This window comes from Taudactylus pleione, unplaced genomic scaffold (genome assembly GCF_031769625.1).
Source record: "Taudactylus pleione unplaced genomic scaffold, aTauple2 ptg000386l, whole genome shotgun sequence".
NCBI lineage: Eukaryota > Metazoa > Chordata > Amphibia > Anura > Myobatrachidae > Taudactylus > Taudactylus pleione.
The window spans coordinates 19,434,989-19,579,167 of record NW_028284787.1 but is presented as its reverse complement, the minus strand read 5'-3'; the positions used below and the strand labels follow the sequence as shown (position 1 = coordinate 19,579,167).

Genomic DNA, 144,179 nt, shown 5'->3' with positions numbered 1-144,179 from the left:
ATCTTCAGTGATAACTTCATGAAGGAGTTTATTACAACATGATGAGTGTGTGTGGGGGGGGGTTATGGAATACAGGAAAACAATAATGAAGTAAAAAATAATAGTAAAAAGTGCTTATCTTGTATATAGCAAAAAGTCCTTAGCAGTGTCTAGGAACATCCACATTCAGGAGAGGCTGGTGATGCAGTCCCAATGTGTTTTGACCTGTTGGACTTCCTCATGGGTAATGGTAGGTCACCAGCAGTGGCATAACAACTGCCCCCACAGACCCTGTGGTGGTTTGTGGGCACCGGGGGCCATAGCTTTGCCACTTTCACTGTGAGCACTGGCCTCTGAAGTGATTTGAGGCTAAGGAAGCCTCCGATCACTTCAGAGGCCAGCGTTCCCAGGAATGCAGTGCGTGGATGACATCATAATGTCACCCACGACGCGAGGAACCTGAGGGGCCACGTCAATTGATCCAGTCAGCAAGGCAGCAGGAGTCGGGAGAGACAGCCAGGATGACAACTGCACGGAGTCAGGTAATAAAGAGGGGAGAGAGGTTAGGGGGGAACAACTACAGGGTGCACTAATTGAAGGGGAGCAACTACAGGGTGCACTAATTGAAGGGGCACAACTACAGGGGGCAGTGGGCACTTCTTGAAGGGGCACAATTACATGAAGGGGCACAGCTACAGGGGGCACTACTTGAAGGAGCACAGCTACAGGGGCACTACTGGAAGGGGCTCAATTACAGGGGGCACTACTTGAAGGTGCACAATTACAGGGGGCACTACATGAAGGGGCACAATAACAGGGGGCACTACTTGAAGGGTCACTACTTCAAGGGGCACAACTACAGTGGCACTACTTCAAGGGGCAAAACTACAGGGGGCACTACTTCAAGGGGCAAAACTACAGGGGCACTACTTGAAGGTGCACAATTACAGGGGGCACTACATGAAGGGGCACAATTACAGGGGGCACTACTTGAAGAGGCAATACTTGAAGGGGCACAACTACAGGGGCACTACTTCAAGGGGCAAAACTACAGGGGGCACTACTTCAAGGGGCAAAACTACAGGGGGCACTACTTCAAGGGGCAAAACTACAGGGGGCACTACTTCAAGGGGCAAAACTACAGGGGCACTACTTGAAGGTGCACAATTACAGGGGGCACTACATGAAGGGGCACAATTACAGGGGGCACTACTTGAAGAGGCAATACTTGAAGGGGCACAACTACAGGGGCACTACTTCAAGGGGCAAAACTACAGGGGGCACTACTTGAAGGGGCACAACTACAGGGGACACTACTTGTAGGGGCACAACTACAGGGGCACTACTTGAAGGGGCAATACATTTAAGGACCACAACTACAGGGGCACTGCATATGGGCACAACTACAGTGGGCCCTGTATAATGGGTACTACTACAGGGGGCATTGCATAAAGGGCACTAGTACAGAGGGCATTGCATATGGGGCACAACTACAGTGGGCACTTTATAAGGGGCACTAACTTAATAGGTTATAAACTATGGCCCTCATTCAGAGCCGTACGCTCTGAGCAGAGCGCACGCTCTGAATGAGGGACGCCCTCCATGAAAATGGAGCGTCCTCCTGGACGTTCGTATAGCTGTGGGTCACCACCCACAGCCTATACGAGCGTGCATTTTGATGGCCGCGATGGTCGTGACCATCGCGACCATCGAAACTGCGAGCCGGAGCCTGCGGTTGAGGTTTTCAACCGCAAGCTCCGGAGTGATTTTGGCTCTATCAGAGCCAAAATCACTCCCACTGACATCACTAGTGATGTCAGTGGGCCGGCTTCTGATGGGAGGCGTTCCCGTGGGAACGCCCCCATCAGGAGGCACGCCCACCAAAGGGGGCGTGCTGTCAGTCAACATCGACAGCACGCCCCCTTTGATCAGACACAACAAGCGAAGGACTTTCCTTCGCTCGTCGCGTCTGGCGCATGCGCATGACGGAGCTCCCTCCATCATGCGCATGCTCAGTGCATAACATCGACCTACTTTCGAGCGGACAGCCACTCGCGAGTGGGTCTGAATCAGGCCCTATGTTCACAATAATCTGGTTCTACATGGACATAAAAACTGTGCAACCTGTCTTGAGGTGACAGACTGGCAGGAGCGGAGAAGATGGTTGATGAAGTAGATCTATCAGGGTGGGATGTAATAGACATTATTGTGTGGCATAATGTGTAATGGGCATTACTGTGTGCACAATAGCTATTAGCGGCATTACTGTGTGGCATTATGTGTTATAAGGGACATAGGGCCTGATTCAGAGATGATCGCTATTTGCGCTCGCTCGTTCAGAAAAAGGGGGTGGCTATTCAAATGAACCGTTCGCTCCTTGCGGTCTGTTGATGCCTCCATGTCTGAACGAGCGAACAAAACATGCGTTCGTTTATGTGAAAAATACGCCCCCTGGCCGCTCGCATCATACGTCATGTCCGCTATTTAATGGATTAATCGAGTACATCGAACAGCGTATGAACTGCTCGCTATTCTTGTGGTTGGTTTTTCCTACCACTATATTGCGAGCAGTTCTGACTATAAAACAACCAAGTGACGTGGTCAATGACGCTGCTGTATTAATTATGCACACCCATAAAACACCCGCTTTGACCTTTAAGCACGCCTGCGTTCTGATCTCCACTCCCCGTTTTCAAGCACCATCCCCTGTTACCACCCACATACACCTCATTCTGTCACTCAAAATAGCAGGCACTCGCTATATAGCGAACAAATGATTTTCGGCCGCAATGACTGGTTCGCGCATGCGTATTAAAAACCGTACGCATGCGCAGATGTGCAAACATCGTTCCGAATGAACGAGCGGCCGCTTACGAGTGGCTCTGAATCAGGCCCATAATGTATAAGGGACATTACTGTGTGGCATAATGTGTTATCTGGCATTACGGGGTGGCATAATGTGAAATAGGGGCATTACGGCATGGCATAATTTGTTATAAGGGCATGTGTAAGGTGCATTGCTGTGTGGCATAATGTGTTATAGGGGCATTCCAGTGTGGCATAATATGTTATAAGTGGCATTACTTAGTGTGTCATAATGTGTAAAACACATTACTGTATCATGAACATGAAACCACACACCTTAAACATCGTCTTTGGGTGTGTTTGTTTTTTGGGCGGGGGGGGGTGCCTGAAACTTTTTTGGCATGGGGGAGCAAAATTTATAGTTATGCCACTGGCCACCAGGAGTGCCCCTTATATACTAACCACATACAGTTAATAGGTAGATTTGGAATTTATGCTTATCATTGCCCTGCGCATGCACAGTGTACTGTGGCCATCTTGTATGATGTCATCAATAACATCCGGGATGTCCCAAAGGTCTTTGTGGCTAGTACTGTGCATGCACAATATGCTGCAGCCACCTTGTGGCCTCTGCTGCAGGTGCACATGCACACTGTAATTGGACCACTGACTACTGCTATTTTGTTCACCAGAGGTCCTGGTTCATAGATGGATGAATGTATTTAGGAGGGGCAGAGTCAGTACATCCTCTGCCTTTGGCCATTTACAGAACAATATGGCAGCCATCTTGTTGGTTGTCAGATTCATATGAATATTTGGCAGCCATATTTTTGGTTGTTTAAGCCACACAATGGGACATAACAGCAGCCATCTTTCTGGCTATTCTACATATATCAAGTGAGGCACCCATTACTTAGTGGGCACATAGATATTTTATTTTAGAATTATATCCCCATTCAAAAAATACATAAAACAAATTACAATAAAAAACACTGAAAATTTTGAAAGGTCAGATAAAATACCATAAAGAAAAAAACAGTAAAAAATGCAGGATAAAACCATAAAAGAAGGGTATTATACCAATGGCTAAAAGACAGGGGGCTTAAAAGAATAAAATTATTCTAACAGACAATTAATCACAGGAAAATACATCATAAAAAGACTACAACCAGGTTATATAAAACACTGTAATAATATTAATAAAAGCAGTATTCATAAAAAAGGAACTATTTCATAGCTATCATTTAGGCTAAAAGGTACAAGAATATTCAATTAAAAAATCCAGAACATTTCACACTGTGAGAGTCTGGTAGCAAGATCTAGATCTCAGTTGAACATGTTCGATTCCCCTGAATAGTACATTTTCAGGGTTGGCTGCTGAATATTCATATGAATCTGGCAACCAATAAAATGGCCGCAACATTATTGTGTTAATGGGAGAGCCAGTGCTCCTTCTGGCCAAAGGCAGAGGACATACTGACTCTGCCCCTACTAAATACATCCAGTGATCAAAATAGTGGTAGTCAGCAGTCCTTTAACAGTGCGCATGTGCACCCACGGCAGAGGCCATAAGATGGCTGATGCATTTCATGCACATGCAGTAATAGCTGCAAAGACCCTTGGGACACCCTGGACATCATTGAAGATGTCATACAAGATGGCCACAATACATTGCACATGTGCAGGGTGGCGATAAGCGTAAATTCCAAATCTACCTATTAACTGTATATGGTTAGTATATAAAGGGACCTACCATTACCCCTGAGGAAGTCCAACAGAACAAAATGCATTGGGACTGCATCACCAGCCTCTCCTGAACATGGATATTCCTAGGCACTGCTAAGGACTTTTTGCTATATACAAGATGATCACTTTTTATTATTATTTTTTACTTCATTATAGTTTTCCTGTATTCCATGAACCCTCTTCAGTGCTTTCTGGTATGCAAAATATATCAATTATCAGTTATAGAAGGATGAGACATCCTTACTTAGTGAAGGCCTTAATTTTTCACCGACACAAAAAAGTAATACATTTCAAACCTTTATAGACCTCAACAAGTTAGTCAGGAAGCTGACTCTAAAAAGACACTTTATTAGAAAAGATACAGCAATTACCAGCAATTATGAAAATCCCTCTAAATCAGGTCTGAAATTAGTTTCTAAATGTTAAACTTTAGAATCTAAAAGCAGCAATATTTCAGTTTTTTATGAAATGATTAAAAAAGATTTAATAGCTACCCATGAGTACGTGTCTTTGAAAAGCAATCTTACATATCAGGAAACACAAGCATTAAAAACCTTAGAGTGATAATAATTTGCTATTCAAACAAGCGGACAAGGGAGGTGGCCTGGTTATAATTAATAAAATAGATTATACTAAAGAGGTTGCCCAGCTCTGAGAAGATCTAAATTCATATAAACGCTTTAGGAAAGACCCTACAGAGGAATACATTGAACTTCTTAGTTCTATTAAAAGGTCTACATAAAAACATCATTACAAAAGACGAATACTAGTACCTCATGACCTCTAATCCAGTTATTCCAATGTTTTATCACTTGCCAAAGATCCATACAGATGTGAGGAACCCACCAGGTAGACCAATCATTGCAGGGATTGACTCTAAAACCTCACATACATCTGAGTATGTTAATACTTTTCTCAATAAATACGTGAAGGAATTGCCCTCATATTTAAAGGATACAACTAGCCTTTTAAATATTATACAAGGAATTAACTGGGATGAGAGTTATATGTGGGCCACCATCAATGTCCAATCCCTGTACCCTTGCATACAACATTCTAAAGGTATTGGTGTATGTAAGGAATTCCTAGATTAATATCTATCCATTGATGTTGACCACAAATACTTAACTTGCAACCTGGTTTTATTAATTTTAATGCATAATTACTTTACATTTTTAGATCAGTTATACTTACAAATTTGCGGCACCGCTATGGGCACAATATTTGTGCCCAGCTACATTTATGGGCAAGTGGGAATCGAAACACATATATAATAATAATTAATATAAAGATAAATTATACCTTATCAGTGGAAAGGGAATGAACATGAATTTAAGGAATTCATGGAATTCATCAACAAGAATGATTATAACCTGAAATCACCTCCAATCTACAGAAGACAGAGATTGAGTTCCTAGATATTGTCCTGAAAGGAACAACTAATCATACTAGTACCTCATGACCTCTAATCCAGTTATTCCAATGTTTTATCACTTGCCAAAGATCCATACAGATGTGAGGAACCCACCAGGTAGACCAATCATTGCAGGGATTGACTCTAAAACCTCACATACATCTGAGTATGTTAATACTTTTCTCAATAAATACGTGAAGGAATTGCCCTCATATTTAAAGGATACAACTAGCCTTTTAAATATTATACAAGGAATTAACTGGGATGAGAGTTATATGTGGGCCACCATCAATGTCCAATCCCTGTACCCTTGCATACAACATTCTAAAGGTATTGGTGTATGTAAGGAATTCCTAGATTAATATCTATCCATTGATGTTGACCACAAATACTTAACTTGCAACCTGGTTTTATTAATTTTAATGCATAATTACTTTACATTTTTAGATCAGTTATACTTACAAATTTGCGGCACCGCTATGGGCACAATATTTGTGCCCAGCTACATTTATGGGCAAGTGGGAATCGAAACACATATATAATAATAATTAATATAAAGATAAATTATACCTTATCAGTGGAAAGGGAATGAACATGAATTTAAGGAATTCATGGAATTCATCAACAAGAATGATTATAACCTGAAATCACCTCCAATCTACAGAAGACAGAGATTGAGTTCCTAGATATTGTCCTGAAAGGAACAACTAATCATATATCCACAAAAACATACATAAAACCGGTTGACACAAATAGCTACCTCCATTGCAAAAGTGGACACAATAGAAAATGGAAGAATAATATTCCGTATTTGCAATTCTACTGTATTAAATGGAATTGCAGTGATAGAGAGGTGTGTTCAAAACAGTTAGAGATACTAAGAGGTTTAAGGAATGAGGTTACCCCAAAATACCGATCTCTGATGCGATTTCGAAAACTGAAGATCTGAAGAGGGAAGAACTTCTAAAATATAAATCCATGCCAAAAAAGGAAGATATGGTACCCTTTATTACACAATTTAACAATGAGGAAAGGAGGATCAGACAGGTCTTCAACAAACACTGGGGCATCCTGAAAATGGACCCTATACTATCAGATCTCCTACCCAATAAACCTACAATTATTTTTAATAAAGCTAGGAACCTTAAAGACATCTTGGCCCATAGCATGCTGAAACAAGCAGACTCCATAAAAAGAGATCTCAACAAATGCCTGGAGGCTTATAAATGCAGACATTGTAACACGTGTAGGTACCTACATCCTAACAGAAGAATGTTTTCCAACTTTGATTGGTCAAAAACTAATATGAAACATTTTATTATTTTTAATACTTGTTCCATTATACAGTATATGTATTAGAATGTCCATGTGGCCTTAAATACGTGGTGAAAACTAATAGAAACCTCAAGTTTAGGGTACAAGTGCACGTCAGAAACATAAAGAATAAAATAGAGAGCCAGTCAGTCTCCAGACATTTCAAAACACATTCAAATGCCAACCCTAAAAATTTACTATTCAGGGAAATTGAACATGTTCAATGGATTCTAGAGGAGGGGATATCGCTACTAGACTCTCCCAGCATGAAATGTTCTGGAATGTTTAATTGATTACTCTTGTACCTCTTTGCTTAAATGATAGCTATGAAATAGCTCATTCTTTATGAATATTGCTCTTATTAATATTATTACAGTGTTTTATATGATCTGGTCTTCTCCTGTTATACATTGTCTGTTAGAATTATTTTATTATTTGCAATACTTGGTTAATAGCTTTTTAAGCCCCCTCTCTTTTAGCCATTGGTATAATACCCTTCTTTTATGGTTTATCCTCCATTTTTTACTGTTTTTTTCTATATGGTATTTTATCTGACCTTTTAGATGTTCTGTGTTTTTTATTGTAATTTGTTTTTATTGTAATTTGTTTAATGTATTTGTTGATAGGTATTTTATTTTGGAATTGTATATATCCCCAATGTGCCCACTAAGTAATGGCCAGAAAGTTGGCTGCAATTATGTCCCATTGTGTGGCTTAAACTACCAAAAAGATGGCTGCCGAATATTCATATGAATCTGACAACCAGCGAAATGTCCACCACATTATTGTGTAAATGGGAGAGCCAGTGCTCCTTCTCGCCAAAGGCAGATGACTTACTGCCCCTACTAAATACATCCATCTATGAGCTGAGACCTTGTCACGACCGGGCACTGGGGCTACCTCTGATGAGGTTGGAAACCGGGGAGGTTTTGGATATCCATAGGGGAAAATGGTGAAAGTGATAGACTAAGTCTCCCAAGTGTGGTCAAACCCAGGTTGGCGAGACCTGCCCAGAGGCGCAGAGTCTAACCCACTTGGTGGTTTCCTCCAGTGACCCCCTCCAATCGGGATATGGTTTTCACTGCACCAAGTGAGCAGGTCACGGCCCTCTGGACAGGTACCTGGGAGAGATGGAAGACTAGAATAATATACAGAATATAACTGACACAGAGAACACTGAGAATAGCATGGAGGAATGGAAACCGGATTTATACACAGGGAGGGGTATTTGTACACAGAGGTGCGGCTCTAGCTGCACTGACAGCTGACTTGGTGATTTAAACACAGGAATGTGTATTTGAACACAGGGATGTTCCCTGAGACATGCAGGATGAATCAGTAGCTGGTATCGACCACAGGAGCACTGGGGATACACAGCATGGACTTGTGACTTGTACGGAACACAGGAACACTGGGGACAGACTGGAGGAACTTATAACTGGAACTGAAGACAGGAACTGAATAAGGAGCAGTGCAGCTTAGAGACACACAGGTTTGGATTGCACAGTGGTGCAGCTGTGAGACATGTAGGATGAACTTGTAGCTTGCAATCACAGGGGTAGAATGCACAGTGAGACATGCAGGATGAACTTGTAATTTGTAATCACTGGGAGAGCTTGCACTGAGTTGCAGCTGTGAGACACACAGGATACTTTTAAAGAACACAGGATAGAATACACAGAGATCTTCAGGGAACCACAGGTAAACAAGAACACCAAGGAAAATGATATAGCCTCTGGAACACGAGATGGTCATCACAATGAATGACTACGTGCAGTCATGCAGTGATGTTGAACAGCAAATTCCTGTTGCAGGTGTCGGTCTTAAATACCCACAGGCAGCTGGACATTGGATCCTGAGTTCAGCTGGGACACTAGCAGGACTGCCATTGGAGAATACTGGTCAGGTGAGATGAACCAACATGGCTGCACCCATGCATGCCAACACAGGAGTCAGGATGCACGCATGAAAGTCCTACCAGACCCCAGGGAGAATCTTCAGCCATAGCCCACCACTGCCACTGGTGTCTGAATGCCTCGGAGCCTAAAGACACCAGTCCAGCGGTGAGTAAAGGCCGATCCCAGGCCAGATCCTGACAGACCTCCAGTGATCAAAATTGTGGTAGAATTACAGTGCACATGTGCACCTGCGGCAGAGACCACAAGATGGCTACTGCATATCATGCATGTGCAGTACTAGCCGCAAAGACCCTTGGGACACCCCGGACGTCAATGATGATGTCGTACAAGATGGCTGTGGTACACTGTGCATGCACAGGGTGCTGATGAGCATAAATTCCAAAGCTACCTATTAACTGTATGTAGTTAGTATACAAGGGGCACTTCTAGTGACCTACCATTACCCCTGAGGAAGTCCAGCAGGATGAAAGGTGTTGGTTCTGCATCACCAGCCTCTCCTGAATGTGCATGTTCCTAGACACTGCTAAGGACAAGATAATCACTTTTTACTATTATGTTTTACTTCATTATTGTTTTTCTGTATTCCATAAAATCACAACCCTCCTCCCCCCCGTCATGTTGTAATAAACTCCTTCTTGAAATTACCACTGACAATGGGTAATTTCTGCATGGTTTAAGCTTATAAACTGATTCGTGTGAAAAATTGGGGGTGTTCTAAGGGATATTGAAGGAACAAGAAGGAATTGATGATTGCATTCTGTCTATTCAGGGCTTTCTGGTATGCAAAATATATTACTTTATCCACATGTACAATATAAAAAGTACTACACTATATTTTCTATCACATTTGGGTTGAATTGAGCTGCTCCCCTATGGTCTCTTGTCAACAGAATCCCAGGTCCATCCCATTGACTGGAACTACCACATTGAAACTCAGATAAGCTTAAATGATCTTTTATTTGGTACGCACATTTTGTATATGAGCACGTGCACTTTTTCCTAGATTATTCTTATCTGGTCGCTAAAAGGAAATTTGGAAAGACTGCTGCCACCTTTACAAGATGGACCTGTGTATTCAATACCCACATTGGACCCATGCTTTAATTACACCTCCTGCACAAAAAGTATTTGGGGCATAAACTTGCATGCTATCCTAAAACCACTACCTGTATAATATATATATATATATATATATAATAAGACTGGACTTACCCAATCATAGAGGATCCGAGTCCAGCTCAGGTTTCCCAGCATAACTAGGAATACAAAATGAGGCAAAACATCATCAACATAATGTCAGATTCTCACTAATTTTGGATTAATAGTCCCAGTGATTGGCACCATTTTCACTCTGGCTGTGGAGTTTATAGAACAGACATGCTCTGTGCTGCTCTGTCTGTGCACATGTTCTCAACTTCTCAAGGGTGCAGTGTTTTTGGGCTGGGGCTTCTGCTGTGATGTCCATAAAGGGGCTGGGGCTGCAGTACATAAATAGGGGCTGCAGGACATAAAGGGGTGCTGCTGTGTTTTCCTATCCATAAAGGGACTACGGCTGCAGCATATAAAGTGGTGCTGCTGTGTTTTTTATAAAGGGGCTGGCACTGCAGTACATAAAAGGATGCTCTGCCATCCAGGGGTTCTCTGTCAATTTAGTGGTGCTCTTCCTCAGTACACAATGTGGACACAGCAGTGTTGTCCTGTCCATCAAGGGGCTGGGACTGCAGTACCATCAAGGGGATGGGGCTGCAGTACATAAAGGGGGGACTGCTGTGTTGTCCATAAAGGGGCTGCAGTATATAAAGGGGTGCTGTGTTGTCCAGGGGTGTTCTGTCAATCCAGGGGTGTTCTTCCCCTGTGTAAAAAACATAAAAGTTAAATAAAATTATCATTCCACAAAAAAAAAAAATAAAGATAATTTTGTTCATTTTTTTTTGGTTTGTACTAGCTATGCTAATATTATTTGGTGACACTGCTGGCCAGACTGCAGTTTATCATCCATGTATTGTGACAATATGTTGTATCACTTTGTGTTATTCTTATTCATCAAAAATATTGTGACAGTGTAAGTGGTAGCACAGCATGTTATTTTTTTCTTATTTCTAAAAAATATTGTGACACTAAGTGGTAATGCAGTGTGTTATTCTTTTCTTATTCATTAAAATCTTGTGACACTGTGATATCGCAGTGTTTTACTCATAAAAAATCTTGTGACACTGTAAGTGGTAGCACAGTGTGTTATTCTCTTCTTATTCATAAAAATATTATGACGCTGTAGGTCATAGATACCGCAGTGTAATGTTTAAACTTGGTACAAATTGATATGTATGCTGTACCCCACTTTTTTCTTGTTTGTTGATATGGAGAACAATCAGTTGAGAAGAGAGCAGGAACCACATACTAGTGCTGGAGCTGCTGCCAGTGTCACCAGTCATGATGATACTAGTCCATCTACATCATCTACTGAAGCCAATGCCCAAGGGCTTACAGGGCTTAAGTCAGGGTATCTAAAATCAAAGAACCAATCTTTTACAATGGTAAAGAAATAACATCAAAGGGAAAGCTAGATGCAGACAGACATAACATTGGCAACATGCCTTTCACCACACGAAGTGACATAAAAAGGCTAAGTCCTTGACCTTTTTTATTACTTGTGATTCTGCCTCTTATGATGATGTAAGCACAAGTGAACAAGCTGACATAGAAATTTAGGATGCTTCTATGGAAGTGCACCAGGATAAGCAGCATATTTGTGTAGCTGACACTAATAAGGATGTGAATGATACGGATGTTTTTTTATGAGGTTACTGTTTGTGTATATCAGGCACAAGTGGAAGAAACAGTTGTTGCCTATGATAAGGAAAAGCCCATTGTCATGCCTGGGCACAAGACAAAAAGATCCACTTCTTATGTGTGGAATTATTTCTATCCAAATCTGGACAACAATTGTCAAGTCATCTGTACCTTTGTAAAGCCAGAGTAAGTAGAGGTAGGAACCTTAACCATCTAGGAACCTCCTCCCAGTTATCTGCAGTGCATCCATCAAAAAGTTTTTTTAAAATTCAGAAACCTAGGCTAAAAAAGTACCAAAAAGCAGTCCAGGTTCAGCTAGCTCCATTCTCCCTGCTACATCCAAGAACCTGCCATCTTCACCACAAATACTTTCATCAACAATATCCTCAATCATGAAGTGATAGGTTTGTTTTGGCTCCCACAAAACAAGCTACCAATGGGCAGCTGACATTGCCGTCAATGATCTCTATGTGAAAAAGCTGGCTTTAAAGAGGCAAGATGTTGTCACCATCATCATCCAATTCCTCACCCTCATCAGTGTTTATATCATCTTCACTCAATATTCATTCATCCCTACTGGAATCCACCATTACAGGTGCCTCTATAATTTTTGGATGTAATTGGCATAGAATTTGTAGTTCATTTTGATGGACATCATCTTTTCCAAATTTTGAGGATGTTGCCCCCTACGCCAATCATTGACAAGGTTCCCGGCTGTGCTGAAAACTTTTTCTAAGTACACAATGGAGGTTGGGCAGTTTAAGTAAAGCAAAACCAGTTTGTGCAAGGGCCTCCAAATTGTCTTTTTTTCCTGCCAGTATTCAAATGAACTGTCTGACATACCTATTTGGATGCTATCATTAAAAAATGTAAAATAGTCCTCAACCATTCTTTGAATGGTGACCATATCAAATGGAGTTATGGTAAAGGTCTCATTAATTGTAGGCAATTCTTTTAGACCTGACCAGATGTCAAAACTTGGTTGTGTTGACTCATCTGCATCACCAGTGGGTCTTTTGGGAAAGTTTAGTTTTTTTCTCGACAGATGCACTTGCTGGAGAAACTGAAGGATGAGCTTTCATTGCATCACATGCCGCTTGTGCTGACCATTTGCTTACCAACAGCTCTTTGCATCTCTTAAGATCTGGGTCCTTTGGGAAGAAAGACACAATGTATTACTTAAACCTAGGTTCAGCATGGTCGCCAAAATGTATTGATCCGATTGTAAGATCCTGACAACCCTTGGATCCCGGTGAACTGAATAAAGGACTTGATCTACAAGTGCGACATACTTAGCGGAATCAATTTGTTTCAGCTCCTCCTTTGGTTTCTCAAGCTGGTTTTCCAACAGTCTAATTAGGGGAATTACCTGACTCAAGCTGGCAGTGTCTGAACTCACTTCACAGGTGACTACTTTGTAGGGTTTCAGCACTTTGCATAACATGTAAAGTATTTTCAATTGAGCTTGAGTAAGGTACATTCCCCCTCCTCTTCCTTTGTCATAGTATGTTTTGTAGCTTTGGATGACTTTTTGCAGATTCATCATCTGCTGAAGCATATAAAGGGTGGAGTTCAACCTTGCAACTACCACTTGCTTCAGCTGGTAGCAGGGCAAATTCAACATTTCCTGCAGGTACTGCAACCTTCTACATGTGCCTGCTGAATTGAAAAAATATCCAGCAATTTTTTGGGCCACAGCGAGCATCTCCTGCATGGCCCTGTCATTTAATAAAAAAAAAAATTGCACCACAAAGTAGATTGCATGAACAAAACATGGGACATGTTGGAATTCACCCAGTTGTAATGCTCTCACAATATTGGTGGCATTGTCAGAAATCACAAATCCTGAGGAGAGTCCTAGCAGAGTAAGCCATTTTGCAATGACTTCCCTGAGTTTTTCTAAAAGGTTGTCAGTGGTATGCCTCCTAGTGAAACTGGTGATACACAGAGTAGCCTGCCTCAGAATGAGCTGCTTCTAAGATGCTGCTGCTGTTGGTGCTGCTGAAGGCAATATACTCACCCATTACGCTGTTACAGTTATGTAATCTTGCGTTTGCTCTGTTCTGCTTGTCCACATATCTGTGGTTAAGTGGACAGTGGGTACAATGGCATTTTGGAGGCCACTAATTAATTTTTTTTTAACATCCCTGTACAGGTTGGGAATTGCTTTTTTTTAGTGAAGTGGAATCTAGATGCAATTTGGTAGTGGGAACACAGGACCTAAATTAACTGTCTAAACACCACTGCATTAATGGCGGATATTGTATGCACATCTAATACCAGCATAGATGTTATGGCGTCAGTGATCCACTGTTCAACTGGGTGACTGCTGTCATACTTGCTCCACCTTGCAAGGGATTGTTTAACAGTCAATTGTTTTTAAAGTACTACTAGTAGTCTTCCTGGTTTCCCTCTGGGATGAAAATCCACTCCCAGCAGAGGCAGCAGGCATAGTGCTCAAGGATTCTTCTGGGGCAAGGACTGATGTGAATGATTTAAATATTTTTTGTAAATGCCTCACCTCCTCCCTCATAAATTTGCTTCAGAATCAATTTTTTTTATTACATTTACTACTAAATCAAATCTTCCTTTCCCTATCTTCAGCTACATACATACTCCAACTCCCCCAGGCCTCTTGAATAATAAAAACATTTGTTTCTTGATGTGCCTGCCATGTTGGAATTTGATCTACCACAGCTGCTGCAATCTTTGACATGCGGTTGCTGAATGACAAAAATGTCCAGAAATGTTTATGGCCACTTAGAGCATCTCCTGCATGCCCCTTTAATTTAAAAAAATATTCTGAACCATCAAGTTGATTTCGTGGGCAAAACTTGTTCATCCATGCTCTCCCCTCCTCTCTCATAAATTTGCTTTGGAATCAAAAAATTTAATTTAAATTTACTACCAATCAACCCTTCCTGTCCCTGCTTTCAAGTACATACATACTCCATCTTCCTCAGGCCTCTTAATTAATGAAAGCATATGGTTCCTTATGTACCATGTTGGAAGTTGAACTGCCACGTGTTTCTGCCACCCACTAATGCCACTTAGCTTAGTCAGCCAGCTAGCTTGATGAAAATTTTGGGCCTAAACCGGAAGAAAACAATATTATGATCTGTGAGGTGGTCAAAATTGACTGGACATTAATGTTATTGAGGTTAGTAATACTGTAGGAACAAAAAAAAAACAAATTATGTGATTTTAGCAATTTTTATAATAATAAAAAAAAATACAGATCCAAAACCAAAACATGCAACCGTGGTTTTGCCGAACCCAAATCCAGAGGAGATACAAATCCAAAAACAAAACACGGGGGTCGGCGCACATCCCTATATATATATATATATATATATATATATATATATTCATGGTAAGGGGTTACCCTTTGTCTGAATTAGTGCAAGCCAAACGAAAAGCCTTGAGTATTGCATGGAGAGAATTGCTACAATCAGCTATTAAGCCTGTGGATTCTAATATCATTACTCGGGTTAACAGGTTTAGGTTTAGTGCCAGTAGTAAGTTTAGTAGTAGTAGTAGGAAAGCTAAACAATTATGGCCTGTTATTCAAACGGATCTTGAATTGCCATCTTTGGCTAACTCTAGGATTTGTCCATGCTATACCAGGGGTCGCAATCTTGGTGACTTTCTTGTAAAGACCGACAGGGTTTTCACGATCTGTGCCCACCTATGTTTTGCATTGTAAATTTGGTTGCTTTGAATGTATTGGTTGTTTAACCTGCAGGTATATGGTAGTGGGGGATGGTTTCCTCCACCCTTATTCAGGCAGAAAATTCAAAATTTACTACTCCCTCACATATATTTCAAGATTTCTTCTGTTTTGCCCATGTGGGTTACACAATGTGGGCAAGACAGAGAGACAGTTCAAGGAGCACATGGCGTAACATCGTTCCGCCATCAGGGTGGCCATTTCTACGGGTGGTAGTGAACAGCCAGTGGCCGTCATTTCACCCTGGCTGAACATGGGGTGGCTACATTAAACTACCGCATGATTGACCATGTACCTGTTTCATTGCGGGGGGGCAACAGACCCAAACGTCTGCTATAGTTGGAGTCTAAATGGATTTTCCTATTGGACACTTTGGCCCCAAAGGGTCTTAATGAGTCCTTGGGATTACCTGTTTTCTATAATGTCTATTTCTAACACACCCTTTATGGATTCTGCGTTGTGTTGGAGTTGTTGTGTGTATCCGCTATATCTGTTTTGATTTTTTATTTTAATTGTTATATTTTGGATATGATTGATAATGTCATATATAAGTTTTTGAATTTTCCTATGTTCTGATGGTCTATTATTATTATTATTTTTTTATGTTTGACTATTATGGATGCATATTAACAGTTATTCATCTAGTAGAGGACACGGAACATGATCTCATGTTGAGTGTTTACCTCTGCTCTAGAATGTTCTGCCACCTGCAGTCAGTCTTTTGGCCGTGGTGTGATTATCCACTGACATTCTATTATTCATTTTTGTTGTTTTGTTCTTGTATTTTACTTACTGTTGTTTGTATTGTTTTCAGGTGTCAGATTGCAATATGTGTTTCACATTGTTTTGTTTTATTATGACACGTGGGGCTCGCTCCCGGTTTGCTGTCATTTGGCTTCCGTTTTGTTTACGGTTGCCATGCCAGCAATCTGGGTGGAATTACACTGTGTCTGATGTCATCGGCGGGCGCCATCAGGTGACGGCTAGGGGCTGCGCAATGTAGTGACATGCACTGCCAGGTGCGCGTGCTGATCGGGCGGGGAGGAGTGATTGGGACATGGTGTTAGGTATTTAAATGTGTGTTTGTCATTTGTTATGTTGTATTGTCTTGAGAAAGGAGGTCTGTCCTCCAAAATTTTGACCCATCAAACTACAATTTTTTTACTTCATTGGAAATCTCTGAGTGCTGCCTGATTTGCATCTGTAGTGGGAGGTTGCTGCCTGCTCAACCTACAGGAGGGCACCGGAGCCATTCATGTGCTGGAGCACTGCCATCTGAGTGCCGGTCCATTGGACTATATATGTATATATATATATATATATATATATATATATATATATATAATAGAAACAAAATAAGGCGGCACTCGGAGTCCGAATATCAGTGCAAAAATGCTGATGATTTAATCAAGCATATAACATCATTGACGTTTTTGCCCCTTCATCAGGATAACAAGAATAGACATTAATAAAAACACAATCTTAAATACCTTACCCCACCGGATGTATGTTCATCTCCTTCGCGTCAACTCAGATCCCGGAAGTGACCAAATCATATGATGAAACCATCGCCACCTGACTGGCGCCTCCATGACGTGATGCGGCACACTGGATGTCTACATCATCTAGGCTATCATGTTGCCATGGCAGCCCTCTGTACAAATACATAAACAAAGACATAAATCACAACATATAACATAAAGCACCATAACGAAACATAAGAAACATCTTAAAGTTTACTCGAATATAGAATACAGTAAGTGAAATAGCTAGGCCAGATGCCGTAAATGCATGTATAATAATCATCAAAAAATCCGTATGAGGATGTCAGATATGTCGTCAGTTTTACATAAGTGAGTGAAGGTGCAACGTCCAATGTACTATCAAAAGCTAAACATAGAAGTGTAAGGCATAATGTTAAAAACAAATCCAAGTAAGATGTCATACTAGACAAATGAAAACCTCTGCAAAATGTGAATCACTGAGAACCAACTGAAGATGACTTGAACAAAAATAACAGTGAAAATTCTAAATACATATAAACCATAAATGTGAATACATAAGTGATCATCTGTAAATCGTTAATAATCAATCATATAAATGAAAATTACAATAACACCAAAGTGACAGACATCACATAAAACCCCATACTGTATAATACTTATAAAAAGTACATTAAATATATGTAAAAGAATGCAATGACTGCAGTACCTTACAAATGCTTGCCATATATCGATACTAGTAAAATCAATATAGGTGTCTACCCACACTAATCCAACAAGCATCTGTATTGAACCATATAATCTAAGAGAGTAATGTTCATAAATATACTTAAAGATGGCACTGTAGATCCAGGGTCTCATTGAGGCCACGTGGTTCTAGGGTATCCAAATGGAAGATCCAAGATGTCTCTAATTGGAGCAATTTTTTAGCTCTGTTGCCTCCCCTCAGAGTGACCGGCACGTGATCAATAACCTTATATTTGAATGTGGCAATGCCATGCTTATGTTGGGCAAAATGCAGAGGAACCGGTTGGTCGCTACGGCCTGAAGCAATGGCCGCCCTAATGGCGGCCCTATGCTGGGCCATTCTCTCCTTGAATTGACGTTCTGTCTTGCCCACATAATATAAGCCACATGGGCAAGACAGAATGTATACCACAAAACGGGAGCTACAAGTCAATGGCCAATTATTGCAAAATTTTTTGCCTGAATACGGATGAAACACATGGCTGCCCACCAACATGTAACTACATGTGGTGCAGCCAAGACATTTGAAACAGCCATTTCTTCTACCCAAAAACTGCTCCTTAGTAACCTGCAATTTAAAAGAAGATATATCTGGTTTCATGACATAATCCTTAATGTGGCCTAGCTATTTCACTTACTGTGTTCTATAGTCTAGTAAACTTTAAGATGTTTCTTCCGTTAGTTATGGTGCTACATGTTATATGTTGTGATTTATGTCTTTGTTTATGTATTTGTACAGAGGGCTGCAATGGCAACATGATAGCCTAGATGATGTAGACATCCAGCACGCCGCATCACGTCACGGAGGCGCCGGTCAGGTGGTGCTGGTTTCATCATGTGATTTGGTCACTTCCAGGATCTGAGTCGGCGCGAAGGAGATGAACATACATCCAGTGGGGTTATGTATTTAAGATTGCGTTTTTTTTTATTGTCTGTTCTTGTTATCCTGATGAAGGGGAACATGTCCCCGAAACGTCGATGATGTTATATGCTTGTTTAAACCATCAGCATTTTTTGCACTGATATTTGGACTCCGAGTGCCGCCTTATTTTGTTTCTATGTTGCGGGACATCGTTCCCTGCTAGGAGGGCACCGGAGCAAGCAAGATGCCTTTATTGTGAGTACTGGATTGTGTTCGATATAGATATATATATATAGATAGATAGATATTTATCTATATATACTGCAAAAGTTCAGCACTCAGGAGAGACTGCGAGAGACGGGGTGCCTTCCTAAATAATGCATACAATCACAATGTTTCTCCTATGTGAGGTATAGCAACCCCCAGGGAGCAAACAAAACACAGGAGGCACTCCCTTAGAAAATAGAAAAAAAAAATATATACTTATATCATATTGAAAAAACAGTACAGCAACATGTCAACGATTCAAGGTCCGCAGACCTTTTCGTCAGGACTGTACAACTGGTACACCAGTTGTACAGTCCTGACGAAAAGGTCTGCGGACCTTGAAACGTTGACATGTTGCTGTACTGTTTTTTCAATATGATATAAGTATATATATACTTTCTATTTTCTAAGGGAGTGCCTCCTGTGTTTTGTTTTTTCCCTGGGGGTTGCTTTACCTCACATTGGAGAAACATTGTGATTGTATATATATATACATATATATATATATATATATATATATATATATATATAATGCACCAGAAATTATCCATTGAGGCCATGTAGCAATTTTAGCAAAACAGAGTATTTAATATAGTATCAAAAAACACTGTCATATAAAAAAGCCATCAGAAATACAGGGTATAATTACTCATCCCAATGGATAGTAACAGCATGTCTCGGTAATGCATGGCCATCCCGATGGCCCGTTTCAGCTAAGTTCAGCCTTCATCAAGGGTCAGCCACAAATAATCACACAACTTTAAGGCTTAATATACCATGGTGCTAATCACTAATAACACCCACCTGTAAGTGCTGGCATGCACGCGGTCACCAACCTCCATCCTGATCACATGCCGGCAGCGGAACCAATCTGCTCAACCAAGTTTCCGGAAGTCACACAATGTGTTCCACAATGCCAGAAGTGATGCCACTGGATCACGGCTGTCAACATCCGTTCAGCCAGAACACCGCACGGGCTTCAATGGAAACAGGGAACCTGATTGGAGCCACTCCACCGGAAGTATACAGAACGATCATGGCAACTACTTCCATGACAACAGTGATCTAATAAAACACAACTATACAAACAGCAAAAAACAATATACAAAGGGTAATCATCAAGACATTGCAATTCAGGAGTGCATCAACCCCAATAGAATGTACTCACACCAAAACAAATTAAACATAAATCTGAAAATAATATATAAACAATATACTGTATAATTCATCTAATTGTAACATACTGTAAGCATTTAAAGAATACTATACGAGTCTGATATACATTAATAGAAATTTTACCCATACGTCAGAAAACAATGAAAAACATGATTGTGAAGGCAGTCAGTCCATTGTATATCAACTGTACAGCAACAAAAAATAAAAATCAAAAAAGGACCAAAGAGAGTTGTTTATCATAGTAATTCCCAATTCATAAAATTTAGAAACACAGGGGTCGATTCATACCCGGATGTTAAGCCGCGGACACTATGGGCGATTGTCGCCCGCCTGCACATGCATCGCAGTGCGTGTGCGTGAACTAGTCATTGCGATCAGGAATTGTGTGCTCTTAACACAAAGACTGAGCACTACTTTGAGTGACCGTGCCATTGGTGGGTGGTAACAGGGGAAGGTGCTTGTGAACGGGGGAGTGGTGCTGTGAATGCAGGCGTGTCTGGGCATCAAAACGGAGTTTTATGGGTGTGCATAATTAGCATGGATGCGTCATTGTACAGGTCACTTGGTTGTATTTCAGCCAGTAGTGATCGCAGTGCTTGCGGTGGAGAAGGGTCTACCTCAAGTGCTGCATGCAGCTCCGACGGCTCTCGATGTCACTGATTATTCATACCCTTCCTGGTGATGACGTGTGTTAAAAAAGAAAAGTGGGCATCTTTACACAGGCGTGAGCTCACTATGCCGTTACACTCTAATATATAGAGGATGTCCTTACACCAGACAGTGCGATCGCGGAATTTGCATACCCGGCCCGTTTTTGCAGCGAGAGCACGCAGCTTAGCGTCCGGGTCTGAATCGACCCCACAGTCACTTAAATAAAGCGAGTAAATAATAATTCTTTGTTGAGACCATTAGTGGAAGTGGAATTTAGCTTGTATATCCATTCACATTCACGCTGGAGTGAAAAAAGCGATGTCTGTCACCTCCCCTGTGGGGTGGTGGAATATGATCCAGAGGCATAAATTTAAAGTCCTTAATCAAATGTCCACACAGAAAAAAATGTTTAGCTACAGGTGGTGTACTGGATTCAATCAACACCATGGCTTTTTTAATGGAACTCCTATGCATGCCTATTCTTTCTTTCAGCATGCGTGTAGTCTTGCCCACATAAAGTTTGTTGCAAGGGCAGATAATCACGTAGACTATATATTTGGATTCACAAGTCATGCTGTGTTTTAGATGGAGAATCCTACCAGTGACGGGATGAAAAAACTTATTGCCGGTCTGCATAAAATGGCAATTCACACACCTGGGGCATTTGAATGCACCCCTTTGTGGTGTAAGCCAATTAGACATGGTGCTGACCCCTGGGCTGATGTCTGAGAACGTTACACGCTCCTTCAAATTTCGACTTCTCTTATAACAAAATAAGGGCACGTTCACACAATTTTTGTCAATAACCAGGTCCGTATGCAATATATGCCAGTGTTTTAATATGGCTTTTTTGATATGCCCAGAGGATGTTGACTAAGTAGTAGAAAACATCATCCTGTCCTTTAATTCTTCTCTTTGTCTGGGGACTAAAAGTTGTTCTCTATTGAGAGCTAAGCATTTATCAATGGCCTCTTGGACCTCTTATTTGTCATATCCCCTTTGTATAAAACTCTGTCCCATTTTATCCAATGCTGCTGAAAGTTTGTCAACATTTGATGTAATTCTAGTAACTCTCAATAATTATATTATACACACGCCAGGATGGACCTTAGATGTTTACTGTTTCCATTTCCTTCAGCTCTGTATTAATGCATCACTGCTATAAAAAGACATTACCCTTCCCCACTGGAGTATTAACACATTCCATTCCCTTTACCCATATAGTAATACATTATCCTCACTCACCTCTGTAGTAACACATTTCCCTCCATTGACCGTGTTGTAACACATTCAACATTCCTCTCCTTCACATGTGTAGAAATACAATCCCTTACTCACACCTGTAGTAACTTATTGCCCTACCTCACCTCTATACTAACACATTATCCCTGCTAACCTCTATAGTAACACATTCCCCCCCCTTTACCTGTGTAGTAACATATTTCCCCTCCCTCACCTGTGCAGCAACACATTCCCCTCCCTTACCTCTATAGTAACACATTCCCCTCACTCATCTGTTTATTAACACATTTCCCCTCCCTCACCTCTATAGTAACACATTCCCCTCTCACTGCTGTTGTAACACATTTTCCTCCCAACTCTGTAGTAACACATTCCCTAAGGTTAGGCATTTGGGGAGGAGGATTAGGAACTAAGGATGAGGTTAGGTTTAGGGTGCAAGGAGAGTGGGTAAGGTTTAGGGGTAGGGTTAGGATACTTACAAACAGGTGTTGGTATCTGAACTCTGTTAGGATGCCGGCTTCGGATTCTGAACACCAGGATCCCAAACGCGTGGATCCAATACACAAAGTCTTCACTAATATATACTCTACAGGAACCTCTCATTAGAGTGTCCCAGTAAACAGGGAGCAGGGGAAAAGTTTTTCTCTCTCCCACTTTTTCCCTGGGCACTGCTGATTGGCCATTATCAGAGAAGAATGCAGAGAGAGCAAAGAGAAGGCAGGAAGACAACTTTCCCCTCAAGAAGCATTATTTTTAGAAGCAAAATGGAAAAGGTAAGCTTTCTGTGCTTCTATGAATCGCTCTCCTCATACTACTATTAGTAGACTAATCAGTGGAACTGCTGGAGAAATCTGAGATTTCTCCACAGTAACCCATACTCAGAATGGGGTGAAGCCCTTGTATCACTGATAAAGGGCTTTTCACTTACAGATAAGAGGTCTACACAATTGTTTCTGTGCATGCAATGCGTGAGCACATTCGCCATTAATGTTCAACCATTTCATTAATAGATAATTACACATATGGGTTGACAATCTCTGATTTCATCAATAGTAAGAGAAATTATAAGGAATGGATGATCCCCAACATGTCTAAATAGTATGAAAAACTGCTATTCACAAATACTGAGGTTTAAAACAGAAAATGAGTTTAATTCACGCTCTTCCAATTCTGTTTTAAACAACCTTCAAAAGACAATTATATACACATTGACCATTAGGGTGTCTTTAGGAGTGTTAGGTAACCTTTTCATGCTGAAGACATCTTAAGATTCACTGGAAACTTCTACTTAAACGGTAAGAGAAATTTCTGAACTCTTTTCATTCTAAATGTAGCAAACCATCAATAAATTTTAAATACATGACCTTTGCTTTAAAGTAGAAATATTAATAGAAGAGAACCAATTTCATATCAGCACACAGTAGCCACAAAAGTATCATTCTGGATTGACTGTATTTTCTACAATGAAATCTTTGTATAATTGGATTTAAATCTTCAGGGGGAAATTTTACTTTTAGGATTAATAAAACGTATACTGAAAAATTAATTTTATGATAAAGCAAGGTAAAAATTGCACCAAGTTATCCAGTGTCTCAAGTGAGATGAAAATGCAAAGGATGTTTTGCTATTCATTTAATTTTGTGAACTGTGTTCATTTTTAAATTTAATATAAAAAATATTCTAGGATTAAATTGTTCCAGGAAGAAAAATGTATAATGCTGGCAGGTTTTCACAAACTGTAATAAACAAATAATGAAAACGGTATGTGTATTTTAAATATATTATTCCTCATATGGCATAACATTTGCTTTATTTGTTTGCTATCTGCAAGAGTATTCAATACATCTCAACATAAACATAAAATAAAAAAATAATAAAGACTGTAGGGGGTAAATTTACGAAGAATCAAGTTTGGTTGAGTATGCAAACTCATGCGAGTTTAGCCTTTTTTTCAAAATCGCAAATTTACTAACACCAAACAGGTGCAAGTTTGGAAGTGAGTTTTCTCTTCTCACTGTTAAAACTCATGCGAGTTTGCAAACTCAACTAAACTCACCATCGGCCAAACTAGGCAGTACTTTACATGGAAAAGATGAAACTCGCAAATTTACAGAGAATTGAGTTTACAATCTCGGGTCAGTTTGCAGCAAACTCACTGTTAAATTGAAGTTTTAAACACTCACCTGCTGAGCTGTGAGTTTGGCAGAAACATACACAGATCGGTGTGATTTGTGTGTGTTTCTGGCTGAATATCTAATATATATTTTTTTATTTGATAAAACATTACGTAGGGTCCCCCCCTAAAGCTTAACCAGCCCTGGACTTGCCAGCCTGTCCTGGTACATAAAATATGGGGAACAAAATGAATAGGGTCCCACCATAAATTAGGTACCAGCACCTGGCTGCAGGGCCAGTCTTGGTTTTAATTATAGGGGTAAAAAATTTGCGTAGGGATACCCCTATAATTAAAACCAACACTGGACCCTTTCTAGCGGGGAGCTGATGCCACAGCCAGGGGAGCCCTTTCACTGGGCCCCCCCAGCCACAGCATCAGTCCTGACCGCTAGTCAGCCCAGGCCAGGGATCCCTGGGGATTTGGGGACCCCTCCTGTGACGATTAGTCACAAGAATAATCGCCAGAAATAATATTTTGTGAACTATGAAGTCCTTTAATTGAACTGTGTGTGTCTAGAAGGGCTGAGGTATTACCCCACCTCTTTTGAAGATAGGCATTCCAGGAAGAGGGTTGATAATGATCTATGTCCTGTGATTTGAGGAGTGTTATATAACTGTGTGTCCTTTAGTTCTATAGACTGTATAAACATGGTATGTCCATTGCTATTTGGTGTGCAGGTCAGAAAGGGCTGGAATTAGCAAGTGAATGGCTTTCAGGTAACCAAATGATGTATATCCCTCACAGTGTGAGGCCATGTGTGACCAACTCTCCCTTTTTATGACCCCTGAAGTCAGTGTCCTAGATCATAATCCCAGAACCAGACCTCCTGTTACTTCAGTGCCCTACTTCAAAAGATTAATGTTATGCTATAGAGGCTGAGATAAGGATTCTGGTATTTACTATAGGTCTAGAAGGTGGATGTTGAAGAGTGAGTTATATCATCACTTATCTTTAAAGCAGGGACCCTGCTAGTTTGGCCAGGTAACCCTGTATTGGAAATCTATTAATCTCAAACCCTGCTGACCAGATTGGGAGACCCTGTTAAGTATGAACAAAGAATTAGGGATGTATAAAAAGAGAATACCATCCAACATTCAATGTCCACTCCTTGGGGTTCAGACAGTCAAGTCTGGGAGTGCATCAGGATATTCCTGTGGGTGAGATCCCCCACCCCATCAGCAGTGCTAAGAACTTTAGTGTAAGTTGTCTTAGGGACTATGATTTATTTATCTCTTTTATTTTGTAAGAGAATATTTGCATTATAATCTGTTTGTCATTTTATTAATATTTTTGTAACTAAGCCTTGAAAATATTTTGATAGATTACTGCGGAGAACATTGTGGGACAATATGTGAGTATTGGATTTTTTCAGGTACAACCATTGGATACTTTACCTTGAGAAGGGGATGTGAACATCTGGAAGAAGGTGAGTATGTGTGTGTATGTATGTATGTAATAAAACTTTATATTCACGGTGTGTGTGTCTTGTGTTTTTTTTACACATTTCATTACAGGTGAACTACAGGTCCCAGTGGCCCCTTAATGCCTCGCATGCTGGTACTTGTGGTTCTTCAAGTACCAGCATGCGGGGGAGGCTTGCTGGGACCTTCAGTTCTACTGTAAAGACAATGTTGTTAATTCTATTTTTCATACTACACCTACACTATCAACCCTCCACCCAGTGCCCAGGGGTGGCGGAGATAGCCCCTGGCTATCAGTCTAGGTCAGGGGTGCCCTGGAGAGGGGGAACCCTTTATTGGGGGGTCCCCAAATCCCCAGGGATCCCTGGCCTGGGCTGACTAGCGGTCAGGACAGATGCTGTGGCTGGGGGGCCCGGTGAATGGGCTCCCCTGGCTGTGGCATCAGCCCCCCATTAGAATGGGTCCTGAGATGGTTTTAATTATAGGGGTGTCCCTACGCAAATTTTTTACCCCTATAATTAAAACCAGGACTGGCCCTGCAGGCAGGTGCTGGTTCCTAAATTATGGTGGAACCCTACTCATTTTGTTCCCCATAATTTTTGGTACATGCTTGCAAGTCCAGGGCTGGTTAAGCTTTTGGGGGGAGAACTTATGTAATTTTTTTTCTAACTTTTAACAATTATTTTACAGGTTTAATACACAAGCAGCCTTCACATATTTCACTGATATGTGCAGGCTTCGAGTAAGTAATTTCATCTAAACTCGCATCTAAACTCGCAATTTTGGTGAAAAAAACTCACCATTGGAAAACTCACTTTCAGCTAAACTCACTTCTTAGTATATTTGCAAGTTTTAAAAGGGAAAACTCTCCCGAGTTTTGGTGAAGCAAAGTGAGTTTAAACTAGGGATGAGCGGGTTCGGTTCCCTGAGAACCGAACCCACCCGAACTTCGGGGATCCGGGGCGATCCGAGCCCAAGCTCGGATCTCCCTGTCTGCCCCGGATCCCTCTCCCGAGGCAAAACCTCGAGATCTGCTGTCGGATCTCGAGGTTTTGCCTCGAGCGGCCATTTAAAAAAAAATGCCTTTGCCTTTAATGGGCAAAGTGCTGATTGGCTGACAGAGCCGTCTGTCACGGCTCTCAGCCAATCAGCATTATGGTGCTCATTTGCATGTAGCACGGACTCGTGAGATCCGTGCTACATGCATCTGTGTGATTGACAGTGACACAGAGCACAGATGGGTCAGTGAGACCCGTCTGTGCTGCTGTGTATTTCAATGACACAGATGCACGCATGGACCAGGAGATCCGTGCTACTTGCATCTGTGTCATTGACACAGAGCACTAACGGGTCCGTGAGACCCGTCTGTGCTGCTGTGGTAAATAAAAAAAAAAAAACCTGTGTAAAAAGAGAAAAAAATGGCGTCCTCCCCCCCAAAAAAAGAGCAACCAGCCCCGGGCATTAGTGACCCAGTGCTGGGTGTGCTTAAATACAGGGGACAAACGACATAGGGGTCCCCTGTACTTAAACACAACCAGCACCGGGCTAGTCAGAACCAGAGCTGGTTGCCAAAATACGGGGGACAAACGACGTAGGGGTCCCCCGTATTCTGCGCAACCAGCTCTGGGCTCTGATCCGGTCCTGGTTCTGGAAATACAGGGGAAAAAAATGAGTAGGGTTCCCCTGTATGTTCCAGAACCAGCACTGGACTTTTTCTAGCGGGGGGCTGATGCCACAGCCAGGGGAGCCCTTTCACCGGGCCCCCCAGCCGCAGCATCAGCCCTGACCGCTAGTCAGCCCAGGCCGGGGATCCCTGGAGAGCTGGGGACCCCCCCAATAAAGGGGTCACCCTCTCCAGGGCACCCCAGGCCCAGGCTGATAGCCCGGGGCTATCCCCGCCACCCCTGGTGGCGGTGGGTGGCGGGTTGATTGTGTGGTGTGGTGTAAATAAAGAATATCAAACATTGTCTTTACAAGTAGAACTGCAAGTCCCAGCAAGCCTGCCCCGCATGCTGGTACTTGGAGAACCACAAGTACCAGCATGCAGGGCATTAAGGGCCCACTAGTACCTGTAGTTCACCTGTAAAAAAATGTTTAAAAAAAACACAGGACACACACACCGTGACAGTATAAGTTTATTAAACATACATACACACACACACACACACACACATGTACACATACTCACCTATGTAACCCTGTAGCATCGGTCCACTTGTCCGGTAAAGTATCCCTAGGGGACCTGTGAAAAAAAACATACTCACCATCTCCTATGCGAGGTTCTGTCCTCTTCGTTCCAAAGTAGGCATCCCCGGACTTGGCAAAAAAAAAAAACGAAAACGCGATCCACGAACTTAGTACCGTTCTATAGAACGGTACTTCCCGAATGAGAGCTTAGCGGCGGGGTATCACCATGGAAACCCCGCTGCTAAGCGTTCATTGGCTGAGAGAGGCCATCTCCCGTCTCTCTCAGCCAATGAACGGCTCCCTCCATTGTAGTCAATGCTGGGAGCCGCAAGGTTATTAAAGTTTACCCTGCGGTTCCCACCATTGACTACAATGGAGGGAGCCGTTCATTGGCTGAGAGACGGGAGATGACCTCTCTCAGCCAATGAACGCTTAGCAGCGGGGTTTCCATGGTGATACCCCGCCGCTAAGCTCTCATTCGGGAAGTACCGTTCTATAGAACGGTACTAAGTTCGTCGATCGCGTTTTCGTTTTTTTTTTTTGCCAAGTCCGGGGATGCCTACTTTGGAACGAAGAGGACAGAACCTCGCATAGGAGATGGTGAGTATGTTTTTTTTCACAGGTCCCCTAGGGATACTTTACCGGACAAGTGGACCGATGCTACAGGTTACATAGGTGAGTATGTGTACATGTGTGTGTGTGTATGTATGTTTAATAAACTTATACTGTCACGGTGTGTGTGTCCTGTGTTTTTTTAAACATTTTTTTTACAGGTGAACTACAGGTACTAGTGGGCCCTTAATGCCCTGCATGCTGGTACTTGTGGTTCTCCAAGTACCAGCATGCGGGGCAGGCTAGCTGGGACTTGCAGTTCTACTTGTAAAGACAATGTTTGATATTCTTTATTTACACCACACCACACAATCAACCCGCCACCCACCGCCACCAGGGGTGGCGGGGATAGCCCCGGGCTATCAGCCTGGGCCTGGGGTGCCCTGGAGAGGGTGACCCCTTTATTGGGGGGGTCCCCAGCTCTCCAGGGATCCCCGGCCTGGGCTGACTAGCGGTCAGGGTTGATGCTGCGGCTGGGGGGCCCGGTGAAAGGGCTCCCCTGGCTGTGGCATCAGCCCCCCGCTAGAAAAAGTCCAGTGCTGGTTCTGGAACATACAGGGGAACCCTACTCATTTTTTGTCCCCTATATTTCCAGAACCAGGACCGGATCAGAGCCCAGAGCTGGTTGCGCAGAATACAGGGGACCCCTACGTCGTTTGTCCCCCGTATTTTGGCAACCAGCGCTGGTTCTGACTAGCCCGGTGCTGGTTGTGCTTAAGTACAGGGGACCCCTACGTCGTTTGTCCCCTGTATTTAAGCACACCCAGCACTGGGTTACTAATGCCCGGGGCTGGTTGCTCTTTTTTGGGGGGGTGCACGCCATTTTTTTCTTTTTTTACACAGGTTTTTTTTTTTTTTTTTTACCACAGCAGCACAGACGGGTCTCACGGACCTGTCATTGCTCTGTGCCAATCACACAGATGCATGTAGCACGGATCTCCCGGGTTCGTGCTACATGCAAATGGGCACCATAACGCTGATTGGCTTCCTGTCTGCCACTGCAGTGCCACTCCTAGATGGGCCACGTGTTTGTGCCGCCCCCTTGTGTCGCTTAGCATAGTCATCCAGCTTCCTCGGTACAACCTTTTGGCCTAAAAACAATATTGTGAGGTGTGAGGTGTTCAGAATAGAGTGGAAATGAGTGGAAATTAATGTTATTGGGGTTATTAATAGCGTAGGAACAAAAAAAGGCCCATTTATGTGATTTTAGCGGGTTTTTTTTATTTTTTAAGAAAAAATCCAGATCCAAAACACAAAACCCAGAACCCAAAACACGGAAGGGTGGTTTTGGCAAAACCAATCCAGATCCAAAACACGAAGAAAGATCCAGATCCAAAACCAAAACACAAAACACGAAAAGTGTCCGGTGCACACCCCTAGTTTAAACACAACCAAACTCGATTCTTAGTAAATTTACCCCTAGGGCTCATTTAGAGCCTGATTCATACAGTACTGTATTTGCTAGAATGATATGAGCGTTGTTGGCCAATGTGTTAAGAAGATGCAGTTAATTTATTGACAGCTGGGATGCCTCCTGCAGAAATTCTGGTGCCGGAATCCTGATCAGCATGAGAAGACCGGCGACGGAATCCGACATGGCTGGAGATGCCGATGTTGGAATTCCGACAGCTGACATCCCAATCATAAGTGTAGCAGGGCCAAGTAGGTGTTAGTCACAGGGGGGATGGTTATGTTTAGGCACCCCAGGAGGAGTTAGGGTCAGGCACTAAGAGGGGAGGGTTAGGGTTAGGCACTTACTGAGATGGCTAGGGTTAAAGTGCAGGAAAGGAGGGTTTAGGGGGTAAATAGGACAAGGGAACACTACTTACCGTTCCCTTGTCGGGATTGTCAGCATCGGGATGCCACTGTCAGTGTATTTACAGCCGGCATTCCACTTGTCGATATATAAAACCCAACCTGTTTTAAGTACAGTACTGTGAATGCTTCCTGATTGTTACCACACCAAGATGCATTTGGTCGCAAAGAGTTTTCAGTGGGCGTTCCTGGGAGTTAACGGGGGGTGGCTTGGAAGACTTTGATGTGTCGCTGACATTGGCTCACACCATATTCAGACTCTGAAACTGCACCTCCCATAAGGCTGTTGCAAATTTCGATGGTGCACCATTGGTGCATTTAAAGATGCAATGAGATTTTGATTTCCACAGGCACAAGAAGCTGCAAGTGGATGTCTAAGTTGTGAAAAAAATCGGATGCAGCATTAGCATAAAGACGTCTGCATACAACTCCGAATCAGGCCCAGATTGCATTTTTCTCTGCTGTGCATATGCACCAAAAACTCTTATGCTATAGTCCCTATGGAGACTGGGACACATTTTGACTTTGAGGTGCACATCACTGCATGCAATGCAGACATACAGGGATCTATCAAATAAGCAGTGTTAGGAGACAGAGTGAAAAGTGATAAGAAAGTGATAAGATGCCATCCAATCAGCTCCCAACTGTCATTTTTCAAACACAGCCTGTGAGATGACAGTTGGGAGCTGATTGGCTGGCACCTTATAACTTTCTTATTGCTTTTCACTCTGTCTCCTAACACTGCTTAGTAAATAGTCCCCTCAATCAGTTGGCTGATTTTGGAAATACTGTATATGCATCTTATTCACACTGCGCATGCGTCCCAATGGTTACATATTTGGCTGACTGAAGATTCCAATAGTCATTCATGGGAGTTAACAGGGGTGTGGCTAGCAAGACATGGGTGTGTTGTGGGCACAGGGCTGCCATCAGAAATTATGGGGCCCAGGATTGACAAAATAGGCAGGGCCCCTACCCTTAGGTGGGGAGGGCAGTTTGTCAGAGGTGGGCATCGCTGTGGATAATGTGGGTGAACAGCATGATAGTGAGGGTGTGAATTGTGAGAGGGTAAAGGTGTGAGAGCAGGGTGTGGGTGTGAGAGCAGGGTGAGGATGTGGGTGTGAGAGCAGGGTGAGAGTTTGAGAGCAGACTGAGGGTGTGAGAGCTGGAGTCTATGTACCTGGTCTGTCTCCAGCCTCTCCTGCTCCTGCCCATCTTTCCTCTGCACCAACACGCGGCGGCTGTAAATAGCTTCTCCACCCGCAGCTGCTGCTCCCTCTGTCTCCAGCTGCTGTCTTCCTTGCACAGCCTCTTCGTGCTCCTGCTCCAGCCATGCCACTCACATTTACCTGGACAGAGAGAGGGACCTGGGGTGCAGGCATTCAGGCAAAGGCATTTTGAATATAGCACTGGCCGCAAGCCAATCAGAGCTTGCAGACTGGCAGCCAATCAGGAGCCACAGCTGTGGCCACTCCTGATTGGCTGCCGGTCCGCAAGCTCTGATCAGCTTGTGGCCGGCTCCAAGCTGAAAATAACGCCAGCACTTGTCCACTCCGCTGCTACCCGGGCCCCCTTTCTGTCTGGGCCCAGGACTATAGTTCCGGCAGTCCCCCCTGATGGCGGCCCTGTGTGGGCATGTAACTGACAGTGGCTTTGTCTAAAGAAGCATTAGCACTGAAACAGGATGCCATGTCATACCTCCCAACATTCCGAGTTCCATAGTCGGGACCTCCGCTCGCCCGAAAAAGGTGTGTGGCCTGATCATAAAGGGGGTGTGGTCTGATGACAGGCCCCATTTACATCACTAATGGGGCATGCCCAGCATCTCCGAGATGCTGGGCTGCCCCCGGGCTTCCCCCGGTACTGAGAGTAGATGCTGTGCGCATGCGCACAGCATCTATTCTCACTCTACATACCCAGAGCGGCATATGCTTCCCCCAACTTCCCCCCCACCACAGGACACTGTGGCTTGCGGGTGGGACAGTGGGACAGTCCCAGAAAAACAGGACTGTCCCGCTGAATGTGGGACAGTTGGGAGGTATGCCATGTTCATACTAGAGGTAAGCTGTTTGGATTCTGTAAAGTTCAAAAACACCTGAAATTGGGCATTCCGAGGTGAACTGAGGCATGGTTCAGTTCCTCCCAGCAGATTCCAGTCTTAAAACGTCATAATCCCAGCAATGTCAGATTTTGTGTGTTTTGTATTGCATAGAAGTCCCTCCCTGACATATTCCAATTCCTATTTCCTCCATGTAGCAGCTCTGCAGCTTGACTGAGAGCAGACACTGCCATAGCAACCATTCACATGTTCTCAGCCAATCGATGCTTCCTTATAAACTTCAAAGGCAGTGTATACTAGTGACCTGTCATTTTGCATTGGCACTGTACACATTGTACAGTGCCTGTCCATTGGGTTCTGCTAGCTTATTTTATCAAGACCATTGGATGCCTACTTGAAATGAACAGGAGCCCATCCAAAGATTTGATAAGTATGAAATTGATGGATTTGGGATTTGTGGGTTTGGTGTGGTGTGCAAGTACTATGGCTATTTTAATATTTTCTCTACAGGCAGACTTCAGGTGCCAGCAGGCCCTTAATATCCAGGCATGCTGGTACTTGTTGTTCCACATTTACCATTATGGCAGTGCTTGCTTGCTGAGACTTGTAGTCTACCTGTAACAACAATATTATTATCTATTATTTAGCCACTGACCACACACCTATCACCTCTAGGGATGCAGGGAAAAGCCCTTTTTGTTCCTCCAGAGGGGGCACCCTTTTTGGAGGGGTCCCCACTTTCTGAGGAATTTCAGCCCTGGCTGACCAGTTTGAGGTTTTTGTTTCCCCCTGCTAAAACGTCACCTCCCCGGTTGGTGCAGCCTGGTTCTTATTATAGGAAAATAGGTGGAACCCCACACTATTTTTTCCCCCTATTCTCCAAAAACAGACCAGTCTCAGGACTGGTTATTGATTAGGGGGGCACATTGTTTAAAAATGTTGTTATTATTTTGCTGCTACTAGCTGCATCTAAACTAGAAGCTTTGGAGAACTGTGTTGAATATATATTTTATTTTCTACTAGGCTTCTTTCGACTAGGTTTGTGATTAATGAAAATATTCTATACTTTAGGGTTGTATAGTTTAATAAACTGTTATCATGTCTGCCACTGCTGTGCCACTAATTTTCATAGATGTGCTATATTTTTTTAAACTGCCATATGTTTGTGCCGCTGCTCTGTCACTTAGTTTAGCCAGCCAGCTCACTGCAGCCTATTGCCAATATTAGTGAAGACAATATTGTGAGCTTTGAGGTGGTCAAAATTGACTGAAAATTATTATTATTATTATTAGCCTTTATTTATATGGTGCCACAAAGGCTCTGCAGCACCTTGCAAAGTAAATAAACAAATGAGCACTAATAAGAACAGTTATTAACTGTACAAAACAATGTAGGACAAGGACATGGTTTATAAACATTGCTGCATAAAACTGAAATAAGCAGCAGGGCATCGGCAACCAAGTGTTAGGTGCCATTGTGTGGTGTTAGCAATAAATTATAGTATAAGTAAGGCAAGAAGAAGTACGTAAGGGAAGAGGGCCCTGCTCGTGAGATTGTGGCAATCGATTGTGGCAATTCTGCAATTTGCAATCGATTGTGTATAAAAATCTGCAATGTATGGGCTTCACAGATCGCAGATTGCAACCAAAAAGTGATAGGAATTGCTAAATCAGATTGTCCAACATGTTGGATTTCGCAGATCAATTGGGGCCGTAGATTGCTAGTGTATGCACATGATCAGCAGATTTGCAGACCATTACTAGTAAAATGATGGGCCTTTCAAGATTGGCAGATCAGTGTTTGATGAAAATGACCTGTAAATTACTGAAAACGATCTGTAATTTATGGGCGCAGATTGCTTGATTGGGAAATCCTAAGATCGGGCAATAAATCTTCAAATTGTTCAATTGTGGTTTTCAGATTGCTGATGTATGGGGGCCTTTACATTCGAAAAAGGAAGGAGCAGGGAGCAGTGGGTTAGTATGAAAGCTGGAAAGATATACTGTATACATGTGTGTGTATATATATATATATATATATAACTCTCCAAGATCCGGCACTCACAGGTATATTGTATAACTGGACCGGGTGCCCTCCTCACTGTGACCTCCAAACGGGGATACACTGACACATACTCCAACCACTGGCGGCACTCCGGATAACAAACAATGCGGACACTTAGCTGGTTTCAGCGACGTTTCAGCGCCTTTAATCAGCGCTTTTATCAAGCATATACAGTAATACAAAAGTGAATAACAGACTTAAATAGCTCACCACCCAGCAGGCCAAACCTCCGATGTAGCACACGTGCGCTGCCAGACAGCAGTCGCACAGGACATGACGTCATGGTCAGCCGCTGGTGTAACCATAGTGATGTGAATGCACACTAATACTCACTGTGACTGCTCATCGAATGATCATTAGATAAAAGCAAACTCTGTGTCAAAACCGAAAAGCGGCCTGAAACAGAATATGCACCATTAAGTGAAAATAAATGAAAACACCAATACTCTAAAACTTACTCTCGGCAAACTGCCGTAATTATGCTAAAAGCACCATGACCACTACCTACACCTATACATACATGACCGACAACATCAACACGACGTACCTTAACATATATAACATTGGACACATAAAACAATGTCTATTTACAATGTACAGCAAAATATTAATGCACACAATAAACAGACGAACAGCAACAGATATGTACCCACCTTGTATCAACCCACAAAAAACCTATTATGACTATAAGCAAGCCCAAAAATTAACAAAGACTACACTAAGATGTAAAATGGTGTCCGAACATGTCAAGCAGCCCCCTTGGAAGCAATAATCTATTAACCGCTACGGCAAGCACCACTAACTGTTAAATGATAGACTCTATGGATGTTTATACAAAGCATTGAAGACCTAAAGTCTCATTCAAACCACGAGGAGCCAATGTCTCTAACCTCATGATCCAATTGGCTTCACACTGTAACAGTTTCTTGCCACGATCACCACCTCTCTGTAGAGGAGGCACATGGTCAATAATGCGATAGCGTAACGTCGCAATACTATGTTTGGCCTCAGAAAAATGTCTGGCTACAGGCTGTTCACTGGTGCCGCTAACAATAGCAGCCCTAATAGCTGACCTGTGTTGCGCCATACGGACTCGGAGTGTAAACTCTGTCTTCCCTATGTACATTTTGGAACAAGGGCAGATGATCGCATAAACGATGTATGAACTAGTGCATGTAAGGTGATAGCGTATATTATATTTCACACCTGTGAATGGATGGAAAAACGAAGGCCCTGTCTGTAAATAGCTGCAAGTGGTGCAGTTGGAACATTTATAACAACCCAATTTGGGATTACCCAAAAAACTGCTTTTCTTGGATTTACCCAATTGGGTGATGTCATTACGCACTAAAAGGTCTTTGAGGTTTCTACCTCTGCGATAACAAGACATAAGAGATGAATTAATGAGGGGTTGAAGGTGCTTATCTGTGCTGATGATTGGCCACAGACGTTTAGCTTGTCGATTGATGGAGGAACTCATGTGGTTAAAGTTGTTAACCCATATATGCCTGTTAGACTGAGTATTTTTAACGGTACTAGGAACACCAAGCAGTTTATCTGCTGGAATTGCCAACGCTTTAAGTTTGGCTTGGCTCAAAGTTGCCAAACTGTACCCTCTTTGTAAAAAATTAGTCAGCATCCTATCAAGTTGTTTGATCCCTTCCTCTCGATCTTTCGCTATACGCAAAGCACGTAAAAACTGTGAGAATGGTAAAGAATTTTTTAATGGTGCTGGATGTGCACTACTGGCCAGTAACACGTTGTTCCTGTCAGTGGCCTTGGTAAATAAAGAGGGAACTAATCTACCTCCACACTTGGTAACCGTAACATCTAAAAAATTCACCGAAGTGAGACTGGTGTGGTACGTGAATCTCACAGGTCTATGCAAATTGTTATATTGCTCAATCAAATTGACAAATGCCTGTGTGGTATCTCCCCACACAATCAACAAATCGTCGATATATCGGTAAAAAGCCAATATGTTTTTAGAAACATTGGGATCAGAAAAAAATACTTCATGTTCAATGGCGAACATATACGAATTAGCATATGAAGGGGCCACATTAGACCCCATAGCGCAACCAGACAGCTGCAAGTAATAAGCGCCATTAAACATAAAGTAATTTCTAGTGAGAGTTAATTCTAACAACTGTAAAAATAATTCCTCATTGATGCCCTTGAATAAGGGATTATCATGTATTAAATTCCTGGTGGCATGTAAACCTTCCCCATGGGGGATACACGTGTATAGGCTACATACGTCCACCGAACATAAGACACAATCTAAAGGTAAATCAGGGAGATCCGCAAAAGATTTTAACAAAGTGTTAGTATCCTTTAAGTATGATGATCTAGCTTGAACACATGGTTGCAGCAACGCGTCCAAATAAGTGGATGTCGGTTGATACAATGAGCCACGAGCAGCGATGATGGGCCGACCCGGCGGCCTAATGGGATCTTTGTGTAACTTGGGAATCAAATAAAGCAATGGTCTAATGGGAAACTTTACTTCCAAAATTTTTTTGATAGCAGCAGGAATAGTTCCCATGCGACAAGCTTCATCCAGTATAGCATCCAATTCCTTTTTAAAAATACACGTTGGATCCTGTGCGAGTTTTTTATATGTAGTGACGTCACTAAGTTGTCGGGATGCCTCCTCAATATAATCGGTGAGGTTTAACACTACAATCCCTCCTCCCTTATCTGCTTGGCGGAATACGATGTCATCATAAGCAGCTAGATGTTTAAGGGCCATGCGTTCATCTTTGGTAAGATTCCAAAAAGAAGGTGTCCTATTATTGGAATCCTCACTAATTGCTTTATCCAAAAGCCGAGTAAAAGTGGTAATCGACGCATTGGTACTGATCGGTTCAAACGCAGACTTTTCCTGCAACTTCATCAATTGAGGGGGTATCGGTGTAGAAACTGCGGGCTTATCTGCAAAGAATTCTTTTATTTTAAGACTTCTATTCAGCATAAATATTTCTTTTTTCCATTGGATTTGATTGAAGGGTACGGTAGGGACAAAAGCAAGTCCTTTGCGTAGAACTGAAAGTTCTGTAACGGACAACATTCTATCTGATAAGTTGAAAACTAAGTCCTGCGTCCCTTGGGGGGTCTTCCTCTCCCTCTTGTTTTGTTGCCCTCTACGGGTGCGCTTGGGCCCAAGTCTAAAAAACGGGCTCTCGTGCGATTGCCAACAGGGGATTGCATACGTTGCCTAGTCTTGAACTTAACAGATGTGTCAGTGTCACTTTCTGTGGTCACAGTATCATCGGAGGTGTTGAAGTGGGATTTGTGCATGTTACGTCTAAACTGTGGTCTCCTGTCATTTTTGGAATTCGCCCCCGTGAGCCAGTTGTAAACTCGCTGTTGATCGTAATCAAGATCCACCTTCTTCTTTTTGTCTGCTTTGAATTTTACAAGCTCCGTTTTGTAGGCTTCCAATTGTGTTGTTAACTTGGAAATCCATTCACCTTGTTTGTCATTCTGAAGAGTTATTAAGTGGCAAGATTCAAAGGCTGTAATTTTGTCTCTAATAATTGCCATCTCTCTTTTGGACTCTTCAATAACCAGTAATAATAGATCGAATGAGCATTTATTCAAAATTGAAGTCCATTTCTTGCAAAAATCGATGTTATAGCGGCCGATGGTAGGTACATTTTTAATTCTGAAACCCCGGGGAATTTTTTTATCTTTGTAATAATTAGATAACGTGAGTCCATGGAAAAAGAAGTCAGTTTCTTTCTTTTTGAGACGTAACAAATCATAAAATAAATCTGATGAGGTAGGTACAGACACATGTTTAGACAGATCTTCTTTAAATAGTATGGCCTCAGCCTCTGATTCAGAATAGCTGAAAATAGACCCCTGCTCTAGGGTAATACGTTGGTGTAAACCCTCAGCAATGCCTTCCGCCATTGTGCCACAAAATATAGTGTGACTTAAGCCCCCCCCAAAAAAATCCCAACAAAGGAAGAGAGCGGCTGAATTTACTATGCCTGTACAGCCAATGTTGACACACGCAGGGGGAAACACATATCACATGCTGGTTCCAATGTCAGAACAAAAACGACAACAAAAAAATACATATAATAAACACATGAGAGCTAGACCTGCACTAGCGGTTTGCTCTTAATCCAAGGTGCCTTGATAAATGACAGACCTGCTCCACGACTGAATAAAGAGCCTGGACATCTGCTGCCATACACAACTCTCCAAGATCCGGCACTCACAGGTATATTGTATAACTGGACCGGGTGCCCTCCTCACTGTGACCTCCAAACGGGGATACACTGACACATACTCCAACCACTGGCAGCACTCCGGATAACAAACAATGCGGACACTTAGCTGGTTTCAGCAACGTTTCAGCGCCTTTAATCAGCGCTTTTATCAAGCATATACAGTAATACAAAAGTGAATAACAGACTTAAATAGCTCACCACCCAGCAGGCCAAACCTCCGATGTAGCACACGTGCGCTGCCAGACAGCAGTCGCACAGGACATGACGTCATGGTCAGCCGCTGGTGTAACCATAGTGATGTGAATGCACACTAATACTCACTGTGACTGCTCATCGAATGATCATTAGATAAAAGCAAACTCTGTGTCAAAACCGAAAAGCGGCCTGAAACAGAATATGCACCATTAAGTGAAAATAAATGAAAACACCAATACTCTAAAACTTACTCTCGGCAAACTGCCGTAATTATGCTAAAAGCACCATGACCACTACCTACACCTATACATACATGACCGACAACATCAACACGACGTACCTTAACATATATAACATTGGACACATAAAACAATGTCTATTTACAATGTACAGCAAAATATTAATGCACACAATAAACAGACGAACAGCAACAGATATGTACCCACCTTGTATCAACCCACAAAAAACCTATTATGACTATAAGCAAGCCCAAAAATTAACAAAGACTACACTAAGATGTAAAATGGTGTCCGAACATGTCAAGCAGCCCCCTTGGAAGCAATAATCTATTAACCGCTATGGCAAGCACCACTAACTGTTAAATGATAGACTCTATGGATGTTTATACAAAGCATTGAAGACCTAAAGTCTCATTCAAACCACGAGGAGCCAATGTCTCTAACCTCATGATCCAATTGGCTACACACTGTAACAGTTTCTTGCCACGATCACCACCTCTCTGTAGAGGAGGCACATGGTCAATAATGCGATGGCGTAACGTCGCAATACTATGTTTGGCCTCAGAAAAATGTCTGGCTACAGGCTGTTCACTGGTGCCGCTAACAATAGCAGCCCTAATAGCTGACCTGTGTTGCGCCATACGGACTCGGAGTGTACACTCTGTCTTCCCTATGTACATTTTGGAACAAGGGCAGATGATCGCATAAACGATGTATGAACTAGTGCATGTAAGGTGATAGCGTATATTATATTTCACACCTGTGAATGGATGGAAAAATGAAGGCCCTGTCTGTAAATAGCTGCAAGTGGTGCAGTTGGAACATTTATAACAACCCAATTTGGGATTACCCAAAAAGCTGCTTTTCTTGGATTTACCCAATTGGGTGATGTCATTACGCACTAAAAGGTCTTTGAGGTTTCTACCTCTGCGATAACAAGACATAAGAGATGAATTAATGAGGGGTTGAAGGTGCTTATCTGTGCTGATGATTGGCCACAGATGTTTAGCTTGTCGATTGATGGAGGAACTCATGTGGTTAAAGTTGTTAACCCATATATGCCTGTTAGACTGAGTATTTTTAACGGTACTAGGAACACCAAGCAGTTTATCTGCTGGAATTGCCAACGCTTTAAGTTTGGCTTGGCTCAAAGTTGCCAAACTGTACCCTCTTTGTAAAAAATTAGTCAGCATCCTATCAAGTTGTTTGATCCCTTCCTCTCGATCTTTCGCTATACGCAAAGCACGTAAAAACTGTGAGAATGGTAAAGAATTTTTTAATGGTGCTGGATGTGCACTACTGGCCAGTAACACGTTGTTCCTGTCAGTGGCCTTGGTAAATAAAGAGGGAACTAATCTACCTCCACACTTGGTAACCGTAACATCTAAAAAATTCACCGAAGTGAGACTGGTGTGGTACGTGAATCTCACAGGTCTATGCAAATTGTTATATTGCTCAATCAAATTGACAAATGCCTGTGTGGTATCTCCCCACACAATCAACAAATCGTCGATATATCGGTAAAAAGCCAATATGTTTTTAGAAACATTGGGATCAGAAAAAAATACTTCATGTTCAATGGCGAACATATACGAATTAGCATATGAAGGGGCCACATTAGACCCCATAGCGCAACCAGACAGCTGCAAGTAATAAGCGCCATTAAACATAAAGTAATTTCTAGTGAGAGTTAATTCTAACAACTGTAAAAATAATTCCTCATTGATGCCCTTGAATAAGGGATTATCATGTATTAAATTCCTGGTGGCATGTAAACCTTCCCCATGGGGGATACACGTGTATAGGCTACATACGTCCACCGAACATAAGACACAATCTAAAGGTAAATCAGGGAGATCCGCAAAAGATTTTAACAAAGTGTTAGTATCCTTTAAGTATGATGATGAACACATGGTTGCAGCAACGCGTCCAAATAAGTGGATGTCGGTTGATACAATGAGCCACGAGCAGCGATGATGGGCCGACCCGGCGGCCTAATGGGATCTTTGTGTAACTTGGGAATCAAATAAAGCAATGGTCTAATGGGAAACTTTACTTCCAAAATTTTTTTGATAGCAGCAGGAATAGTTCCCATGCGACAAGCTTCATCCAGTATAGCATCCAATTCCTTTTTAAAAATACACGTTGGATCCTGTGTGAGTTTTTTATATGTAGTGACGTCACTAAGTTGTCGGGATGCCTCCTCAATATAATCGGTGAGGTTTAACACTACAATCCCTCCTCCCTTATCTGCTTGGCGGAATACGATGTCATCATAAGCAGCTAGATGTTTAAGGGCCATGCGTTCATCTTTGGTAAGATTCCAAAAAGAAGGTGTCCTATTATTGGAATCCTCACTAATTGCTTTATCCAAAAGCCGAGTAAAAGTGGTAATCGACGCATTGGTACTGATCGGTTCAAACGCAGACTTTTCCTGCAACTTCATCAATTGAGGGGGTATCGGTGTAGAAACTGCGGGCTTATCTGCAAAGAATTCTTTTATTTTAAGACTTCTATTCAGCATAAATATTTCTTTTTTCCATTGGATTTGATTGAAGGGTACGGTAGGGACAAAAGCAAGTCCTTTGCGTAGAACTGAAAGTTCTGTAACGGACAACATTCTATCTGATAAGTTGAAAACTAAGTCCTGCGTCCCTTGGGGGGTCTTCCTCTCCCTCTTGTTTTGTTGCCCTCTACGGGTGCGCTTGGGCCCAAGTCTAAAAAACGGGCTCTCACTTCGGTGAATTTTTTAGATGTTACGGTTACCAAGTGTGGAGGTAGATTAGTTCCTTCTTTATTTACCAAGGCCACTGACAGGAACAACGTGTTACTGGCCAGTAGTGCACATCCAGCACCATTAAAAAATTCTTTACCATTCTCACAGTTTTTACGTGCTTTGCGTATAGCGAAAGATCGAGAGGAAGGGATCAAACAACTTGATAGGATGCTGACTAATTTTTTACAAAGAGGGTACAGTTTGGCAACTTTGAGGCAAGCCAAACTTAAAGCGTTGGCAATTCCAGCAGATAAACTGCTTGGTGTTCCTAGTACCGTTAAAAATACTCAGTCTAACAGGCATATATGGGTTAACAACTTTAACCACATGAGTTCCTCCATCAATCGACAAGCTAAACGTCTGTGGCCAATCATCAGCACAGATAAGCACCTTCAACCCCTCATTAATTCATCTCTTATGTCTTGTTATCGCAGAGGTAGAAACCTCAAAGACCTTTTAGTGCGTAATGACATCACCCAATTGGGTAAATCCAAGAAAAGCAGCTTTTTGGGTAATCCCAAATTGGGTTGTTATAAATGTTCCAACTGCACCACTTGCAGCTATTTACAGACAGGGCCTTCGTTTTTCCATCCATTCACAGGTGTGAAATATAATATATGCTATCACCTTACATGCACTAGTTCATACATCGTTTATGCGATCATCTGCCCTTGTTCCAAAATGTACATAGGGAAGACAGAGTGTACACTCCGAGTCCGTATGGCGCAACACAGGTCAGCTATTAGGGCTGCTATTGTTAGCGGCACCAGTGAACAGCCTGTAGCCAGACATTTTTCTGAGGCCAAACATAGTATTGCGACGTTATGCCATCGCATTATTGACCATGTGCCTCCTCTACAGAGAGGTGGTGATCGTGGCAAGAAACTGTTACAGTGTGTAGCCAATTGGATCATGAGGTTAGAGACATTGGCTCCTCGTGGTTTGAATGAGACTTTAGGTCTTCAATGCTTTGTATAAACATCCATAGAGTCTATCATTTAACAGTTAGTGGTGCTTGCCGTAGCGGTTAATAGATTATTGCTTCCAAGGGGGCTGCTTGACATGTTCGGACACCATTTTACATCTTAGTGTAGTCTTTGTTAATTTTTGGGCTTGCTTATAGTCATAATAGGTTTTTTGTGGGTTGATACAAGGTGGGTACATATCTGTTGCTGTTCGTCTGTTTATTGTGTGCATTAATATTTTGCTGTACATTGTAAATAGACATTGTTTTATGTGTCCAATGTTATATATGTTAAGGTACGTCGTGTTGATGTTGTCGGTCATGTATGTATAGGTGTAGGTAGTGGTCATGGTGCTTTTAGCATAATTACGGCAGTTTGCCGAGAGTAAGTTTTAGAGTATTGGTGTTTTCATTTATTTTCACTTAATGGTGCATATTCTGTTTCAGGCCGCTTTTCGGTTTTGACACAGAGTTTGCTTTTATCTAATGATCATTCGATGAGCAGTCACAGTGAGTATTAGTGTGCATTCACATCACTATGGTTACACCAGCGGCTGACCATGACGTCATGTCCTGTGCGACTGCTGTCTGGCAGCGCACGTGTGCTACATCGGAGGTTTGGCCTGCTGGGTGGTGAGCTATTTAAGTCTGTTATTCACTTTTGTATTACTGTATATGCTTGATAAAAGCGCTGATTAAAGGCGCTGAAACGTCGCTGAAACCAGCTAAGTGTCCGCATTGTTTGTTATCCGGAGTGCCGCCAGTGGTTGGAGTATGTGTCAGTGTATCCCCGTTTGGAGGTCACAGTGAGGAGGGCACCCGGTCCAGTTATACAATATACCTGTGAGTGCCGGATCTTGGAGAGTTGTGTATGGCAGCAGATGTCCAGGCTCTTTATTCAGTCGTGGAGCAGGTCTGTCATTTATCAAGGCACCTTGGATTAAGAGCAAACCGCTAGTGCAGGTCTAGCTCTCATGTGTTTATTATATGTATTTTTTTGTTGTCGTTTTTGTTCTGACATTGGAACCAGCATGTGATATGTGTTTCCCCCTGCGTGTGTCAACATTGGCTGTACAGGCATAGTAAATTCAGCCGCTCTCTTCCTTTGTTGGGATTTTTTTTTTTTTTTTTTTGGGGGGGGCTTAAGTCACACTATATTTTGTGGCACAATGGCGGAAGGCATTGCTGAGGGTTTACACCAACGTATTACCCTAGAGCAGGGGTCTATTTTCAGCTATTCTGAATCAGAGGCTGAGGCCATACTATTTAAAGAAGATCTGTCTAAACATGTGTCTGTACCTACCTCATCAGATTTATTTTATGATTTGTTACGTCTCAAAAAGAAAGAAACTGACTTCTTTTTCCATGGACTCACGTTATCTAATTATTACAAAGATAAAAAAATTCCCCGGGGTTTCAGAATTAAAAATGTACCTACCATCGGCCGCTATAACATCGATTTTTGCAAGAAATGGACTTCAATTTTGAATAAATGCTCATTCGATCTATTATTACTGGTTATTGAAGAGTCCAAAAGAGAGATGGCAATTATTAGAGACAAAATTACAGCCTTTGAATCTTGCCACTTAATAACTCTTCAGAATGACAAACAAGGTGAATGGATTTCCAAGTTAACAACACAATTGGAAGCCTACAAAACGGAGCTTGTAAAATTCAAAGCAGACAAAAAGAAGAAGGTGGATCTTGATTACGATCAACAGCGAGTTTACAACTGGCTCACGGGGGCGAATTCCAAAAATGACAGGAGACCACAGTTTAGACGTAACATGCACAAATCCCACTTCAACACCTCCGATGATACTGTGACCACAGAAAGTGACACTGACACATCTGTTAAGTTCAAGACTAGACAACGTATGCAATCCCCTGTTGGCAATCGCACGAGAGCCCGTTTTTTAGACTTGGGCCCAAGCGCACCCGTAGAGGGCAACAAAACAAGAGGGAGAGGAAGACCCCCCAAGGGACGCAGGACTTAGTTTTCAACTTATCAGATAGAATGTTGTCCGTTACAGAACTTTCAGTTCTACGCAAAGGACTTGCTTTTGTCCCTACCGTACCCTTCAATCAAATCCAATGGAAAAAAGAAATATTTATGCTGAATAGAAGTCTTAAAATAAAAGAATTCTTTGCAGATAAGCCCGCAGTTTCTACACCGATACCCCCTCAATTGATGAAGTTGCAGGAAAAGTCTGCGTTTGAACCGATCAGTACCAATGCGTCGATTACCACTTTTACTCGGCTTTTGGATAAAGCAATTAGTGAGGATTCCAATAATAGGACACCTTCTTTTTGGAATCTTACCAAAGATGAACGCATGGCCCTTAAACATCTAGCTGCTTATGATGACATCGTATTCCGCCAAGCAGATAAGGGAGGAGGGATTGTAGTGTTAAACCTCACCGATTATATTGAGGAGGCATCCCGACAACTTAGTGACGTCACTACATATAAAAAACTCGCACAGGATCCAACGTGTATTTTTAAAAAGGAATTGGATGCTATACTGGATGAAGCTTGTCGCATGGGAACTATTCCTGCTGCTATCAAAAAAATTTTGGAAGTAAAGTTTCCCATTAGACCATTGCTTTATTTGATTCCCAAGTTACACAAAGATCCCATTAGGCCGCCGGGTCGGCCCATCATCGCTGCTCGTGGCTCATTGTATCAACCGACATCCACTTATTTGGACGCGTTGCTGCAACCATGTGTTCAAGCTAGATCATCATACTTAAAGGATACTAACACTTTGTTAAAATCTTTTGCGGATCTCCCTGATTTACCTTTAGATTGTGTCTTATGTTCGGTGGACGTATGTAGCCTATACACGTGTATCCCCCATGGGGAAGGTTTACATGCCACCAGGAATTTAATACATGATAATCCCTTATTCAAGGGCATCAATGAGGAATTATTTTTACAGTTGTTAGAATTAACTCTCACTAGAAATTACTTTATGTTTAATGGCGCTTATTACTTGCAGCTGTCTGGTTGCGCTATGGGGTCTAATGTGGCCCCTTCATATGCTAATTCGTATATGTTCGCCATTGAACATGAAGTATTTTTTTCTGATCCCAATGTTTCTAAAAACATATTGGCTTTTTACCGATATATCGACGATTTGTTGATTGTGTGGGGAGATACCACACAGGCATTTGTCAATTTGATTGAGCAATATAACAATTTGCATAGACCTGTGAGATTCACGTACCACACCAGTCTCACTTCGGTGAATTTTTTAGATGTTACGGTTACCAAGTGTGGAGGTAGATTAGTTCCTCTTTATTTACCAAGGCCACTGACAGGAACAACGTGTTACTGGCCAGTAGTGCACATCCAGCACCATTAAAAAATTCTTTACCATTCTCACAGTTTTTACGTGCTTTGCGTATAGCGAAAGATCGAGAGGAAGGGATCAAACAACTTGATAGGATGCTGACTAATTTTTTACAAAGAGGGTACAGTTTGGCAACTTTGAGGCAAGCCAAACTTAAAGCGTTGGCAATTCCAGCAGATAAACTGCTTGGTGTTCCTAGTACCGTTAAAAATACTCAGTCTAACAGGCATATATGGGTTAACAACTTTAACCACATGAGTTCCTCCATCAATCGACAAGCTAAACGTCTGTGGCCAATCATCAGCACAGATAAGCACCTTCAACCCCTCATTAATTCATCTCTTATGTCTTGTTATCGCAGAGGTAGAAACCTCAAAGACCTTTTAGTGCGTAATGACATCACCCAATTGGGTAAATCCAAGAAAAGCAGCTTTTTGGGTAATCCCAAATTGGGTTGTTATAAATGTTCCAACTGCACCACTTGCAGCTATTTACAGACAGGGCCTTCGTTTTTCCATCCATTCACAGGTGTGAAATATAATATACGCTATCACCTTACATGCACTAGTTCATACATCGTTTATGCGATCATCTGCCCTTGTTCCAAAATGTACATAGGGAAGACAGAGTGTACACTCCGAGTCCGTATGGCGCAACACAGGTCAGCTATTAGGGCTGCTATTGTTAGCGGCACCAGTGAACAGCCTGTAGCCAGACATTTTTCTGAGGCCAAACATAGTATTGCGACGTTACGCTATCGCATTATTGACCATGTGCCTCCTCTACAGAGAGGTGGTGATCGTGGCAAGAAACTGTTACAGTGTGAAGCCAATTGGATCATGAGGTTAGAGACATTGGCTCCTCGTGGTTTGAATGAGACTTTAGGTCTTCAATGCTTTGTATAAACATCCATAGAGTCTATCATTTAACAGTTAGTGGTGCTTGCCGTAGCGGTTAATAGATTATTGCTTCCAAGGGGGCTGCTTGACATGTTCGGACACCATTTTACATCTTAGTGTAGTCTTTGTTAATTTTTGGGCTTGCTTATAGTCATAATAGGTTTTTTGTGGGTTGATACAAGGTGGGTACATATCTGTTGCTGTTCGTCTGTTTATTGTGTGCATTAATATTTTGCTGTACATTGTAAATAGACATTGTTTTATGTGTCCAATGTTATATATGTTAAGGTACGTCGTGTTGATGTTGTCGGTCATGTATGTATAGGTGTAGGTAGTGGTCATGGTGCTTTTAGCATAATTACGGCAGTTTGCCGAGAGTAAGTTTTAGAGTATTGGTGTTTTCATTTATTTTCACTTAATGGTGCATATTCTGTTTCAGGCCGCTTTTCGGTTTTGACACAGAGTTTGCTTTTATCTAATGATCATTCGATGAGCAGTCACAGTGAGTATTAGTGTGCATTCACATCACTATGGTTACACCAGCGGCTGACCATGACGTCATGTCCTGTGCGACTGCTGTCTGGCAGCGCACGTGTGCTACATCGGAGGTTTGGCCTGCTGGGTGGTGAGCTATTTAAGTCTGTTATTCACTTTTGTATTACTGTATATGCTTGATAAAAGCGCTGATTAAAGGCGCTGAAACGTCGCTGAAACCAGCTAAGTGTCCGCATTGTTTGTTATCCGGAGTGCCGCCAGTGGTTGGAGTATATATATATATATATATATATATATACATACACACTACTGCTCAAAAGTTTGGGGTCACTTAGTGCTTTGCTTTAAAAAATAAGGAAATTTCAGTTTTTTTCAACAATAAATGAATCAGAAATACACTGTATATATTGTTAATGTGGTAAATGACTATACTAGCTACAAAAGTCTGGTTTTTAAAGGAATATTTACATAGGTATATAAAGGCCCATTTACAGCAACCATTACATGTGCAATAATGTTAGCACAGCTGAAAATGGGTTTTGCTCATTAGAGAAGCTATAAAACTGGTCTTCCTTTGAGCTAGTTGAGTATCTGGAGCATCACATTTGTGGGTTTGATTATACTCTCCAAATGGCCAGAAAAAGAGAACTTTCATGTGAAACTCGACAGTCAGGTCTTGTTCTTAGAAATGAAGGCTATTCCAATGCGAGAAATCATCTACAGTGAAGAGGTGACTCCGGGATGCTAGCCTTCTAGGCAGAATGGCAAAGAAAAAGCCACATCTGAGACAGGCCAATAAAAGGAAAAGATTAATATGGTCAAAAAAACAGACATTGGACAGAGGAAGACTGGAAAAAAGTGTTATGGATAGACAAACTGAAGTTTGAGGTGTTTGGATCACACAGAAGAACATTTGTGAGATGCAGAACAAGTGAAAAAATGCTGGAAGAGTGCCACCATCTATCAAGCATGGTAGAGGTAATGTGATGGTCTGGGGCTGCTTTGGTCCTGGTAAAGTGGGAAATTTGTACAAGGTAAAAGGGATTTTGAATAAGGAAGGCTATCACTCCATTAAACAAAGTCATGTCATACCCTGTGGACAGCGCTTGATTGGAGCCAATTTCCACCTCCAATAGGGCAATGACCCAAAACACACCTTCAAATTATGCAAGAACTATTTAGGGAAGAAGCAGGCAGCTGGTATTCTGTCTGTAATGTAGTGGCCAGTGCAGTCACCAGATCTCAACCCCATTGAGCGGTTGTGGGAGCAGCTTGACTGTATGGTACGCAAGAAGTGTCCATCAAGCCAATCCAACTTGTGTGAGATGCTTCAGGAAGCGTGGGGTTAACTTTCTTCAGATTACCTTAACAAATTAACAGCTAGAATGTCAAAGGTCTGCAATGCTGTAATTGCTGCAAAAGGAGCATTATTTGACAAAAGCAAAGTTTGAAGCACAAAATTATTATTTAAAATAAAAATCATTATGTCTAACCTTGCCAATGTCTTGACTATATGATCTATTCATTTTGCAACTCATTTGATAAATAAAACAGAAAAGAAATATGCCCGCGCTCGGTTTCACCTATATCATACATGGTACCAGCAGCATGGCAATATTAATGCCATATATGTATACAAAACAGAAAAACTTTTGCTATCGGCGCTAACAATAATATACTGCAAATTTATGTGTGTGCAGCAAATAAAACAAAGGGGATTTTGTCATGATTTGATCAAAGCACTTAAGCCTGCAGCCCAGCATCAAGGGACCCCATTTTTCTGCAGGTCCCTAACACTAGCATATATGCCTAGCACATCATTACATTGCAGTTAAATGTACTCACCTCCTGATGATGTGCTAGGCATATATGCTAGTGTTAGGGACATGCAGAAAAATGGGGTCCCTTGATGCTGGGCTGCAGGCTTAAGTGCTTTGATCAAATCATGACAAAATCCCCTTTGTTTTATTTGCTGCACACACATAAATTTGCAGTATATTATTGTTAGCGCCGATAGCAAAAGTTTTTCTCATTTGATAAATAAGTCAGTTTTCATGTAAAAAATGAAATTGTCTGGGAGACACCAAACTTTTGAACGGTAGTGTGTGTGTATATATATATATGCTGTGAAATGTGTGTTTTAAAATGACCTCATATGTCAAAATTAAGGTCTTCATTCATCTACCTATAACAAAAATTGCATTTTATTTATGTGTTATTTACATGAGAAATGTATAAAATAAAATGATTGCGCTTTCATTTTTGTCTGTTTCATTAAAACATCTAAATACATCCAGCTAAAAATGCAGCTATTATTGGACTGTCTCGCCATCCTAATAGTGAATGGAGTATATGTAAGAGGATGTGAGGCAAATGATACAGTTACAATAGAAGCTGTGGCAGAGACAGCCCAAGTCATACAAATCAGTTGGAGAAAAGGAAAAAATTAAAATGTCCCAGTCAAGCATAGAGACCCAGATTGAAGAGAACATTGAGGAAAAAAATCTAAAGGACATAAACAGATGACCAAATTTTAATAACAATGAAAAACTAATAAACAGCTAAAGTAACATGTCTACTAAAAAGAGAAGTGTATAGCAGGAATGGGTATAGGGGTGGAGGTAGGAAGGGAGGGAGGACCACGAGCACACCTATGAAAATAGTCAATGGCCGAATAGTATGGAAATCGCAAGAAAAGAGTAAGGTAGGAAAGAAACTCTTCACTGCCCACGGGAGTCCGCTATAGGTTAGAGCAGCGTTTTTCAACCACTGTGCCATGGCACACTAGCTGTTGTCAAGTGTGCTGCGGCAGTCAGCTCAACACACTTGTACTGTAGTGTGCTTTATTGCTGAGGAAGCCAATGTAGTGTGTTTTATTCCTGTGGAGGCCAATGTGTGTGTATATTTTTTTATGTGGGAGCCAATGTTTATGTTTTTTCATTCAGCACCCACACTTCATAGCCTGATAGTGTGCCTTGGCAATTTTAAAAGTGTGCCTCAAGTTGAAAAGGTTGAATATCACTGGGTTAGAGCCTAAGGTCAGAGGGAGGCAGGAATGGGATTTCAGTATACAGCCAGGGGGAAAACATAACCCCTGTCATGGAGGTAGTAAGTTATCTCCTCCATGACTGCCACAACAGGGATCCTTAGTGACTGAGGCCCCAAAAAGAGAGTTCAAAAGACCACGAACTGAGTTCCAGAAGGGTAAGATAATCAGACAGGTACACTATATATGGAACATGGTGCCCCTGTGGCCTCAGCCCTGCCAACACTAAGGGGAGGAAGAAGGAAACATTTTGTTAAGTCTCGTGGGGATGTAATACCATCAATAATATATTTTATAGGAGGTTTATTTTAATTTAGTAGAGATAGGGCTTTGGCTATTGCCAATCTCACTTCTTCCAAAGCTTCCTCATCTGGGAGTGGTCCAAGTTCCCTTTCCCATTCAGCTTTATGAGATCTCAGAGTGGAGGGCAGTATCAAGAAAGAAAGCATAAAGCTGGGATATCAAACCCTTGGCCAAGGGGTAATGTCTACAAAGGTCTTTAAAGGGTGTAAGACCACAGAGTACACATGTTGGGGGCATGTGACATAAATGTTAAATTTAAAAAATATTAAACAGGCTTAGTATGAGAGATGGGAATAGCTGTTGAAGCTCAATCAAGGATAGGGGTCAAGGGGGGTATTGAAGAGGCAACTTTTAGCTTAAGGAAATATGATTCCCAGACAACAGTGCTTAATTTGATAGTAGGGAGCAGTTATGAAATGGCAGACCTTTGGGCAGCAGATAGTCCCAATAAGGGGTCCAGGTCACGAATTTTGACATAGGCTGACTCTTTGTCGAGCATGGAGAATAAGAGGCAATGGTTTGATTGAAATGTGAGGCCAGATAATAGAGTTTAATGTCCAGAAGATTTCAAGGTAGAGATTTTAAGATGATATTTTATTATTATAATTTATTTTTATGACTTTTTTATTTATAAGGCAACACAAGTGACTGCAGTTCTGTACAAGGTTTAACTATAAAAACATATAAAAATTTCAGATCATGAGTACAATGAAAGATGGTTAACGATACAAATGTGTCCTCATGCAACTTTGCTGCGTACGCGGCAAATCACGCCATGCATGGCGCAAGGCGTGCACCCGCAAGCAGATACGCGGACTGCGTTTGCACCCATGACTCCATAGGATTACATGATGCAATTGCAGTGTGTGCCATAGCGTACAGTAGTGTATACTGCTACAGGTAATCGCATGGCGCGATGTATGCGCACATTTGTAGCGCGATCGGCAAGGATGTAAGTGACACATCTGCAGCATAAATACTGAGCAAAAATAAACTCATTACTGTAACATCACATAGTAGATGAGACAAATGTGTACAAGATGACAGGGACAGTTACAAGTACTGTAGGTAGAATCAAATTAAATGGATGAGATTTAAAAGAAAATCACATGGCAGAAGTTTATTTGTCTGGGTGCTGCATAGGTTGGTGTGGAGCATTGCTGCGCTAAAGATTGAGGAGGCCAATCGGAGGTGAGACCTGTATGTAGCAAGCACCTTGAAATTGTAAAGACCTAAGTGTGAATAAGGTAGCCATCAGGGTGGTGTAGTGTCTTAATACTATTTTTCTTCAGCACCAGTATTGGTACAACCAGATCCCAAACTCTTCCTGTTGAAATTTATGTATTTGACTCTGATGTTGGAGCAATAATCTCTCAACCTGCAGATGAGAAAATGTTATTTGCATCCATGTGACAATTTTTTATCACCAAATGGCCTCAACTGAGGGGAATTACTGTTTTGGCAGTTGCATTTTTCAACAACGTAGACATTATCTCCATCTCCATCCAGTGACTATCCTCAGAGATATCTGAAAATGCAGTAATACTCAATGCTAAACAATTGTTCCTTAGACAGACAAGGTACACTTTATTCTTCATTTGCATTAACTTTAGAATTTCATACAAACTGTGATGATATAAGAGTGTCAGGACCTGGAGAAAAGGATTTTAGCCCATTAAATACCTCTTCTTGTCCAAATAGTGTTTAGCATCGTTTGTATTGTACTGTTAACCATGTATGTATGTATGTATGTACACTACCGTTCAAAAGTTTGGGGTCACCCAGACAATTTAATTTTTTTACATGAAAACTGACTTTTATTTATCAAATGAGATGCAAAATGAATAGAACATATAGTCAAGACATTGGCAAGGTTAGAAATAATGATTTGTATTTGAAATGATAATTTTGTCTTTCAAACTTTGCTTTACTCAAAGAATGCTCCTTTTGCAGCAATTACAGCATTGCAGACCTTTGGCACTCTAGCTGTTAATTTGTTAAGGTAATCTGAAGAAAGTTCACCCCACACTTCCTGAAGCACCTCCCACAAGTTGGATTGGCTTGATGGGCACTTCTTGCGTACCATACGGTCAAGCTGCTCCCACAACAGCTCAATGGGGTTGAGATCTGGTGACTGCGCTAGCCACTCCATACAGACAGAATACCAATTGTTCCTCTTACCATTTGATATATGATGCTATATGATCCTATACTATTTATTAGAAGAGAATGTATCTTCAAACAATTTTATTCCTTTGGGTGTCATCTTATCACTATACATTATGATGAACATGAGTGTCCTAACATTAATTTAAGGACTCAAAATATTATCTAGTGCTACGATGTATTTAGTTATTGCTATCCATTGTATGAGAACAAGTTAATACATATAGAAACAAAACATCTTAGAACATTACTGTGGCTTTAAATAACAAATGGTTACTATGCCAACCAGAATTTTATTTGCAATATCTATAGAAACCAGCTTGATATAGTTTTTCTATATATTTCTCCTCTCCTTTGATAAGAGATACTAACATATGAATCTTTATTGTACTGCCTTTCTGTAAACTTTATATGATAAGGTTATATAATTATAAGTGGTATGGGATTCCCTGACAGGATATGATGTAATCATTTGCGGTTCACAGCACCAGAAGTGTCCAGTGAACCGCAAACCAGGAAGCCGCGCTGATTATTTATACTCTGCAATGATCGCGGCTCCAGGAAGAATGTAAGAAGCAGGTTCCTGCCCACAGGAGTTCTGATGGGCAGAGAATGTTTCCAGTCAGGTTCTAATCTCAGGTTAAAATGAATCACGCAAGTGTGTTTACCAGGGTCATGTGATCGCCCATGTGTTCCAAAGACCGGGAATACTATTGCGGCATGGGAAGCAGAGGAATAAAGGAGATTAATGTACACTTCCATTCCCCGATCTAATTATACTATTAATCCTTACAAGTAAGTCTGCCTTCAGAGTCTAGATATATATGTATATATTAATGAATCATGAATTTGTGTTTTTATGTAGAACAATGTATTTTATTTGACTAATTACGAACACAGGTGCCATCAGTTGTTCATTAAGTAGGGTATATAATCCTGAATAGGGGAGAGGGATAGCCACCTTTCACAAAGCTGCTTAATAGCAGCAAAACACATCAGAGCCCAACCATATACATCTCCAGAACCACTTGAACCAGCACTGGATCCGTTGACAACAGAGCCCTGATTTCAAAATCTACATCCTTGTAATTTACCTCCGGAAAGAGTGGACGAGGCCTCATTATAGGCACAACACATCACTGGTGAGGATATATTATTTATATTTCAAGCATCTCAAGTCTTCATGTGTATATGGGACATTTTCCTCCATTTTTACCATCCAAGGAACTGTAGACTGTTATTGTTTGGTCTCCATTAGTCCAGTGTTTTGAACTGGAACAAGCCCCAATGGTTTTACCAATTACTGTGCACAATATTTTATAATTCCACCTGAGGGTTCCTGGAGTCTAGTTGGTACCATTTTTATTGTAGTCAATTTATATGTATGTACTTATTATTTATTTTTTTAATTTATTAAACATATGTTTTAGCCAATTCTATCTGATTGCACTTATAACTGTTACATTTGTCATTTACTGATAAAATCAGCACTGCTATTTTGTATATATTTTTCTCTTTGTGATGTGTACTGGAGGTGACTACTCCAGTTTGTAGTAGCTGCTTTAGAAAAACGACTCTTACCAGCACCTGAATTTCTCTTGATTGGGTTATTTTCCTTACCACAATACCAGCTGCCTACTTCTTCCCTTCCCTTAATAGTTCTTGCATAATTTGGAGGTGTGCTTTGGGTCATTGCCCTATTGGAGGTGGAAATTGGCTTCAATCAAGCGCTTTCTACAGGGTTTGATATGACTTTGCTTAATGGAGTGATAGCCTTTGTTATTCAAAATCCCTTTTACCTTGTACAAATCTCCCACTTTACCAGCACCAAATCAGACCCCAGACCATCACATTACCTCCACATGCTCGACAGATGGTGTCAGGCACTCTTCCAGCATCTTTTCACATGTTCTACATCTCACAAATGTTCTTCTGTGTGATCCAAACACCTCAAACTATGATTTTTCTGTCCATAACACTTTTTCCAATCTTACTCTGTCCAATGTCTGGATTCTTTTGCTCATATTAATCTTTTCCTTTTATCGGCCAGTCTCATATGGCTTTTTCTTTGCCACTCTGCCTAACTCAGCATCCCAGAGTCGCCTCTTCACTGTAGACATTGACACTTGCATTTTGCGGGTACCATTTAATGAAGCTGCCAGTTGAGGACTTGTGAGGCATCTATTTCTCAAACTAGAGACTCTAATGTACTTGTCTTCTTGCACAGTTGTGCACCGGGGCCTCCCACTTCTCTTTCTACTCTGGTTAGAGCCTGTTTATGCTGTTCTCTGAAGGGAGTAGTACACACTGTAGTAGGAAATGTTCAGTTTTTGGCAATTTCTCGCATTGGAATAGCCTTCATTTCTAAGAACAAGAACAGACTGTCTGTTGAGTATCACATGAAAGTTCTCTTTTTCTGGCCATTTGGAGAGTATAATCAAACCCACAAATGTGATGCTCCAGATACTCAACTAGCTCAAAGGAAGGCCAGTTTTATAGTTTCTCTAATGAGCAAAACCCGTTTTCAGCTGTGCTAACATAATTGCACATGTGATGGTTGCTGGAAATGGGCCTCTATACACATATGTAAATATTCCTTTAAAAACAAGACGTTTGCAGCTAGTATAGTCATTTACCAGATTAACAATGTATAGAGTGTATTTCTGATTAATTTAATGTTATCTTCATTGAAAAAAACATTGCTTTGCTTTCAAAAATAAGGAAATTTCTAAGTGACCCCAAACTTTTGAACGGTAGTGTATGTATGTATAGGACGTATTATACAATTACAGAATGAATATGTTCATTGTACATCACCTAAATGTTGTCAGATGGGGTTGCTACTATTGTGTAAATATGTATTTTGTTTGTGTACAGTAATATGAATCCTGTCCACTGCATCTACAGTATATACAATCAGCATGTATCCCACTGAGTAACATCTTGCTTTAGTGTCACAAGCCACAAGGTATCTACAAGTAAACTGAAGACTGTTTAGCCAGTTAAAAAGAAACTTTTACTGTTTTTAAGGATTCTGAAAGATGGGTATGATAGTGAGCCTTTTCTCAAACATCCTTTTGTATATGTTCATTTAATGTTCCACAATAGTTATTGGACCTAATTTCATTACCTTTATTTAACACTTGTGGAGGTGTAAATATTAGTTCTTACTTCTGCTTTATGTTTTGGAATAAATAAAACACGATTTCTTGTGGCCATTTTTTTAAATGAAAAATAATATTATATCATGATTTTCTGATGCCATCTTGTCCTTGGAGGTCAATTCTATCGATTTTGACTTACCTCCTTCTAAAAGGATGACAACCAGGAGCAGGTCATCTTACATTGATTGTTAATTTTCACTGCTGAACAAACCATGAGATAAGTAATTTGAGAAATATTAAGTTATTTTCCAAGTTCTGGAAAAAGATCTGCAACACTCTTAGGGTAAATATTAATGTGTCTTCTTTTATGAACAACTAACCTGGTAGATGGCTCAGCAAATGTGTCAGCTCGGTTGGCATCATTTCTTCCAAGGGCATGGAGTCTAAAGTAGAGCAGGTGTTCTTCAGTGAACCCTGTAAATGGGCTTCACTGCTACACTACACAGGTTGCAGCCCCCTCATATAAACACAGAACATGGCAGCAGGAGTTAGGAGAGAAACCAGGATGTTAGCTGATGGTGCAAGCAGTCAACGATTGGAGAAGTTTAAATAATCAACGCATAGTCCAAGTTTGGGGCAAGCAGCAGGTAAAGGGAAATCCAGAAATCAGGTGGAGGTCAGGAAGACAGAAGATCAACAATATGAGGACAATCCTGTCCAAAAGAGTCAGAAAGAGACTAACACAGAGACTATTTAGTTGCAGGAAGCAAGTAATATTACCAGCTACTAAGTGTACTCACTTCCTCCCTTAAATGCCCACAGCATGAAGTGATTGGTTGTGAACGGGAAGTAGCAGGGACAGCTCTGAAAGTTGAAGTATTAAACATACTAAACAGTGTATAAACAGTCCTGTTGTGGCTCAACCAGCAGGATGAAAGGTTCACAGAGTAGAATGATCCAGGTTCAAATCCCTCCTATCAATGTTTTTTTTTATTGCAAAATCATGATTCCATGCTTGTAACATCTTCTTTCCACCCACAGTCAAATGGGCAAGGAAGAGCATATCAGATTATCGAACAATATTTACAATGATTTTCACAGTTGCTTTCAAATTGATTAAAACAAATTGTAATTCCAAATTTAAAATCATATACAGTCACACAAGAAATCATATGTTACTTCTCTATAATGGAAATGAAAACCCTGGTATTGTAGACCCTACAATCTAGAGTTCTTACATGAGGGGTGTTACCACGGACACGTATGATAAGTATACAAGAAGCAAAGGAAGAGGTGAAAATGTCCAGTGTGGTGCACTGTGTATTAAAACACAACCTTTATTATTTGTTAATTAATATCTTGATATAGTAAGAAAACAGCAAACATTTGTTAAAATAATATAGTCTGTGTCACAAAAGAAATAAAATTGTTGTTTAAAATGAATGCAGCACATCTACTTTCCCCTATAATGTCTCAATAAAGATTATCTGGCACTTTATTTGTGAGTCTCATTGGTATTGTATCAATTATATTATATGCATGTCTTCATACTGGTTACATAACCTATAATACCATATGATGTGATACCTATAAGATTATGTATTATCTTTTTGAACAATTGATAGACTCATATTTTAGTTCAGCCAGTTATTAAATGATGTATGAAACAAGAGGCTGAAGTTGGCTTCTTATTCGGCCAGCTTCTTATTCATTTCTTATTCAGAAAATGTTACATTAAAACATTTGAATAAAGTTAGATCACTAAACTAACACTATGTAAACAAAGAATTGTATCCCTTACACAGTTTACAATTATAATTTTCCTGGCACAATAAGGATTTTGGCATGAATAGGGCAGTAAAGCGGGCACAGGCACCACATTTTGTCATTTTGAATAAGAAGCTGTAGTTGTGCAGGGGTTAACTAGCTTCGGTCCTCAAATGTTACACTTGAAACCCACAGAGGGTGGTCTGGTACATATGATCCACTTGTCATTTCCCTTGACCAACAAGGATTTTGGCATGAATAGGGCAGTAAAGCTGGCACAGGCTCCATAATTTGTCATTTTGAATAATAAGCTGTAGTTGTGCAGGGGTTAACTAGCTTCGGTCATCAAATGTTACACTTGAAACCCACAGAGGTTGGTCTGGTACATATGACCCACTTGTCATTTGCCTTGACCAACAAGGATTTTGGCATGAATAGTGCAGTAAAGCGGGCACAGGCACCAGATTATCTCATTTTGAATAAGAAGCTGTAGTTGTGCAGGGGTTAATTAGCTTCGGTCATCAAATGTTACACATGAAACCCACAGTGGGTGGTCTGGTACATATGACCCACTTGTCATTTACCTTGACCAACAAGGATTTTGGCATGAATAGGGCAGTAAAGCGGGCACAGGCTCCATAATTTGTCATTTGAATAAGAAGCTGTAGTTGTGCAGGAGTTAACTAGCTTCGTTCATCACATTTTACACTTGAAACCAACAGAGGGTGGTCTGGTACATATGACCCACTTGCCATTTCACTTGACCAACAAGGATTTTGGCATGAATAGGGCAGTAAAGCGGGTACAGGCACCAGATTATCTCATTTTGAATAAGAAGCTGTAGTTGTGCAGGGGTTAGCTAGCTTCGGTCATCAAATGTTACACTTGAAACCCACAGAGGGTTGTTTGGTACATATGACCCACTTGTCATTTACCTTGACCAACAAGGATTTTGGCATGAATAGGGCAGTAAAGCAGGCACAGGCTCCATAATTTGTCATTTGAATAAGAAGCTGTAGTTGTGCAGGAGTTAACTAGCTTCGTTCATCACATTTTACACTTGAAACCAACAGAGGGTGGTCTGGTACATATGACCCACTTGCCATTTCACTTGACCAACAAGGATTTTGGCATGAATAGGGCAGTAAAGCGGGTACAGGCACCAGATTATCTCATTTTGAATAAGAAGCTGTAGTTGTGCAGGGGTTAACTAGCTTCGGTCATCAAATGTTACACTTGAAACCCACAGAGGGTGGTCTGGTACATATCTCCCACTTGCCATTTCACTTGACCAACAAGGATTTTGGCATGAATAGGGCAGTAAAGCTGGCACAGGCACCAGATTTTGTTATTTTGACTAAGTAGCTGTAGTTGTGCAGGGGGAAAATATCCTTGGTCAACAAATTTGACTCTTGGAACCCACAGAGGGGGGTCAGGTACACTTGCCATTTCCCTTGACCAACAAGGATTTTGGCATAAATAATTTGGGCAATGGACAAATGATCCGGATAGCGGTACCTGCACATAAACACAAAACAACAGCCACCTACACGGCTTCACTATACTCACTTCTTTCTTTAGTGTTTATCACATACACTGGCATCACAAGGGGGATGCGGGCAGGGCCGGTTCTAGACATTGTGGAGCTTAGGACGAAAGTTCACAGTTGCCAACTTTTTTTCTAAGATGTTCCTCTGTTTGCGCTGAAAATGCACGTGCTTCCGGAAAGGGGGTGTGTCCTTGCGGATCATCCCCCAATTCATCACACTGTGGGGCGTGCCAAGCACTTACGAAGGTGATGGGCTTCCCCTCAAGCTCTCCCCTTGTGGCGATTAATTGCCATGTGCAGTAATGCGCCTTACACAGTAATGCCCTTTATAAACACATTATGCCACATGCAGTAATGTCCTTTATAAACACATTATGCCACATGCAGTAATGCCCTGTATAACACATTATGCCACATGCAGTAATGGCTTTTATAACACATTATACCACATGCAGTAATGCCCTGTAAAATACATTATGCCACACGCAGTAAGAATTTGTATAACACATTATGCCACACGCAGTAATGCCCTGTATAATACATTGTGCCACACACATTAATGCCCTCTAAAATACAGTGGGCCTGATTCAGAGCTGCTCGTAAGCGGGCGCTCGTTCGCTCCGAGCGATGTTCGCACATCTGCGCATGCGTATGGGTTGTAATGCGCATGCGCTAACCAGTCAGTGCGGTCGGAAATCGTGCGCTCGCAAAATAGCGAATGCCTGCTAATTTGAGTGACAGGATGAGGCGCTTGTGGGTGGTAACAGTGGAAGGTGCTTGAAAACGGGGAGTGGAGATCCGAACGCAGGCATGCCAGACGGTCGAAACGGGCGTTTTAAGGGTGTGCATAATTGACAAAGCAGCGTCATCGACCACGTCACTTGGTTGTCTTTTAGCCTGAACTGCTCGCATGATTGCAGTAGGAAAATGCTACCACAAGAATTGCGAGCAGTTCATACGCCTTTCGATGTACTCGATTAATCTAATAAATAGCGGAGATGACGTATGATGCGAGCGGCCAGGGGGCGTCTTTACAAAATAGCGAGCGCATGTTTCAGACGCTTGCTCAGACATAGAGGCGTCAACAGACCGCAAAGAGCAAGCGCTCAATTTAAATAGCCAGCCCCTTTTTATGAACGAGTGTCCGCAAATAGCGTCCGGCTCTGAATCAGGCCCAGAATCCCCAATTCAAATTATGCCACACATTAGTCCTTTATTCATGTTATGACACACAGTGGTGCCCCTTTTACACAATGCTCAAATTAGTGCCCCTTATACACAAGGTCCACAGTACTGAGTAGTAGTTCCCCTAATACAATGCCCACAGTAGTGGTGCCCCTTATAGAATGCTCACAGCAGTGGTGTCTCTTACACAATGGCCCCAGTATTGGTGCCCCCCATGCAGTGCTCTCAGTAGTCCCCACAGTGTTAATGCCCCCATTGGTAAAGTACCCTATATTAGTGCCTCCATTGGTAATGCACCCAATAGTGGTGCTCCCTATAGTAGTGCCCACATTAGTAGTGCCCCCAGTAATAATGCCCTCTATAGAAGTGCCCACAGTAGGAATGCCCCCTATAGTAGTGCCCACAGTAGGAATGCCCCCATTAGTGCCCCCTGTAGTAGTGCCCCCAGTAGTAATGCCACCTTATAGACATGCCCCCAGTAGTAAAGCCCCATGTCTCCCTTCTGAAAAATGGAAAATACAAACATAATACTTACCTTAGGCCCCGCTCCTGCGTCCGCTGCCATCTGATCCGACCGCGGCACCACCACGGATCTATGGGAGAGATGTCATGACGTCCCTTCCATAGTGCTCTCTGTTGGAGCTGGAGCTCAGGAGTGAGCTCCGGTTCCACGGTTCTATGGGAGAGACTTCATGATGTCAGGATGTCCCTCCCATAGTGCTCTATGTGGGAGCCGGAGCTCTGGAGTGAGCTTCGACTGCCGCTGCAGAGAGGGAGCCGGGTGCCCGCTGATAACAAATATCAACAAGGGGGGGACTGGCGCTGGGTTTTTTTTTCTTTGCCCTCCTGGGGAATCAGTGGCGCCCTCTAGGGGCCGGCGCTCTGGGCGACTGCCCTGTTAGCCCGCCCCTAGAACCGTCACTGGAGGCGTGCCGCACTGGGTGACACCATCCGAAGGGTTTGACACCAGAATAGCAGAGCTGCTCTGCTAATTTGGTGTCACCCCATCGGATGGTGTCACCGTGATGCCAGGACACAGAGAGAGGCAGGGAGAGACTGTGGGCTGCCCCAACAGCTGCAGGAGCACTGGGGAAGCCCACTGTGTGATGAGAACGGGAGGCGGTAACGCACCCAAGATCGTCTCACATAAGGGGTGTCGCTTCACGGGCGAGGTCACGCCCCTTCCTGCGAAGCCACGCCCCTTCTGGGAGCATACGCCTATGGCACGCAGGAGGACTCAGAGCATCCGCACCAGGTGAAACCAAGGTAGGTGATGCCTCTGACCACACACACCAACTTGACTAGTCATACATACATCAGCACCCTGCCAACAGCAATACAGGGTGGATGTAGTGCACTCCATATCACCATGCTACCCCTATGCTCCCCAACAATGCATCTACACCAATAATGCAATAATTGTTACAGGACAATGGAATAATGCAGTTACAAAGCATTACAATAATCACAAACAGGTACCTTACTACAGCCTACCTTTTAATGGAGACCTGATTGTAGTAGCTGAGATGGCGAGGTAACAAGGTTACAAACCTCAATACATTCTTATCAAATCAGAACAACAGTAATACAGGGCTTAATCATCTTCTGCTGCCTCAGGCCTAGTGCCTGCCTTCTAGGGGAGCAATGACACTATGTAGGGCCTATTGCCCACCTAACAATGGGTTAATGATGTGGATCCCAAATTAACCCTATAGGGCCTAATGCCCCTTATACCTTGTGGGACTAGTGCCCTCTCTGGCTCAGGCTTATTGTTCGACTAACAAAGGCCGTCCCTGCTGAATAGGGCTTAACGCCCACAGTGGCCATGGGCCTGACAATTAAAATAGCATGCAATTGAATGAAAATACAATGCAATTAGATTTACCAGTCCAGTAATCTTTGACTGAACTAAGCCAAGTTCATCCACAAGTACTATGTGTTCTTAAACCGAGGTGGGTCGACTCCCACGATCTCAGTACTTCCTGTAGTCTTCACCTTGAGCTGGCAAACTCCCACTGCCACAGCAGTCTTCACCCAGGTAGCAGTGACCAAGGTCCAGGGGCAGAACTATGGTGTTTGGCGCCCAGGGCAAGATGAGAAGTTGGCACCTTGCTTATTTATGTGACCTGGGCCTATTGCCCAGGGTCAATTATAGCCTGAGGAGCACGGGCCTAATGCCCACCTATTTGTGCCACAGACTTAAGGCCTCATGACCCCTATGTGCCTACTGCCTAACAATCTGATGGTCTAGGGAGGGGTTAATGATGGTAAGGCCTCAAAGAGGATCTACCTGTCGGGTGGGAGAGGATGCAGTGAGGATCTTCATTTGCTCTTTTACTTCCCAACCACTGCTGTACTCTCCGGTCCTCAGCCGCATGCTTCTGTCGCTGGCCCATTGTGGCCAGTAGCGGCGCTGCCAGAGCTCTTCTCTATTGAGCCCAGTGTCTCCTAGCGTCTTCTGCAGCCGCTGGAGCTCTTCTCTTTTGAGCCCGGTGTCTTCTGGACTCTTCCACGGCCGCTGGAGCTCTTCACCCATTTCCACCAAATTGACTCTTCCTCCCAGAGACATCTGACGCTAGACGCCATGGGCGTAGCCAGCCATGATGCGGCTTACAACGAATGGCTCACTGTGGCCGATTTCTATTAGCTGCCGATGCACGCCGTGATTGGCTGAGATTGTCAAAATTGTCACCACTGTGATTGGCTCAAATTCAAATTGTCACCCCTCTTCAATGGCCGGCGGTCAATGAGCTGCACTCAGCTATTAGCTGGCGCCACATGTCAGCTGCTGCTGGGCCTTGACCGGCACTGAAAACAGACATACTATCCCAGCATCAGACACTTATGTGTCCTGCTGGGGATATGTCTCACCGGACTGCAGGACTAAGCATTTGGTCACAGCACTGGCAGCAGCTTAACTAGGGTATATGGAGCCCAGGACAAGTTTAAAAATGGTCCCCCCCTATGAGCGTGTGACAAAAAATGGGCGTGGACACTTAAAAATGGGGAGTGTCAACATGAATCACATCCCTATCTAGTCACTCTGAACATTCCTTTCCATTCCATATGCATCTTAATGCAGTGCCCCTTATATAGTCCCCCCTATGCAGTGCCCCCAGTAGTGGTCCCTCTTATGCAGGCCCCAAGTAGTACCCCTTATACAGTACCCCTAGTATACAATGTCCCCAGTAGTGATCCCTCTTATGCAGGCCCATAGTAGTGCCCCTTATACAGTACCCCTAGTAGTGGTCCCCCTTATGCAGTCACCCATTAGTTCCCCTTATACGGTGCCCCCAGTAGTGATTCCCCATATGCAGTGCCCCTTACACAGTTCCCCCTGTCATAGTCCTTCTTATGCAGCCCGCCATTAGTTCCCCTTATACGGTGCCCCCAGTAGTGGTCCCCCTTATGCAGATCGCAGTAGTGGTCCCACTTATGCAGGCCCCCAGTAGTGATCCCCCTATCCAGTAGTAGTCCCCAGTAGAGCCCCCGCGATGCAGTGCCCCCAATAGTAGTTACCTCCATATGTTAGTAGTAGTCCCTAGTAGAGGTCACCTCCCCCACGATGCAGTACCCCCATTAGACAAACACACAAGAAAAAAAAAAAAAAACTAACTTGAATCCCCGCTCCTGCTCACGCCACCGTCCGCACCACCGCAGTCCTCCCGGGCAGGTGCACTGTGCATTATGGGAGAGACGTCATGACATCTCTCCCATAACCCACTACAGGAGCTGGAAGGCGGAGCTCATGAGTGAGCTCCAGCCCAGTTCTTGCAGTGGGCGTAGCAGCAGTCAATGAGAGTCTGACTCTCATTGGCTGCTGTAAATGCACTGGCGGCTCTATGGGCTATCCTGAACCCTCCTCCCACCCTTCGCCTGGCGCTATTAGGTAAGCGCTATGGGGGAGAGAAAGGGCGCGGCTGTGCAGCACAGGACAGTGCTGGGCGCAGGGAAGCCTAGCGTCAGTCCTGAGTAAATGCTGACTGCACTCAGGACCTCACTCAGAGCCACTCAAGAGCGCACAGCGCTCGCAAGCGACTCGATGTTTGCGTATGCGCCGCGTCCAGCAGGTGCATGTGCGAGACAAGCTGAGCGAATGAAGGTCAGTTGCTATGGGGCTCACAACAAGATGGGACGGCTGTCGATGTTGATTGACAGCTCGCCCCATTTTGTGGGCAGACAAACGCATGCGTTCCCTTAGGAACGTCTGGCGTTTTTAGGAGGGGTTGCTGACATCACTAGTGATGTCAGTAGTGGACTTCCTGCTCTATTAGAGCAGGAAGTACACTCGGGCTTGCTGCAGCTAGATCCTACCCCAGGGTCTCGTCGCAAGCCTGATGGTCATGATAATTATGACTGTCTCCAGCCCGCTCGCAGAAGCTGTGGATGGTCACCCACAGCTTTGCGAGTGGCCGGAGATAAAAAAAAAACACCTGCCCACATGCAGAGTGAGCGGCCGCCAGCAGTGACAGACTCTGAATGAGCTTCTCACTGCGGTTTGCACTACACTGTTTAACTAGGATGGGCCAGTACCGTGGCCGGCGGTGCGGGGGCGTCACCGGCCGCGGCGGCCCTGCCCTTGTTACGCCATTGAGCACTGGACATCGCCCTGGACATCAGCTCCCCCCTCTGCTGGGCCTGTCAGATGGTACCCAGGGCAAGGTGCCCCACACGCACCCCCTTATTATGCCACTGCCGGTGTACCAGCTTTCCTAGAGATTCCAGAAACGTGCTGAATAGTCTGGGGCTGGATAATGTGATGGCAGGAGGACACCATGCTAAGTGTGTCTCCCTGCTATATGTTACCCCCTTTCTCCCTATAACCAGCCTAGTGCTGGATAATGTGATGTCAGGAGGACACCACGCTAAGGGTATCTCCCTGCTATAGTGTTACCACCTCCTCCCTATAACCAGCCTAGTGCTGGATAATGTGATGGCAGGAGGGCACCACGCTAAGTGTATCTCCCTGCTATAGTGTTACCCCTTTCTCCCTATAATCAGCCTAGTGCTGAATAATGTGATGGCAGGAGGACACCACTCTAAGTGTGTCTCCCTGCTATAGTGTTACCCCCTTACTCCCTATAACCAGCCTAGTGCTGGTTATCGGAAGAAAAGGTGAACCCCACACAGATTTTTTTCCTATATTCCAATACCAGACCATGCTCAGAGGTGTGGGGTTTTTACTAATTTAGTGAAAGACCCCAATTGTCAATTTTGTTGACCAAGGTTATTTAACCCTTGAAAAACTATAGGTAAATATTCAAAATTAAGAAATCTGGTGCATGTGCCCACATTACTGCCCTATTTATGCCCAAATCCTTGTTGGTCAAGGCAAATAACAAGTGGGTCATATGTACCTGACCACCCTCTGTGGGTTTCAAGTGTAACATTTGATGACCGAAGCTAGTTAACCCCTGCACAACTACAGCTTCTTATTCAAAATGAGATAATCTGATGCCTGTGCCCGCTTTACTGCTCTATTCATGCTAAAATCCTTGTTGGTCAAGGCAAATGACAAGTGGGTCATATGTACCAGACCACCCTCTGTGGGTTTCAAGTGTAACATTTGATGACTGAAGCTAGTTAACCCCTGCACAACTACAGCATCTTATTCAAAATGACAAATTATGGAGCATGTGCTCTTTACTGCCCTATTCATGCCAAAATCCTTATTGTGCCAGGAAAATAATAATTGTAATCTGTGTAAAGGACACAATTCTTTGTTTACATAGTGTTAGTTTAGTGATCTAACTTTGTTTAAATGTTTTAATGTAACATTTTCTGAATAAGAAGCTGGAGCTTGAATAAGAAATGAATAAGAAGTGAATAAGAAATGAATAAGAAGCTGGCCGAATAAGAAGCCAACTTCAGTCTCGTGTGTGAAACTGGGATCCACTGTTCCTTAAACATATATTCCCAATCCAAGGATAATCAGAAACACCTTTAGCTATTAGACTGGACAGTTCTGTATTTGGGGTAAAATGCTCTTATACTGAATTATGTATTCATGAGATTAGTTCTATTTTTCATATACTTAACCAGTGTTTTATTATGAAAGGTAGTTTTCCCAGTCTGCTAATCTAATAGGGGTGACATATCATCACTAAACAGCCAGTTAATAAATCCTATGATTCCTCATTCATCAAGAGGCAAACCCCAACATTTTTGGATGTTACTAATCATTGTATTCAACCCCAAAAGGTGGTTAATTCTGTACTTCTTAGTCATGCAAGTGTTTCTGGGTTATATGTAAATTGGTTGCTCCCAACATGCACATCAGTGTTATATTGCATTACATTAGTTAGTGCTGTTGAGTAATATCGTGCCCTATAGGAATATTTTCACACAAACTTCACTTAATATACATATTGAATCATTGTTAGGACATGAGGTACAGATAGCAAGTGCTGCCAACTGATGCAGTGTTTCGCTATAAAGTTTTTTCAAGGTAAGGCGAATTGAACATCCGGATATCCTTATATACCTGGGAGCGTCATCATTGGCCAATCATAGATGTCCCAGTCTGTGTAGTCCAATCGTGCTGCGCTGTGTCACAGAGGTGGCGCCCACTGTCCTGTGATTGACTTATGTTCACTGCCTGGTTAAATCAATGACATTCATACAGGGTAGTTTAGTGGATTCCAGAGCTTGTTGATAGTGGTTAGACTAAAGCAATCGATTGCAGATCTAGCTACGATATTTTCATATTACTGCATATTAGATTAAAATGGTTACATATATATATATATATATATATATATATATATTGTTCAAACCTCCCTTTCTCATTCATGTGGATGGTTAGTTGTTAAATAGACAGGTTAATATATATTCCAGTCATGGTTACATGACCTTAGTATCATATCAAACATATAGGTTATTCATGTTAAGGCAATGGATGCCCTATATATGGATGGTTCTCAGTGTCCTGCAGGCTAGTCAAATCACTCATCTATTCTCCATTTATATTTAATTTTGTCTTTTATTCTCAATAAGCCTATCTAAATGTAAATCCCATATTATCTTCTAATGATATGCTAGTACTTTTTTTTGTACTCTTACCATGTATTCATATGAAAATAAATCTCATTAGTGTTATGGCACACAAAATTATAAAAAAAAAATGAAAAATTTCGTAACATGTGGATAGTATAATAAATTAACATAAATCTGAACATATAGTGGTAACAATACAAATTAAATATTGTGTCATTATGTCAGACATATAATATCCATAATCCACAAAAAACAAAAATAATAAGGATAAATATCATAAATAGTGTAATCCCAAGGACCAAAAATTAAAAAAAATAGCTTAAATTACAAAAATAAATCACAAGTGAGTCCTAATTAAATTGCAAACACTATGTTCATGATAATGTGTATAAAGTGTCCATCTCAAACAGTGTTTTCATTTCAAAGCTTGAGTGAGTTAAAAAGTGTTATGAGACCTACTGAATAAGTCTTTTATGATTGGAACTGATAATATATAAATAAAATACTTATTCAGTAGGTCTAATAGATAAAGGTGTTTCTGATGATCCTTGGATTTGGAATGTATGACTAAGGAATAGTGGTTCCTGGTTTCACACATCATTTAATAACTGGCTGAACTAAAATATGAGTCTATCAATTGTTCGAAAAGATAAAACATAATCTTATGGGCATCACATGATATGGTATTATAGGTTATGTAACCAGTATGAATACATGCATATAATATAATTGATACAATACCAATGAGACTCACAAACAAATAGAGTGCCAGATAAACTTTATTGAGACATTATAGGGGAAAGTAGATGTGCTGCATTAATTTTAAATCACAATTTTTCTTTCTTTTGTGAGACACAGTCTATATTTATTTTAACTAATTTTTGCTGTTTTCTTACTATATCAAGATATTAATTAACAAATAATAAAGGTTATGTTTTAATACAGTGCACCACACTGGACATTTCACCTCTTCCTTTGCTTCTTGTATAATTCCAAATTTAACAATTTCTAATCCAATTCCAGCTTTAAATGAAATAAATCACAGACCCTGTTTCATCTGCGAGAGTTTCTCCAGTAAACACCGTCAGAGTAAAGTGCTCCTGATCTTATTCTTACTGTTGTGGGGGTGCAAATAGCTGACACTCGTGTGATAAACTTTTAAAGATAAACACACATATACTCTATAATATTGTCCTATTAATAATGTTTTTTTTTTTTTTAAAGAACTGTAACTTCTTAGAAATTGTAAAATTACAAATATTCTTCAGTGAATACCAGAAGAGCACAAATACTTTATTAAAAATACAGAATTGTCTATAAAATTTAAGACACTGGTATTAGAAAAGTAAAACTCTGTTCTCTTAATTGAAGTATATCACAACCCCCACCGAGAGATACACACAATCATGGCCCTGGTCAGTTTTGGTTGGGCACACAAGGAATTAAATAACACTGTACACTATAGAGTGGTGCTTGAAAGTTTGTGAACACTTCAGAATTTTCTATAGCGAACTATTGATGGTACAATGAATTCTGAATTATACCAGAATATGCTAAAGGACAATGTCGGGACATCTGTCCATGAGCTGTATCTCAAGAGAACGTGGGTCATGCAGCAAGACAAGGATCCATACCACACAAGTCATTCAACCAAAGAATGGTTAAAAAAGAATACATTTAAACTTTTGGAATGGCCAAGTCAAAGTCCTGACCTTAATACAATCAAAATGTTTTGGAAGGACCTGAAACAAGCAGTTCATGGGAGGAAACTTACCAACATAACAGAGATGAAGCTGTTTTGTACGGAGGAATTGGGTATATTTCCTCCAAGCCGATGTCCAATTACCGGAAACATTTGCACAAGGGGGTCATACCAGATACTGAAAGGTTCACACAATTTTGCCACTCACAGATATGTGATATTGGATCATTTTCCTGAATAAAAAAATGAGCATGTCTAATTTTTTTATCTAATTTGTTTTATTTGGTTCTCTTGTTAAGTTCGTCTAGTCACTGTTCAATGATTACTTTCCAATCTCAATAGTGTGGTTCCAAATCACAAAGTGATTTAATAATAAAGGATAGCAGATTAACAATTAATGCAATAAGTACAAAGTACAGCCGATACATACGCATGCGCTCTGGATCCAGCAAACAGCCATTCAATCCTGAATATGAATATATCAACTTAACAATATCCTGCCTTCCCAGCACTCCTGCTGAATATTCTACAACTGGTAGCACTAAGCATTTACTAACACTTAACCTTGCCAGCGTATTTTCTCCCATAACTTTCCAAGTCACAATCACCGTTGCATGCAACCATGCGGTCCAATCACAGTGCTTAGAGACACTAACAATCAATAAACTTTGCGATTACTATTGGGTGTGTGATGAAAAAACCTCAGTTTTCGTACTCAGTATACCTGCCGTGTATACTGATCCTTCGGCTGTTCCTACCTGTCTTGTCAGACAGCAACCCGACCTTCCCTGTATCTTTCAACAGTAAATCAACTTTCACTTCACAACACACAATCCCACATACATTGTTTTCTGCGCAGAAAAATACTTTTCCAAAAGATTGCAATAACTATTCAGAGGCTTTAACAAGTGATCACACTATAAATACAACAGGACTATCTATCAAAACGATTGATTAAACATGTGGCAACAGTACAGGAAATACGCATACGTTATGCAAAATATATCACTTTGAATCACACTCTGACAATAAAAGAAACAGTTTTTCTTTCTTGTCCCTAGCTTCTAATCAGTGCTACTTGGTTTACACAAAAACGGACATTCGGTTTCACAACACAGAGTGATAAACAGGCTTCGAACACATTGCGTTCTTACCCGTATATGACGTATCTCAACCCTTTGTTGAGTAACCGAAATCTGTAGGCTTTGTGAATATTCTGGTAGCATGATTCCACTCAGGGGCGGATTTAGCACAAGGCAGTACAGGCGACCGCCTAGGGCCCAGTGGTCCCGGGGGGCCCGCCTGTCAAACACAGCTGGCTTGTACAGATGAAAACACCGGCCGCTGGAACTGCACTGACCGGATGGGGGAAGGACATACTAGTTTTTCCCATATACTGTGCCAGGGGGAAGTGGTGGAAAAGTACGTATGGTGCGCATGCCGTGCCCCTTGACCTCTCTTCTGCTGGCTGGGTGCTCACTTCCTTCCTGGGCCAGAGGAGAGGATAAAGTACCAATGAAACTGCTGTCTGCTGAGTCTGACCACGCCCCCTGGGATTACTGTGACATGTGAGGATCGTAGCAGCAGCCTTGTTATGCAGTTGCACTACAGTCAGTGCACTTCCTGGACACTTCTGCTCCACCTCCTCCCCGTGCTACTATCAATGAACAGGTAGGGTACAGTAAGTGTATGTTTACCACTTTCCAAGTGTGTATGATCCCATCACCCACTGTCTCTGTCCAACCCTGTGTTTATAGGTACTGTATCTGTGACTTTGTTTGTGTTCCTGTGCTGTCCCCTAACTGTCCCTCTGTTTCCCCAACTGTCTTTGTTTCCACCCCCCATTATATAATGTGATATATATATATATATATATATATATATATAGCACTCAAGATCCTGCAGTATAAATAAATAAGTAAATAAAAGAGAATGTTTTTTTATTTATTTACTTATTTATTTATACCGCAGGATCTTGAGTGCTATATATATATACATACATACATACTGTACAGACACACCTATATATATATATATATAAATATATATACATATATATATAGAGCACTCAAGATCATGCAGTATAAATAAATAAGTAAAAAAAAAATTATATATATATATATATATATATATATATATATAAAATCAGCGCCAGGTGCCCGCACAGTAAATACATACAATTCCCACATGGTGCAGCACTTGTGGAAAAAACGACAATCACAGCAGCTTATAACTTTGCAACTTTCAGTGCCTGATATATGTGGCACTTTTGTCACGACAAAGCATAATACAAGTGTCTTACCTTAAATAGACACATAATCACCATATATATCATTTTTATTTGATAATTATTTTATAATATTTTTAACATCTTATTTATTTATTTATTGTAGAACCTGCTGGATGCTCTAGTCAAGGCTTCCAGTGCAAATGTGATCATCAGAGCCAGGCTACACATGCGCAGAAGGGACTATACCTGGCGGTAAAAGCTAGTATAAAGGAGTGTACACACTAGACGATATGCTCCATGAGCGATATCGTCTAGTGTGTCCCCGGCAGGGTGTGCTCAATGTCGTTCATGACATTGAGCACACCCGCTGAACGATATCATTAACAATATCATTCACCGCCGGGCTCTCTCCCCCATTCCCCAACATACAGCAACCTGACAATATCGTCAGGTTGGCCTGCATGTTTGCAGGCTGAACATCAATGACGAACGACCCACAGGAACATGCATCATTGGCCGGTCGTCGTTATCGTTCGTTATAGTTTTGGTATGAAAAATGGACGATATAGTGAACGACTGAACAATAATGATATCGTTATCTTTCAGTCGTCCACTTTATCGCCCAGTGTGTATGCATCATAAGTCGCTTATTACTGCTGCCAACCAATAGCGACAGGGAGCTGAGCATCACTCAGCTGTCCTGGCTTTATTTATATGTTAAATTTAATTAATAGAATATTTTCTGTCTCTGTAATAAGCATCAGCAGAAAATCTTAATACCGTCCCAAAAAGTAGATATACTCATAAGGTAGAGTGGAAGCGGATGGAGAAGGTGGGGGGGCCCAAACTTGCACTGTGCCTAGGGCCCTTTGGGGCCTAAGTCTGGCTCTGATTCCACTGAAGAGCCCCCATCTGTTACGTTCGTCTAGTCGCTGTTCAGTGATTGCTTTCCAATCTCAATAGTGTGGTTCCAAAGCACAAAGTGATTTAATAATAAAAGATAGCAGATTAACAATTAATGGAATAAGTACAAAGTACAGCTGATACATACGCATGCGCTCTGGATCCAGCAAACAGCCATTCAATCCTGAAAGCTGTGGTCGCACAAAGGAGACCCCTTGCTAGTCCCAGAGCTCAATAATATATACAGTTCATGTTACATAGAAAACAAAGGAGGCAATTTGGCATGTTTCCATTGGTTCAGGCTTCAGGTCAGTCTGGTGTAATGCAGGTCATTGGTCAATTCAAAGGGTGCCAACAAAGGGTGGGGGCCAGATCTCCAACTACTGCAGACATGATTTCCCTCTGAAAAACCTAGTTCAAGCTGGTCTATTTATATTACACAAACAATAGCATTGTGATCATTAATTCCCTATCATCCATAACTTGCATACGCGAAGGTGCGATCTCTTTGCCGATAGGAACGGATGTCTGCAAATAAATAGAGAATTAGAATGATACCAAATATGATATGTCCTCTGTATCCTGATCCTTAGATTTCTATAAGGTATATCTTACATTATTATTAATAACTATAAATAACTCTATTAACCTTGGTTATAAAGACAGTGTGTAGGAACCATTTTAAAAGTGAATGTGTATGTGTGCAAATGTATAAATATGCATATGTATAAAAATGTGTTCACATGTGATGTGCAAATACACACTAGCACACCGTAGCGCGCTAGTTGTATGTTTTCATACAAAGACGATAGTATCGATATATAATAATTGCAAACGACTTCATCCAATTATTTGACTATAACACTCTTTATCTACTTTTAGGACTTGGGTGCAAATCTTAAGTAGATTTAGGGCAAATTTTAGCAGAAATATAGAAAATTCTGAAGGGTTCACAAACTTTCAATCACCACTCTACATCCATCAGTCTAGAAAGAAATTTATGTTAATATGCAAACATGCTGTGTTTTCACAAGCCTTGAATTTGTAGTTTTATGCTGTACATGTTAGAGCCAGGTGTAGGGCTTGATGTTAGTTTCAGAGAAGTTTGAAATATGTTTCCATTTTTCATTTTCAATTTACTAGCCACTTCTTCATTATCCTTCTAAGGTTTCTTCCTTCTGGATAGTGTCTGATGGCTTTGGGATGAATATGTGTTGAGTTGACATAACTCTCACAAGGATGCTATGGATGTTGACTGCACTTATAGGGTTTGCAAGTATTTGCTAATACCCTGAGTAGAGGAGCAGAGTCTAATGCATCTAACAGTGGCTGCACCAGATACGCAAGTCATGCCCTCTGAAGAAAGAGATGCTGGTGGTTGCTACAGCAGCTGGGGAGAGGGACTGCTGGTCAGTCGTGGAGACACTACAGCATGGTGGGTACTGACCGGTACACACAACTGAACCACTGCTGCCCCAGTGGACCAGTGCTGCTGGAGCCAGTATGGAAGACCCATACTGCAGCGTACCCTGACAAATAATATATTGTTTCCTAAAATTGCCATTTTCTCAATAAATTAACAGTGGATTGCTCCAATTTTTATGTGATTAATGCAGATGCAAATCCTGGAAGCTGCTGTTGATATTTTAAGGTAACTAGAAAATGCTGCCTCTTACTTACAATTAGTAGTATGCCAAATGGCCCTGTGAGTTTATGTGGTTTGCAGAGTGTTTGAACATACATCCTAGCCAAAGTCTGGCTCTGCATTAAATATACCTTCTGTCAAACTGTCTAAAAAAGTTTATTGGACCATATACAATGTATTCTCAAATTAACCAGGTTGGTTTCTGCTTACAGTTTCCAGTCTCTATAAAAAATCTTACTGGACTTGGTAGTTCAGGGTTGAACATGTTTTCCCCTTCATGGAGTGCTTTCAACTCTTTCTGACCAGAACAATGGGCCTGATTCAGAGTTTTACGCTAATGCAATTGCAACTGCAATCTCTTACGGATCACAGTTGCTAAAATATGCTAATGTTTTCAAACTCTCGCCAAGCATAGGGATTTCCACTGCTGTATTCTCATAGCTGTCCAACAACGTACAACAGTGCAAACGTTCGGCCAGTCACACAGCTTGTAAGTCAAGTCTGACCTGCCTCAAACACTGCATCTCTTGTAACATGCTGAGAGCTCTCATGTTGCGAAGGAGATTGCGATGACTAATTTTTGTACACCCATGAAACGGCATTTGAAAGGTCAGACATGCCTGCATTTTTATAACCACCTCCCTATTACCTTCCCCAAACGCTGGATGCATGTCACTGAGCGTATTCACAAATCAATCACTGTGCATGCACAGTACGACTTTCATGCGTGCGCCATAGCAAGCAATCGCTCAAACTTGTAAATATCAGCATTGCATAAATTTTAGTATGTTTATAATTTTGATTATACGGTTTGGTTATTAGAAATCATGAAGGATTTCTGTGACCATACATTGATGTCATACAGGTCATAGATATATAATGTCATCTGCTTTCACTCCTACTTCAAAAGTGAGTCTGTGAGAGCTGACAGGATTGATACCTAGACACCAACAAAATGGAGGTGCCACACCAGGGAACAGGATCCTGGAACAGCCTGGTAGATATAGGAAGAAGCCTATAGGAGGTGTCTGAAGGCTATGTAAAGGTGAGACAAAGGCCTGAGACTTTCCTGCCAGTGTCACTGCTACACAGGATCCTCACTGCTGGAGGGCGTACTTTGAGAGATAACTGGCAATTAATTCACGGGCAGGAGAGAAATGTCCTCTTTCTTGCCAGAGGGGCAAGTGCAGGAGAGGAGAGAAGGTTCAATTGCTGCCTGCCGCTTGGGGAAGAGAGGACTGGTGTTGTGCTAGTGATTATTTATGCCCTCTTAATGGTAGAAAACAGTTGCAGCAAACAGTGGCAGTTTTTATGCTGGGCATTGAGGTCCCATTGGGGGAATAAAATGCTTTAGTGATGCGCTATCTGACAATAAGGGGTAATGGCTTTGACACAGCTTTATTTATGTATAGCACCTAGGATCTAGCTTTTATCTCCTTTGAATTAGAGATGAGCGGTTCGGATTCTGTGGAATCCAAACCACTCCAAACATTGGGGATCAGAGTCCACCTGAACCCTGTTCAGGTGTTCCCCGCCTGACTCGGATCTCCATTCGAGGCTGAACGTCAGGACCCCACTAGTGACAGTGGTCTGCCCTACACAGAAACAAACACACAGCCGCCAGTGGCAACTGTGTGTTTGTTATAGCAGCCAATGAGAGTCACACAGACTCTCATTGGCTGCTGCACGGAGGGAGCCGGGTGGAGCTAACTCATGAGCTCTGTCTTCCGGCTCCCTCCTCAGCGGGTGACATAGCAGAACAGACGGCGGCAGGAGCGGGGATTCAGGTAAGTTTTTTTTTATTTTATTTGTGTGTGTGTAAGGGGGCGCTACTGGTAATGGGAGCACACTACTGGGGGCATAATACTGGGGGCACCACTGCTACTGGGGGCACACTATTGGGAGCACTACTACTGGGGGCCTGCTAATGGGGGTATATTACTGGGGGCACTAGTGGGGGCACTGTTACTGGGGGGCATACTACTGGGTACACTACTACTGGGGCACTACTACTGGGGGCACTGCATAGGGGCATACTACTGGGGCACTGCATAGGGGGCCCTACTACCAATGGGACTGCATAGGGGGCACCACTACTGGGGGCATTGTGTAAGGGACACTATTGCTGGGGGCATTGTATAAGTGGCACTACTACTGTGGGCATTGTATAATGGGCATTACTACTGTGGGCTTTGTGTATAAGGGTCACTACTGTGGGCATTGTGTAAAAGAGTCACTACTGTGGGCATTGTGTAAAAGGGGCACTACTGTGTGATGTAACATAAATAATACACACTACTTTATGGTGTAATGTGAATCAGGGGCACTATGTGCGGTGTAATGTGAATAAGATTGTGCACTGTGACTCCTAGGGCTGTAGCCCACTTTGTAAACAAGTACTGTGATTCTGCTGGCCGTACCCCACTGAGTGGGTGCACTACTTTTAATTTCTGCCACTGCTGTGTGGCAATGTTTCATAGATGTGCTTTAAACTGTGGTGTCTGTGCTGCTGCGCCGTTGCTTTGTCACTTAGTAACCAGTCAGCACACTGCAACCTTTGGCCAATAATGATGAAAACAATACTATAAAGCTGTGAGGTGGTCTAAATTGACTGGAAATTAATGTTATCGAGGTTAATAATACTCTAGGAAGAAAAAAAAACAATTTATGTGATTTTAGCTTTTTTTGTCAATTTTAGAAAGTTGGCTGCAGAAAAACATAAAATTGCCAATATGCCACTCACAACATGAAGTGGCAACGAAAGGACTTGGCCTTTATTTATGAGTGGTGATTCGCAACAGTCAGTGAGGCATGTCCTTCTGCCTCTTATTATGACAATGTAAGCCCTTCTCACTCTAGAGGAGGTATCAAAAAGATTAAAACCAGTAAGGCACAGGAACTTTTGTGTGCTTAGAAACCTCACAAATCCCTGAGGAAGTGTGTCTGCAATGTGCAGTGTGTGAGCCTGACCTCTCCAGTACTGTACTCGAAGTGGAGTCTCCTTCCACCATTTGTGTGCCCTCTGCAAATGTGGGGATGAGCAGCACAAGTCAACAGACTGACATACAAATTGAGGATGCTGCTGTGGAAGTGCACCAGGATGAGGAGGGTATTTGTGTAGCTGATGCTAATAAGGATGTTGATGATGAGGATGTAGTTTGTGTAAATCTGGCACCAAAGGAAACAATTGTTGCCCATGATAAGAAAAATCCAATTGTCATGCCTGGGCATAAGAGAAAAAATCCACCTCTTATGTGTGGAATTATTTCTACCCAAATCCAGACAATTGTCAAGCAATCTGTAGAATTTGTAAAGCCAGAGTATGTAGAGGTAGGGACCTTAACCATCTAGGAACCTCCTCCCTGTTACGTCATCTGCAGTGCATTCATCAAAAGTTTTTGTAAAATTCAGAAACTTTTGCTAAAAAAGTAACAACAATCAGTCCAGCATCAGCTAGCTCCCTTCTCTCTGCTAGATCCAAGCACCTGCCATCTCCACCACTAACAGCTTCATCAACAATATCCTCAATCATGATTGGAAGTAGTTCTGCATCCAATTTGATATTGCCAACAGAATCCCTGTCCAGGATTCCTTAGAAGCATCCTTGAGTACTACACCTACTGCTGCTAGGAGTGGATCTTCATCCCAGAAGGGGACCAGGAATACTACTAGTATTAGTTTAAAATAACAAATGACTGTAAAATAATCCTTTGCAAGAGGGAGCAAGTATGACAGCAGTCACCCAGTTGCACAGCAGATCACTGACGACATAACATCTATGCTGGTATTAGATATGCATGCAATATCCGCCATTAATATGGTGGGTTTAAGACAGGTAATTGAGGTCCTGTGTCCCCACTACCAAATCCCAACTAGATTCCACTTCACTAGAAAAGCAATTCCAAGCCTGTACAGGTAAATTAAAATAACTTAATTATCATCGTCCAAAATGCCAATGTATTCACTGTCCACTTAACCACAGATATGTGGACAAGTGGAACAGGGCAAACAAAAGATTACATGACTGTAATGGCCCACTGGCAGGGTGTATTGCCTTCAGCAGCACCAACAGCAGCAGCATCTAAGAAACAGCAGCTCATTTAGAGGCAGATTACTCTATGTATACCCGGTTTCACTAAGAGGCATACCACTGACAACCTCTTAGAAAAACTCAGGGAGGTCACTGGCTTACCCCGTTTATACTCTCCATGGTATTTGTGATTTCTGACAATGCCACCAATATTATGAGAGCATTACAGCTGGGTGAATTCCACCACATCCCATGTTTTCTAACATAAGAGGTAATAACAAAGTGAAACTCCACCCTCTATATGCTTCAGCGGATGGAGGAACAGCAAAAAAACAACCTATGACATAGGAAGAGGAGGGACAATGTACATTATTCAAGCCCAGTGGAGAAAACTTTCTGTGTTGTAAAAGGTGCTGAAACCCTTTGAAGTGCTCACCTGTGAAGTGAGACTGCCAGCTTGAGTCAGGTAATTCCCCTAACTAGACTGTTGGAAAAGCAACTTGAGAAATGAAAGGAGGAGCTGAAACAAAGTGATTTTGTTAAGTATGTTGGACTTGTAGATGAAGTCCTTTATTTGCTTTGCCAGGATCCAAGGGTTGTTAGGATCTTCCAATAGGATCAATACATTTTGGCGATCGTGCTTGATCCTAGGTTTAAGTCATATGTCTTGTCTTTCTTACCCTTGGACACAGATCTGAAGTGATGCAAAGAGCTGTTGGTAAACAAATGTTCAGCTCAAGCAGCATGTGATGCAGCGACAGCTCCTCCTTCAGTTTCTCCAGCAGGAGAAAAACAAAATTTTCCCAACAGATCCACTCGTGATGCAAATGAATCAACCCAACCAAGTTTTGACATCTGGTTGGGTCTAAAAGAATTGCCCACAATTAATGAGACCTCTACCATGACTCCATCTGATACAGTCACTATTCAAAGCATGATTGAGGACTATTTTAATGATAGCATACAAATAGGCATGTCAGACAGTCCGTTTGACTGCTGGCAGGAAAAAAAGGCAATTTGGAGGCCCTTTCACAAACTGGCTTTGCTTTACTTGAGCTGCCCACAATTCAGTGTGTACACAGAAAGAGTTTTCAGCAAAGCCAGGAACTTGGTCTGTGATCGGCGTAGGAGGCTACTTCCTCAAAATGTGGAAAAAATTATGTTTATCAAAATTAACTACAAATTCCACAAGGAAGACCTTTCCCACCAATTACGTCCAAAAAAATACAGAGCCATCTGCAATGGTGGATTCCAGCGGGGACTAATTAATATTGTGTAAAGACGATGTACACACTGATGAAGGTGAGGAATCAGATGATGATGGCAACAACATCTTGCATCTGTAGAAGCAGTTTGTGCATGTAAAGAATATTGCAAGCAATGTCAGCTGCCCATTGGTAGCTTGGTTTGTGGGGGCCAAAACAAACTAATCGCTTCAGCCATAATTGGCAGTCCCTGTGGCTGAAGTGGTTGGTTTGTGAAACTGTGCATGTCTTGTTTGATATATAAAACATAAGAGTGGGTGGAAGGACCCAAGGACAATTCCACCTTGCACCTCTTTTCTTTGCATTATGCTGTTTGGGGCATTGCTCACTGTCTTTTTGCATAGATGACAAACATTTTGTTATAGTTTATTAAATTTCCATCCTGACTGCCACTGCAGTGCCACTCTTGTTTCCTAGATGTGCCATGTTGGAAGTTGCACTGCCACAGCCACTGAAACATTCTACATGCGGTTGATGAATCCCAAAAATGTCCAGAAATGTTTGTGGCCAGAGACAGCATCTTCTATATGCCCCTTTAATATTTAAAAAAAATTCTGAACCCCCAAGTTGATTGGGTGGGCAAAACATGTCAGATTTCAAATTTACAAAGTTTTTTCATTGCTCCCCCCCAACCGGATGCCCCAGGAACGTGGTGAATTGATAAGATGTTACAAATAATGGTTCTTCTCAATAAATGCCTGTCTCCTTTGTATGTAGGCGACTCTAAGCAGAATAACTGGATAATATAGATGGTGGGTATCAAGCAAGAGACCAGAAATAGCAGCACAGAGCATCTTCCTGCCAGGATATGTACAATAAAATGCAAATAACTTTTATACAAAAATTACTGTATATTGGTCACATACATATATATTTACATGGTACGTACTGGAGAGGTAACCTGAGGCATGCCACCCGTTGTTGACAAACAACTTCCAGCAGACCCTGCAAACAGCACAGATGCTGGGAGTTGTAGTTCAGCCAGAGAGCTATAGGATACTTTCCTCTGATGTAAACAGCAAGTCTTTGTTCCATTATCCCCAACAACCTCCATGAGCACAAAGTAAAGATCTGTTTACAGTGTGTACTATTTAGCAGCACCTCCACAAGCAAGGCTTGTGAAGGTGCTGTACATTGATTAGATGTAAAAAATATACAGTGTATATGTGCTAAATCAATATTCCGTGAGGATATGGCACAAAATGGCTGCTCTCACTGTGTGTTAGCAACAGGTGCCCTGTAGATATCACTCAGGTGATCAGGTTTTAGGTGAGTGGTTCACATAAGTTTGGACACAAGTGAGCTTCAGTGAGCCTGCTCCCATATACGCCCCAAGAATCTCACTGCACATCCACGTGCGAATACCGAACTTCCTCCAGATCAAAGATGTGTTTCAGGAATTGAAAAACGTGATCCTTCATACATTTTCTTTAAAATAAAAAAATAAAAAATAAATAAGTTTACAAACTAATCAATCATTCCGTCCTTTCCCTGTCTTCAAGTACTCCATAAACATACTCCAACACCCTCGGGCCTCGTGTAGTTTATTAAACTGCTATCCTGTCTGCCACTACAGTGCCACTCTGTGTGCCATGTTGGAAGCTGAACTGCCACATGTTTGTGATGCCCACTGCTGTCACTTAGCTTAGTCCTCCAGCTAGCTCGATGCAACCTTTTGGCCTAAACTGGATGAAATCAATATTGTGAGCTGTGAGGTGGTCAAAATTTACTGGAAATGACTGGAAATGTTATAAAGATTAATAATACTGTAGGAACAAAAACAGACCCAAATTATGTGATTTCAGCTGTTTTGTATGATTTTTTTAGAAAAAAAATCTAGGTCCAAAACTAAAACCAAAACATGCAAGGGCGGTTTTGGCAAAACCAAATCCAGATCCAAAACACGAAGGAGATACAGATCCAAAACTAAAACCAAAACACGGGGGTTGGCACACATTTATACCTCTGTGTACTGGAGGTCAAGCTTATTTCTGCATAGAGGAAATAGCAGTGTGGGGAGTGTTAAACTAAATGTAGTGGCAATCACTGACTAACTTGTCTTCATAAAAATTTGCTAAATACTTTATTCTGTGTCTACTTCATTGTTTAGAATTCTATAATTAGGGTGGAGATTTAATAATTCGTTGAAAGTAGTAATTTGGAGAGAGATAAAGTACCAAACAATCAGTTCCTAGCTGTTATTTTACAGGCTGTGCAAGAAAAATGACAGTTAGGGGTAAATTTACTAAGCTCGAATGAATTCGAATGCGGCTAAATTGCATGTTAAAATGCATATTCGCAATTTACTAAATGCTAAAATCAGCCAAGTTTGTCTCATTCTAAAGGGAAAACTCTGTTGAGAACACCTGAAACTCGGACAGTAACATGTTTACGGACAAATAGATAATCGATCCAACTTAGCAGCCTTTTTCAATAGACATCAATAGGACCTGGAAATTTTCGAAGGATTTGTATTTGTCATCGCGGCCAAAATATTATGCAAATTGGAAGCAAAAAATGCTAAAACAAACCCAAGTAGAAATCTCAAATAGAACACCTTTTTCAATTCAAGTTTGACATCTGAACATACTTAACCATCACTGAAAATTCTAATTTGTGGCCACTAAAAGGGGGTTAAGCATATGGATACACTTCTCTCCTATTACAAAGAGAAACAAAGCATGGCAGAGTTTTATGTGCTGGATGGACATCTTGTGGGGGCTTTGAGATACCTGAGGCTCTGCCATGATGCTGGAAGAAACCAGGGTCATGAAAAGGAGCATGGTCAGCATTGGCCGAGGGAGAAGGCATACATGCCGTGGCGTGATTCGGTAGAGCCGAGCATCTTTTTGTGCAACTTTTTACCTTCAAATGCATAATTTGTAGCACAAGCAGCTTCTGCTGATTACAATTATATGTAGCATGCCTATATTCTGTGAGCGACACAGAATATAGGCATGCCGCATGACATTTTAATCAGCATAAGCTGCTTGTGCTAGCTATTCACATCACTGTGTAAATAAGATGCACTTCAAGGTACAAAGTTGCATGAAAGATATTCAGCGCTACCGAGGCACATGGAGCTCCCGCGTTATGTGTGGCGTGACTTGTAGCACATGGAGAATAGATGTACAGTATGTGCACACATCTGTAAGTACCCAGAGTGTTTCATTTAACAACAAAACATTACATTACACAATAGCAAACTAATACCATACATTAATGTGTGCCACCCACAAGTATGATCCTTTAAACCAGGGGTGGGGAACCTTTTTTCTGCTGAAGGCCATTTTGATATATATAACATTATTCACAGGCCAGGTGCAGGCCACGCCCCTCATGATGTCACAAGGGGGTGGGCCACAATCGTTGGTGATTACAGCAATGCCCGGAGTATCCTGAGGATGCTCCGGGCAGCTGTAAAGGCAGCTGTGTGGCCCTCAGAAGCATTCTAAGGATGCTCCAGGTGGCACTGCTGTATAAATTCTGGCTGCAGGGTGCCATTATAGGCACCCTGCTAGCCAAATGAGGCTAGCAGGAAAAAGCTCAGAGGGAAAGACCAAATGATTTCAGACAGGAGGTTCCCCATCCCTGCTTTAAACCAAACACGCAGAGTCTCTTTTGGGACTTGCAAGATGAGCAGAGTTAGAGATTGCATATGCATTGGCACAATACGAACGGATGCAGATTCCTGCTATGTTCGGCCAAGATGTTCAAAATCGAACGCAAAATGAGAATGAAAATTATGAATGGTTAAGAATGAATACATCATCGATCAACACGAATGACAACAAATCGACAGCTTAGTAAATTCAGTAACCTGTTCGAAAAATTAAAGACATGAATACGGACGGTATCATCCAAGATTGATCTCGGATGACATAGAATAGAAATCGGCACCATAGTAAACTTACCCCTTAGAACAGCGTTTCCCAAACTTTTTTGAATCATGGCGCCCTAAAGTATCAGCATTGTTTTCACAGCACCCTTAAGTTTAGGTTTGTTATTGAGAAATTCAGAAAAAAAATGTAGTAAATGAAGTAAAATGTGCTTAACCATCATCTTTAGGTTCAGTTATGTGGTGGTGGACAGGTTTGCGCTTCTGTTTCTCCACATATTTACACTAAATTGACCAATAATTAATTGATTTGGTGCTGGACCACCAAGCTGAGGCACCCCTACAAGTGTCTCAAGGCACCGCAGGGTGCCACGGCGCACAGTTTGGGAAACGTTTGCCATAAGCAACTTCTCCATTTTATCTCTCTCCATTATTTATAAATTTCCCCTATGTTTCTTATTCTGCAACTGAAATGTATTATTCTTAATGCCTGTTAATATATATTCTTGCGGTTTAAGCTGCATTTCTTGTGAGTAGTGTGGTGATATTGCAGAGTATTTGTGTGAGGTGCAAGGGCATCACCAAGTGGCCCCTGGTGGAAACAATTTTTCATCCATGCATACTGAAGAAGAGGCTTAGGTGGAGGCAATGTGAGGCCTATTCATCATGACATAATTATCACTAGTTGCAAGTTGAAAAAAATCTTTAGTAGGCATTCATAATGCCTCACCAACAAAAGTATCACTTCCGAAAGTTGCTTTTTTTGCGGAGTCAGCTTTTTTGAAAAATTATCCTTTTCCCCCATACTGCTAAGGATTTCCCCACTGCTGCCACCTCCCTTCTGGCCCCCCTTTCCCCTGTGACCACTTTTGTTTGTCCTGGCCCCCCTTCACTCCCGTGGCCACTGGTGCTCTCCCCCAGGGCCGTTTCTAGGGTCAGGCGACCCGTGCAATCGAACGGGGCGCGCCGCCCTGACACCATAGGCAAAACAAAGGGGTGGACCGGTGGTGCACCGGACCACCCATTAGCCAGTCTGCAGCATGTCCAGTAAGTAAGAGCCGGGTGGTCTAACACACTACTTGTTAGAACCTCCCAAGCCACGCCTCCGCTGCTGCATCTATGTTTAACTCCTACCTCGGCCTCGCGCGACTTGCGCTCTCAGTCTCGGCTCTGTGCAGAGGAGAGGACTGGCCTGGGGCTGGGAGCTAGCAGGTGTGGCATTGCAGTAGGAGATGCCGAGAAACAAGCAGCAGCAGGAAGGAGTTAAGTGTGCGCTGTGCTGGGCTGGTGGCTGCAGACACATGATAAGAGAAACAGGATTGAAATGGCTGATTGACAAATGTGGGGAGGGTCTGGCTTATTGACAGATGGAGGGGGAGGGTCTGGCTAATTAAAAAACGGGGAGGGTCTGTCTGAATGACGGGGGGGGTCTGGCTGATTGACAAACAAGGAGGGGGTCTGGCTGATTGACAAATGGGGGAGGGTCTGGCTAATTGACAAAGGGGGAAGGTCTGGCTGATTGACAAATGGGGAAGGGTCTGGCTGAATGACAAATGAGGGGAAGGTCTGGCTGATTGACAATCAAGGAGAGGGTCTAGCTGAATGACACAGTGGGGGTCTGGCTGATTGTTGAATGAATTCTGTCTGATTGACATATGGGGGAGGCTGAGGGACACGAGGAGTTGAAGCTGAGAGACACGGGCAGGAGGCTGGAGTTATGGGGCAGGAAGCTGGAGAAATGGGGCATGAGGCTGTAAAGAAAGGAGGTTGGAGAGACACAAGGGACTGGTGGGGATACACGGGGCAGGAGTCTGGTTGAACCTCTGTTATATTATGACAACATTGGTCATATTTCTACACAAACAGGCATCTTCTGGACCATGTGATCTACTACATGAATAGGGAATACCAACTAAAGAGACACCATATGCCCAGGGAGGATCAGTTTTTTCAGAGGTTCCACGTTGCAGAGAAACCACCATACAGGTAAGGTGTATATGGAACGGAATGTAGTAATTCAACTCCAAACTCACAGACACGTTTTACAGCCAAATGCATTTTTTCCCTTGCATGCTCATGGTTATGGGTGAAGGTGAGGGAAAAATATATATATTTTTTAAGTTAACAATGCTTAGACAAAGTACCGAACCTCGCGTACACCTTTGACAACGAATAATCAGGCACTTGGAGGCATTTAAAGAGCACAGTATGGCCAATACTAACATGACAGTTTTCAAGTGTATTTCTCTAATATGTTAAAAAATTGGTTCAATTATGTGGGGCAGATACCTCCCAGTAAGTACCTCTCAGTTTCCCTTCACTCTCCCTCCCTGTAACATCTACTCATTGTTCCTTCATCTCAGTGTCTCTGCCTTCACCCCCTTTGTAACTCCACCTCAGTTTCTCTACCCTCAAAAGTGACAAATTGGGGACATGTCATGAGGACATGCCCTCTCCTGGTTTGCCATGCCCCCTTTTCTTAAATTTTACAAAAGTATGGGAACATTTTAATTTTTACCTACTTTTGTAGAAATTAAGGGATGCTAAATAGACCCCTATGTCATTTAAGAAATTAGGTGAGGAGACCACACTTACTTCCTGCAACACCCTTTAGACATGGAAAAGAGGTGTTACAAGTAGGTGGATCATAATAATAAAACATATGAAATCAAAATTTTCAACTAAAAATTACCACTCACTGGAGGTCATTCACAAAGCTCTTGAATGGCTGACACACAGTGCAATCAGGGGCGCCGAGAGGGGGGGAGCGTGTACTAATTACCTGGGCTTGCTGGAGTGGCCCGGCAGGGGCACGGGCGCGGCACTTCTCCCCCCCACCTACATCACAGCAGCCTAGCACACGCTGCTGTGTGCTGGGTTGCATTGGGAGACTGCTCACTGCTGCTAAAATGCAGCCACAGCAGTCCTCTATGCCTGTGGGTGGAGCGATCAAGCTGAATGCGCCCCCCACTGGTTATGTACCAGGTTGAAGGGGCTCATTGCGCCTTCCTCGCCAGCACGCAGAGCCACTTTGTAGCGCTACAAAACCACGTTTTTCATGATTAGGCCACACCCCTTTTACCCAGGCACGGCGCAGCTCTTGGTGGGCCTGAGTGCAATTACAGATTAGGAACCGATGCGAGCCTTCATTTCTGTGAATGTGCCAGGAAGTTTAGGTTTGGAATGCAAAATTTGAATTTGGAGAGGAACAGAAGTTTGCTCAAACAGAAAAATTTGAGATATGTTGGTAGAGGTGAAGTTATTCTTATAATCAAGACAATTATGTAGAGATAAAAGGATGGGAAGGTTAATGTCACACTCCAAACTCAAAAAATGACCTTTTTACCTGTCTGGTGTTTGTCCCAGGTAACGCTGAAGTCCGCTCGCGCTGTGCATCACTCCCAGATAGCACAAAGGTCCACTCACACTGCACATCACTCCCTGTTGGTACTGAGGGCCCGATTAAGACCCGTTCACTAGGCTGCGATCGCTCGCAGCCAGATAATTGTTTCAAACTGCGCATGCGTATAAGTCGCAGTGCGCATGCACAAACCAGTCACTGTTATCGGGAGACGATTGCTCTCTGTATATTGCCAGAGTGCTAGTTTGAGTGACATAACGGGGCATTGGTGTGTGGTGACTGGGGCAGGTCTGTGTAAACGGGGTGTGCTTGCACACTAGCACAAGCGTGGCTGGGCATTTTTACACCAATGAATAATTAACACGTAGCGTCAGCATATACGTCATACAAGAGAAATAAAGGCAGCGGTGATCGCATGCTTGGGGTAGCCTAGAGTCTACCTTAAGCATTGCGTGGTGGTTCGATGTCGCCCGATGGTACTAATGTTTTCATACTCTTCCTGGAGATGACGTCTGAAAGTGGGCATCTTTACTCCTGGCTGGTGGGCGTCTAACTTCACCCGGCAATAGCTCATTCAGACATAGGAGGCATCCTCATACCTAGTGTGTGATCGCATCATTTGCATATTTTCATTCCTTATGGCAGCAAACAAGCGCAGCCTAGCGAATGGGTCTGAATGAGCTCCTGAGGTCTGTCTGTGCTATTTCTGCCCATCCACAGAGGGTTCAGTTTCAGTGTAGAGATGGCTCCCAGCAGCCCCTTGCTCAACAGCATGTCTTCTCAGCATGATGTTACACAATGCATGCCAGAGTTCCCTCCAAAACCACAGCATGGGCGCAGCCATGTTAGACTCCTGACACTTTTCCACCACTCAGAGCGCTGCTCCCAGACCAGCTGATCACAGCATCCAATCCCTGGGCATCCACCCCTATAAATTCCATTTCCTGACTGGCTCCCATTGCCAGTACAACGTTGCTTCTGCTGAAGTTACAGCTCTGGTATGCCCAGGTACTCTGTATCTGAACAGTTCCAGTCCGTGCCATTCCAGTTCCAAGTCTGGTTACACAAGTCTCCTATTCCATCTAGTATGCCAGTCTGGATTTTCACTGAGACTTATGCCAGGTACACACTAGATGACTAGTCTGGATCAGATGACATATTGTCATCATCATCTAGTGTGTACCCTCAATGTCACTGATGATGCATGCTCCCGCGCATCATTAGTGAGGGCCATGCTGCTGAATGCAGAGTGCTGTCATGTACGAGGTCGGTACATACTAGACATCATCTAGTGTGTACCAGCTTTTACTCCTACCTGCCTCCATCAGTTACAGCCGATATTTCCAAACATTGGTCTCATCCAATATATACAACATTGGTCCCATCCAATATCTCCAAACATCGGTGCCAAACTGATCCTATTAATCAATTCAGCATCATCGGTCTCAAACCAATCCTACTCATCAATTCAACATCATTTGCCTAAAACCGATCCTACTAATCAATTCAGCATCATTGGGCTCAAACTGATCCTACTCATCAATTCTGCATCATTGGTCCTAAACCGATTCTACTCATCTATTCAGTATAATCAATTCCAATTCTATTCTTTTAGGCTCATCATCAGTTACACATCATCGGTCCCAGGGGGCGATTCAGACCCGCTTGCTAAGCTGCACTCGCTGGCAGCCATAAGGACAGCCAGTATGCAAATGCCGCAATTGCACACTAAGACATCAGGATGCCCCTTATGTCTTAGGTGCAATCGCCGGGTGAAGTTAGACACCCACTAGCCTGGACAAAAGACGCCGACTTTCAGATGTCATATCCAGGAAGTGTATGAGAACATTGGTACCATCGGGCGACATCGAACCAGCACACAGTGCTTTAGGCAGACCCCACACCGCAAACACTGCGAGTGATGCTGTCTTTATTTCACTTGTATGACGTGTATGCTGACGCTGCATCTTAATTATGCACGCCTTTATAATGGTGTAAAAACGAACTGACGCTTGCATTCGCACATCCACACCCCTGTTTCCTTTGTCCTTCCCCTGTCACCACCCACAAATGGCCCATTCTTTCACTCAATCTAGTGGGCTGACTGTATGCTGAGAGCGATCATCTCCCGTTCGCTGTGACTGGTCCGCGCACTGCATCTTTTATGCTTGCAGTTTGCAACAAGCGGCTGGCTACAAGTGAGCACCGCCCATCAAGCGGGTCTGAATCGCCCCAGTCCAATATCATCATCTTCAATTCTCATTCCAACCTGCTATTTAATAAAGACATTCCATTCTTGTCCTCACCTTTGAGCCCATCATCCACTGCAGTTCCTCTACCTCCTCACATCAACACATGTGTCCTGGCTCAAGCCACCCAGATTAATACATGCCTTCCTAGTATCCTCTTCAGCCTACCACACCTGTTCAGACCAATGGCAACCCTCAGGCATAAACTGTTTGTACTGGCCCAATGGATCCAACTGAGAATCAAGCACAAGCTGCAGGATTTACACAGGATCTTGTTGCTCACCTAGAACACCAAGAGGCATCACAGGGTTAAGTGGTTCAGGTCCTCCAAGAACTGACTAACCATCTGGATAACTTCCAATCTGCTCTTAAAGGCTGCTGCTTCATCTATGCCGATTCCTCCGGCTCCTTTTACCTCAGCGGCCCCTTGTCTACACATTCCTACTCCTGCAAAATTTGATGGGAACCCCAAAAATTGGAGGGGTTTCTTGAATCAATGCAAAATTCAGTTTGAGTTCCTATCCAGTACTTTTCCTACAGATTCTACCCATGTGGCATATATCATCTCCTATCTGGATCTGCCTTAGACTGGGCTTCACCCCTATGGGAAAGAGCAGGTACCATTCTATCATCTTACAAAAAATTGGTCATGGCATTCCACCGAATCTTTGACGAGCCTGGGACAGTGTAATCTGCATTTGCGGATCTTCTACATCTGTTCAAATTCTGTAGACCAGTATCTGGTGCATGGTACAAAAAATATCACCACGACAGCCTGCGCTCCCGGACTGCAGCCCTAATCCACTCTGAGGTGCACTACACCTTGGCACACATAAACAATACAAATGAGTGGTCCAATGGGCGCTGTCTTTCTAGGTTCCAGATGTAATGCGGAATCTTCCTCTCAATAAAAAGAAGAAAAACAAAAACAACGTCTGTGTGTATATCCAATAGATTATAGGTGCAACCAGGATGAACTCGTGAATAACTCACCTATCCTAGGTGAGATGCCTTCATCAAAAGGTATCTTTAACGTTTCTTCCTTAATCTTAATTTAAGGATGTTACATACAGGTATCCCCCCATAGGAACCAAACTCACCAGAATTCAGGTTTGGATATTCCACAAAAGGTATCTTTATATATCCCAATATAGTTGTCTCAAAGGGTTTACCCCTCCAGAAATCCAATCAGCAATACCATATAAAGATATTCAAGTAAAACGTCTGAGTCTTCATTTGTACATATAGCGTCGCTTCATAAAGTGCAGGCGTTCAGATTTTTTGGTTAAAAAATATATTTTAATCCTCCAAACACAACATCACTCCTATTCGTATATACCTCAAAATCCGATCTTTGTTAGCAGCAAGTGGGGAAACACTACAGATGTACCACAAGTTACCTCCAGTTGGACATGCGGGAATGTATGTCCCGCCGATGACGTCATTATGGTATTCCGTTCCAGCTGATGCAGAAATGCGGGAAGGAATGGATTATGGACTTTTGGTTTATAGAACTTTACTTTAATAAATTGTATTTTAAAGTTGGAACGTATGTTCACTATGGGGATTTTATTAGTTGAAGGATCAGGAGATACATCTCTGGTATATTTTGAGGTATATACGAATAGGAGTGATTGGTCTTATACGAGTTTTTAAGATAATGTTGGATAGGCCCCTCCCAATATTTATTGAATATAGTTAGGGTAGGTATAAAAGCTCACACATGGATGATTCCTACACACCTTGAGGAAGAACCTGAGGGGTTCGAAATGCATTGGTGGTAAGGGATCCTTCATTCAGTGGGCCACAGGTTTATTTGCATAAAGACCATTTCTTATGTAACCACACCTTTTGGAAGGCCTAAACTGTATGGATTGGACTATTTTTATGCTGTTTTTTATGCTGTTGTGTTTGGAGGATTAAAATATATTTTTTAACCAAAAAATCTGAACACCTGCACTTTATGAAGCGACGTTATATGTACAAATGAAGACTCAGACATTTTACTTGAATATCTTTATATGGTATTGCTGATTGGATTTCTGGAGGGGTAAACCCTTTGAGACAACTATATTGGGATATATAAAGATACCTTTTGTGGAATATCCAAACCTAAATTCAGGTGAGTTTGGTTCCTCGGGGGGATACCTGTATTTAACATCCTTAAATTAAGATTAAGGAAGCAACGTTAAAGATACCTTTTGATGAATGCATCTCACCTAGGATAGGTGAGTTATTCACGAGTTCTTCCCAGTATCTAGTGCAGTATAAAATACTGGTATCAGAACTTTCTAGTAATGATGGAACATTCTATGCACCCTTTTGGAACAGCTTATTAGACAAAATGAAAGATGTTCTTGTTACCTGTGATCTACCAGACAAGTTAGAGGACTTGGGACTATGAGTTAGAGGACTACACAAATTCAGAACACACCCAGCAAGGCAGGCAATCACACGGCAAGGTATAAGCACACCCACTATGTCTTGGCATGCATTCACTTTGTGTATGTAGATGCCAACCATCCTGTCTTAAGATGCCCATTTGCGCACATCATCTCCAGGAAATGTATGCATCCAACGGTACATCGGGTACTATCGGAAGCAAACGCAGTGTTTGAGGTATACTATACCCTGCCACAAGCACTGCGAGCACTTCAGTGTAAAAACCAGCCAGGTGATGTGTACAATGACGCTGCCTGTTAATTATGCACGACTCTGAAATGGCGTTAAGACGCTCAGGCACACCTGCGTTTGCACCTCCACTCCCCCGTTTCTAGTGGCCTGCCCCTGTTACCACCCACAAATGGCTTCTCCTGTCACTCACTCTGCTGGGCAGTCTACGCTTGTTGAGCAAATGCTTCCCGATCTTTCGCAGTGGTTTGTGCATGCGCACTGCGATGCATACGCACACGCACAATGCGAACCATCAGCAGCTATGAGCGAATGCTTCTTAGCAGCCAGGTCTGAATTAGGCCCTTGATCTTTTTGTGCAGCAAAGTGGAGTTACGCTTTAAAGAATGCGCCATTTAGAGGGAAATTCTTTCATCCTAATTTTCAGGCAACAGTCTTGCCCTGGTCAGTTTTTCCTCCCAAGGAGGAACCGATGCAAAAAATAGTTCTTGCCCATCACTGGAAGAGCGCCATAGACGACAGTCCGAGAATATCGGACTTTACTGTGCTGCTCCTTCTCATCAGCTCAACAATTGTCCCAAGCATCCAGGAAACTCCCACTCCTAACTCGGCAAGGAGTGGCTAAATTAGTAGTTAATTCCTCTCCACAGAAACCGACTGCATTCATTCACTTTTCCTGCAAGTGGCCAAGTACTTCAAGCAAGTTTCTACTCTGTCGGATCAAGCGCAGCTGGCAACTTCATTACATCTGAATTGGTTCAGCAAGGGCATTACCAACTGAGAGTCTGCTTCAACATATCTACCTCACAGTGGTTGATGGAATTACCCTTTAGACTTGACCTCTGTGAGTTAAGTTTTTCTTAGTCATATCCAGGGCATCGCATTCCATAGTTTTGGGGTTGCCCTGGCTTCATCTACATAATCCTCAAATTGATTAGAGAACCTCTCAAATTACCACCTGGGGATCTTCCTGCTTTGGTTATTGTCTTCAAAAAGTTCTTCCAGTATGCTCTGCTGTTCCAACTCATACTGAAAATCCTCCTTCTTATGAAAAATTCACTGATGTCTTTAGTAAAGCTGGTGCTAATGTACTACCTCCTGACAGTTAATGGGATTGTCCAATTGATTTAATCCCTGGGAAATCTCCTCCCAGAGGGCAAATTTATACACTATTGCTTCCAGAAACCAAATCCATGACCAAATCGATCACTAACTATATCCAAAAGAATCTGGAAAAATGGTTCATCTGCCCTTCAACCTCCCCCGCTGGTACAGGTGTCTTTTTCATAAAAAAAAAAAAAGGGATGGAGACTGCGCCCCTGCATCAACTACAGGGGACTGAATTACATCTCCATTAAAAACTGCTTTGCTCTCCCTCTGATCACAGAGCTTTTTTACCGAGTCAGTGGAGCCACCATCTTCACCAAATTAGATTCACGAGGAGCATATAATCTCATACAAATACAGGAAGATGATGAGTGGAAGACTGAATTTAATACCCGCGACAGTCTACAAGTACCTCGTTATGCCTTTTGGTCTCAGTAAAGTCCCCGCAGTATTCCAGCACTATGTCAATGAGATCTTCTGCAATCTTTTGTACAAATATGTTGTTGACCATCTTGATGATATTCTCATATTCGCCAATGATCTGGAGGAACATTACAAGCAGATAAAGGAGGTACTGACCTGTTTCACTTCCAATCACCTCTACTGTAAATTGGAGAAGTGTGTATTTGAAGTCAAGTCTATTCCCTTCCTGGGATATAGAATTTCAGGTTCTGATCTTAGAATGGATCCAGAAAAGCTCCAAGCAATTCAGGAATGGCTGCTTCCTACAACTATCAATACTGTTCAATGCTTCCCTGGGTTTGCAAACTATTATCGTAAATTCATAAAGAACTTTTCTACCATCATTGCACCTATTACCACTCTCACCCAGAAAGGTGCCAATCCATCTCGATGGTCAGAGGAAACAAAGGGAGCCTTTAAAAATAAAAATCAAACAAGTTCATCTCAGCTCCTGTCCTACATCAAGCTGATGTCACACAACCATTTGTCTTGGAAGTAGATGCTTCTTCCATAGGAGTCAGTGCTATGCTCTCCCAATGTGCTCCTGATTGTTTTCTCCATCCCTGTGGATTTTTCTCCAGGAAATTCACTTTGGCTGAGTGCAACTATTCTATTGGGGATCAAGAACTTCTCACTTTTAAGTCAACACTACTACTCCAAGGCTATCTTTTAGAAGGAGCTGTACATCCCATTTCCATTCTGACACACCACAAACACCTTTTGTACCTTAAGACTACACATTGTCTGAATCCGAGGGGTCCAGAATCAAAATTGATGCCCTCTATCGCTCCATGGAGCAAGAAAATTAGATTACCTCCGCTGAGAAGTATCTCATCATCAATCCGGTGACTTTCTCTGCAGTCAGAGTAGAATAGTCATCAACTGTTGGGGGAACTCTTGTCAAGCCCACATTATGCAAGAAACTGCTACATTGGTGACATGCTTCCTGAGGATACCAAATTCCTTTCATATTTCTTTATTGAAACCACTCAAGCTCAACCAGTTTCATTCAGCACTTCCAAAAGGCACCCAAAGTCCAGACTCATCATGGAGTTGAAGAGGAAGTGGCAAAGATTCTGGACTTTAGAATACATTATGGACATCTTTGATACTTGATCAATTGGAAGGGCTACGGCCCAGAAGAATGTTCTTGGACTTTTTCCTCTGATGTCCACACTCCTTATTTGTTCTGAACGTTCCATGCTGAGTTTCCAAGAAAGCCTAAAAGATGTCCTGGGGCCAACCAATGAAAGGAGGGGTGCTGTCACACTCTTACCTTTTTACCTCTCTGGTGTCTGTCTGAGATAGCACTGAAATCCGCTTGTGCTGTTTGTCACTCATGGATAGCACAGAGGTCCACTCATGCTGCACATTGCTCCCTGCTTGTACTGTCTGTGCTGTTCCTGCCAAGTCCACTCAGATTTCTGTCTCTGAGTGTGGAGATGGTTCCCGGCAGCCCTTGTGTCTCCTCAACATGATGTTACACAGGCTGCATGCCAGAGTTCCCTCCAAAACCACAATATGGGCGCAGCCATTTTTGACTCGGTCACCTGATGCTATTCCACCACTCAGCGCTACTCTCAGACCATCTGATCACAGCACCCTAAATCCACCCCTATAAATTCCATTTCCTGTCTGGCTCCCATGGCCAGTAAACGTTGCTTCTGATGAAGTTACAGCTCTGTGCTGAGCTCCCAGGTACTTTGTATCTGAACAGTTCCAGTCCGTGCCATTCCAATTCCAAGTCTGGTTACACAAGTCTCATATTCCATCTAGTACTCCAGTCTGGTTTTCCACTGAGACTTACTCCTAACTGCCTCCATTGGTTCCAGCCGATACCTCCAAACATTGGTCTCATCTGATTTCTCCAAATATCGATCCCATCTGATATCTCCAAACATTGGTTCCAAACTGATCCTATTCATCAATTCAGCATTATTGGTCTCAAACCGATCCTACTCATCAATTCTACATCATCAGTCCCAAACAGATTCTACTCCTCTACTCAGTATCATCAATTCAAATTCTATTCAGCTCATCATCAGTTCCACATGATCGGTCCTAGTCTGACATCATCATTTTCAATTCTCATTCCAACCTGTTGTAGTATAAAGACATTCCATTCCTCTCCTCGCCTTCTGGCCCATCATCCACTGCATTTCCTCTACCTTCTCAAATCAACTCATGAGGAAGTCCTGGCTCAGGCTACCCAGATTCATTCACACCTCCCTAGTCTTTTCTTCAGCCTCCCACTCCTGTTCCAACCAATCTCAACCCACGGATGTGATTGTTAAATTTTCAGGATTATTCTTGTCATACATGGTCATTCCCTCTCCACAAATATGCATGAATTCTTCATAAGCTCAGGGCTAGTATATAAACAATTTCATATGAATAAATATAATGTGGTGCACTTAAAGTTATCTTATGATTTAACTATGTGCGGTATCTTTGATTACTTTATCAGTGTGTAAAGGTGTTACAGTCCCATATATATCCACAAATTATCTGCATAAAGTCCAGAAATTGACTGGAGTAGAAAATTAGTACTTAAATGTCATCTGTAGGTAGGGTGTTCATATAAATCCCGGAACAAACTGATGTAACTTTTGTCTTTGGTTCACGTGGTCTGTTGGATGGGAGTTCTTATTAAGTCTCAGCCCTCTTCACCTTTCCTCTCCACCTCAAATGTAATATCACATCTCTTTACCTGGGCTACAGGAGGAGCAGCTGCACTCTGGAATATGGTTGCATGGAATTGCCCCTCTGACTAGCTGAAATTCAGGTAGATGGGCCATGGGTAGGGAGTAGGGATACTATAATCAGAGAACGCTGTTTTAACTGCTGTATTCCATTTTTAAACCATATCTTCTATTTTCACATTTTGAAAATATGTTTATGTGAATCCCAGCTGAGGCGTTTGTGATATCATTATGTTTAATAAATTATGCACATTATTTAGCACTTTGTTGTGGTCTTGTAGTCGGCGTGTAGACTAATCATTTATTCATGATTGTGGAAAGAAGTGAAAAATAATTTGTTTATTGCTAACTTTGTGTTATTAAATTGTAAAATTGTGAAGATTTCAATTAGTGTCACAAGATTGTTTTATGAATAAGAAAACAACAACACACTGCGCTACCACTTAGTGTCAGAATATTTTTTATGAATACACTGCGTTTTCCACTGTGTCACAATATTTTTTAAGAACACACTGCTTTTCCACTAACAGTGTGACAATATTTTTTACAAATACACTGCGTTTTCTACTTACAGTGTGACAGTATTTGTTATACACTGCGCTACCACTTACAGTGTCACAAAAAATACGTGTATGAATATTACACTGTGGTCTGACAGGCCGTGTCACAGTAAAAAAATAATAATAATAAATTAAATATAGTACACTGGGTTACAGCACAAAAAAATATATAATATATTATTTTTTTATTAATTATATTATTTATTAGCTTTTAATTTTTTATACACTGGGCACCCTTGGATGGACAGAGCACCCCTGGTTGGACACAGCAAGCCCTGCCCCTGGATGGACACAACAACCCCTGGATGGACACAGCAGGCTGGATGTACACAGCAGACCCTGGATGTACACAGAAGCCCCTGCCCTTGATGGACACAGCAACCCCTGGATGGAAACAGCAGCCCTGGCCTGGATGGACACAGCAGGCGCTCTTTGATGAAGCACAGCCCTGACAGCCCAGGACTCAGCAAGCAAATGGCGCTGATCACCATGAGGAGGGACTTTTATACAATCCAAAACCCACGAGAATCCGACACAGCGGGATGATGACAATTTGCCTTGCTTTGAGATCAGAGTCAGGCAGGAAAACCCAAGCTGGACTTGGATCTCGCCACGGACCTGCAAGTTAGAGTGGGTTCGGTTCTCAGGGAACCGGACCCGTTCATCTCTAGTTGGCTGTAATGTAAAGGTGATTATTTTTTGTAACCTAGAGGCTTAAGCCTTATGTTGACCAACCTGGGGCAAACATTACATTCATGTATAAATAAATCTACAACTAGATACTAATGAAAACAACAAAATGCTGCAACTATGATTTACATTTAGTGGCTTTAGTCTTATTTCAGTTGAAAGGTCAAGTTGCTTGCTAATTACCTGCTGACTCATTGAATCTACAGTACAGTAAAGTAAATGCCAGCCTGAATAAATTTTTCAGCTGTTACAGGCAAAGAATGAATTAATTGCAATAATTGCAGTAACTTTTTTAAATAATGTAATTAAATATTTAAGCCCATTATCTGCTTGCAATTACAGATACAGGCTTTTATAAAATAAAAATAATATATAGGATAACATTAGTGAAGAAATTAGGGTATGCTTGGCATACAATACATCTATGTTTATTAATGTTATTTAAATGAAATACAGAGTAACCTGCACAAACATTTTATCTAGCTAACTCTGTATTGCATTTGCTCTTTAAAATAAACATACAACATTCTAAGGGAAATTTTTAATTCAATGGTTTAAATTAGTAAGTTTAATTAATACAAGGGCTCATCAAAATAAGAAATGTTCATTTTGAGCAAATCAGTTTAATTTATGGAAAGATTCAGAAGCAAACAGTAAAATTAGTTTGTGGGTCCATTCTGTTTTTTTGTCCAGCAATTAAACAAGATAAGTCACCCATTATTTTAACAATACGTTTTGCTACGTACTTAACAATAACTAGAAATAAACACTCAGAGAGTGGAATTGAAAGAGGACACAGCCATACATTTATTTATCAAATTACAATTGTAATTGAAATATCAGTGGCAGTAAAAATCAGTGCTCCGGGGCCACAGCCCAATAAAGTATTTAATTAAATAAAGACGACGGATCCCCGCCCTAACATAAACTGGCCTGAAGTGGTACCATTCCCCTCTAATTGGCATATCCTTGACCCCTCCCTAAGATGATGGACTAGTCCCCCCAAGGAGATGACCAACTTGCCGCTATCAAAAGGAAAATGCCCCCCAGGCACTCTTAACGCCATAATAAGCAACCCAGGAATACTGCTTTCTCGCCAGGCTGTACCTCCACCTGTTGGAAGGAAACATGAAGATGGCTGTGTCCAAAAAAACATAACACAGTATACAAACCATATAAGTTGGGTGAGCTTGAAAATTGCAAAGAGGAAGATGGCTCCTCAACACTGGCAATTTACAGTATGGGACTAGCAGAAGCCTTGCCTCTTGCTACACTGCAATAGGTTTATAATTTGATTAACAAATCACTAGCTACGCCCTCTCTATCTTTTAACCCCATAACTGGAAAATCTAGCAAAACTCATCAACAAACAGGGTGCTTATCCTTTCTAAAACTTATACAAGTATTCAGAATCCTTAAGTCACCCATTATTTTAAAATTATGTTTTGCTATGTACTTAACAAATAATTAGAAATAAACACTCAGAGGCTTAGGTGGAATTTAAAGAGGATATAGCCATAAATTTATTTATCAGAATAGAATTGTAATTATGAAAGATCGGTGGCAGTAAAAAGCAGTGCACCTGGGCCAAAGCCCAATAAAGTATTTGACTAAATAAAGAGGACGGATCCCCGCCCTAACATAAACTGGCCTGAAGTGGTAGAATTCCCCTCTAATTGGCACAGCCTTGATCCCTCCCTAAGATGATGACCTAGTCCTCCCCTTAGGAGAATGATTAACTTGCCACTATCAAGAGGAAAATGCCACCCAGGCATTCTTAACACCTTAATAGGCTGCCCAGGAGCATTGCTTCCCGCCAAAGCTTGGCTAAAATATCCGAGCCCTGCTACCCATCTAGAAAATTCTCAAACCTCAAAGAAGAAGTACCATTCCAGGCCCATGCCAGTGAGGTGTACCCCATCTTGTCTAAAAAAACTCTAAAGGATGCTTGCTAGCCCAGTAAATGTATGAGTGACCTAGGAACCACACCTGACAATTAGTAATCCTGGGAGTACCTGCAAAAAGGTTGATCACGTCAGAATTGGTAAAATAGTAAAAAACCTAGCCAAGGGAAGGAAAACAATAGTTGGGCAACCCAGATGAAGGTGAAAAACATAAAACCTCTGTGAGGATAAAACTGAAAAGCCCCTCAAACTCCAAAGTGGAAGTAGGCAGAAGGCCCCTGGGTTTCCCAATAAACTCGACAGGAGCACAGCTAATCATGAAGCTTATCTCCCCCAAATAAGTTTTATATGCTGAAGATTTAAATTGACCTAATTATTTTAAAGAGTTGACAGAAGCACTCGCAGCTGCGGTGCATGTCACTGGCCCATTTCTAAACAAGTGCGTTCCAAACTGATCTAAAGGCAAATCCAGCGCAATCAAACAATTTTGAAAAACCGACAGTGGAGTCCAGTCAGCAGTGACGAGCCATTGACCACCACCAGTGGGACCCATGCTGTTAAAAGCGCTCAGCCAAACTAACCGGATTGAGGATGGTGTCCGTGTGCACCAGAATAGGAATCCATTTCCCTTTAGCTAACTGATCTGTTTTAGATTTGTGAATATGGCATAAAATAAGGACCTGTTTAACTACCACGTTCCTAAAAAAAAAGCAAATCTGACGATGTAGAGATCTTATTGATCACCGCCAATTCTCCAATTCTAAATGCACTGAAATAAGCTAACAAGAATGACAAACTAAAAAGAGTTGCTTCATACTCGCCCGCTGCGACCCCCGAAACTATTATAAGCTCCCATAAGAGTGCGGGAGCAATAGGCCACCTCGTATCCCCTGAAACTATGCACTACTTCGCCCAACCCCTCATTGCTTTAGCTAACAAAAAGGATTTGTGGGGTCTGTCTTACCAAGAAACTTTTAAAAATAAGAAATGCCGGACAGAGCAGCCGACATGGCAGCTTTAGATTGTCCATTCGTGCCAATCCCAAATGAAATGTAACATGCAGTCATGAATCGGCTTACCTCCCTCTCTCTCGGAGGCTAGGAAGCCTTGCCAATCTTTCCAAGCCGCCGAATAAGTCTTCAGCGTACTTGGGACCTACGACATCAATGCAAGTCCTTCGATGCCGGCTCGACAATCTGCCAGACATGTACAAGACAGGATAAGCTAAGTGCACTAGCAAACGGGGCCAGAGCCGTAAATCTATCTCACTGAAAATGCGACAAGGCATCGGCGATATTGTTTTCCATGCCTGGAACGTGGCGAGCCCGGAATTCAATGTTCTGGCACAAACATAAAAGGGTTAAATGCCTTAATAAATGCAAGGCTGGAGGCGATTCTGCCCTCTGATTATTGATGGCATGCATTACCCCCCAAATTATCACACCAGAAAACTATACTCCTGGTGGTAAGCTTGCTGGACCACAGTTCGATGGAGACCACGAGTGGAAAAAGTTCCAAAAACAGCATGTTCGCGGTCAGACTGCACCTCTTGCAAGAATTGAGCCAAGGTTCCGCACACCATTTGCCCTCCAAGAATGATCCAAAACCTAACGTATCCGACGCGTCCGTGAATAACTATTCGCAATTGTCTACCGATGCTGGAAGCCATATTCACACTCCGTTAAACTCCCTTAGGAACATAAGCCAGACACGCAAGTCCTCTCACATGTCATGTGATATGCAAACCAGGGGGTGAGATTTTTTAACCCCTGCAGTGTAGCGTTCTAAATGACAACAGAAAACCCTGCCCGTGAGTATCACTCTGCAAGCAAAATTCAAGAGGCCTAAAAGAGATTGCAATTGCTTAAGCAAAACTTTTTTCACCAAAAGAAGACTCCAATAGGTCCCCTAACTTCCTGACCTTCTCCAACAGTAAACAGCAAAGACCCAACATACTGTAGTATCGATTTCTATCACTAGGTAGGATAAGCCAGTATACGGGTCTTCAGTTTTATCTCGGGCGACAGGAACCCCTAGTACGGTAACAAATGCTTGCAAGGAGAAAACCAAATCCTTGCAAACCAAGCTTCTCACTGGCCCTAACAACAAGAAATTATCCAGGTAATGGGCCACACCTCCATGAGATGGAACAACCCATTGGGAGACATTTGTGAGTTTCAAAAGAATCGGGGTGAAGGTGCAGCAGTCTGAAAGCGAATTCGATATCCAGCTTGGCCAGCAACGCTTGCCTACTGAAACCTTGTACAATTGCTAGGGCCTGTTGGAAAGACTGGCATCGCACGCTGCCGGGTAAGAAAGGTGTTGAATTAACAGAAACTTGTCCTGTTCTTTCCTTGGAACTACCCCCAATGGTGAGATGCAGAGATCCTTCAGAGTGAGAGAGGAGAAAGGCCCGCACATGCATCCCAACTGCACTTCTGCTGCAACTTTACAAGCGGCCACTTCTGGATGTTCCCTCACTGACCGCAAATTTCGATTGGAAACTACACAAATATCCAGAGTTAAAGGTAGATGAAAACCATACCTAAAGCAGTCGAGCAAAAAAAGCCACCTACCCTTTGAGAGGATGGCAGTCTAACCACTTCTCCAACTCAACTAAATTGATGGGTGATGTCATCTTACTTAACACTGCCACGCTTGGTTTTTTAAGTGCGGCTTCCTGGTCGCTAGCTAAGCTGTGGGTTACCACCCACAGCTTTAGCGACTGACCAGGTTGATGGTCACGATGGTCAAGACCATCGCAACCATCGGGGCTTGCGACGAGACCCTAAGGTTGGGTCTCGTCAACTGCAAGCCCCAGGAAGCTCTCCACTAACATCACTGTTGTCAATGCGGCCGCCCACAAAACGGCAGGCATTCCGTAAGGAACGCCTCCGTTTGTGTAGCCACCCCCCCGCCCCACCTACAAAATGGGGTGAGCTGTCGAGCATGCGCAGGGCCTTCACATCGACTCGGTTGCGAGTGCTCAGCGCTTGCGACTGGGTCTGAATGAGACCCAGGGTGCTTATCTTTCCTCAAACTTATACAAGTATTCAGAATCTTTAGTACATATAGTCAAAGCACAAATCAGCCAATAGCATTTTTTAGTTATTATTTAGTTAAATGTCAACATTTTCCACAGAGCTGTACAAGAATGATGACAGAGGCATAATACTGTTATCTATATTAATATAGTAATAACATTGTGTCTGTCTGTTTGTTCTGAGTTGGAGCAAAACTACTGAACCAATTTTCATGAACACTGCATCATTTTGTAGTGGAAACTCCCAGAAATAACAAGCACTTTGTTTCATCTCGATCTGACAATGTAAAACTGAGCAATTACAAAAACAAAACACATTTTATTGACATCATCAATGAAATATAGCACCATGCATGTGGCCAGTAAGGAATGCGGGAGAGGTGCTTTGGACCTATGTTCAATTGAATAGGATAGGTTACATAGCAGTCTGTGCACAGGGCACACAGTGACATTGGTGTGAGTGGTGGGCAGGGCTGCCATCAGAAATTGTGGGGCCCAGTACTGTCAAAATTGGTAGGCTACCCCCTGGAGGTATGCGGCAGAGGTGGGTGAAGTGTGGATGTGGGTGGAGCGATTTCAGGGTGGGGCATCAATTGGTGCTCAAACCAGTTTAATAATTCTCAAAGTTTGGGCAGTGCTTAGGAAAAGCTGGTTGGACTAGGGGGGGGGCAAAGGGCAGGGAAGGCGGCTGGCCTGGGCTAGATGCAGGGAAGACTTGCGGGACTGGGGCAGGTCAGGGATACCTCTGGAGTCAGGCAGGTGATCTCCACCCAGTGCAGCCACACTCCTCAAGCCTGCCCTGAGGCCATCAACCCTTCTGGCATTTCCCAGAAGATCCAGATGGCCAGTCCGGTCCTGACCGGTTGCCACTCTGTCTTGTGACCAATAAGTTAGGCAGCTAAGATTTCTAGGGGTCTATTTACAAAGCAGTGTTAGGAGACAGAGTGAAAAGTGATAATGTGCCAGCCAATCAGCTCCTAACTGCCATCTCACAGGCTGTGCTTGAAAAATGACAGTTGGGAGCTGATTGGCTGGCACCTTATCACTTTTCACTCTGTCTCCTAACATTGCTTAGTAAATAGACCCTTTAGACTCATCTCTGTTACTTTGTCACACCTTTTGACTCCTGCTTGAAGTGACTGGTTACCTAAGCCACCATTAGCTTTAAAGATTTTGATAGTGTGAAATAATTTTAAATACTTATATTATATAACACTCCTGTCACCAGTTGAGACCTCTCCTGCAGGTGCTTAGAGCTGCTTGTCTGACATATTGTGTGTGTTTGTTGTGGTGGGGATCTCACCTGGGAAAAGATGCATCTTGCGACTAGCCCCTGAGGGTAATAGCAACATGGAACAACAGCAAATTGTCCTGGTTCTCCAACACACTGGTGGCTGTTTCACAGTTAAGAAACAATAGAAATCAGAGCTGTGTCAAAAAGGAGGAGCTGCTGCCCCCCCAACAAATCACACTGTCTCCTCTCACACTGCACCATCACACCACTACCCTTCCACAAATCACACAGGGCCTGATTCAGACCGGCTCGCGAGCAAAGGACGCTTGCAAGTGGGTCGATGGTGCCCGAATGTGCATGCGCACGATGGAGGGAGCTCCGTCGTGCGCATGCGCGAGACCCGGCGAGCGACGAGGAATACGTCGCTCGTGGTCTCGCACCAAAGGGGGCATGCTGTCGATGGTGAGTGACAGCACGCCCCCTTTGGTGGGCGTGCCAGGGGCATGGCTGTCAGACAGAGGCGTTCCCATGGGAACGCCTACCGTCTGGGTCCGGCCCCACTGACATCAGTAGTGATATCAGTGGGAGTGATTTTGGCTCTGATAGAGCCAAAATCACTCCTGGGCTTGCGGCAGCGAGACCCTACCGCAGGGTCTCATCGCAAGCCCGATGGTCGCGATGGTCTTGACCATCACGTCCATCATCATGGACGCTCGCATAAGCTGTGGGTGGTAACCCACAGCAATGCGAGCATCCAAGAGGCCGCTCCATTTTTAGGGAGGAGGGCCCTGATTCAGAGTGAGCGCTCTGGTCAGAGCGTTCGGCTCTGAATCAGGCCCACTGTCCCTCCTCATAGATCACTCAGCCTCCCCTCACACTACACAATTACACCACTACCCCCTCAAATCACATTGTCTCCCCTCACACTGCACCATCACATCATTACCCCCCCCCCCACAAATCACTATCCCCACTGCCCCTCATCATAGATCACTCAGCCTCCCCTCAAACTACTGCCCCCCCCACAAATCACACTGTCTCCCCTCACACCACTACCACCCAACAAATCACACTTTCTCCTCTCACACTGCACCATCACACCACTGCCCCCTCACACGGAACTATCACACTTTCCCCCTCACAGATCACACTGTGACTGCCTGCCCTCACACTCCCCTCACACTGATAGTACACCTGTTTTCCTTTGGTAAAGTAACGTCTCCTCTCCTGCCGGCGTCCTCTTCGAGTGGTGCACAGCACAACGTGACATATAGCCTGCAAAGTCAGGGCAGCGCAGCATTTAAAATATGGGCCCGGCCATGAGCCAATCACAACTCGTGGAACGGCAGCCAATCAGGAGCACCTGCTCATGATTGGCTGTCATTCCGTGAGCTGTAACTGGTTCGTGGCTGGCTCTATATTTCAATTCAAATGCCACTGCCACCCGTGCCCCTTCTCTCTCCGGGTCCTGGACTGAAGTCCCGGCAGTCCCTCCCTGGTGGTGGCCCTGGTGATGGGTAAAGGCGCTGCTGCCACCAGTCTGTATAGCGTTGCTGGTCACATGGGCCACTCCCGCGACAAGGCTCCGGTCACTGGCCGTTGAGTTCATTTCGTTAGAGTTTTCAGGTTCTTGATATGCTCTGCGTTCCCTTCTAAAAAAAGATTCTCATATGTGCGTCTGCTATTGGAAAGCCATTGGAAAACTGTATGACATTCATAATTTGATTCAACTTTCACAAGCTTTTCTTCTTTAAACTTGATGAGCTCTCATTTATATATGGGTATTTGATTCTTCATTTTATCTAGCCAATCAGTATGCTTATCTTCCATCAGTTGTTTTTTATAGACAACATGCTCTGTGATTGTTTTAATACTATATGTATTAGTGCCTTTGCTATTATAGCAAAACATTAATTTAAACATAGCTTTTTTAGTGTTAGCATACAAAATAATTTACATGTATTTATTAGTGATGAGTGGTTCGGTTTCCCCGGAAACCAAACACACCCAAACTTAGGGGTTATGAGTGGATCAGAGACCCAGCTTAGGCCTTCCCGCCAAGTTCAGATACCAAAATGAGGCAAAAAGTCATCATCCCGTTGTCGGGTCTCGTGTGTTTTGGATTGTATGTAAAAGTCTCTCACTAGTGAACAGGTGCCATTTCACACAGAAGAGCAGAGGGACAGGGTTAGGGACTGTGGGCTGGAGCACTGTGTTTTTAAAAAAACTCCTTTAGCTCGTCATCAGGGTGCAATAAGAGTGCCATTAGAATTACTGTAGTAGGAGTCTGTGCCTGGGAAGGGTTACTGCAGGCATCATTGTCAGTGTACAGTATGTGTGTTTGTTATACACACTGATGCATGCCCACACACTACAGTACAAACAAACAGGCTGTGTGGTGCTTTTCATTTTTGTTAAAGTGTACCTGCATCTTTTTTCTTCTCTAGGAAATCTAGTAATGCAGTATTGTCACAACTCATGGATAGATAATATGTGCTAACCCGTACTTCAGGATTGGCAAGAAACAGAACTGAGGCGTGGAGTCCAACGTGCTGGCGGTATTCACCAAGGACCCCACAGGGAGGAATGGACTTAGCTGCATCTGACATGCAGGTCACGACCCTCAGACTAGGGGAATAATTCAGCTTGGATTGAACGGCTTCATTCGCATGCACCCGCTAGCTGCAAAAATATGCTAATTAATGCAATCACATGGCAACCGCAGCACTATAGAAAGACGCCAATCACAGTATAAAGCCGCCCACTTCCCATGACAGGCATCCGCAATTCAGTGAAAACATCGATAACATTCAGTAACATCAGAACCATTCGCACAGTTGTGGTTGACTTGACCCTACCTCTCAAACGGCTAAACTTCCTGTCGCCATCTAGATCTCTGCCAGCATATACAATCGCAGGGGTTTACTAATGCATGCCCCTTTAACTGCATTCAAACGCACAGACATGCTTGTGTTGCGCCAGCCACCCCCCTCCACACCTAAACGGTCACTTCATGTCACTCACTGTGCTATTGGACTGTGATCTCACTGCGATCGCTTACCGATGACAGTGGCTGGTTTGCACACATGCACTTTGATCCATATGCATGTGCAGAGCACAAGCATCAACCGGCTGTGTGCGAAGACAGCCATGCGATCCAAGCCGAATAAGGCCTAGGTCAGTGGTCTCCAATGTTATTTGAGGTGTGAGCTACTTTAGAAAAATGAAACCTCCTGAAGAGCTACTAAAATTGTTGAAAAAAAAATCTGGCTAATAACCGAACAATTGAAGGTAATGAAAATGAGAAGAAAAAAAATATGTTTCATAGAAAATAAAAATGCATTTATTTATTACAGTGATATTGTTGTAGTTTGTAAATAACATTTAAGCAAAGACACATTTCACTGTTAATTACCATCTCCAAGGAGTTACATGCAGTAGAGGAGCAAAAGATACAGACAGTGCTGCTGTGTGATTTTCTGGCAGGGCTGAGTGGGAGTCATGTGCTCTTCCATAGCATACATTCTGTCGGTGGAACTACGGGGAAGCGGCAATCACCTGACATGCTTTGCTGTTGCTCCACATCAATAACAAGGGGGGAGAACACATCAGAGGTCACTTCCTCCTAGATGACTTGGCAGTACTGCAGCTAAGTGAATTACCAAAATTAAGACAGTGAGCTACTAGTAGCTTATGAGCTACAGGTTGGAGACCACTGCCCTAGGTTCCCTAGTACAGGTGCTGGTGTACTCTGGATTGGAGCAGAGAAGTATGAAGGTCTTCAAACATGGTCAACAAGCCGGTTTAGAACCAAACGGACAAGGTGGTGCCAGGGATCAGGCATGGAGCCAAGGTCAGAACCGGAATACCAAGCATAGTACCAGGAAGAAAACTGAGTCAACAACAACCCAAGGGTTAGAACGAGCAGATGGAATCACAAAGGTATGAATGCTGGAGTAAGGTAATGGAGCCTATACTCTGGCACCTATCTAGTGCCAAAGACTCCCTCTTATAGGGAGGAGTTCAATTCTTGCATCAAACGTGACTTCATGTTTGGCGCCTGTCACTTTAAATTTATCTGCAGGTCGGCACACGCACCCCTAGGGGAGCCAAGGCCACCTGCACTTGCAGCCCTGTCAGGACAGAGGAGCTAGGAGCAGAGACAATAGCAGCAGCCACCATGGCCAACCCACCCGCTGCTCGCCTCCGTTCAGGACCTCAGTGCTGCCGGACCCAGTAAGTAATGTCCGGCACACTGTGACATTACCCCCTCCTCTAGGAGTGGGCATCAAACAGTTTGTAAGGAAATCTTTGGTGGTACTTCGGGAGGTGCTGAGGTGCATGAATATCTGAGGCCTTGACCTAACAGCGCTCCCCTCATATCCACAAAGACCTGAACAGATCCTCTATATACCCTGGAGTCCAAAATCTGTTTAACTTCATATTCCTCCTGCTGGTCTACTGGAATTGCAGGGGGAGGGTTGCAAGATGTTAAGAATAGATTAAGCACCAGGGGTTTGAGGAGAGAGACATGAAATACATTAGGTATCTTGAGAGTGCCTGAAAGTTTCAGACAGAATGCCACTGGATTGATCACCTGGAGGATCTGAAACCAATGACCAATTAATCTTTTTTACCTCTTTTCAAATCTTGAAGAAATGGTTCAACGTACTACAGATGGCTGGAAATGATACTAGCCCAAGGACTGGTAATTGCACTAGAACAGGATGCAGGCCATACTGAATGAAAAATGGAAAATGACCCAATGTCTCTTGAAACAGATTATTGTGTGTGAATTCAGCCCATGGCAATAGGGAGACCCAATTCAAATGATTGGCAGACACATACATCTAAATAAACTGTTCAAGGTCCTGGTTTACTCGTTCTGTCTGACCATTACTCTGAGGGTGATAGATCAAAAAATATACTTGGAAACCCACAGTGTGCACACAAGCAGCCCCTTCCCACAGTATCACAGAGAACCCACCAAGTTCTAAAAATCACAATACTATACAAAAATTGGATATAGTGAAGACAAGGGCGCTAGACATAAATAAAAGATGGGAAAATTATATGATCATTATTCATGGTATAGTATGTTTGTCTAGAACACAAAATATTTTTTCAATAACCACACATATAGAATCCTTGTGCCACCTAGAAAGGGAGCGTACCCCAACTCACAGGAAACAATGTTATGTTGTATGTATAAAAGTTTTATTCCCCCAAATACTCTTCCTTCACCACGTGGAATCATGAGCCTGTCGAAGCCGGATGATTGGCTGAGACCTCATTTGTAAAATTAGAATCTGCATGACGCCATTTTATGTTGCCCCTGACGACGCCATCTTCCGTTGTCAGCATGAAACCATTGTGTGTGACGCTAATATGCTATTAGCATCGTGCGACTACATTGCTACTGCATATTGTTAAAAGTTCCATCATACCCCATACGCATACACAATATACAAGATGCACAGCACACATTTGCGCTGTTTAGCAAAGCACTCTACACATAAAATGCTCCATGCATAGTAGCGACTGTATGATACCCTGTGTACAGCGCTGTTATGATCATTAGCGTCATGCATCTGCCACAGAGCACGTACTATGGTGTACTCCACAAACACATAGACGCACAACGCATACTAGCGTCTTTTCTTAATATCCCCACACTGACACATTGCACACTTACATAGAAAGGTTCCCAAGGTTTTATATGTTATCAAATCTATTGTGAAATGCAGGCATTTTGATATCTAGGGCTAAGTACATGATAAGCTGACCATGTTTGGTGCTATTCTAAACCACTGTTTATTTGCAGATTTCCAGTTCCATTGGCAAGGAGATCGCAACATGCGCCTGCTAATTATGGATCATAGAGAGATAGGCATTAAAATGTACTCTGTAATGTAATGTTTATTAGCCAGTTTAGACTTGTTCTTCAGCGGGAAAATGCACAAAGAGCCGTTGGAGGGCTGAACTACTACAATACAAACTGACCTATGAACTGTATCGTAACAGAAGAACCAGGAAGAACCAATGGGATTATGCCAACTCGTTGTATTGTATTGCCTATCTCTGCAAGGGTACTTATGCAGGCACCTTGGATCTGGTAGTTAGTCATCTTTCTTTTCTGTTGACAGAGGTTGCATAGTTGATGTTGGGAAATCTGGATCCACAGCGCATGCTTATGTATTGACTGTACCTTGTGATTGTATAATTTGTTTGCGCTAATTGTATTTAGATCACAGTGTGTAACTATATGCTTTTTGGCAAATTTGTGCTTTGGAACCACAATCAAAGTCTGGAAAGCAATTATTTCTTGTGCGACTTAAAATGCTAAATAGCGACATTATGGTACAAAGGTTAAATAGGAATTCATAAGCCCATCACAGAAAACGTGTATATAAATGTACCCCACTTACGGGAAAATAATCTGTTAACTCATACAGAGGTATCTTTCAGACTGTTTGCTCAATCACCATAGGCTCTTTTCTCCCTTCAAATGGTTTATCACGGAACCTCCACCATATGAGTAATGAAGAGATATTTTCTCCTTAATTTCCAATATTATTTTATTCCAGCAAAATAAAAGTATTTTACAACAATACAGTAGTAGTAAGTAAAGTACCTGACCTGTGCAAAAGATGTAATAAAAGTCTGGATTCCAGGTCAGGAAAACAAATCAAACCACCATAGCAAGTCCAGAAAATTTCAAATGATCCCCCCCCACTGACGCATTTCGATACAAGGTATAGAGAGGACCATACCAACCCAAACATTTATACCCACACAAATTAAATGAACATCATACCTAAAACCAGACATGGACCGTCTGATCTATCCATTCCTAACATCCTTATCTTTATTATTGGCAAGTAGAATCCCATCCTGGTATTATAGATCTCTCTCTTCTGTTCCGTTTCCTGGTCAAAGTTTCCAACCATTTCAAAGCCTGCGTCATATCCTGTCATGATCGTATCCCCGGAAGTAATACTTTGCCGCAATGTCCCGGATGTTATGTGGACATACGTGCCTCCACGCCCTCAATGTCCTTCAGGATTTCAGCATGGTTCCTTTCACTAGTGTCAAAAGCGTGGCCATTTTTTAGGAGTCAGATTGCTTCTCATCAAGCGGCAGTGGCCATTTTGTTGGAGTCCATACACATCATATTAAGTCCCAGTAGCCATTTTATTGGAGGTTCTGAATTATTTCCTCCGAATAAACATAATGCAACTTCTGCGGATGCTTCATTTGATGTACATAAGTGTCTGACTAAAACAAAAATAAATTAGTAATAATAAAATGTGAAACATCTAAAAAACAACATTATATACTCATAAGAATAGACTTTTGACCAAATATAAAAAAAAGGACTAAAACATGACTATCATGAGCAGCTAATCGATAAAAGGGATAATAAAAAACCTACAATGTCATAAAAACCACTTGAGTTCAAAGCTAAGATTAAGACCTGATTGAACTAGGGTATCAAAAGCAAATATATATTTCATTTCTTCTTTTGCCAATCTACTCTGTGTGTCTTTGCACCTTACAGAGTCCCCTATTCTCCTTATCCCATAAAAGTTTTTTCTCTCTCCAATTGAGCAGTTACTGTATGTCTAGTTTTAGGTATGATGTTCATTTAATTTGTGTGGGTATAAATGAGTCAGTAGGGAGGATCATTTGAAATTTTCTGGACTTGCTATGGTGGCTTGATTTGTTTTCCTGACCTGGAATCCAGACTTTTATTACATCTTTTGCACAGGTCAGGTACTTTACTTGCTACTACTGCATTGTTGGAAAATACTTTTATCTTGCTGAAATAAAATAATTTTGGAAATTAAGGAGAAAATATCTCTTTATTACCCATATGGTGGAGGTTCCATGATAAACCATTTGAAGGGAGAAAGGAGCCTATGGTGATTGAACAAACAGTCTGAAAGATACCTCTAAATGAGTTAACAGATTACTTTCCCGTAAGTGGGGTACGTTTTTTTATATATATTTTCTGTGATGGGCTCATGATTCCACGTGGTGAGGAAGAGTATTTGGGAAAAGAAACCTATATATATATATATATATATATATATATATACACACACACACACACACACACACCATTGTTTCCTGTGAGTTGGGGTATGCTCCCTTTCTAGATGGCACAAGGATTCTATATGTGTGGTTATTGAAATAATATGTTGTGTTCTAGACAAACATACTATACCATGAATATCTGTTTGGTCTTTTTTTCCGGTTAAACAAACCTGAGAGAAACATTGACACAGAGGACATTCTAAAAGAGGAGAATTATTTCCCTACATTTGAAATCTTGGATGAGAAGTTCCTTGTTGGAATTGGAAATAATAATAATAATACGTGACACCTCCATATTGGACTCTAAAGCTGGCCACACATCTAAAGATTGTCTGTCCAACCAGCCAACTAGTTGATTGTATTCCTTACCAGATTTTCATTCCAACCAATCAGCAATTTGCTCCCAAACGCTGGAAAATGGACCAAAACTGTTGTTTGAACAATAGTTTATATCAAACATTTAACAAACTTGTCTGAACGACCATTTTCATCTTTTCTGGCATTTAGGAGCAAATTGCTGATCATCATTTACTCCCATACGTTACCAGATTTTCATTCCAACCAATCAACAAGTTGGCTGGTTGGATGTAAGTTGGTCTAGTGTGTGGCCAGCTTTAGTATTGGAGTTGATGATCATATTATTTTCCCATCTGAGGGGGATATGCTGATGAGAAGCTTAGGTTGACCCCAAAAACACTTACATAATGACCTCCAGAATTTAGAGGTAAATTGTACCCCAGACAATCTCCTTGGGGAACCCGTGTAGCCTGAACATTTCCTTTATGAACACATCAGCTAGTTTCGGAGCCACAAGTAACCATTCAGCGGAACGAAATGAGCAACCTTGGAGAATTTGTCTACCACCACTCATAAAGTATTGAAACCTTGACAGGATGGAAGATCAGTAATAAAGTCCATAGATATGTGTCCCTCTAGCAGCAGCTCCCTGCCCCTGTATCTCCTCTTCCACCAGCAGCTTATCCCCCTTGTCCCTCTAGCAGCAGCACCCTGCCCTGTGCCACCTCTCCCACCAGTAGCTTATCCCCTCATGTCCATCTGGCAGCAGCTCCCTGCCTCTGTGTCTCCTCTCCCATCAGCTGCTTATCCCCCTCATGTCCCTATAGCAGCAGCTCTCTATCCCTGTGTCTCCTCCCATCAGAATCTTATACCCCCATGTTCCTCTAGCAGCAGCTCCCTGGCACTGTGTCTCCTCTCCCACCAGCAACTTATCCCCCTGATTTCCCACCCCTGTGTCTAGTAGCAATTCACCTTAGTGCCTGCATCTTCCTGCCTGCACTGGCCTCTGCTCCTTTTTGCGGCTCCTCAGTGCACTATGTAGCAGGGGTGATGGCAGGATGTCACATACACTGTGCCACAAAAGGAACCACTAGGGATGCAGGCTCACAAAGCGAGTGACAGGTGGAATGGGCTGCGTATGGAGGAGGAACATGGAGCTGGAAGTGGGGGTGGGGGAGGCCAGACAGAGTGGCCTTCTGTCCATGGGTCATCTGTGCAGCGATGTGGCAGAGGCGGAACTAGTTCTGCCCACCATTAGAGGTGACGGAACCTAGTTCCACCCTGTTTCAGCCTGCTTTAACCCCTGGATGGATGGAATGGGTTGAGAGAGATGGAAAAGTGGGGGAAGAGAGAGGAAAACAGTCTGCACAATACCTAGCAACCCAGCAGGCTATATACTTTTTTAATTTGGCATTTGGGACTGGTCTCTTTGCCCCCCTCTATTAGTTTTTATTTGAGCATGGTTCTTTTTATCTTTCTTCTCCTATAGTTTTAAGTTATTCCTGCTCCTCTCTGCTCTTTCTCCTTATACTGTATGTTTCTTAATTTTGGCCTGGTTTCCCTTCTGCCCCTTCCCTTTTGATTTGTACCTGATCATCTTTGTCCCCTCCAATATAAATATTTTTTTATTTGGTCCTTTTTACACGAGATACAATTCATTGAGCCTCAACAGCCTCACCAATTTTTTTTTTAACAAATGCTACTCAGTGACTCCCTCTCTCCCTCATACAACACATCATTTAGCTCTGGTTCACTTTACTCCTTTTTGTTTTTGCATTTTTTATATCTCTAGTCTTTACAAGAATTTTTTTTCACTCAGCTTCTATCTCCCACTGACAACATGATGACATGACATCAGGGAGAAAAGCAGATATCTGGGCACCAATAAGTATCACTGTGTGGTGAATGGACCACCCTACACATTTTTTAATACATTTCTTTGTGAATGTGTCTGAATCTGTACTGCAACTCTATACAGACACCATCAGGATCAGACGCATGTGTAGATATTAAATATCACTCCCATGCATCCAATATAACCACTGCATCTGACTCAGAGTCAGGCCCTTAATGTTGTATACTATGCCATAGTGATGCACGCTATATAAAATAACTACAAGAGGGAGATGCATATTTATATCATGTCACTCCCCTTCTATCTGCTTATCTCATTCATTATAAAAACATTCAGAGGTGCAATAAATAGAAAATAGTAATTACCAAAAATAATAAACAAACATTCTGCCCGGCATTGGTAGGTTAGTAGTTACCAGCTTGTTTGCCCCTGATATGCCAGTTTTTATCTTTCTGATGTGCTTTTGAGTTATCCTAAGTAAACCATTGTGCTTTAACATACTACACTATCTGTGTACCATGGGCCCGATTCAGAGATGTATGTTAACCTGATATTTAGCATACATCTCCGATGGTTTAGGGTCTGCGCATGAGCAGGACCGGTTCTGCACATGCTAGGACAGGTCTTGCGATCTCGCTCGCAAACCTCCCCAAGCTGCAGCATGTGTTGTGGTGTTTGGGGGGAGGGAGGGGGTGTGGCTGCCCACCATTTCTGCACACATTTTCCAGGAGAGACTAGGCCAGGGTATGCAGTGGAAGCAGTTTTCCTGACCTCCCAGCTGTCAGGTGCTATTTGTTATATCCTGATGCACCTTTCTTTATGGCAATGACTCATCAAGTATGCTGTTTATGTAACTTATTTATTGTAAGTAATACTTGCATTATTACAGGTAGATAAAGACATCATCTCCTCATGGCTGTTCTCCTTTCTTTTACTTTTTCCTATATCCTTCCACTTCCTGATCACATGTCCTTCTATGCTGCAGGATCCTTAAACGGTACACTATCCCATCTTACCATTACATGACATCACACATAAACTATCTATATAGCTACTACATCTCCCCCTTCCTGTCATATACATTTATTTATTTTTTTAAATATAAAATTTACATTCAAACAAGTAGTGCATTTATAAAATGAAACATATAACAATGTGTTAACGGTATCTGAGCATGAACATTAACCCAATATACATGAAACTGGAAAACCTTCTAGAATGGTTACAAGCCATAAATGAAGAGTCATATCTGCTCAATAAGCCTAGCAGGAGGTTTAATGACTCTGCCTCTTTTCATCTGAATATGTGATCCTTCACTCAACAGAAACAGTACATGATGGGATCACTTGATGCTGAGGGTGGTAAAGGTACTGTGATGACATCCTCTTGACTTGGTCCATCAGACGATAAAGATGGAAATATCTTCTTGAAATGGGAAACATTCCTTGTCACTGTTTGATTGTCATTTCCTGCAACAATCATTGTTCATTTCCTTTTCATTATAGTCAGTGGACTTGGGTGAAAAGCAGTCATGTCCTTGCATACTACTTTTTGTTTCACCAGAACATGATCTAGATTTACTCGACGCCATATAGCCACTTGTGTCAGTATGTAATTTATTGCACACTTCCAGCTGGTTCATGCCCCTCTCCATGTCCTTAGCATATGTTTCTGAATGTTCAAGACTTCTAGCATATTGCTGCTGCTCTGTCAGCATCATTTCAGATTTAAGAGCACATCTGCGCAACTTTCCACATGTGCCATATGCAATTAGCTGCTGCTTAATTTCATCTTCAACATCATGGAACTGACATGTTCTGGCAAAAATTCTTAGTCTACTAATATATGCATCAACAATGTACATGTACCTCATCTTACTATTACATGACAATGCACATAAACTATCTATATAGATACTACACTATTGTGTAAATGAACAAGAATTTAATGGCACCTTAAAAGAAAACGGTTAGTTAAAAACATGACAATTCAAAAGAGCTATAAACAATAATAACATGAATTTTCATGTTTTTCTTTAATCTTTAAATGTGCCATTAAATTCTTATTAATTTACACAATAGTGCTTAACAAAGTCAAATGATAATTTTTTGTCACACCAATAAGCTGCCTTCCATTGGAGCGCTGATATACCCACTTTCCCTCTCTCAGCTGCCAGGACCCAGCCAGGCTGCAGAAAGCTTCAGACACTGCAGCTTGGTCAGAGGAGCAACCGTCGCTAACATTGGTCATGATGGTTGCAATGGTGATCCCAGGCTGTGACCTCTGTCGTAGAGCTGGGATCGCAGATGCAGCAAGGAGGTGTCTGTTTCCTACAGACACTTCCTGCTGCATTTGCATTTGAGATGAATGGAATTTCATGACCGCTTGTGTGTGGCTCTGAAATTTCATCCAACTCTGAATCAGGCATCATATTTATTTTTGTCTTGAGATATCTGTTTGAACATTTATGCTCATGTATCTGTTTGTTTTTTAATTGGCAGATTTAGCTGGATCGTATTTTCTACAGTATATGTGTGTTTTTACTGCTATTCTGTCTGGTAGCAGTTATTTTTAGTTTATTATAATTTGTATGCATGTTTATACATTCATTTATTTATGAACATTTATTGTACTTAATATGTTAAATATTCAATTTAGCTAAAGAGTTGTACTTTTTCCTTTAATATTGACATAGCACTGCTATACATTTTTTGTGTTTTTTTTGTGTAGGAGTGCTGGCAACCCCTAATAGCAGTTGCCTCTTTAGACAATATTTGCAACAGCGCCTAAGGGTGTATGTATGTGTATTAGGGGTGTGCACCGGCCACTTTTCGTGTTTTATGTTTTGGTTTTGGATCTGGATTGGTTTTGCCAAAACCACCCTTCCGTGTTTTGGGTTCTGGGTTTTGTGTTTTGGATCTGTATTTTTTTTTTAAAAAGCATAAAAACAGCTAAAATCACAGAATTTGTTGGTTTCTCTGCTCCTATGCTATTATTAACCTCAATAACCTTAATTTCCGCTCATTTCCAGTCTATTCTGAACACCTCACACCTCACAATAGTGTTTTCATGTCCAAAAGGTTGCACCGAGGTAGCTGGACATGTCAGAAATTGTTGCCAGGTCCTTCAGTCCGGACCAGATGTCCAAACTTGGTCCTGCCTGCCCTGCATCACCGCCAGCGGGTTGCTTAGGATACCTAAGTTTTTTCCTGGCAGCCCCAGTTGCGGGAGAAAATAAAGAAGGAGCCGTTGACGTGTCACGTTCCGCTTCAGCTGACAGTGTGTTCACCAGCAGGTCTTTGCACCTCTGCAGGCTTGTGTCGGCCGGAAAGAGAGACACCACATAGGCTTTAAACCTAGGATCAAGCACGGTGGCCAAAATGTAGTGGTCTGATTTCAACAGATTGACCACCCTGGAATCCTGGCAAAGCGAATGAAGGGCTTCATCCACAAGTCCCACATGCCGAGCGGAATCGCTCCGTCTTAGCTCCTCCTTCACTTTCTCCAGCTGCTTCTGCAAAAGCCTGATGAGGGGAATGACCTGACTCAAGCTGGCAGTGTCTGAACTGACTTCACGTGTGGCAAGTTCGAAGTGCTGGAGAACCTTGCACAACACGGAAATCATTCTCCACTGTGCTTGAGTCAGGTGCATACCCCCTCCTTTGCCTATGTTATAGGTGGATGTATAGGCTTGAATGGCCTTTTGCTACTCCTCCATCCTCTGAAGCATATAGAGGGTTGAGTTCCACCACGTCACAACCTCTTGCTTCAGGTGATGGTGGGGCAGGTTCAAGAGTGTTTGCTGGCGCTCCAGTCTTCGGCACGCAGTCGCTGAATGGCGAAAGTGGCCAGAAATTTTTTGGGCCACCCAAAGCGTCTCCTGCACGCCCCTGTCGCTTTTCAGAAAATTCTGCACCACCAAGTTTATTGTGTGAGCAAAACATGGGACGTGCTGGAATTTGCCCAGATGTAATGCCCGCACAATATTGGTGGCGTTGTCAGATATCACAAATCCCCAGGAGAGTCTAAGTGGGGTAAGCCACTGGGCGATGATTTCCCTCAGTTTCTCTAAGAGGTTGTCGGCGGTGTGCCTCTTACTGAAACCGGTGATACACAGCGTAGCCTGCCTTGTAACGAGCTGGCGTTTCTGAGATGCTGCTACTGGTGACGCTGCTGCTGTTGCTGCGTAAGGTGATACATCTACCCAGTGGGCTGTCACAGTCATATAGTCCTTAGTCTGCCCTGTTCCACTTGTCCACATGTCCGTGGTTAAGTGGACATTGTGTACAACGGCATTTTTCAGGACACTGAGGACACTTTTTCTGACGTTTCTGTACAGTCTCGGTATCGCCTGCCTAGTGAAGTGGAATCTAGACGGGATTTGGAACCGGGGACACACTACCTCCATCAATTGTCTAAATCCCACTGCACTAATGGCGGATACCGGACGCACGTCTAACACCAACATAGCAGTCAAGGCCTCAGTTATACGTTTTGCTTCAGGATGACTGCTGTCGTACTTCATCCTCCTCGCTAAGGACTGTTGGAGGGTCAATTGTTTAGTAAAAGTAGTGGTGTTCCTACTTCCTCTCTGGGATGATGAACGACTCCCAGCAGCAGCAACAGCAGCAGCGGCAGCAGTAGGCGTAGCAATGCAGGATCCTCCAGAGGAATCCCGGATAGGAGAGTCAGTCATGCCAGTGACATGGCCTGCAGGACTACTTCCGATCCTGACTAAGGAGGAAATTGACGAGGAGGGAGTTGACGGTGTGGTTTGCAGGCGCTTGGATACAACAGGACAACGGGATTTAGGTGTCCCTGGACTGCTTACGGTCTTAGCCAAAGTTTCTGAACTTGACAGTAACTTTTTATGAACGCGCTGCAGGTGCCGTATAAGGGAGGATGTTCCTAGGTGGTTGACGTCCCTACCCCTACTTATTTCACCTTTACATATGGTACATATGGCAAGACAGTTGTTGTCCGGATTTGGATAGAAATATTGCCAGACCAAAGAGGTGGAATGTTTGGTTTTCTGCCCAGGCATGACCGTGATGGGCTTTTTCATCCCACGGACAACAACTGTCTCCCCCGGAGCCTGATTTAAACAAACCACATCACCATCAGAATCCTCCTCGCCAACTTCCTCCTCAGCGCCAGCTACACCAGTATCCTCATCCTGTTGTACTTCAACAGTGACATCTTCAATTTGCATATCAGCAAGTGGACTGTGGGTGCTCCTTTCAGCACTTGCAGGGGGCGTGCAAATGGTGGAAAGAGCCACCTCTTCCCGTCCAGTGCTGGGAAGGTCAGGCATCGCAACCACCACCACACTTGGACTCTCCTTGGGGATTTGTGATATCTTCTTAGAAAGCACAGTTCTTCGCTGTGCTTTTGCCAGCTTAACTCTTTTGATTTTTTTAGTGGGAGGAGGGCTTCCATCGTCATGTGAAGCTGAACCACTAGTCATGAACATACTAGGGATCGACCTTAGCTGTTCCTTGCCACTCCGTGTCGTAAATGGCATATTGGCAAGTTTACGTTTCTCTTCAGCTGATTTAAATGTCTTTTTCAATGTCATTTTCCTGAACTTTGCCATTTGGGATTGTATGTGCCCTCTACTATGACATTGGGCATCGGCCTTGGCAGACGACGTTGATGGCATGTTATCGTCTATGTCATGACTAGTGGCAGCAGCTTCAGCACTAGGAGGAAGTGGTTCTTGATCTTTCTCTATTTTATTTTTATCGGAGAAAGTTTGGTCCTCCATTTATGTTATATCGATTTGATATATACGTGCGGCTAAACACAGAAAATAATTTTTTTTTTGGTTTGGACTGGAGTGTACTTTCGGGGGTTACAGCACCCTTTAACGGTCAAGCCAGCCGGCCCTTTACTTATGACACAGGCGCACGCTTGGCACTACTTTGTTGATGCACGTGCGGCTACTGCGCACACAATTCACAAACACAGAAAATAATTTTTTTTTAGGTTTGGACTGGAGTGTACTTTCGGGGGTTACAGCACCCTTTAATGGTCAAGCCAGCCGGCCCTTTACTTATGACACAGGCGCACGCTTGGCACTACTTTGTTGATGCACGTGCGGCTACTGCGCACACAATTCACAAACACAGAAAATAATTTTTTTTTGGTTTGGACTGGAGTGTACTTTCGGGGGTTACAGCACCCTTTAACGGTCAAGCCAGCCGGCCCTTTACTTATGACACAGGCGCACGCTTGGCACTACTTTGTTGATGCACGTGCGGCTACTGCGCACACAATTCACAAACACAGAAAATAATTTTTTTTTTGGTTTGGACTGGAGTGTACTTTGGGGGTTACAGCACCCTTTAACGGTCAAGCCAGCCGGCCCTTTACTTATGACACAGGCGCACGCTTGGCACTACTTTGTTGATGCACGTGCGGCTACTGCGCACACAATTCACAAACACAGAAAATAATTTTTTTTTGGTTTGGACTGGAGTGTACTTTCGGGGGTTACAGCACCCTTTAATGGTCAAGCCAGCCGGCCCTTTACTTATGACACAGGCGCATGCTTGGCACTACTTTGTTGATGCACGTGCGGCTACTGCGCACACAATTCACAAACACAGAAAATAATTTTTTTTTTGGTTTGGACTGGAGTGTACTTTGGGGGTTACAGCACCCTTTAATGGTCAAGCCAGCCGGCCCTTTACTTATGACACAGGCGCACGCTTGGCACTACTTTGTTGATGCACGTGCGGCTACTGCGCACACAATTCACAAACACAGAAAATAATTTTTTTTTTGGTTTGGACTGGAGTGTACTTTGGGGGTTACAGCACCCTTTAACGGTCAAGCCAGCCGGCCCTTTACTTATGACACAGGCGCACGCTTGGCACTACTTTGTTGATGCACGTGCGGCTACTGCGCACACAATTCACAAACACAGAAAATAATTTTTTTTTGGTTTGGACTGGAGTGTACTTTCGGGGGTTACAGCACCCTTTAACGGTCAAGCCAGCCGGCCCTTTACTTATGACACAGGCGCACGCTTGGCACTACTTTGTTGATGCACGTGCGGCTACTGCGCACACAATTCACAAACACAGAAAATAATTTTTTTTTTGGTTTGGACTGGAGTGTACTTTCGGGGGTTACAGCACCCTTAACGGTCAAGCCAGCCGGCCCTTTACTTATGACACAGGCGCACGCTTGGCACTACTTTGTTGATGCACGTGCGGCTACTGCGCACACAATTCACAAACACAGAAAATAATTTTTTTTTGGTTTGGACTGGAGTGTACTTTCGGGGGTTACAGCACCGTTTAACGGTCAAGCCAGCCGGCCCTTTACTTATGACACAGGCGCACGCTTGGCACTACTTTGTTGATGCACGTGCGGCTACTGTGCACACAATTCACAAACACAGAAAATATTTTTTTTTTGGTTTGGACTGGAGTGTACTTTCGGGGGTTACAGCACCCTTTAACGGTCAAGCCAGCCGGCCCTTTACTTATGACACAGGCGCACGCTTGGCACTACTTTGTTGATGCACGTGCGGCTACTGCGCACACAATTCACAAACACAGAAAATAATTTTTTTTTGGTTTGGACTGGAGTGTACTTTCGGGGGTTACAGCACCCTTTAACGGTCAAGCCAGCCGGCCCTTTACTTATGACACAGGCGCACGCTTGGCACTACTTTGTTGATGCACGTGCGGCTACTGCGCACACAATTCACAAACACAGAAAATATATTATTTTTTTAGCACTTGGGGGGAGCACCCCTGATGGACAGAGCACCCCCTGGACAACACTACAGCACTCCTTTAGGACTGGGACACTGCACAGGACTTTGGAGTGGACACAGCCCCTATGGAGAACTGACTGCACAACACAGTCCAGCCAGCCCCTATGGACTTTGAAGTAGTGGACACAGCCCCTATTAACAACAGCAGCACAGCACAACACAGCCAGCCCCTATGGACTTTGAAGTAGTGGACAACAGCAGCACTACACTACACTACACTACACAGCCCTAACTCCCACCCTCCCTCTTCACTGTCCACAGCCGAGTGAGAAAATGGCGCCGACGCGGGTACCTTATATAGGATCCAAAACCCGCGAGACTCGGAAGGCGGGATGATGACGTTTTGCCTCGATTTCAGATCCGAGTCAGGCGGGAAAAGTCGAGCCTGACTCGGATCGGACTCGGATCGGGGGGGCTCGGATTTCAGAAATCCGAACCCGCTCACCCCTAATGTGTATATATATATATATATATATATATATATATATATATATACACACAGTCCAATGGTCCGGCACTCTGCTGAACAGTGGGAGAGTTGCTCCTGTGCCAGCAGACAAATGCATAAATGTACTGGATAAACAGCGGCACTAGGAGACTGTCAAAAAAGGTTTAATTGTGATCCTTCACAATACCAATGTTTCGGGGCTAAATGCACCCCTTTGTCAAGGTAGAATATGAAGGGAGAGGAGACACACATTCCAATATAATATATATAATATATATATATATATATATATATATATATATTTTGTCAAAACCGGATAATTGGCGAAGACAGAATCTGTTTGCAATCAGACGCACAATGCAATTCAGTGCTGTTTTCCCCGCATACATACATTTAAAAGCAATGGTCCCGTAACGAAAAAGGATAATTATTACTTGGTTTAAACGCGATGTCAGTATACTGTGTAAAGAGATGTTTTCTGTAACTATGGCTTAGTAAATGATAATTGAACTGTGTTTGGAACCGTTCTGATCTACCTTATTTCCACAGCATTCCGGTGACATCAATATGAAGATCAGAACATGCGGCTATGAAATATGAATGTTAGAGAGAATATCTAATTGAAATGTTGTTTTCCATAGCAGCTTAGATTTGCATGTTGGGGGATACAAAAGGAGATTGGAGACCTTTTGTATCCATTTGGAATTGTCCAATAAATGCCCTGTAACAGAATTCTAACCTTTACCAAAAGACAATAACATGGTGTAGGCCTATTTACATTTTTCTCCAAAGGACTGGTTATTCCAGTCTAAACAATAGAGCTAGCTAGCTGGGAGTAGAATAATTCAGGTAACCAAAAGGATACTCCCTTTCTGATGACCTCACAGGTAAAAGGGGGCGGGAACATAGCATGCACACACTTGGAGAAACAGACTGGGACACACTTGCAAATTTTAGAAGGGAGAGAGAGGTTTCCTCTCTCACAAGACAACGGAATATGGATCTCAGTTCCCCTGGGTTGTAGCTAAGTATAAATTGTGCAAAATTTAGCCTATTTGGGTGTCTGTGGCTTTTTGGTGTTAGTCTGTTATTAGCTTAGCATGGTGTGTGGTTTGTAGTTTTCTAAGGATATTCATGGGTCTGTGTTGGCATGCAGTGGATGATGTGTTGTCTGGTCTGTGCTTTTCATCTGCACTGTAGGGTACAGTGGTCTGTTGTCAGCATGCAGGAAAGGGATTGATTGTGGAATTGTTGTAATATTTGTGAATGATTGATGCTGGTTGATTGAGATCCTCCCCTGCGATGTGTTCTGTGTTTGGGCCCTGCCATGTGTTCTGTGTTTGGGCCCTGCCATGTGTTCTGTGTTTGGGCCCTGCCATGTGTTCTGTGTTTGGGCCCCGCCATGTGTTCTGTGTTTGGGCCCTGCCATGTGTTCTGTGTTTGGGCCCCGCCATGTGCTTGAACGGTATCTCTGCTTGGGAGAGATGGGCTTTGTGTGTGCTGTATACTCATGAATGTGATCATAGGGTGGTGTCACGTGTTGTATCGTGGAGGTTGAATTGATGGCAGCTTTGAATGGTCGTGGGTGGTTGCCGTGTGGTGTTGTGTGAGTCAGATGGGTATATTGTCTGCGGTTTGTTGGAGATGGCTTGCCTCCCTGTGGGGTGAACAAGGGAAATTGTGATTCTGCCCAGTTGTGGTGTTGTGTGGGTCAGATAGGTATATTGTCTTTGTTGTGGTTGTAGTCATTGATGGATGATTTGCAGAGTTGCAGGATGGAGTTTGCCTAGGGATCATGAGGTTTGCAAACAAAGGAAAAACATGTGCTTCGGCCCAACCCCCCCTCACACACAAACAAACACACACGCACACCATCACCAGCCATCTTGAACATGTGCTCTCAGCAGACATTGATATATCTCTCATTGTATTTTAATATGTCTTTTTTTTTTTTTTTCTCTCTCTCTCTCTCTCTCTCTCTCTCTCATTGCATTTGGATCTTTAATAACCATTTCATGTATTTTAACTGTACCTTATGACCTAATGTTTGTACAATTTATTTGCACTCATTATTAGATCATAGCGTTGTAACATCTGTACTTTTAACCTGAATAATAATCTTTAGCGCTTTGGAACGCTATTCAACTGTCTCGGTATTTCATTAATGGTATAATCAAAATAGCGACATCTTGTGGTTTTAGAAGGTACAGGCAGGTTTTGTCTTAGAGGTTCTAGGCAGGTGAATCTTAGAGGTTTATAGGAAGGAATGTATTAAAAGGTATTTACAAATTTAACAATATATATACACACACACACACACACACACACACACACACACACACACACACACACACACACACACAGTCAGGTCCATAAATATTGGGACATTGATAGAATTTTCAGATTTTGGCCTCTATTCACCACCACAATGGTTTTGAAATGAAACAAACAAGATGTGCTTTAACTGCAGACTTTCAGATTTAATTTGAGGGTAATTACATCCAAATCGGGTGAACGGTGTAGGAATTACAACAGTTTCTACAACTTTTTAAGGGGCCAAAAGTAATGGGACTACCAACTCAAAAGCTATTTCATGGACAGGTGTGGGCTATTCCCTCGTTATTTCATTATCAATTAAGCAGGTAAAAGGTCTGGAGTTGATTCTAGGTGTGACATTTGCATTTGGAATCAGTTGCTGTCAACTCTCAATATGAGATCCAAAGAGCTGTCACTATCAGTGAAGCAAGCCATCATTAGGCTGAAAAATCAAAACAAACCCATCAGAGAGATAGCAAAAACATTAGGTGTGGCCAAATCAACTGTTTGGAACATTCTTAAAATGAAAGAATGCACCCGAGAGCTCAGCAACACCAAAAGACCCGGAAGACCATGGAAAACAACTGTGGTGGATGACAAAAGAATTATTTCCCTGGTGAAGAAAAACCCCTTCACAACAGTTGGCCAAATAAAGAACACTCTCCAAGAGGTAGATGTATATGTGTCAAAGTCAACAATCAAGAGAAGACTTCACTAGAGTGAATATAGAAGGGTCACCACAAGATGTAAACAATTGGTGAGCCACAAAAACAGGAAGACCAGATTAGAGTTTGCCAAACAACATCTAAAAAAGCCATTACAGTTCTGGAAAAACATCCTATGGACAGATGAGACAAAGATCAACTTGTACCAGAGTGATGGGAAGAGAAGAGAAGGAAAGGAACTGCTCATGATCCTAAACATACCACCTCATCAGTGAAGCATGGTGGTGGTAGTGTCATGGCGTGGGCATGTATGGCTGCCAATGGAACTGGTTCCCTTGTATTTATTGATGATGTGACTGCTGACAAAAGCAGCAGAATGAATTCTGAAGTGTTTCGAGCAATATTATATGCTCCTATTCAGTCAAATGCTTCAGAACTCATTAGACGGCGCTTCACAGTGCAGATGGACAATGACCCGAAGCATACTGCAAAAGCAACCAAAGAGTTTTTTAAGGCTAGAAAGTGGAATGTTATGCAATGACCAAGTCAATCCCCTGACCTGAATCCGATTGAGCATGCATTTCACTTGATGAAGACAAAACTGAAGGAAAAATGCCCCAAGAACAAGCAGGAACTGAAGACATTTGCAGTAGAGACCTGGCAGAGCATCACCAGGGATGAAACCCAGCGTCTGGTGATGTCTATGCGTTCCAGACTTCAGGCTGTAATTGCCTGCAAAGGATTTGCAACAAAGTATTAAAAAGTGAAAGTTAGATTTAGGATTGTTTAGTTTGTCCCATTACTTTTGGCCCCTTAATAAGTGGGAGGCACATATAGAAACCGTTGTAATTCCTACACCGTTCACCTGATTTGGATGTAATTACCCTCAAATTAAATCTGAAATGCTGCAGTTAAATCACATCTTGTTTGTTTCATTTCAAAATCATTGTGGTGGTGAATAGAGGCCAAAATATGAAAATTCTGTCAATGTTCCAATATTTATGGACCTGACAAATAGATATAGATATATCTATATCTATCTATATCTATCTATATCTGTTTATCCAGTACATACATATTAGGGGTGAGCGGGTTTGGATTTCTGAAATCTGAACCCCCCCCAATCCGAGGCCGATCCGAGTCAGGCTTGACTTTTCCCGCCTGACTCGGATCTGAAATCGAGGCAAAACGTCATCATCCCGCCTTCCGGGTCTCGCAGGATTTGGATTCTATATAAAGGTACCCGCGTCGGTGCCATTTTCTCACTCAGCTGTGGACAGTGAAGAGGGAGGGAGGGAGTTAGGGCTGGCTGGGCTGTGTAGTGTAGTGTAGTGTAGTGTTGTGTTGTGCTGTGCTGCTGTTGTCCATATGGGCTGTGTCCACTCCTCCAAAGTCCACAGGGGCTGGCTGTGTTGGCTGTGCTGCTGTTGTCCATAGAGGCTGTGTCCACTCCTCCAAAGTCCATAGGGGCTGGCTGGACTGTGTTGTGCAGTCAATTGTCCATAGGGGCTGTGTCCACTCCAAAGTCCTGTGCAGTGTCCCAGTCCTAAAGGGGTGCTGTAGTGTTGTCCAGGGGGTGCTTTGTCCATCAGGTATGCTCCCCCCAAGTGCAAAAAAAATAAATATTTTTTCTGTGTTTGTGAATTGTGTGCACTGTGGCTGCATGTGCATCAACAAAGTAGCGCCAAGTGTGCGCCTGTGTCATAAGTAAAGGGCCGGCTGGCTCGTCTGTTAAAGGGTGGTGTAATCCCAAAAGTGCACTTCAACAAAAATAAAATATTTTCTTCTGTGTTTGTGAATTGTGTGCACTGTACGTGCATCCTCAAATCAGCAGCGCCAAGCATGCATCTGTGTGTTAAAGGGTGGTGTAACCCTCAAAGTGCGCTCCACAAAAAATATATATTTTTTTTTTCTGTCCTTGTGAATTGTATGCACTGTAGCTGCACATGCATCAACAAAGCAGCAGCGCCAAGCATGCGCCTGTGTCCTATAAGTAAAGAGCCGGCTGGCTCATTTCTTAAAAGGTGGTGTAACCCACAAAGTGCACTTGTCTCCAACAAAAATACAAAATTATTTTCTGTGTTTGTGTGCGCCTTAGCCGCACGTATATATATATATCAATATAGCAAATGGAGGACCAAACTTTCTCTGAAAAAAATAAAATAGGGAAAGATCAAGAACCACTTCCTCCTAGTGCTGAAGCGGCTGCCACTAGTCATGACAGACGATAACATGCCATCAACGTCGTCTGCCAAGGCTGATGCCCAATGTCATAGTAGAGGGCACATACAATCCCAAATGACAAAGTTCAGGAAAATGACCTTAAAAAAAACATTTATATTATCTGAGGAGAAACGTAAACTTGCCAATATGCCATTTACGACACGGAGTGGCAAGGAACAGCTAAGGTCTTCCCCTATGTTCATGACTAGTGGTTCAGCTTCACATGATGATGGAAGCCCTCCTCCTGCTAAAAAAATCAAATGAGTTAAGCTGGCAAAATCACAGCGAAGAACTGTGCGTTCTAAGAAGATATCAAAAATCCCCATGGAGAGTCCAAGTGTGGTGGCGGTTGCCATACCTGATCTTCCCAGCACTGGATGGGAAGAGGTGGCTCTTTCCACCATTTGCACGCCCCCTGCAAGTGCTGAAAGGAACACCCACAGTCCACTTGCTGATATGGAAATTGAAGATGTCACTGTTGAAGTACAACAGGATGAGGATACTGGTGTAGCTGGCGCTGAGGAGGAAGTTGTCGAGGAGGATTCTGATGGTGATGTGGTTTGTTTAAATCAGGTTCCGGGGGAGACAGTCATTGTCCGTGGGATGAAAAAGCCCATCGCGGTCATGCCTGGGCAGAAGACCAAATATTCAACCTCTTTGGTCTGGCAATATTTCTATCCAAATCCAGACAACAACTGTCTTGCCATATGTACCATATGTAAAGGTGAAATAAGTAGGGGACATCCTCCCTTGTATGGCACCTGCAGCACGTTCATAAAAAGTTACTGTCAAGTTCAGAAACTTTGGCTAAGACCATAAGCAGTCCAGGGACACCTAAATCCCGTTGTCCTGTTGTATCCAAGCACCTGCAAACCACACCATCAACTCCCTCCTCGTCAATTTCCTCCTTAGTCAGGATTGGAAGTAGTCCTGCAGGCCATGTCACTGGTATGACTGACTCTCCTATCAGGGATTCCTCTGGAGGATCCTGCATTGCTATGCCTACTGCTGCCGCTACTGGGAGTCGTTCATCATCCCAGAGAGGAAGTAGGAACACCACTACTTTTACTAAACAATTGACCCTCCAACAGTCCTTAGCGAGGAGGATGAAGTACGACAGCATTCATCTTGAAGCAAAACGTATAACTGAGGCCTTGACTGCTATGTTGGTGTTAGACGTGCGTCCGGTATCCGCCATTAGTGCAATGGGATTTAGACAATTGATGGAGGTAGTGTGTCCCCGGTTCCAAATCCCATCTAGATTCCACTTCACTAGGCAGGCGATACCGAGACTGTACAGAAACATCAGAAAAAGTGTCCTCAAAAATGCGGTTGTACCCAATGTCCACTTAACCACGGACATGTGGACAGGTGGAACAGGGCAGACTAAGGACTATATGACTGACAGCCCACTGGGTAGATGTATCACCTTACACAGCAACAACAGCAGCGTCACCAGTAGCAGCATCTCAGAAACGCCAGCTCGTTCCAAGGCAGGCTACACTGTGTATCACCGTTTTCAGTAAGAGGCACACCGCTGACAACCTCTTAGAGAAACTGAGGGAAATCATCGCCCAGTGGCTTACCCCACTTAGACTCTCCTGGGGATTTGTGATATCTGACAATGCCACCAATATTGTGCGGGCATTACATCTGGGCAAATTCCAGCACGTCCAATGTTTTGCTCACACAATAAACTGGTGCAGAATTTTCTGAAAAGCGACAGGGGCGTGCAGGAGACACTTTGGGTGGCCCGAAAAGTTTCTGGCCACTTTCGCCATTCAGCGACTGCGTGCCGAAGACTGGAGCACCAGCAAACACTCTTGAACCTGCCCCACCATCACCTGAAGCAAGAGGTTGTGACGTGGTGGAACTCAACCCTCTATATGCTTCAGAGGATGGAGGAGTAGCAAAAGGCCATTCAAGCCTATACATCCACCTATAACATAGGCAAAGGAGGGGGTATGCACCTGACTCAAGCACAGTGGAGAATGATTTCCGTGTTGTGCAAGGTTCTCCAGCACTTCGAACTTGCCACACGTGAAGTCAGTTCAGACACTGCCAGCTTGAGTCAGGTCATTCCCCTCATCAGGCTTTTGCAGAAGCAGCTGGAGAAAGTGAAGGAGGAGCTAAGACGGAGCGATTCCGCTCGGGATGTGGAACTTGTGGATGAAGCCCTTCATTCGCTTTTCCAGGATTCCAAGGTGGTCAATCTGTTAAAATCAGACCACTACATTTTGGCCACCGTGCTCGATCCTAGGTTTAAAGCCTATGTGGTGTCTCTCTTTCCAGCTGACACAAGCCTGCAGAGGTGCAAAGACCTGCTGGTGAAAACACTGTCAGCTGAAGCGGAACATGACACGTCAACAGCTCCTTCTTCATTTTCTCCCGCAACTGGGGCTGCCAGGAAAAAACTTTGGTATCCTAAGCAACCCACTGGCGGTGATGCAGGGCAGGCAGGACCAAGTTTGGACATCTGGTCCAGATTGAAGGACCTGGCAACAATTTCTGACATGTCTGCTGTCACTGCATATGATACTGTCACCATTGACAGAATGGTGGAGGATTACATCGGTGACAGCATCCAAGTAGGCATGTCAGACAGTCCGTTCCTGTACTGGCAGGAAAAAGAGGCAATTTGGAGGCCTCTGGACAAACTGGCTCTATTTTACCTGAGTTGCCCCCCCTCCAGTGTGTACTCCGAAAGAGTGTTTAGTGCATCCGGGAACCTTGTCAGCGAAAGACGTAGGAGGTTGCTTCCACAAAATGTGGAGAAGATGATGTTCATAAAAATGTATTATCAACTCTTCCAGGGAGACCAGCCTCCAGAATGTACAGATGGACCTGTGGTGGTGGATTCCAGCGGGGATGAATTAATACTAGGATGAGGATGTACACAACACTGAATAGGGTGAGGAATCGGTGGATGAGGAGGATGAGGATGACATCTTGCCTCCGTAGAGCCAGTTTGTGCAGGGACAGATTAATTGCCAGCTTGTTTTGTGGGGCCCAAACGAACCAATCATTTCAGCCACAGTTGTGTGGCAGACCCTGGCACTGCAATGATTGGTTTGTTAAAGTGTGCATGTCCTGTTTATACAACATAAGGGTGGGTGGGCCCAAGGACAATTCCATCTTGCACCTCTTTTTTTTCTTTGCATTATGTACTGTTTGGGGCCTAGTTTTTCAAACTGCCATCCAGTCTGCCACTGCAGTGTCACTCCTGGGCCACGTGTTTGTGCCGCCCACTCGTATCTCTTAGCATAGTCATCCAGCTACCTCGGTGCAACCTTTTGGACATAAAACCACTACTGTGAGGTGTGAGGTGTTCAGAATAGACTGGAAATGAGTGGAAATTAAGGTTATTGAGGTTAATAATAGCATAGGAGCAGAAAAAGCCACAAATTCTGTGATTTTAGCTGTTTTTATGCTTTTTAAAAAAAAATACAGATCCAAAACCCGAAAAGTGGCCGGTGCACACCCCTAATACATACATACATACATACGTATATATCGGTACTGGATTTAAACCTCTATACGATCCTGCCTATACCTTCTAAATCCTGCCTGCCTATACCTTCGAAGTCCTGCCTATACATTCTAAAATTGTCGCTATCAGCATAATGAGTCATACAGTAGATAAATGCCTTCAGACTTTGAATGTGTTTCTAACACACAAAAGGTTATTATTCAACATAAAAACAGTAGGTTACACGCTGTGATCTAAGGACAATTTAGCGCAAATAAATCATACAGACCCAAGGTACATTTGTTACATACGCACGCGCTCTGGGACTAGATACTGGCATCAACAAGAAACCTCCATCAACAGCATCAGCATGAAGACTCCGAATTGGGGTCAGAGATCACACATTTATACTTTTACAGGGATAGGCAATACAATAGGCAAGTTTGGCATGATTCCATTCGTTCTCCTTCACGGTGCTTCTGTTATAGGACATTTAACGGGTCAATTCAAATGGACACAGGTCAGCCTCCAACAGCCTGTTGTCTCCTTTTCCCGCTGCATGCAAATCTAAGCTGCTAATATTACATAGTACATTTTAGTGTTTTAACTCCCTACAGTCCATAAGTTGCGGACACATGTTGTGATCTTCTCACCGATGGCACCGGGAAGCTGACAGAGTAGATCAGTACAACACCAAACATGGTTCGCTTATCATGTACTAAAGCTTAGATACCAAACAGTCTTTATTTCACAACATTAGTAATAAACTGAATAAACCTTGAATATTACACTTTGGAGCTCTGGAACCTTTTATGTAAGTGTGCAGTGTGGAAGTATTAGGGGTTTGGGAAAAGATGCTAGTTAGATATATGTAGTGAGGGCTTTTAACTTTGGGGCAAAATAAACAGCGTTCGTATATGGGGTATTATGCATTCGCTAATGTGCGTATTTTAATGTGTGTATGGGGTATGATGAGATATGCGATCGGACGATGCTAATAATAGCATCGCCGTATGTGTTTAAGTGTGAATTTCGCTAAAATGGCGCTGGGCGGCCATTCGCAAAATGGCGTCATGCAGATCTCATTTTTAAGATGGAGTCTTGTCACCATTCGCAATATGGCGTCGCTCCAATCTAATTTTAAACTGATTCTGTCTCAGCCAATTGTCTGGCTTTGACAGTCCACCCTTTCATAGCGACCAACATGCTATCATACACTGGTCTTAAAATTAATTTAGGCTTACATTATGACATCATTTTAATGTTATATTATGGGATGGCACAAGGTGGTTCTTAATCCATCAATAATGTGTCTCTAGGAGGGGACATAAAACTACCCTTATACGCACACCATGGATCCTGGAAAATCATGGGAAAGATGTGGGGATGCACCTATCCTATCATCATTAAACACATTTCCCTCGCAAATATTCCTATCTCAGGTTCTCCCATCTGGCGAATACATGTTTCTGGTTGTATAACCTTAGCACAGTACCCTTCTGGTATTCTACCAACCATTTTTTTGGTGGTACTCAGTGTATATTTATACCGAAAGTGTCTTCCACCTGATCTAATTTTGCATAATAGTTCATAATTTATTGGCTCACGGTCAGCTCTTTTTGAGAAGGTAATCATCTGATTATTACCAGTCACCTCCCAACTTCCTGGGTCATTGGAGTTGGTGATGTTTAAACATAAAAAAGTGTTTTATCTACTTGGTACTGGTGGAGTTTAAAATGGGGTTGTTTGGATGAGAGGAATTTTCCATCCAACATTTTCCCTTTTTTCAATCCTAAAATTTCCGTAATATTCAGCAGAAATGGCACCATGTTATGTTGTCCCTGTGGCACATGTGAGTACACCCAACAATCAGTCTGATTTAAAACTTTGCCTACCATGCTATGATAATCCTCTAAAGGATACCCACCCCAGTACGGGTAATATTTAGGCTGGCACCATTGGATACATTTCTCATCAACTAGGGACCCACAAAGTTCACAAAAATACAGGAATCTTCTGATGATAAACCTTCACACTGTCCCCGAGTTTCAGACATTACAGATCTCTTAACAATGACTTTACAAAGATTGGTCAGATACCGCCATTGGGACTGTATTACTCCTTCTCCAGACTCCACTCTATCAATGTTGTCATTAGCTCCCCTCTCTGTTATCCGTCCTCCATCACAGAAACTGGATATCCCCAAACAGATCATCATGACAATAACTCTGGAAGAAAGGACTTTCAACTTTCCCGGAACAGGCTCATGATCGACAGGTCCTCGTTATCTGCCCTGACTCCGCCCTGTATCTCCACCAGTTGGTTGACCTTTCTTCAGTGAGTGCATTGGACCCAGGTATCTCTCTCTGCCACCTTCAAGGATGTGGTACTCGTCAGGAACACCTGATACGGACCTTTCCACCGATCTACCAGACAACCTGAGCATAAGAAATTTGGATCATAACAAATTCTCCAGGATTGACATCATGATAGTCTGTTTCTAGCATATCAGGTGACAACAAGCTGTTTTACCTGCTTACTCATTGTTATAAGATACTTTACAGTGACTTCATTGTTACCTTTAAAATCTTCCTGTGGACTTATAATCAAATGAGATTGTCTACCAAACAGAATTTCAAAGGGGTACAAGTTAAGAGGAGGTCTAGGAGTTGTCCTGATACTGTGAAGGACTTACGGTAATGCTTCTGGCCACCCCAGTCCAGTCTCTACCATAATTTTATTACCCATCAATTTACACATGCCCTGGACAAGGGGTTACCTTCTATGATGTCCTCGTCATTTACAACTCTCCAGTGTCAGTTTATATATGACAACTCCCGTCCATGTAAAAAAAAAAAAAAAGTCACATCTATATTCTCTAAAAGTGTGTATGTCAGGTCTTGCAGTAAGGGTCTGGTTCAGATAATCCATACAATCATGTGCATCAAAATGCCCACTGAACTCACTTCCCGCCAGCAACTCGTCTCCCTCCACCCTTTGTGCATCACGTTGCACATATGGTAAATACGTTGCTGGTTCTAATGTACTGCATAGTTCAACAGTGATGTTTGCAGGTTCTGTTAGAGCTAGCTGGTACTGGATCTAGCTGAAGAGACGTGTCTGGTTTGGGCAGAGGGCCTGATTCACAGCTGAATGCTCTGACCAGAGCGCTCGCTCTGAATCAGGGCCATCCTAGTTAAATTTGGAGCAGCCTTTTGGACGCTCGCATAGCTGTGGGTTACCATCCACAGCTTATGCGAGCGTCCTTGATGATGGTCAAGACCATCGGGCTTGCGATGAGACCATGTGGTAGGGTCTCATTGCCGCAAGCCCTGGAGTGCTTTTGGCTCTATCAGAGCCAAAATCACTCCCACTGACATCACTAGTGATGTCAGTGGGGCCGGACCCAGACGGTAGGCGTTCCCATGGGAACGCCTCCGTCTGGCAGGCATGCCCACCAAAGGGAGTGTGCTGTCACTCACCATCAACAGCATGCCCCCTTTGGTACGAGACCCCAAGCGACGGCTACCCCGTCGCTCGCCGGGTCTCGCGCATACACACGACGGAGCTCCCTCCATCGTGCGCATTTGCATTTAGGTACCATCGACCTGCTTGAGAGCGTCCTGTGCTCGCAAGCAGGTCTGAATGAGACCCAGAGTTCAGCAGGGTAGATACAGCATGGAGAGTATAGACAATCATATCATGGCCCAATACCACATCCCCACTTTTACTCACCAATAGAGCAGTCGCTGCTACACTTCTTAAACACATTGGGAGTGATCTTGACACAGTGTCCAATTGTGCACTGTAGTATGCTACGGGCCTACTAGCATCACCAGGTTTTTTTGTATGAGGACACCTGTTGCACGCCCATCAGCTTCCGTACAAAACAAAAAGTTACAGATTTGCTGCTGGTTGCGTGGCAGTGTCATGTTTTGCATGGCTTGGGTTTGATCAATAGTCAGATGTATTAAACCCTGGGTTAGGCAATGTCCCAAGTATTTAACTCTGGACCGGCATGGCTGTAGTTTGTCCTTAGCAACCTTGTGTCCTGTTTGTGAGAGATGAAGCAACAAAAGTTTAGTATCATTTAAACATGACAAACGAATCAGAACATAGCCAAAAATCATCTACATATTGTATTAGAACAGATCCATTGGCAGGTTAAAAGGATTGTAAACAGTCGTGTAAGGCCTGAGAGAAGATACTGGGGCTGTCTATGTAACCCTGGGGTAATCGTTGTTGTGTGGTTGGAGCAGTAGGGAAAGATTGTGGATGAAGATAAAGATTTTGAGGATAATGTGGTTGCTGTGGATAAAGACTTTGAGGGTAGTGTGGGTTTTGTGGCTGTGTGTGATAAGTGGGATAGGGTTGTGTATGTGGCTGAGTGGGATTTGTGAAGGCGTGTAGTTGTTCAGGTGCAGGTGTGTCTGCTGGCTGTGATGTTACAGTCATTCCTTCTAGAGCTTGGATAGTAACAGCAATTAGTTTCTCGCTCTGGGTCTCTCTCTTTTTAGAGATGTTTTTGTCATGTTCAATTGCAGATTCTATGAGGGTGTCTACAGTGACTCCCCTGCAGCCAGGCTGTGAGGTCTGAACCCGGGTCTTTAGGTTCTCTTTAAGACCATTCATGAGTACAGTGACAATCATTCCCCTGTGGTGAGTGCCATCTTTAATATCTTCTAACCCAGTGTACTGGGTGATAGCCTGCAGAGCCCGGTTACAATAATAACTTTGTCTGTTAAGGGAACATCTCCATCCAATACACAATGTGTGATAAATTTTGTCACTTTGGCATTGCGTGGAATACAGGCCCTTAACAGCACTCACCAATCTTTATTGGTTGGCTCATGAGAACTACCCAAATTTTTCAAAAATCTTTGACATTTGGCTATTTAATTTTTTCGGGGAAATCACTCATTATGGAATTTTGCTCCACTCTTGTCCAAGGACAATGCATTGCTACGTCCCTTGTGGGCACTACATCGTTCGGAACAGTTATTGTCCGGATGGGATGCAGACCGGCCGCACTGCTACTTTTGACCTTATTACCTGGCTGGGGGTTTAGTCTATTACTGCTACATATAGGGTTAACAACTTCCTCTACGGGTGCAGTGGATGTTAACACTTCCTGTACTATCACTGATGAAGATGGCAGCACCACTTGTGATTGCCATGGTGGAGCATCTAACATGTGTACAGCATGGGAAATGGCAGACATAACAATAGGCTCATCATCCACATCATAAACATTTTCCTTATGGTTACTTAAGAGAGGGTACAAATTACTTGTTACATTTTTATGGGTTCTTTTCAACAACTGTACCTGCACCACTGTCAACATAGGGTGGCGGTGGTGCGCGTGAACCACTGGCAAAGCTACCTTGCTGCACGTGTGCACCATTTCGTGGCTCGCACGCATTGCAATTCAGCGCTGCGGGTGTACTTTCTGGTAATGTGCATGCTTGCACACCTTTAAGTCACACATTCCCTTCATGCTGCCATAATTTTAAACATTCGTTATATTTTACTTTTTTCACTCGAGAACACATCAGAGTGATGTGATCTCAGACATTGTTCAATACATCCTTATCAAAACTACAAATTCTGGGAAACAGTCTAAAGCTGGCCACACACTAGACCAACTTACATCCAACCAGCCAACTTGTTGACTGGTTGAAATGAAAATCTGGTAATGTATGGGAGTAAATGATGATCAGCAATTTGCTCCTAAATGCCAGAAAACAGATGATAATGGTCGTCAGACATGTTTGTTAAATGTTTGATTTAAACTATTTGTTCAAACAACAGTTTTTGTCCATTTTCCAGCATTTAGGAGCAAATTGCTGATTGTCATTTGCTTCCATACCTTACCAGATTTTCATTCCAACCGATCAACTAGTTGGCTGGTTGGACAGATAATCTTTAGATGTGTGGCCAGCTTTACACTCTTTATCGTCATCTTAAACCATACATCACAGTACCTAATTGCATAAGCACCATACTTAGTATGCATAATACAGCGTGCCGATCCAAGCGCCGCTTCCATTAGCAGCACATCATTGTCTAACATCTCTACTCTTTGCGTGGCTCTCATCCTGGGACAATCCCTACATTTTTTCAATAAAGATTTAAACTGGTGAAAGACAGTCAAGATACTTTCACTTACCTGTGGACGTCTTTGAAAAAGGGCGTATCCACAAACCCTATGGAAGAACTCTAGACACCTCCACTCACCTTTGGAAGAAAAGCTGCTCCCACGCAAAAATCCTTTTTTGACTACTTTCAACCGCTAGGGGGCAATAAATACAATTTGTTTTCCAGTTGATTTTGTCCACCTGCTCATCAGTTCACAATCACAGTTTAGCCCAAAACTATGCGGTTCAATAACAGTGCTAAAATAAGCCTAACAGATTACTGAATACTATAATCACACTGAGAGCCGAACCCTAATAAAAATAACAACCCATACACCTGCCTTGTGTATAGTAAATGGTAAGCTGCTACCGAGTCACTAGGCCGCTCGTTACGCCTAGCACTTAAGGGTCCTACGATACCCTTAACATTTAGGACCCGTGTTACACCCTAAACAAATACTCACTGTTACACACTTTTTTCCTGCGCATAAAAATAGATGTTAACCCAGTTATTGGCAACAATTGATAATGTAATATCAACGGCTTTGTTTTAAAACACGTGGCAGCAAGGCCGGAAATATGTATATGCTATTGTGTGACTAGTCGCATACACAATAATATGACTACTACACAACCGTATTATGACTCTTATGCTATATTGCAACTTAGCTGCGTATACGCAAAAATGCGACTTCCCCTTTTTAAGACACAAACAAAATACATAGGTTTTTTTCTATCGACGAAGGAAAACAAACTTTTTCCTCCCTCATCCCTGGATTCTCAATAAGCCCAAGGTCTCTGCAGCTCTAGTCACCTTCTTGTCTCTGCAGCTTGCTAAGTGTCTCTGCAGCTTCAGCCCCCAGTGACTCTCCTGCCACCTACTGTCTCTCTAGTCCCCAAATGTCTCCCCAGCTACAGCCCCTTCTATCTTTTTAGCCAGCTTCTGTCTCTTCAGCTTCAAGTGGCTCTCCAGCCCCCTTCTGTCTCACTAAGCTCCCATTGTTTCCCCAGCTCCATCCCCCTTTTGTCTCTCTAGACCCTTTGTCTCTCCAGCCCAAGTATATTCTTAGCTCCAGCTGCTGTCCATTCTGTCTCTCCGGTCCCCAGTATCTCTCCTGTGCCCTTCTGTTTCTCCAGCCCCCCAGTGTCTGTCAAGTTCTAGCCCCTTCTGCCTCTCCAGCCAGATTCTGGCCCTCATTCAGAGACACTCGCAAGAAGTGAGTGCTCGTTCTGAATGAGGGTGGCAACTTGTTTTTTTTTAGTGCGGCCTCCTGGTCGCTAGCTAAGCTGTGGGTTACCAACCACAGCTTCAGCGACCGACCAGGGTGATGGTCGCAATGGTCAAGACCATCGCGACCATCGGGGCTTGCGACAAGACCCTAAGGTTGGGTCTCGGCAACCGCAAGCCCCAGGGAGCTTCCTGCTCTGATCGATCAGGAAGTTCCCCATTGACATCACTGCTGATGTCAGTGCGGCCGCCCACAAAATGGCAGGCGTTCCGTAAGGAACACCTCCGTTTGTGTAGCCACCCCCCTGCCCCACCTACAAAATGGGGCGAGCTGTCAATCAACATCAACAGCCGCCCCTTTTGTAGTGAGTCTCGGAGCGAGAGAATTTCTCTGTTGCTCCGGGACTTGCGGCTGCTGCACGTGCGCAGGGCCTTAACATCGCCCAGGTTGCAAGTGCTCAATGCTTGCGACCGGGTCTGAATGAGACCCTCTGTCTCTCCAACACCCAGTGTCTCACCAGCCCCTTTCTATCTCTCCAGTCCTCCAGCATTTCTCCGGCTTCCTTCTGTCTTACCAGCCACCAGTGTCTCCCCAGCCTAAGCCCCCCTTCTGTCTCTCCTCAATTTCAGACACCTTCTGTCTCTCCAGCTTCCCAATATCTATCCTGCCCCTTCTGTCTCTCCAGCTCCCTGGTGTCTTCCCTGCTCCATTCTGTCTCTCCAGCCCCCCAGAGTTTCTTCAGCTCCAGACCCCTTATGTCTCTCCAACCCTCCAGTGTATATGCACCTTCAGACCCCTTTTATTTCTTCAGCGTCCAGCTTATCTCCAGCCACCCCAGTGTCTTCCCAAAAAATCCCCATAAATCAACATATGTAATGCTTATACACGTTAGACTTCCAATGTCTGAGAGCCTGGATCACGGACAGAGAAAGTCTGTGAGCAGCAGCGCCACTGGCAGTCCCTATCTAAAATGAATGCATACCATAATCTTCAGAGGACAATCTGAGTGACCGGATACAGTACAACTCTGACCCATCAAAACTGAGATAGACAGTAAAAGGGGAGCCATTAAGATGCATTAACCAGGCACCCACATGTCCTCAACAGTTACACTGGGCACAAATGGGAGTCTGCACAGGGATGCAGAGGAAAGCAATTTCCATGCTTTAGCTTATCTGTTTTAGAGCAGAGTATTCAGCACAAAACCAAATCAGCTATCAAAACATTGAAAAGCAATAACAGGGAAATGGTAATTTTAGAGTGAGCTACCAACTCGCTAATGTAAAATGCCCCATGGAAGGCCATCACAAAGGTGAGCTAGAACAGACAGGACTCATAGGAGGAAGAGCAAACCAACTGAAACCCCAGCACCAGATGAAACAGGCATGCAGGAGTGATGGGACACCTGTGATCATTGGATACCGGAGCCAAGCTGACCCACCCCTTCAGAGTTTGACCTACCAAAAAAAACAAAAACAAAAACAACCTCCTAGTAAAATCAAACTGCCCCCACACAACAGAAAGAAATATCCACCATCCACTGTGACACTACAGCATGTGAGTTACCAGTGGAATAAAAGGTACCAAACAAAAAGAAAGCAAAGTCTGATGCAAAGCTTTACCTTGTGTATGCGAGACAAAAATGCTTCCCACTGGCTTCACGCTGCCTGGTAAAATTTAAGAGTATTAAGTTCACTAGAGTGAACTGCTAAACCTTATAATCAAGTGAGATGACTTGCCAACAGTGAAAGGGGCATACCAAATAAAGCAGCAGGAGTGAGGGGCCTAAACTGGGAACACTGAAAGTGAGAGAGCTTGTCAACTACCAAATTCTGAGTCCCTGGGATATGGCATGCTACAAAACAGATGTTACATTCTAGGCATCAGAGCACCAACTGAGTCAACAGCCATAAAACAGGCAACAAGAAAGATCACTGCCAGTTAAAACTGGCATGACACCCAAGATTTCACACCAGAAGACGATGTGCCAGTCAGGTAAACACTCCACCCACAGCTCCATGGAAAATAGGATAGGGAATAGCTCTAGCAAAAGAAGGTTCTTGGTGAGACCTCTATGAAACCACTCCTTCAGCCAAGCAGCTGCCAACCAAGAACCCTCCAGGTATGTCCCAAAACCTGTGGACCCAGCTGCATCAGTTAAATGCTGCAACAGCACATTAGACAAAGGAGGGGTGGGCCAGAAATACAAGCCATTAAGCTGGGCATCCACTATGCAATTTTCTGTCAGATATCTGTCCAATCTAGCTGGTTGGAATGAAAACCTGGTAATGTATGGGAGCAAATGACAGTCAATCATATGGTTTTAAACACTGAAAAAAGGACAAAAAAAAAATTGTTCAAATTGGTTAAATTTATTTGTTTTAACCAATTTGTCTGATTTTTGGCTATTTTCCAGTGTTTGTGAGCAAATGGACGATTGTCATTTGCTCCCATATATTACCAGGTTTTCATTCCAACCAGCCAGATTGGACAGATATCTGACAGAAAATTGTATAGTGGATACCCAGCTTTAGAATGAGCCAAAAAGGGATCTCAAGCTGCAAGGTCCCACCAAACCTCCCAAGACAACCTAATAATGTGGTGAGGCCTTTGCTCACCCACAGTCGAATGCTGTATGTTCCTTCAAAAACCCCTACCCTTGGAAATAATGTGGTATGCAAATTAAACAAACTCAGCAGAGTCTGTGCCTGGCGCAATCTTACTTTGTCATTAGCCAATGCCAAAACAATAATAGAAATCCCCTAAATCACCAGCAACATCTGAAAAGGAGTAGACAGATGGGAGCTGATGCAGCACCAGCCACAGACAGCTGTGGGCAGTGGTGTCCCTCCCCACGGTGACACCCAGTGCGGGGAGGGATGCCATGCGCGTGGCACCTGCTGAAATGGGGGCGTGGTCTTCGGGAGGGGGTGTGTCAGGGGCATGGCCTCGCATGTCGGACCTTCGGGAGGGGCGTGGCCTTGTGGCGTGAACCCGGCCTGTGGCCGTGGTAAACAAAATGTATGATACATTAGGTATCAATGGGGTGGTGCCAGCGGGGGGTGCAGGAGGTGCGGGCATGGGCAGTGCCGGCTCCCTCACTGACAGGAGCCAAGTGCTGCACTTAATGCTATAGTGCAGCACCTGGCTCCTGTCACTGAGGGGGATCCTGCACCTTGGTGTCACCCCTCGGCGGCTGACACCCGGGTGCGGGCCGCACCCCCCGCACCCACCTTGTGACGCCACTGGCTGTGGGTGCACAACAAAGAGAGAAGGGGCAGCAGAGACTGCACCACTAATGGAGCAAACTGGGACCTAACATCCCCATCCAAAGCTAATGGAGATCCCATGCCCACAGCCACAACCCCAGATAACGGAGCCAACAGAAAAGGGGTCAGAACCAAACCAATAACACCAGAAGCCCAGCAACAGCCCCCTTGTCTGTGGAAGGGTGGGGAGCCACACCTGCAGCTCCGCCCACTACTCTGTACCCAGAGGACCTAGCAACCATCACAAAATAATGTCCCCCAATTGCCCTCCACTCCTCACCATCAGAACATCTGTGTCACTGCAAATGGTGCTGTGGCAGAGCAGCAGCAGAATGGGATGGTCCCCAATCTCACCGGCTCCGACCACCAGATGATGCGGGGGATAAATATAGTCCATTAGAGGTCCTTCAATCATTAGCAGCCCCCCAGCCTGGGTCAGAGGGAGACATGGGAAAGCAAGAAGCCCAGGCTGTGGCCACAATCTGGACTGCCACTACTCACAGCAACAGCCATGGCAGAGGTGTCCAGGCACATACCCAGCCTCCATTGAGGGCCAGCACCAGAGTTCCCCTCTGCTGCTTGTGTCCTTCAAAAACCCCAGAATCCACTGCAATGGGTGCTGTGATTTTGGCCATCATGGCCACCGTATCCCCAGCCACTGGAGAAGTCCCTGAGCAGTCTCAAAGGACACTCCATGCTGGTGCACTTCCACCAGGCAAGAGAATGAAAGAAAAGCGTTAAGCAGGGGAAATTAAAGGGAGAGGCAAAGGCAAAAGAAAACAGATAGAACAGCAGGAATACATAATAAGTCACAGAGACTCACACAGGGGGTCATTCAGAGTCGGTCGCAAGCGCTGAGCGCTCACAACTGTCTCGATGTTGCCCCACTGGGTATGCGTACGATGGAGCCAGCTCCATTGTGCGCATGCGCAAGACCCGGCTTGTGATGGATACTCCGTCGCTAGGGGTCTCGCAGCAGACGGGGCGAGCCGTCAATGGTGAGTGAAAGCTTGCCCTATTTGGGAGGCGGGCAGGTGGCATGCCTGCCCAAATGGAGGCGTTCCCACCGCAACATTTGCCATTTGGGGGCAGCCCCACTGACATCATTGCTGATGTCAGTGGGCAGCTTCCTGCTCGATCAGAGCAGGAAGTTCCCTAGGGCTTACGAGTGCCCAGACCCAAGCTTTGGGTCTGGTCATAAGCCCTGATAGTCACGATGGTCTTGACCATCGCGACCATCACTCATGTTAGTCACTAGAGCTGTGGGTGTTAACCCACAGCTTAGCGATCAACAAGGAGGTGGTCATTCAGGATGCAAGCGGCCGCCCTGATTCAGAGCAACTGCTTGAAACTAATGACTGCCTCTGAATGAGGTCCACAGTCCTGGTCCAGATACTGCAAAAAGCTGAAAAGAGGCAGTCCCCTATCCATAGATGCCATAAGTAAACTGTAGCTCTCCCCATAAACCTGCTCTATATCTCTACCATTGGCTAGTCACTGAAACCAGTTAACTCCCCACCTTCCATGTAGCTGTAATGTGCCACTGTCCTATAGCCAAAGGGTTTAAGGTCCGTCCTGCACACATGGGTGCCCCCTGTCTCATAAACCCAATGTGACAGCCAAGTTGAAAAGTCAAATATATTTATTAAAGGGGTTAGGAGGATGTAGATCCAGGACAGGTCACTGTATGAAAATAAAGATCACAATATATATATCAGGAGATTGATATATTCTTCTTTGTGCTGCAATCTCAATACAGTAATTAGCAATATAATAGTATATAGACATTGGGCAATAACTTTTCAATAGTTAAACAAAACTTCTTTATTTTTGCTGCTACAGAACCTCTTTGACTATAACTAGGAAAAAAAACAGTTTCTTGGTTGTCTCAATATACTATACTTTGAACACACATTAACTTTTGCAAATCTCTGATATACAGTACAGGTTGAGTCTCCCATATCCAAATATTCCGAAATATGGAATATTTTTAGCATGACTGAGGAAGTGAAACCATTGCTTTCTGATGGTTCAATGTACACACTCTTTGTTTAAAGCACAATATTATAAAAATATAGTATAAAATAACCTTCAGGCTGTGTGTATAAGGTGTCTATGAAACATACTGTAAATGAATTTCATGTATGTACACAAACTTTTTTTAATTCACAAAATTATTAAAAATATTGTATAAAATGACCTGCAGGCTGTGTGTATAAGGTGTATGTAAAACATAAATGCATTCTGAGTTTTGATTTGGGTCCCATTCCCAAGATATTTCTTTATGGTATGCACATATGCCAAACAATGGAATATACAGATATCCAAAATACCCCTGGTCCCAAGCATTTTGGATATGGGAGACTCAACCTGTAATAGCAGCACGGATTATTACTCAGTAAAAACCTCAAAACTATTCTGCATTTACTTTAAAGTGCACCCAAAGTTCTGTTGTTGGAGTACGCTGTTGCTGGGTGATCACTGACCTATGTAGATGCATGTATTTGTAATCCACAATTAGCAACAGCAGTAAATTTAGCATATAATGCTGTTCTTTCCTTATTCCAGAAAGCAATAGCTGTGGCTTTCCAATGATAAGACAACATACAGTAGTTCTGCTTGCAATCTATCACAATTATCTTCAGCACTGCACAGTAGCAGTAACTAAGCTTAGTATTTACACAACATGACTGAACCGCTTTACATTGACAAATTCAAGCACTGTTTCTCTAGTAGCTCAAACAAGAAGAATGTCATGCTGTTTACGCAAACAGTCTATTGCACAAGTCAGGATTACACCATACTTGAAATATAGCAAATTCAGTATCTCTTAGCAATTCTCAGTATCTGTCAATAATTCTCAGTATTATACACATTTGCAATAGCTTTGTAACAATTCTCAGTAGCTCTCAAACCATTATCAATTGCTTCCAAACAATTCACAGTAATGCAGCTCAACAGGAAGGTCTTCCTTTTATAGCTCTTTTACTATTTCACAGTCTCCACGAATCTCAACTATGGCTGCTACTGTAGTGCTGACACACTGTCTCTCAGTCCAC

At 42.9% G+C, this 144,179-nt stretch overlaps 1 long non-coding RNA gene across 1 annotated transcript; it reads left to right on the top strand.

The window, feature by feature from the left end:
- The first annotated feature begins 54,070 nt into the window (after nucleotides 1–54,070).
- On the top strand, nucleotides 54,071–105,946 carry LOC148507763 (uncharacterized). Its single transcript, XR_015869668.1, has 3 exons — nucleotides 54,071–54,305; nucleotides 85,244–85,363; nucleotides 105,768–105,946. It is a non-coding gene; the product is annotated as an uncharacterized LOC148507763 (long non-coding RNA).
- Nucleotides 105,947–144,179: the final 38,233 nt, after the last annotated feature.